We start from the raw sequence: 144,179 nt of genomic DNA, 5'->3' as shown, positions 1-144,179 counted from the left end.
GGAGAAAATATTTGGAAATCATATACCTGATAAGGGACTAATATCCAAAATATGTAAAGAACTCCTACAATTCAATAGCAAAAAGTGAACAATATGATTAAAAATGGAGAGAAGATCCGAATAGACGTTTTTACAAAGAAGACATAGAAATGGCCAACAGAGCCATGAAAAGATGCTTAATATCTAACCATCAGGGAAATGTAAATCAAAACCAAAGAGATATCACCTCACACTTGTCAGAATGACTGTTAACAACAACAACAACAACACACAAAAACGAATGCTGGCGAGGGTATGGAGAAAAGGGAACCCTTGTGGACCATTGGTGGGGGTATAAATTGGTGCAGCCACAGGGGAAACCAATATGGAGGGTCCTCAAAAAATTAAAAATAGAACCACCATACAATCCAGCAATTCCACCTCTGGGTATTTATCTGAAGAAAAGGAAAACGCTAACTTGAAAAAAATATATGCATTGCCATGTTCACTGCAACATTATTTATAATAGCCAAGATATAGAAGAAACAACCTAAGTTTCCATCAGTGGACGAATGGATAAAAAAGATGTGGTATATGTACATATATAATATACATATATATATACAAAATGAAATAATACTCAGCCATAAGAAAGAATGAAATCTTGCCATTTGCGACAACATGAATGGAACTTGAGGATATTACGCTAAGTGAAATAAGTCAGAGAAAGACAAAGACCATATGATTTCACTTTTATGTAGAATCTAGAAAACCAACCAACAACCAAACCAGACAAAACCAGACTCATAGATGGGAGTTTCAGGGTGGGCAAAATGGGTGAAGGGGATCAAGAGGTACAGACTTCTAGGGATAAAATAAGTAAGTCGTGGTGATGTAGTGTACAGCACAAGGAATATGGACATAATATTGTATTGACTGTGGATGGTGACAGATGGTAACTAGATTTATTATGGTGATTGTTTTGTAATATACACAAATGTAGAGTCACTATGGTATACATCTGAAACTAACATAATATTGTATGTCAATTATGCTTCAATAAATAGTATAACATATCAGTTAGTGTTCAGAACTATATAAACATCAGGCAAAGAAGAGCTAAAGTGATTCTGGAGAAGGGATTGCAATTTTCAGTAGGGTGCTCAAGAAATATTTTGCTGACAAGGTAACATTTGAGCACATTTCTGAAGGAGGTAAGGGAACAAATCTTGGGTATATTTGAGGAAAGAGCAGTCCAGCTAAAAGGAACAACAAAATCATGAGCTCTGAGGCAGAAGTGTGCCTGGTTTGTTTCTGTGACAGAGGTGTTATTGAACCCCCAGGACCAGGTTCTTGAGTTTCAATGTCATAGAAATGAACACTGAACTCCAGAGAAAGAAAGCAGGTGGAGTTTATTAGGGATAACTTGTATACCAGGGAGTCGACCAGAAAGAGGAATGTCATTTCCCACAGGGGTAGCATGCAAGGCTTATAAAGGCACTTTTCCGAAGGGTGAGAGGCTAGGAGTGGGGAAGCATATTTTAGCCCCACGGTCATTATCTGGTGGTCGTTACTTTTTAGTGGACACAAAACAATCACAGGAGGCCTTTTTCCATGGTTGACATTCTTTCAGGGCTCCCAGAAAATAGAAATACTTGTGCAAGCAGGCTTTAAAGTGTTACTTCTAATTTTTCCCAGACACCCATTACTCCCTAATGGCCGTTATCTCTCATTTGTTGGCTTTCCCAGAAGGAGGTAGGTGTCTGTAACGGTATGGAAACTTTTAACCCTTGCCTCAGACCCGTGGATTTACAGGAGTTAAGTCCCTCTTGATTTCCCAATACTGTCTCACAGGGAAGCCATTGTGGCTACAGCTGAGTGAGCAAGGGCAAGAGTAAATGGAGATGAGGTTGGGAAGATAATTGGGCAAGATCCTGAATGGCCTTATTCTATGAAGATTTTGGTTTTTTACATCGAGCGAGATGGGGAGACGTTGAGGGATTTAGGGCAAAGAAATGTCATGATCTAATTAATCTCCCTGAGCTGGGAATAGATTATAGAAGGTAGAGGGGAGCTGGTTAGAAGGTTTATACTATAAACAACCCCAGCAGTACTGATGTTTTGGAGAACAGTGAATGAAATGCAGGTGGTGAGAAGTGTCGAATTCTGGGTACGTTTTAAAGAGTGTTTATAAACTTTGTTGATAATTTGGATGGGTCTATGGTGGCGGGCAGGAAGAGTCTAAGGTTTTTGGTTCGAGTACCACATGACAAGAATGGGTTTGTACTTTCAGAGATGGGGAAGACTCTGCGGGGTGCAGTGGGGGAAACCAGGAATCTTCTTTTGGATGTAGTAAGTTCGAGATACCTATTAGATATTCCAGGGGAGATGTTGACTAAGCCCTTGGTTATAAGATGCTGAAGTTCAAGGGACAGCTCTAGACTGGAAATATGAATTGGGAATTATAAACATGTATATAACAGTTAGAAGTGTGAGAGCTGTTGAGCTCACCAAGGTGGCGGATAGAATCTGATGACATGAGACTGAAAACTTGTCAGAACATTTCATCTAACCAAATAAGTTGGTCCTCCTAAAAGGATGGAGTACCTATTACTCTGGCAGGGCAGCAGACACCTAAGACCCTATATGATCTGACCCTATATTTTCCTTGAACGTGCCACATACGCTGTCATTTTATGGCTTTGGCACTTGCTCTTCCTTCTGCCCAAAAGGCCTCACCTTGCTTACCTCCTTCAGATCTCTTGATGTTCCTTTATGCATTACTCATCTCTTGCTGCGTAGCAAGTTGCTCCAAAACTTAGTGGCTTAAAACAACAACCGACCTTTATTATCTCACCTTTCCTTCAGGCCAGAAATTCAAACAAACTTAGCTGGGTGGTTCTGGCTGACGGTTTCACATGAAGCTGGAGTCTGGACTTCACCTGGGACTCTGGCCATCTGCGGGCCTTCTTGGGGCTGGAGGTTCCACTGCCGGGGTGGAGGTGGGAGGGTTCATTCACTGCTGATAGATTAGTGCTGTTGGTGGGAGGTCTGGGTTCCTCTCTATGTGGTCCTCTCTCGAGGCTGCTTCAATGTTTGCGTGACATGGTGGATGGCTTGTCCCAGATGAGTGATCCAGAAAAGCAACGTGGAAGCTTCCATGCCTTTTATGACCAGCCTCAGCCATCAAACACCTTAACTGCTATTGTGCTTTATGGCCCATAGACCGGCCCTGACTTACTGTGGGAGGAGACTATCCAGGGGTATGAATACCAGGAGATGAGACTCACTGAGGGCCACTTGAATGTTAGCTACCGCCTCTTAGCTGAGATGCCTTCTCTCACCATCCTGTACATTATGGACTGGATGTGTGTGTCCTCTCCCCACACCCTCCGAACTCCATGCAGCCCTTAACCCCCCCAGCGTGGCTGTATGTGGAGCAAGGAAGTAATTAAGTGTAAGTGAGGTCATAAAAGCAGGGCCCTGACTGGATAGCATTAGTGTCTTTATAAGAAGAGACGCCAGAGAGTTCACACCAAGGAAGGTCATGTGAGGACATAGAGAGAAAATGGCTGGCTGTAGGCCAGAAAGAGAGCTCGTACCAGTAACTGAATGGGCTGGAACCTTAATCTTGGACTTTTAACCTCCATAACTGTGATAAAACAAGTTTCTGTTGATAAAGCCACCTCGTCTGTGGTGTTTTGTTCTGACAGCCCAAGCAGACTAATATACTGTATAAAAGAGCGGCGTCCTTCCTCAACACTTCCCACTCCCCTTATTCTGCTTTTTCTCCATAGTACTTATCACAACTGGACATTTTCTTAACTTATTTGTGTACTGTCTGCCTCCCCTTACTAGAGTATCAGCTTCCTGAGAGCAGGGAATTTGTCTAGGTGGTGAATTGTATCCTCAGTTCTGAAAATAACGCCTGGCAACTAAAACATGCTCAAAATTTTTTATTGAGCGATGAATGAGTATATCGATATTCGACCTTAATTTATTTCTCTTCATCCTCTCCTGGATAACCAGGATTGTTTTTTACTTTAGTTAAATTCAGTATTCATTATGCCTCATTGCCAATGGTGAAATCAGGCATGCAAGAGAAATATTTAAAAAATCCTAATCTACTGCTTGTCTTATTCATCATAATAGGTTACTTGATAGTTGACACAGTGAAATATAAGCCCATCTGGGGTAATTTTGAGGTTGTTCCTGCCTAAGCAATAAGCTATTGGAAGCCTGGAATTCTTGGGACTGTTTTTTCCTGCTCGAGCATGAGAATTCTGTAGCTTTGTAAAGAAGTGGAAAGAACATGTAATGAGCAATCCTGCTAAAATAGTGTGTGTGTGTTTTCACATAATAAGGAAAGAGTAAGACTGGAAAGGTATACAAAACACACTTCTGTGTTTTCCATTTTTTTCCGTCATGCTTATGTCTTTACTTCTGGAGTTAGAAATGAAAAAGTTATAAAAAATGCAATGAAAAGAATAATGTTGCAGGATAAACTCATTCATATCTGCGTTGTGCTTCTTACCGATCGGGTTAGTTACTTAATCTCTCTGAGTCTTAGCTTCCTGCTCTGTAGATAGGAGACAATAACATGTAACTTCAACCTTGACTTAGGTAGAAATATGTCAGAGTGTTGGTGTGTGTTGGTTTATTCTTTCAGCCTGCAGTAAGGTCCTGGAATAAAGGGACAAAGTTTAGTCCAAGCTGGCTCTTTCGAGAGGAAACAGGATATAACCTTGCTATGCAAAGTCCTTTCTGTTTGCAAAGCTGGGGGCAGCCAGATCGGCTGACCAAGGACATCACTTCATTGCCAAGGACATGAGTTCCTGCCAGTCTTCTCTGTCTGGACATAGAATATGCTAAGGACTGGGTTACTCTATTTGCTTGTATCCAAAAAGGAGTCTACTGTGGCTACCTTATTTTCTTTCTATTATTGTTCTGTTGGTGATGGCGTATTGGAAATATTCTAACTTACCACCGCTGGACTCTGAGAAGTTACACATGGACCTGATTTGGAGGCAGGCACATTCCCCGGGGACAGGAGACTTGGAGCTAGATGTGGTAATAGGGTGAGACTTCTGGTTGTTTCTCCAATAAAGCCCCTTGGCCCATAATGAATGCTACTCCCATCATCATTACTATTAATGCCTCTGTGTTCTCTCCCTCTGCAATAACACAGACACCACCATTAATCTCCTTTCCATCTGGGCTTGCTTAGCACTCGTGGGCCTGAGGTTCCGTAGAAACATGGTCATATGTACAGCTGGGATTTTTAAAGAGCCAGAGCATCAGGCAATCAGCACACTTTCAGCCAACAGGGTGTTGGGAGAATCTAAGTCAGGAGGGATAGATTAGCCATAATATGGATATTGATGGACTCAGACAATTCTAATCAAACCAGAGTGGGAACACAGGGGATTCAGAACGGAAGATCAATAAACAAGAAAACACACTGGAAAAAGCTACCTTATAATGATTGGACTTCCCCTCTTTGGCCTCTTTCCCTCCCTCCTGAGGAGAAGCAGACTGTAGCTTCCTCCCCTCACTTCCCCTGCCGGGCTCTCCTCTCTGGCTCCCTTCCCGTGTCTGTCTGGCTACCATCTTTGTATCTCCATCTCCCACTGTTGAGTTTTTGTCCACGCATTCCCATCCCCCACTTTTGTATGGGCTTGATGGACTCCTCAGAGCTCTTAAAATATATTAATCCATGTATACTTCCAAGAGAAATAGGTTTCAGGCTTAAGGGATGGCTATGGTCTGAACATTTGTGTTCCCTCAAATTCATATGCTGAAATCCTCATCCCCAAAGATGGTAGTATCGGAGGCGGGGCCTTGGGGAGGTGCTTAGGGCATGAAGGTGAGTGGGATTAGTGCCTTTATGAGAGAGGCTCCAGAGAGCTCCCTAGCCACTGCCGCTGTGTGAGGACACAGGGAGAAGGTGCTGGCTATGAACCAGGAAGGGGCCCTCACCACAGAATGCTACCGTGCTGGTGCCTTGATCTGGCAGTTCCCAGCCTCCAGACTGTAAGAAATAAATTTCTGTTGTCGAGAAGCTACCCAGTCTGGGGTATTTTATTATAGCGGCCTGTACAGACTAAGACACCGATTGTATAAATGCCATCATTACATTTAATTGCCCCCACAATTAATCGGGGGCAAGGGGATGATGAAATCCCTTTTCTTAAAATGCCAAACCCAGATATTCGTTACCCACCAAACTCAGCCTAAAGTAACGTCCTCTATTTTGTTCGGTGAAACATAGCCATCCTCTTGAAAATTGTAAGGTTAGAATTGTTTTCTTTGGCCCACATTATGTTGTTGGAAGATTTATATTAGTTACTTAAGCAGGTAGAGAAATTTCACACACTATTTTGTATTTCTGAATTTTCTAAAAAAAAAAAAATCGAAAGATCTGGCAACACTGAACCGGCATTTCTGCAGGCCAGTGGCCGCTGTGGCTGAGTCATGGCTTCCCTCTCTTCGTGGCAGGAGCCCTTCTGTCCAGCCTCATGCCCACCTGGACAACCTCATCCACCTGTGGTCCTTCCCTGGCTCCTCTGGGCAGTTCGGGTCTTGACCTCATTGTAGGGAGAAGTGCCCTATAGATTCTCTTTGAACCCTGTCGCCTTCTCACTGAAGCAGACTCTAGAACAGGGCTATGCAGAGATGGGTGAGAAGTGCATTCAGTATGATGAAAATGCGAAGGTCATTTTGTTCAGAGGATTCTTTCATTCGTTTATTCATTTGGTTGTTCATTCCTGCTGCCCTACTTGCTCTTTATCGTCGTCTATTGCTTTAATTCTTCAGACACCACGAAAAATGCAAAGTACAAAAAGGTATATGTAAAAGGTCCTGCCTCTCTTACTCAAATCTCCTACCTCTCCTTCCTGGAAGCTACCTCTTTTACTGTATGTGTGTATGTGTGTGTGTGTGTGGGTGTGGGTGTGGGTGTGCTCGCGCGTGCGTGTTCCTTCCCAAGAAAGCCTATACACGCATACAGGCTAATATATATCCCTCCTTCATCTGATACCAAATTGTAGCAAACTGCAGACTATTCTGTGGCTTTCCATTTTGCTTAATGATATATCTTGCAGATTATTCCACATAAGTATAGATTTGCTTCATCATTCTAAAGCCCGCATAGCATTTCATTTTATTCATGCACTATGATTTGTTTAAGCTTTTTGGTGTGCCTGTAGCTTGTTTTTAATCTTTTATGAATACAAACAACGCTGCAGTGAACATCCTTGTACATATTTGGGAAGAGGAAAATGTGCCAGCGTATGTGTCTGATTTTAAGATGTGGCATTACTTGGTCCAAAAGGTATAAATAAACTAGTGTCCTTGGGTCTGTTTGCACAGGCTCATGAGGAGCAGACTGGGCATCTCTCCTTCAGCTTCATGATCAAAGATGTCATGTTGGTAAACGTGAAATTGACCATAGTGAGAGTACTTACATCACGGAAATCTGCAAACACGATAAATTAGGACTTTTCCATTCCCTTCTGGAGAGCTGGTTGTTAAGCACTGTGATGCTGTAATTCAGTTCTGACACTACCTGGAGTTACAGCAGACGCCAGTGTAAGGGCACAGTCCCCAGCAAGACTGTCCTCACTTCCAAAACCAGCTACAAATCTGGGGGCTCCCAGGCCACCCACTCTTCAGATCAACCTGCTATAAACTGGGGGGTCCCCACAACCCTTTTAGGTTTAATAATTTGCTAAAATTTCCTAAAACTTAGGAAAGCACTGCACTGATTATTATAGTTTTATTATGAAGGATTCAAATCAGGACCAGGCAAATAAAGAAATCTATTGATGAGGTCTGGCAGGGGCTTGAATGTAGAGTTTTTGTGTCTTCTCTCTGTGGCTTCAGAACACATCACCCTTCCAGCACACCAACATGTTCACCAGCCAGGAAGCTCATGGAGCCTCAAGCATCCGGAGTTGTCATTGGGGTTTCATTATGTAGGTACAATTGATTGAATCATCGGCCATGAGATTGAACTCAATCTCCAGCCCTGTATCTTGACCAGAGGTCAGGAAGTTGGGCTGGTGTCAGGGACCCCAAAGACCCAGAGGGTTTAGAGTCTCCTTCCCAGGAAACTGAGACAAAGACCATTCAAATTCATCAAACACTTAAGAGAGTACAGCACTGGGTATAAGCATTGAGCATATTGACAGAATTTCCAAATTGTCCTCCAAAGAGGTTGTACCAAATATGCAGTCCCACTGGAAATACATAAAAGTGTTTTTTTTTAAAGCTTTATTTATTTGACAGAGAGAGAGAGAGAGTGAGAAGGGGTAGGGGGAGGTGCAAAGGGAGAAGGAGAAGCAGGCTCCCCACTGAGCAGGGAGCCCAATGTGGGGCTTAATCCCGGGACTACAGAATCATGACCTGAGCCAAGGGCAGACGCTTAACTGACTGAGCCAGCCAGACGCCCCTATAAAGTGTTTTTGGAGGGAAAATTCTGACCATGGTGATGTATCATACCAGATCTCTAGAGTATGCCAGTTATTTCTCTGAGACTGAGCATGAGAAACTCTAGGGAAGATACATTTATATTCTTGCTGAGATCTTCAAATGAAACCCAATAGTTTTGAATGTCTCTTATGGCTCTATGTTCTCGCTACTTAGGCAAATAGTTGTTGGTGAAATTTGCCAGCTGTTGATGGAAATAGAAAGACTTCAAATGTCTCATACCTGGTCGTTAACCTTTCTATAATCACTACTCCTTATTAGGAAAATTTCCCCGAAGATTATCTTGTAAGTAGATTCCATGTATGATAACGCCTCACAAATTTGGGGAAGGTCATTCTGAAATAGTGAGGATTTGAAATAGTGAATGTTTTGAAGATACCGTGCGCTTTTACAATGTTTTGTTACTCGTGACAATGCTAATTTGTCCCGAAGCATTGCCAAATCCTTTTGGGTAATGCGTTAGTAGAGTAGATAAGATAAATACATGATCATTCAGTAAAGGTGACTTACTAGCACTGAAGTTGAATGAATGTGTTATTCATATGATTTCTAAGTGATGGACACAAGTAAACTCCTTTAAGCCTCTCAACGGCTATACAAAATAGGCGGTAACACAGTCCTATTTTACAATGAGGAAATGGAGGCAGAGAAGTAACTTGGTCAAGGTCACCTCACAGCTGGTAACCGATGACCTAATACTTAAACCCAGAAAATCGGACTGCAGAGACCATGTTTTCAGTGGCCATACTACATAGATGCTAAATTTGTGTACAGAGAAAATGAAAATCACCAGTGAGCAGTATTTTTGATTTCCCAAATAGGCACTTGAGAATTGACATCAAAGGCTCAAGGGAGCCAAGGTTGGAGGTGCTAATGGTGAGAGGGTGAGAACGGGGTGACCACGGGGAGAGGTGCAGAGTTGGCCTAGCACCTTCCAGGGCCAGGCCGCTGCATAGGACTTTGTCCTCCACCTGGGAATATCCCCTTCCATTGACTGAACACATCACAGGGGCCACACAGAGGAGCTGTGTCCACAATTCTTTCTGGCACTGCTGGACCTTCCACCAACAGCTGCCCACGTGTCTTCTAGCAAAAGGAGGCCCACCAATATGCTGGGATTTTTGCGACACTTTATTGAAACAGCTAGGCCTAATGTCTGGATTGTTTTACTCTCGACTTGGTTAAGCTGGGAACTGCGTTTCCCAGCATCCCCTTTCCTCTGTGGTTCTTAGAGCTGACCAAAGAAGGAACGTGCATGACAGGTGGGAGGCAGACGTGAAGCATTGGTCATCCCTTTCTGACGGTCTTTTCATAGTCAGATATAGTAAGAGTCAGAATCAGAGGAACTCTGGGGTGCCTGGGTGGCTCAGTCAGTTAAGCGTCTGCCTTTGACTCAGGTCATGATCCCAGGTCCTGGGATCGAGTCTCATATCGAGCTCCCTGCTTGGTAGGGAGTCTGCTTCTCCCTCTGCCTTTTCCCTTGGCTTGTACTCTATCTCTTGCTCTCTCTCTCTCTCAAATAAATAAATGAAATCTTAAAAAAAAAAAAAAATCAGAGCAACTCTGTCAGTGCTCTGGCCAGATCCCCTGGGGTCCCTTTTACCTTTTCTTTGTACCTTCCTTTGGCTGCAATTCATTTTTGTTTCCAAAGGCTCACACCTGCAACTCTTCTTCAGAGCCCTGTTCTCAGGCTTCTAGAGCCAGTCAAAACTTCTGGGAGTTTATGGCCCCATAGGGTACCCCTTAGAAAAAGACCGATGGGCATACTGATCACAAAATCCGAGGCATAGCTTACGCTCCAGAGCTCCCCTGGGGATTAGGCTTGAGTGACCCTCTGAGGGTCGCTTGATCCAAGGCCTTACCCTTTGAGGGGTAAACTCACCCCTGCTTAGCTTCATGCTCCCTGTTTGCTAACTCTTTTCGAGGCCTCTCTTGGTAGCACTCCCCTCATAAGTCACTAAGGCATGAAGCCTCAGTTAGGGACTATGTCCAGAAAAACTAAGACCATGAGAATCTAAGAAAGAACACTGCTTCCAATCTGGTTTGACATATGTTGCCAAATTCAAGCTACTCCCCGTCTCTGGGCAGGCTCCTACTTTGATTCCTTTGATCCCAATGAAATAGGGTCCCTAAAACCCCGGCTATTGAAGGTAGATCAAGGGTTCCACTTACTCTCTGGCCCTTGCTAAAAAAAGGGAAAAATTCAGCTGTTAGCAGTGTGCATCTAAGCAGGAAAACAGAAACTACTCTAGGTTTTCAAACAGAGAGTTGGTTATAAAGGTGTTAAAAGAGCCAGAGAAGAAAAAGTGGCAAGGCAAGATTTCCCAAAGATCCGTGACTGCAGGAAGTGGCTACCCCCTCAAGATCTGAAAGAGCGAAGAGCAAGAAACAACAACCACCCAGGCAACCAAACAAAACACTGCTCAGAGTGCACAATGTGTTGTCGTCAGAGTTGGCAGAAGCCCAGAAGCTGGCACTCGTCCGTGGCCTCCTCAGGAACACAACCAGGTCTACAGAGAAAAGGCTTCTTGCTTCCCGTCACCTTCCAGACCCCTGCCAGGGCCTCCCGTTGGTGACACCCGACAGGGAGCTGGGCAGAAGCAAGCCGGGGACGTGTACTTTGCCGGTGTTCTGCCCCTGGCAGCAAAAAAGAGGGTATGGGAGAGGAGTGCAGGGCCGAGGGACAACAGACAGCATGTGACCCCTGGCCCCAAAGTTTCTATCCTTTTCCTGAGGGTCAAAAGCATCTGAAAAGTCCCAAAGCTTCAGAATTGGTGTAGGATGACCTTCCTCGGATGAAGGGGTCAGGGAGCAGGCCAAGGGCAAGAGATAGAATGAATGAGACAGCAAGTGGCGTTGCCTGCAGTCTGGAAAGTATCTCCCCCCTTTTTAAATTTACTTAGAGAGAGAGAGAGAGAGAGAGAGAGCATGTGCGCATGCATTTGCGGGGAGAGGAGAGGCAGCGGCGGAAGGAGAAGCAGGCTCCCCGCTGAGCAGGGAGTCCAATGTGATGTGGGACTCGATCCCAGGACCCCGGGACCATGACCTGAGCCAAAGGCAGACGCCCAACCGACTGAGCCACCCAGGTGCCTAGGAAAGCATCCCTTTAAGAACACCTGGGAGATGTCTCGACAGGGGACCATTTGGCCCCTTTCACAGTCTTATGGAGGGCAGAAGTGAAGGGGACACACTTTATCTTCTTCGGAACACTGGGGGATAAGCTTTCCTCTAAACTCTACCAAAAGCCTACACACATGCCAGGAGCAAGCACGCAGGCTTTCAAACCCAAGTGAGCTTTAACAGGAGACCTGCAGACTTCGGGAGTTCTGTTTGGTGGCAAAATGCAACTCATCTCCTGGAACGGGCCCAGAGACCTTGGCATTTGTTGTTTAAAAACCAGAGTCACAGTCGGTTAATCCCATCTGCTTTTGAGAAACAGGAAAAATCATTGCCATGGCTCTCTGGCTCCATGCAAGACAAGCTTCCTTGGGTCTTCCATGGGTCGCTTTTAAGAGAATTTTATGTTCAGGAGTAAGATGGATAATTACAAACCCCACCGTATTAATTTTCTATTGCTGTGACCACAGATTATCACAACCTCAGTGGCTTAAAACAACACCAACCTACTGTGTTACAGCTCTGGATGGGTGCACGGGTCTAAAAATAAGGTGTCAGCAGGCATGCGTTCCTTCTAGAGGCTCTGGGGGAGCATCCGTTTCTTTGCCTTTTCCAGCTTCTAACAGCCCCTGGCAGTCCTCGACTCCAGCCCCTTTCTTTCAGGTTCAAAGCCAATATCATAGCACTTCTCCCTTCCTGCCTCTCTAACCTCTTCTCCTATCTTCTCTCTCCCTGTCTCTGATCTGAGCCACCTACATCCCTCTTATAATGACCCTGTGATTACACTGGGCTCGCCTGGATAATTCAGGCTACTCTCCCCATTTTAAGAACCTTAACGCAATCATACCTGCAAAACCCCTTTTACCATCGAAGGCAGCATACTCACCGGTCCAGGGATTAGGGTCTGGACATCTCTGGAGGCCCTTACTCAGCCTCCCCCTCCCACTGTCGGTAATTTATGTTAAATGAAGGGAGGCGGACAGCAAGCACTGAGCGAGTGTTGAGCTGGGTTACGATTCCACATTTAGCAAAAAAGGCAGCTCCCAGGTCGGCCCTGAAACAGAAAATTATTTGCAAATGAACCAACGTTAATCGACCCATGTTTCCTTGACCCTTCACTATTTTAAGTAAGCCAGTTTAGGCCTCCTTTCCTTTCCTAGAAAAGCGCTTTCGGAACTGTTGCCATAGACGGGCCAGGTTTTGGCACACAAGAAGTTCACACGGGGAGGGGGTGGGAGGGCCAGAAAACCAACAGATCACAGGAACAGCAGAGCTGGTGTGAGATGAGAACAGAGCTTGAGATACGCCCAGCGGTCAGTGTGAACACACAGCCCGGTGACTCTGGGTATTTGGGGATCAGGCTTGCCCAAACGCTGGGCTTGGGAAATCTCACCGTCAGTGCGCTGGTGTGCCGGTGTGTGTGCCGTAGGGCACCGTCGTTCAGTGACCGTGAGCGTCTGTCCGAAACACCCACAGAGCTTGCGAATCCTACAGGCGTCCTCCCCCACCTGCCACCCTCAGAGTTTCTGAGTCAAAAGCTTGGGGTGAAGCCCTGGGACTAATATGTTTAACAAATGCTGAAGATTATTCTCAGTTAAGTTTAAGAACCATTGCCCTTCTGTCTTAGAAAACCCAAGAGCGGTTTTCGTGAAACAGAGAAGTGTGTCATTGGAACCCAACCGAATGCCAACTGGGTAATTGCAGTATTTATTACCATGACGCTCAGCTTTCAATATAGCCTCTTTCAGGACTCATGCTAAGTACGTTCAATATGCCTGAAATTGCAAGAGGTGAGAGGTAGTGTGCATATATAAATAATGACCTGCGAATAGCAATCCGAGCTTGGGTATAGCTGTTTACTCCTGCAAGCATCCAAAAGGGGATACATCAGAGAGGAAATTCAGTTCTTTCTCTTGGCTTTCAGCTACTTGCATTTAACTTCGAATCTATACGCTTTTCTGCCCGGCTGAGCTGATGTGGATTCCCCCCGTTTCATCTACACAAAGGCACTATCAGTTTTAAGGTGCACCATGATTTTATACATCACTACGAGAGGGGAAGAAAAGCCAGGGAAACCATGACAATTATAAGACATGTCCTCATTTCATGGGTGTTAAAGCTCCTGGGGGGAGGGGACTTGCCATGTGGAAATGCAATATTTCAAGATTGCTGCTTCCCGTGAAAGAGGAGGCTGTTATTTCTGGGACGAGATCAAGTTTCCCTCGAACCGTGTTTGCAGGTTATCTTCTCGCGTGGCACCCGTGCATGGGAGAACGGAATCTCCTTCTGTGTTAGCACATATTTCATGTGACATTGATCTCTATCTTGCTAATTAAAAAACAAAATTTTATAGAGTAAGAGCCAATGATTATACCAACTGAACTGAAAATTAGGAATAAAGATAACAGTTTAACAAGAAACTATAATGACAGAAGGAACACTGTCTCCTCCGTATCATTTAAAGATGAATCATCTCAGCAAGAAGAAAAAGGAGAAAGACTGTCCTCTTTATTGTGGAATTAGCCAGGAAAAGTGTCTGCTGGCTCTTTATGTTCTGAAATATCCTTCTAGACTATGGACCTCGAATAGGCAGATCTCACCCCGCAAGCTTACGAAGTAGCATGGGAAGATGGGTTTTATCTAACTCACGCATTGCTGGAACCAAGATTGTTTTTTGTCCCTCGTGAAGAGACAGCTCGCTCTTACCATGTCTATAGAGCACCCGAGGGATTTGGGAAGTGTATTTGCCGTGCTCTGTGCCGTAAGGCAAAGGGTACGTGGTAGCTGGAGTTGGTGTCTCTGAACGAGGAGAGCATATGTATGGATATGTGTATATGATACATGTATGACTTTTATTCCGCCAAGACATGTACAAGGCCACTCTGAGACTTGAAATTAGAACAGCCAGATTTGGAAACCAGATTTACAACCCACATTATTCGAAGACAGTGATAAGATTTTGTTCCCAGGGCAAGAGGTCATTTGGTCAAAGGTTACTGGTTCCCTTGTGGCATTTGAATCCTCCTTTCCCCACCACACACTAAGTTTGAACACGCCTAGCTTGAACGACTTAGAACAGCGGTTGCCAACCTGGCTGCACATTAGAATTATTGGCGGAAATTTAAAAAAAAGAAAACACAAAAACCCAAACCAAAAATACCCATGCGTAGGTCTCATTCGAGTGCAATTAATTCAGAATCTCTGAAGTAGGTAGGACCTGATTTTTTTTTTTTTTAAACTCCCACGTGTTTATAACGAGCAGCCTAAATTGCAATCCCCTGGGGTTTTGCACATGTCGGGGTAGAGACTTGAGGGTGGCTTGTGCTAGTAACGAACCTTCTTGGGAGAAGAGACTGGAAGCTGGGATTGGAATAACCTCCGTCTTAGGGTCAGGTTCCCCGCAGGCAGACAGTGCGATGAGCGTCTGTTTGTGTGCAAGGGTTTCAATTAGAAAGTGCTCCCAGGAGAAACCGGTAAGGGAGGAAGCCGGAAGGGGAGGGAAGCGTGGTGGCTGGTCTCCAGGGTTGGCTGCTTTCCATTCCTTCCCTCCTTGCTGGCACGTGCTACTCAGCTCACCAAGAAGGGGTCTGCTTCTCGCCCTATCAGAGCTGGCCTTCTAACCTGCCTTGACCAATAGCTGGGGCAGAAACAGCGCTGAGCCAATCCCAGGCTTATCTTTTAAGAGGCCTAGCAACTTAGTGTCCATCAGGGTAGCCAGCCATGTAAGAAATTCAGCCACCCTGAGACCACTGAGCTGTGCAGAAACCCACGCTAGCGACATGGAGAGATCACACAGAGGAGAACTGAGGAACCCAGCCGACAATGACGTATGATGCAGTCACATCGTCCCAGCCAGACCCCCAATTGTTTGAGCCATCACAGCGGAGGTCCCCAAACTTCCCCACTCTGCTTTGCCTGAATCCTAACTAGAAGAATCATGAGCAAATAAAATGATCACTGTTTTGAACTTTGGGCTAGATTGTTATGTGGCAATAGATCATTGAAGTTTGGGGTTGTTTTTTATACAATAGAAAACAACTTGGGGTTGTTGTATACCAACAGGTACCTGAAGTTTGGGGTTAAGCAACAGATAATGGAAGCAGGAAGAAACCCAATGGGGTGAAATGAAGCAAAACCCTATAGAGGCTATCTGTAGCCCGATCCCATTGGGGAAATCTGAATTATGTCTCTGTGTTATCTTGACCTTAGATTTTCATATTGTGGGTATTGGAGGAGGACCAGCTTGGGGTACAGACGGTGGCATAAAATTCCCAGGCTCCTTTGGCTTTCTGCGGAGTGTGGGCAGGGTCAGTTACTCCTCAGAGCACACCTGGCCTTTGGCAGTGCATTGCATCGTCACATCAGAGCACGTAGTAGTAACGCTTGCCTGCTATTATTCTCAGTGTTTAACAGACCGCACAACCCAAGCAAAAACACCGTGCAGGTATCTCAGGCGTAAAGCTTCGGTTTGATCCACTAAGGGGAATCAGGACTGCATATAATAAGAAGAACTTACGGAAGGAATCTTTGTAGATAGAGGAACAGGTAGGTGCAGTTTCTTTTTTGCAAGATAGGAAATAAGCCCTGAAAAATCATGCAGGTGGAAGCTGCTTGCGTAGCAAAGCACAGGACAGTCGCTTTGTGACAATGCCGAACATTTCCTGCTGCTCACAGAAGCATGAAGCGCGGAGATGCTAAATCGTCAGCCGGTGTGCCTGACAGCGGTGTTCGTACAGCTCACTTCCTAATTTCTGACCCAGTTGAAGAAATGCCTGTGGTCTTCTTGTGACGTTAAAGTAGAGCATACATAGTATCTATTTTTTTAAAAAAAATGGAAACTGGTCAGGATTCATGTACTGTTTTTATATAGAGAGAATTAATTTTCAAAAAAGTGTTTTAGAGCAAAAGTGCTCTGGCAGTTTTGGGAGGAAGAGTCTCATTTTCTAAAGGCAAATGTTGGCTCTCTCTGTCCTCCTCCTTGTGCTTTAACACTTAAAAGCAGAAATAGGTTCTGGGTTTTTTGTTTTTTTTTTTTTAACTCATAATTTATGGCTTTTCTTCTAAATTATTTTACAATGGAAAACAATTCTTTACTTGGTATGTAGTTTTAACCTGGGGGTGTTCATTCAGAACGAGCGAGTGCTGGGCGACCCCAGGGAAGAGCTGATCAATTGCACTTGCTGTAATACACAGCCTGGACCTCTGCTGGGCACACCGAGAAANCTGTACCAAAGCCAAATTCACCAAGGAATCAATTACTCTCAGATGACTGGTACAGAACTATCATTGCGGAAGCCGCTGGGAGAATAAAAGCTCTGGTCAAGCCAGGCATCCGATGACACCGAGGAGCAGAATATGCATCCACTTCCTGGGTAATTATTTCCCTTCCACAAGCTCCGGCCCAATGGACACAGACAGCAGCAGGTGGCCCCACGTGAGCAGCCTTTCCAGCACCTGGGCATCATTTCCTTCTTGATCTAGATATCTTATCGGAAAATGGTGAAATTTTAATGGGAGACAATGAGACCCCAGGGATTTCCAAGTGGTAGCTCGTGGAGAGAGGTCTTCTGGGGTCACAGACACAATCACTGCTTCCATCAGACCCAAGAGTGATTGCTCGCTGCTGGGGGGGATTGGGCTTTGCAAGTTGATTAAAACTGGAGATTTAGTGGCTGAAATAGAATTTCTCAGATAATTGCTGGAAATGGGCCAATGTCTTGGCTGGACTGAGCTCCATGTGGCAGATTATATGTTCTCTGACCGGAAGCGGATCCACAAAAGACAGAAGAGTTTCTTTTTTTTTTTTTTTCAAACATTTTCTTTTTTAAAGATTTTATTTATTTATTTGACAGAGATAGAGACAGCCAGCGAGAGAGGGAACACAAGCAGGGGGACTGGGAGAGGAAGAAGCAGGCTCCCAGCGGAGGAGCCTGATGTGGGGCTCGATCCCGTAACGCTGGGATCACGCCCTGAGCCGAAGGCGGACGCTTAACCGCTGTGCCACCCAGGCGCCCCAAGACAGAAGAGTTTCTTAAAGACGGGCCTTCTGAACAGGTGCCTTGTCTTTTGACGAGCTGAGCAGGAGGGAGAGGATGGGATGTTCCTGTGTTTCCATTGCTTTGCACTAAGGTGTTCGCCAAAAGGACGTCAGAGTCTATTCAGGGGTAGTAAATTGGTATTTGACACCCTAGTCTTAAAGTTATAAATGGATTCCTTGGGACTGGTTGCTAAGGAAAACGAAATCAAAGCAAAGATGACTCTATTTCCTTCCAGAAAAAAAAAAAATGCCAAAGTAGCATCGCATTTCTTTCTTCACCTGAATCTTTACTTTCATAATTTCATAGTTTTTTTTTTCCTTGCAAATGTTGTGTCTTTCATGACTTTTCTTGCTTAGAAACAAATCTGCCCCTCGCAGTGGGCCAGGATCTGATTAAAGAATATTCTGCAAAGGATATTAGAGCCTGTGCTCTCAAACCAAAACCCCACACAGCTTTGTAAAAACTTGAAAACATCTTATTGATTTATTTCAAAATGACTTAAATGACAGGCTGAAAGAATTTTTAAAAATTATATTATGCAAAATTGGTGACGAGGCCTGGAAAAAGCTCCCCTTGTACCCTACAACCTCTCTCGGAAAGCAATTTGGCGATATTGATCAATGGCCTTAAAAACATACATGTCCTCTGACTCAGCACTTTTTCTAGAACAGTCTTTAGGAGATAACCAAGGACGTGAGTGAAGATTTAGCTTCTCTTATATTTGCTGCTGCTGCCTGTCTAGCAAACGCGTGTCTAGCAAAATCTGGGCAACAGCATTCAACTTGGGAGAACCAGAAGAGTACGTATTTAGTAACAATGAAGGTGGAAGTGCTGGCAGTGGTGGTCTCCACCTGGTGGAGTTGCATTTTTATTTGGCTTACCTGTATTTTCTAATTTTTCTTCAATGAACATACGCTACTCATTTAAAAATATTTTCAAAAGCCTCCTTTGAACTGTAAAAGAGTTTCGTTGTAGAAATTTGTCTTCTGACGTGAAAACACTGTTCGTGAAAATAACAAAAGTAAATAAAAGGGTGTTGAACTGTATGTGGGATGATTCTACTTTTTAAAAAAGAGAAATCGATTTACTCTCTTTGCCTCTCACCTCTCTCTTTCTTTCTTACGACACAAACATCTATACACTTATTCAGATGTCTGGAAGCATATACACCAAAATATTTCAGTGACTTCCTATTGGTGGAGAGATACGTTAACTTAATCTCTTCTCTTTGCTCAGCGGTATGGTTTGTAATTTTTCTTCAGTGAACATGTAATGCTTGTATCATTGGAAAAATAGAGCTTTAATTTCACGTGCAGTAGACAGAGGGCCTGAAGCATACGTGTGGAGGGGGAGCGTGGTGGCGGTAGGGGGGGTGCTCTGTCCTCTGCCGTCTTCTGCCATTTAGGGATCATGTAGACTTGGGATTCTCTTTGTCTTAGGAAAAGTGGAGCCTCCCATTAACTGAGAGATGGGGTGGGGCAGAAAGCCCTAGAGGACCATCAGGCGGCCCCTCAGTGGCCTTTGGGGTAGTATCTACATCTGGTACTTAGAAGCTGGTAGAGTAAGGGAAGTGATCTGTAAGCCTGCGATCTCTACAAATTGCACCCAGGCCTCCCTCTTACTAGCTCTGTCTAGCCTGGCCCACCAGTGCTGGTGGCGGCCTCCAGCTCCCTCCCACCTGGGCATGGGCAGGAGGGAAGTGGCTTATGCAGGGGTGCTGATCTATGAGAACCAGAAAGCTTTCCCCGGGCTCTCAGAACATACAGGGCACTTAGAGTTGTTTCCTCCAGTCGTTTATTCCCCTAGAGAAATCTGTGTAAGAGGGGGAGATGGAGGGGGAACTACAGCAGCGCCTCCCCAAGCCGTCACTCAGCAGACCTGCTGTGTAGTGATTCAGGGCGGGCTCTGGTGCTGCCAGCTACCTCTGGGTGTATAAGATCTGCCGCACACTAGCTGTGTGACCTTGGGCAAACGTCTCGGCCCTCTGAGCCTTGGTTTCCTCATTGGTAAAGTCTAGATGATAACGTGATGATTACGTTAGGTAATGTGTATACAGCACCTTGCTTGAATAGAGTCTGTCACTTGGCAGGCACTCAGCAAATACACTGCAACTTCCACCAATGTTGCCATATTGTTGTTCCGTGTGTCCTTTTCATTATTTTAATTATTTTTTGGGAATAGATAGTACATATACATGGCACAAATTCAAAATGTAAAAAAAAAAAAATACAATGATATAATAGATGAAATAATGTTCCCTCCTAAAGATGTCCAGGCCCTAATATTTGGATCCTATGAACGTGTTACATGGTAAAAGGGACTTTCAGATGTAATTTAGGTTATGAACTTTTTGAAAAGGAGATTTTCGTGGACTATCTCGGTGGGCCCCATCTGGTCAAATGAGCCCTTAAGAAGCAGAGGATTTTCTCAGGCTCTAGTTGGAGGGCTGCTGCCAAAGAGGAAGGCTCAGAGATTCCAAGTGTGTGCGTGACTGGACCAGCTGTGGCAAGAGGGGACCATCTGGAATGCAGCAGCCGGGAGGCTCTGGGACCAGCTTCTGGCGACAGCTAGCAGGGAAACTGGGCCTTCAGTCCTACAACCAGCAGGAATTGAATTCGGCCAACAACCTAAATGAGCTGAAAAGCAGATTCTTCCCTACAGCCTCCAGGGAGGGATGAGGTCAGCTGAAAACTTGATTTCAGCCTCATGGAACCCTGAGCAGAGACATTGGTGAATCCAAACCAGACTTCTGGCTGTGAGATAGTACATTTGTATTGTCTTAAGCCATGAGGTTTTCCATAATCAAGAGAAAACTAGCCTAAGTGAAAAGTAAGTTTCACTCCTACCCCCTTCTCCCTTGTTCTCCACTTCCTTTTCCTGGAGACACCTCCCTATGTTTTGAAGGGAAAAATCAAAAAAAGGGCTCATACTTGCGAAACTTTGAACTGAGGGATCTTCATTTAGGAAGATCAACGAGTAGGAAGAATGATATTTCTCATATGCTTTCATAGGGAAATCTTTAATGCTGCATTGTGCCAAGTGTAATTCCATCCACGTGAAAGTGATTAATAAAACAGTAGGAACACTTGAGATGCTTATGAATCTTTACAGAAAAGAAAATCACGACTACTTAGAAAATGTGGATAATTATGAACGCAATGGTGAACTTAAAAGATTCAAAGGTGTCATAAAGGAAATCTCCCTGTGTGAAAATTTAAAAGGTTTTCTTTTTAGAGCCAGGAAAAAGCTTCTGAGTGATCCAGTCATGTTCCTCCCAGAAGCCAAAACCCCTAGAGAATGGGGGGAGAGAGAGAGAGAGAGAGAGAGAGTGGAAGAGAGGAAAGGAAGGACCAGCAGTCAAGCTGAAGAAGCGAATTACACAAACGGCAAAGGCTTGTAAGTATCCCAAATGGAATCTTAGCTGGAATCACTGCAGACAGGCCTGGGACAAGGTAGACAAAAGACGGTCCTTTAGATAGATTGGGGTCATGTAGTATGTCCCTGCTTCGGCCAATAATCAGTCTGCAGCCCTTTTATTTCTCCCGCTGACATTTGGAAAGTTGACAATCTATCAGCTAATATTTATATTTTAAACTTGGCTTTTTGGGGACATTTTTTTCCTGGTGTTGGTGGGGGAGGGGAGGTCAGGAAAGGAATGCAATAGGTCACCCAGTGGATTTGAAAGCATATTCTTTGGGAGAAATGACTGCGCCTAACGCATCACAGAAGGCTGGAAACTGACTTACATGTTGAAAACTCATTGCATTTTACTTGATTCAACTGATTCATAACTGAGAAATCAATTTAAAAAATGCGTGATGAAAAAAATGCGTCATGACTATTTGGAGGAAATAAAGTATAATGACTCATTTGGTGAATATTAGCCCTAGTGGGAACACTGTAATCTTCCCTGTATCATATGGACAGTGGAAATACATAATATTCGTTTGAGTCGCATTACAAAGAAGGCCGAAATGCAGCTTCCTCGGGACAAAAAATATCAAAATATACAATGGCGCTGTCAGAATAGTTGTTTATTTATTTATTTATTTTTTATTTTTTAAAGATTTTATTTATTTATTCGACAGAGATAGAGACAGCCAGCGAGAGAGGGAACACAAGCAGGGAGAGAGGGAGAGGAAGAAGCAGGCTCATAGCAGAGGAGCCTGACGTGGGGCTCGATCCCATAACGCCAGGATCACGCCCTGAGCCGAAGGCAGACGCTTAACCGCTGTGCCACCCAGGCGCCCCTGTTTTTTTATTTTTAAACAGAAAACAAAATAAGGAATCCCATTGCTTTGCTATAATTTTCTCAAGCGATTTCTCCCCGAGAGGAATAAGACGGAACTCATAGACTTCTATTCCCACCCAACGAATGTATCACGACGTGTGAGATTACCCAGGGGTTCACTTCTAGATTGTACCTCCCCAAACTCGAAGTTATAGTTACATTTCTTTCAAAGAAAGGCCAGAAACAAGCTCCTCTGAAGTCTTTCTGCCTGTTAACACACACCACAGAGCCCCAGGAATGATGAACCCCACCTGGCCTCTTTTTCCCTAACAAAAGAATCTCTAGAAGCTGAGCGAGTGCTTTCTATAGCCAGGGCTCCTGAGTCTTTTGGCTCTTGGCTGAATAAGAAAGGTATCTCAGTTGAGGTGGTTGTGATTAATAGAATGCGAAGAGAACTTGGTTTAATTTGCTTTGGCAGCAGAACAGGGATGGGGAGCACCTGTGGGAGGTAAAAGGAACAGGCAACCAGAGGTCCTTGTCATACCAACACCCAGGACCATATGCTTTGGGCATGGAGTTTGGGCTGCTCACGGCCTGCTTTGGTCTGTCTCAAGTTCTCTCTTCGTGGCTAAGGAGGAAGACCGACACCACATGTAGTTAAAATAAGCCCCAGAAGAAGAAGCATTCTAATTTTGAGAATTATATCAAAGAACATTTTTATCTGTTATGCCCACACATCGTCAGGAGACAAATTATTAATACTCCTGCAATTGTTCTACTTGTAATCAATTTCCTGAGAGTTTTCCATACCCAGCCTTGTCAGTTGGATCAAACCGCTTGCCTCTGGTTGCCAATTGGATTAATGCTGGCTAAACTAGATTGTTGCTCACTTATGAGAAATATGGGATCAAAGACTCTCGCTCTGCCGGAAGCATGAAAAGCCTTATAGAAAAGCAATGTACATTTTATCTTTAAATCTAAGAGTGATACCGACTGCTGGTAACAGTTGCTGTTATTTTGCTTTTTGCACCAATCTTGAAGGAAAGTTTTCAAATACATTTGTCAAATGATTGACAAGAATTTCCTCCTTCTTGTTCCATTTCTCAAGCTGTAGTTTCCTACCTCATTATCTTTTAAAGACTATCAAAAAAAAGTGACGCGCTCTTCTTGACTGTGGGAAGGGCTAGTTACCATGGTCTTGGCAGGGGTCTGTGACCACCTATTCGTTAGAATCCAAAGTAGCTCACTTCTGTGATACGGGGAAAGTAGTATCTAGCACGCAAGTAAACTTCGGGTTTTTCCACTTAAATCCTTGTGGATGAAAAAGAGTCCTCAACTTATTTCTCCCCTTATTTGTCTCATTGTCTGCCTAATGGAATCAGGTGGGTGGTTTGTTGCTGAGCTCCGAGGACTATGACGTGCCATGCCTGGTGGGAGCTTCTTGGATGGAAAAGGTGGGGAGCTGACAACAGTGAGAATCTCCGTGGGCAGCAAATCTGAGCTGCCATGTGTTCTAATTAATATTCCACAAATCCTTTAGGTCTCAGCTTCCAAGCCACTTCCTCAAGGAAGCCTTTTCTGACTCGCCCAAATGAAATGTTTCTCTTCCATATTCCACAGCTCTGCATACCTCTCCTTTGACCACGCTCATCCAATTTTCAAATATTTGTCCATCTTTCCCGTGGCCTCTAAGCTCCAGGAAAGATGGGAATCTTGTCGATATTGCTACTACTTACCTTTCAATTGTGTGTAGACTGGATGCCCGCCATGTTTTTTTCTTGCATCTTAGAAGGTGTTAATTTTTGTGCTGGACTTCGAGCAGAATTTTAAGAAAATTTTCCACTTCACCCCTAGGCTTTTTTTTAAATCAAGGTTCTTTCAGTTTCCTTGTTAATAAACTCAAACTAATGAGAATGCAAATCTTCTTCTGTTTTATGGGAGGGCTTGATGGAAGACAGCATGGGCGCTTGCTCATTTGGCCAGGTTGTCTGCACGCACATCCGCTCAGAGGCGAACGTGAGGCAGTCACTTCATTGCCTGGTAGGTAAGGACATTCTGCAACTAAAGTCATTTTTCAGCCCACGGATTCTTGGTAAATACTTGCTGAGTTTAGAAATCAGTGGTGAAGGAAGTGGTAATGTGGGTTAAGAGCTTACATTTGGGAAAGCACATTCGACCTCCCACATTCAGATCTTGACAAAAGGGTCTCAGACCCATAGTAACAGTATTTCTATTTTTAATCATGTTTTCCCATGGAGTTAACATTTAGTGGTTTATAGTCGAATAATTTTGGGAACTTGAATTTACGTCTCTTTGGTGCTGAAAGCAAACTGATGAAAATACAATGCAACGCAGAGTCCGCAGGTATAGCTAATTGCTGTAAAAGACTCAAGATTCCTGGGAGTGCCTGGGTGGCTCAGGAGGTTAAACATTGGACTCTTGATTTCAGCTCAGGTCATGATCTCAGAGTTGTGAGATCGAGCCCTGCATTGGGCTCTGCGCTGGGTGTGGAGCCTGCTTAAGATTCTTTCTCTCCCTTTCCTTCTACCCTTCCCCCCCCTCCAAAGACTCAGGATTCCTTCACCTTCACCTTCCTTGGTGAAGGAATCATCCTCCAGGATTTCTTACCAGCCCCTATTGGGGTTAAGTGTCTTCCTCTCTGGGAACTAGAGGATTCCCTTACCGCCTGCAAGACATTTGTATATTTACAGTCCTCTGGCTCTTGCCCCAGATCTTTATGAATCACGTGGCTGCCTTCTCCCATCTGCATTTTATAAATTCTGCTGGCGAATTTTTGGAGAGAAAAGGTACGAGTTAGCATGGGTGGGAAGTAATTATAGTTTTCAGTTCCCAATCTTTATCTCCTTCTAAGGGAGCGAAGAAAGAACTCAGACCTTTCTGATGGTTAAGATTGTAAACCTGTGGGTGCTCTTGGAAGCTGTGGAGAAAGAGAGGCTATACAAATGGAAATGAATCCCCCTCCCACCCCCATATGTAATGCCTGGAAGACAACTGGAGAGGAAGACAATTTTAGGAGCTTAAAGGACATTTGTTCATCGTTTGCATTTCCCAGAATTTCAGGTAAGCTGAGTGGATTTCATTTCAGACACTATGTAATGACATGCCGAGCTAATTTTAGGAGTTATTATTCATCAATCAATTAAGTCAGGAAGTTATTTAGTACTCCCCCCTCCAAAAAACAAAACAAAACAAAAAAACCCACCAAAAACCAATTTTCTAGGCTTCCTGCTTCAGTCACTTTACCATGATGAGCAGCAGGGGAAACTTGACCTTGGAAAGCAGGTCGTGATACACAGTGTGAGAATCCATCTGCTCTGTGAGGAAAGCATGTGACCAGGCTGTTGCAGCGAGGAACTGGGAACATACCTGACTCTGGGCTCTCCATTCCTTCCTGTGCTGTATTATTTGGCTTTTTAGTTGGAAACTATCAATTTCTTGCAGCTACGTAGTACCCATCCTGCAGGAAGAGGAGTATATATCCCTGTCCTATGGAACTCAGGCGTGGCCACGAAACTTGCTTTGTCCAAAGAAATGCTAGTGAAGGTGACATGCAAGACTTCTAAGCAGAAGATCAAAGGGCTATTGTGTGGTCCTGCCATAGTTCTTTCCTTCTGCTGCAGGTAGAGTCTGCTCCCTCAGCCTGAGTCCCAGTAGGAAGCTGACCTGGAAAAGCACCACTGCTGATCTGGGGTAGACTTGTAGCATGCACAGGAAGTAAGCCTCTGGAACTTGGAGTCATCTGGTACCACGACACAACAGTCTATCGTCAATGATACAATTGTAAAAACATTTGGAGCCTCTTCAGTGGAAATAATTTTTGCCCCTCACCATCTTTGTCTGATTTCTTCTTATAGAAAGCAGCCCTAGATGGAAGGATACTTCCCCACGTCAGAGTGCAGGCTGAAGAAAAGCCTATGAAGTTGCTCACTGAAAAATGAGATTTTTACATAGTCATATACTCCAATTAACTTCTGGAAAAGAGTCAGACAGAGAGTGGTTGCTCCCCAAGGGCCAAGACCTTGTTGGTCTTTGTTGCTATGTCTCTGATGCTTAGCCAAGTGTCTTGCCTATATAATTACCTTCAGTAATTGGGTAATGAATTCAGATTGGATGATGAGTGAAATTGGACATCTCTCTTCTTCTAGGTAACAGGAAGTATTTTAGATGGAAAAAAAAAAAAACCAACTTATGTTTAGGGTTTGAAACAAGTTAAATCAAATAAGGAACCGAGAGATCAACATGGGTCTAAAGGAGTCTGCTAGGGCCACAGCAGGGATCACGACCCCACATGTCACTCAGGCCTATGCCAAAAGCAATGAGTAAAGCAGGCTGGGTCACATCAACACAAAAATAGCCTTCCTCCCCTTTTTCTTGAAAGATATGGTTCTCTTGATCCATCTGTAATTCCCCCACATTTTGTTATGGACGTATGTGAGAAATATTTTTCTCTCTAACTTGACTATAGGAAAAACAAAGGCTCAATTATGATGACAATTGGTCCCTCATGGTCAGCTTCGGTTTCTAGGGGACAAAAGAAGTGGTAATTTGAAAAGCATATGTCCTAGCAAAAGGAGTCAGGTGTGTCTCAGCGCCCTTGAGTGCTGCCATGTTGGAACATGGCCCTGGTTTTCCCAGAACATCCTAGTGTTTAGCAGCAGCTGAGAATCTGGATTTTGGTTTTGAATTTTCCAATCTTTCAATATTGGCAACTAAAAACTAATATTAAGTTCAGTGGGGGATAATACCACGCAGGCCCAATAGCACACCTTTGCAGGGCAGATCTGACCGTAAGCACCAGTAACAACTTCTGACCTTTGTCTATTTTTATAAGTATGGCTTCTGGGATGAAAGCTCTAGACTTTAAGATTATATTTGCATAGGTGTGTGTGATTTTTAGAAAACACCTGGAGGAAGAGCTGATGCCAGCTTCCAGGGCCCCCAAACCACAGATTGGTGACTCATCACCTGAGCCTCCACGAGGAGAGCAGGAGGCTGCTATACGTCCTTTCGGAGTCTCTCCTCCGTTCAGACCAACGCCCTTTGACTTTGAATATTTCTAAGATTACATCGGAGATTTGGGTGCTAATTATATATTTAGAGTGTCCTTGCTGAAACAAAGCATTTTATTTTTGTGCAAGTGTGTTTATTTCTTGTTTCTTTTTCTCAGGTAACACTAGAAAATTTCCATCTCCTCCAAGGGCAGAGATGAAGGCCTGCATGAAGATATAAATGGTTAGGAGTCCCAGGACAAAGGATGTTCTGGAAAAGGAGAGAAAGACCTGTGCATGAGGAGGCGTCCTTGTTGTTTTCGGCTTTTCTAAGATTGGAACGACGTGTACCCCAGCAGTAGCTACTGTTCGAAGATGCCTGTGATCTTTGGGATGGACTCAATTGATGGAATTCAAAGGGGAACAATTGTCTTGTTTGTATCTACCCAGTAGCACCGGAACAACTTTCCTGTATTTTGGAAATTTCCCTCATTCTTAATCCTGCCCCTGAAGGTAGAAGGCAGGTCTTGTGTTCTAGCTCTCGCCTTCCTGCTCGGTCTCACAACTGGTGCCCAGTGACCCAGGCTCTGCATGACAGGTTTCTTCTGTTTGTCCCCCCAGGTCTCCTTTCTACCCTTCTCTACCTGCCCTACCCTCCAGGAGGCTGACCTCTATGGACCATATGACCAAGGTTTCCCCGGCTCTGGCTTCCGCTTGGGTTTAGCCAATGGGAGGCAAAAAGAGGAGATTGAGAGAGGAAGGAAGGAGCATGGAGCACCTATTCCCCCAGCTCCATCGATGCCAGGGAAGTGTTCTAACTGTTCCAGAAATAGACAGTAGGAATGTCAGAGAGTCATGGACATAGCTGATGACCTTGCCAACCTGGTGGACAATACAGATGAGAAACTTCATCCTGAAAGCAGGTCTGTGAATATGCTGGACAGCAATTCAACGTCCTGTGGGATGATAATGGTGATTTTAATGCTCCTTGTGGCTACTGTGGTCATTGCAGTCTGGCTACCAACTAAGGGTGATTAGAGGACCACCAGCCATGAACCTGCCACCAAAGGAGAAAAGTTCATCACCCTTTTGGTACATGACAGCTGCTCTCAATAAATTCCCTCAAAGCTCTGAAATGAAACAAATGAACCAAAACAAAAAACTATTTACTATTCTACTACCTCTACTGGCTGTTCCAGGAATAGCTCCTTCCCCTTGGCCCTTCGATGTAGCTGCAGGAATAGTTTCCCCCTGGGGCTAGTCCTTGGATGCATCACCACCCCTTCCCACATCAAGATAAACTGTCCTCTTAATAAAATCTCTGAAATTATCCTTTTGAATGGTCATCTCTTTCCTGCCTAGACCCCCACTGATTCAGTTCTGCCAATCAAACACGATTTTGCCACACTTTGACTCAAAGCTGGTGACAGAAGAGTGTTGGGATGGCATGACAGATAATTTTACGAGTCAACTTGGCTGAGCCATGGTACCCAGTTAATTGTTCAAACATTATTCTGGAGTTTCTGTGAGGGTTTTTTGTTTTTGTTTTTGTTTCTGGGATGAGATTAACATTTAAATTAGTGGACTTTGAATCAAGCAGATTTTTCTCTCCAGTATGGGTCTCATCCAATCAGTTAAAGGCCTGAATAGAACGAAAGACTAACCTCCCCAGAGCGAGAGGGAATTCTGCCAGCAGTCTGCCTTTGGACTTGAATTGCAACTCTTCCCTGCCAGCTAACCCCATCCGATATTGGACTTACCAAGACACCACAATCACACGAGTCCATTTTTTTTTCTTTTTTTTCTTTGTAAAGATTTTATTTATTTATTTATTTGAGAGAGATAGAGAGCATGAGGTGAGAGAAGAAGAAGTAGACTCCCCGCTGAGCAGGGAGCCCAACTCGGGGCTCCATCCCAGGACCGTGGGATCATGACCTGAGCCAAAGGCAGATGCCTCACCAACTGAGCCACCCCACATGAACCCATTTCTTGAACCAATAAGATACACACACATACACACGTACATACATGTTCTGTCTCTCTGGAAAATCCTGACTAATGCACATGGTGAACTTGATTTCTTCCTTTGGAGGTTAGGCTGTGAGGTAGAATTCCTGGTATGGATGTGACAGTGGCTCAAACCACATAATTATTGGTTGGTGGCAATGGTGGTGGCAACAGTTTCCTAATCAGCCTGGTTCTGCTGTGTGTTGGGAACTGTTTCTAGAAGCTCGTTCAAGCCCGGTTCTCCAGCCCTCCAAAGGGTTTTGTGACCTGCTTAACATCCTTAGAATATTGTCCTTTTGCTTCTTCAAGCAGATTCCAGCTTCTGTTGCTTTACAAGCATTAACCATGACAGAAGCATAGATTAAGTACAGTTAGAGAAAGGTCCAATTGTAAAGAAGGGAAAGTTTTGTTTTTGTTTGTTGACTTAAAGAATAGTTATAAAATATAGTTTCATAGTATTAAAGTAATACATTTTTCTTGCAATAAACAATAAATAAACTGTCATCCAGCTGTACTATTATTTCTTCCTTTAGAGTGTAATGTGCTTCTCCAGACTGGCACAAATGATAAAAGACTGAAGCATATTGTTATTGTTCCTTCATTTAATTTCACTTCCAAATGTCTCTGTGATCTTGATTCAGCATGGAGAAGCAAATGTGATTGCGTTTGCGGAGGCTGCCTTCCAAGATGGTGCTTGCAGTGTTGGTCTATATTCCTTTTCCTCCACCTCTATAGAAATATCAAGTTAAGCTTGTGGTTTCTATGATATTTGTAGAAAGATTAGTTTCTACAAAACAGAAGATTTTAAAATCTGCCTAAGGAATAGTCTTACTTGCTGGATAACACAACCAATGGTTTTTATTTCTGATGTGTTTTAACTCTTTGGCTTTCATGGGAATGCATGAAAGAGGAAATTGTGAGAAAATGCTGGTTTCCCTCTTGTTATGTGGCCCTATCCCTAAATGGCATTTTTTTGTTCAATATCCTTCTTGGTCTAATATATTTTTTTTTAAATATATAGGCTTTATTTTTGTAAGAACAGTTTTAGGTTCACAGCAAAATTGAGTGGAAAGTACAGAGCGTTCCCATATACCCTCTGCCCCCACATAGGCACCACCTCCCCCACTTAACATCCTCCACCAGAGTGGTACATTTGTTGCAATTGATGAACCAAACTTGACACATCATTATCACCGAGGACCACAGTTTATATTAGGTTTCACTCTTTCTGTTGGATGTTCTATGAGTTTTGAGAAATGTATAATGACATGTATTCACTCTACTATCATACAGAATAATTTCACTGTCCAAAATATCCTTTTTTCTGCTTGTTCATCCCTCCTTTTCCCAAACCCCATGGTAACCACTGATCTTTATACTGTCTCCATAGTTTTGTCCTTTCCAGAATGTTATATACTTGGAATCACACAGTATGTAGGCTTTTCAGGTTGGCTTCTTTCACTTAGTAATATGCCTTCAAGGTTCCTCCATGTCCGTTCTTAAGCAAGAGCTTATTTTTTTTAGTGCTGAATTACATTGCACAGATGTATCACAGTTTATCAGTCACCTATTGAAAGGCATCAATTTAAAACAATTTTTAAAAGGAGCTGGTGCAGGGGCCACATTTAATTTTAATAGCCATGTATATCATGTTAAGGTTAAACAATAGTTAAGAGTAGGACAAGAGCACAAGCAAATTCATGAATTAAAACTTCTGTTGCTTTTCTCATTTGTACTGCATGGCAACATTTATGTCTTTGCTGCTCCCTGAGCTACATCTTTCTGAATATATTTTGCTTCATTGTATTAATGAGCACTCTTTTTGCTGCCCATGCATGGCACTCCAGAGATCACATATGAGGATCCTACTCCATTTATTCTTCTAGTCAATATCAACTAGGAAAATATAAACCTTTCTACATTCTCCAGAGAGAGATTTAATGCAGAGAATCGGTTGTAAACATCTTAGAATGGCTGGAGGAGCCACAGCAGGAAGATGGTGTTGTCCAGGAGGCAGGGAGGTGTTGCGCCAAAACCCACAGTCTGGAAACACAGAACAGATGCCAGCGCCATATTCAGAGATACCAGAAAATTTGGAATTATCATAAGAGAACTTTAAAACAATTATAATAAATATGCTAAGAAGACTAATGGAAAAAGTGAACAACATGCAAGAACAGATGGAAAACGTCAGCAGAAATATAGACATGCTAAGAAAGCATCAAAACAAACTGTTAGAAATGAAAAACATGGTAACAGGAAGAATGCCTTTGGGAGCACCTGGGTGGCTCAGTCGATTAAGCATCTGACTCTTGATCTCAGCTCAGGTCTTGATCTTAGAGTCGTGAATTCAAGTCCTACACTGGACTCCATGCTGGGAGTGGAGCCTGCTTAAAAAAAAAGGGGGGGCGCCTGGGTGGCACAGTGGTTAAGCGTCTGCCTTCGGCTCAGGGCGTGATCCCGGCGTTATGGGATCGAGCCCCACATCAGGCTCCTCCGCTATGAGCCTGCTTCTTCCTCTCCCACTCCCCCTGCTTGTGTTCCCTCTCTCGCTGGCTGTCTCTATCTCTGTCAAATAAATAAATAAAATCTTTTTTTTTTTAAAAAGAATGACTTTGATGGGCTCATCAGTAGACTGACTATGGCTGAGGAAAAAAGAAGAATCAGTGAGCTTGGAAATACGTTAACAGAAACTTCCCAAGTTGGAAAGTAAAGAGAAAAAAGGAAGGGAAAAAATGGAACAGAATATCCATATACTGTGGGGCAATCACAGATGTTGTAACATAACACAAAATGAGAATATTAGGAGGAAAAGAGGGAAAGGAAAGGAAGAAATATTTGAAACAATAATGACTGAGAATTTCTCCCAAATTAATGTGACTTCAAAGCAAAGATCCAAGAAGCTTAGAGAACAACAAGCAGGATACATGTCAGAGAAACTACACCTGAGCATATCATTGTCAAACTGCAGAAAATCAAAGACAAAGAGAAAATCTTGGAAGAAGCCAGAGGAAGAAACCCACCTTACCTATCAAGAAACACTGATAAGACTTCTCTTAAACAATGCAAACAAGAAGAAAGTATTGAAAGGAGAAAGCCACCCACCTACAATTTTGTATCCAGTGGTATCCTTGAGAAGTGAATGAGAAATAAACACTTTTAAGACAAACAAAAATTGAGGGAACCGGTTGCCAGTAGAACTGCCTTGTAAGAAATGTTAAAAGGAAAGATACAAAAATGGATATACTTTTTCACTGGAAGACCTAAAAATCACTTTGCAAAGGGTCATGGATACAGGGACAGATGGAGAATTTGACTCATTTTTGGCAGTCAGTATACGCACAGAGATACTTTTAGGTATTTTCAGGAAAAGGGAGTTTGTTATGAAATGCATATTTCTAGATATTGTAGCATAGTACTAGACAGAGATACTTCCTTTTTCTCTCTATGTCCTATTAATTGGTGTGTCTTTCTTTTTCTGTCACATTGATCCAGACTTCCAGTACTAATTCCTGAGTGAGAGTCTGATGGGTCAGTTCCATCATGGACCAGCCACCAAACTGTAGACTGCCACCCATATTCTCTCAGCACTCACCATTCCAGTAATTGCCAACATTGTGCTACTCTAAGTATCTGCAATTCTCTGCCTGAGGGCTTTCTTTTGACCCAAACTTGTGAGACAGTCTGGCAGTTCTGAGGAATTGTCCTAAATCAACAGCAGTTGGGAATTGGTGGACATAGCAGATTGTTTATACATTGATGGCACTAATTCTTTAATCCTTTCTGAATCCATGCTCCTTCTACTATGACTTTGCAGTTTCTCTCACTAAAGGGAGGGCATCTATTTCCCCATCATTTGAAACTGAACTTCATGTTTTATTGGTCTGTGGGATGTTAGCAGACTTGATACAGAGGCAAGAGAAAGCCTTTGGTACATTTCTGCTTTCTCCCCTATTCCTCTGTGATGGCCATGAGAGCATGGCCATGCTAGCCTGTCAAAGGATGAGACATATGGAGCAGCCAAGGCCTTTGTAGAACAGCTGATAGTCAGATGACCCTTGGGCACGTAGGAGAAAGCCTAGCTGAGATCAGCAGAGCCAACTAGCCAATCCACAGCTGGGCTGCAGATGCATGAGTGAGCTTAGCAGAGATCAGAAGAAACTGCCCAGCTACCTGAAGATGTATGAGCAGAATATTGTATTTTAAGCTACTATGCCCTTCTTGAACTACCAGCTTGGAGGGATAATGATTTAGGCAAGAAAGATTAAATTCTTGACTTCTTCGGCAAGACATAGGCTTGAGCATTAGGCATTATTGAGAAGGGGGGATTTTTCTAAATTCCTTTAGTTCTTTTTGTAGCATAGCAAAAGCCAACCTTCCTAGAGTTTCTTTTGTTTAGTAAAGAAAGAAATATTTATTCCTATCAAGGCTTGGTCTTGAGGTTGGAGTTGGGAAGAAGGAAAATATGACATAGTAGAAAGCCTGTCCCTTCTGGTGAGGTGTTTTAAGGGCAAAGAGGAGGCAGAAAGAGAAAGAGACACTGAGGCAGAAAAGAGAGCTCATATAACATGTGCATCTTCATATTCTTTCTCATGAAGATGTCATACAACATTAGAGGAGACTAGGTCTGAGGACGCCACTGTCATTGCCATGAGGACATTTGTGTTCTCTACTCTTTGTACCCAAAATGCCATTGAAAAGGAACGCTTGCAACATGTGTGTTGGGAGTGCTGTATGTGGGATTGGGGAATGCCATAAGTAAGAAAGACTGAGCACGATAGTGGTTACTTCTAGGGAGGGAAAAGGGATTTTGATTAGGAAAGGATACTTGAGGGACTTCTGGGGTAGAGGTAGTTTTCTATGTGGTTTTTATAACCATATTTCAAACAGAGTGGTTTTCATAAGAGGTGCTCATGGGCATCTTTAACATGCTTTCATGGTTGCAAAATGGTTACTGCACCTTATATGCCACATCTATGGTCCACACAGGATAAAGCTGAATCTTTTAAAGGGCTTTTCTGTAAGTCATAGCCTGTAAATTCCATTTATATCTCATTGACCAGGACTGGAGTCACATGGCCACATCCAGTTGCAAAGAAATATAGGGAGGTTAGTATTTTTAAGTGGACACATTGTCAACCTAGAAAACCCAAATGCCCAAACCAGGGTTTCATTAGTCAGGGAGAAGGAGTGAACAGATTTGGGGTAGGTATATAAGTTAGGGTAATGCTAGCTGCTTGAACAAGGAAACTCCAAAATTTCAATGGCTTAACACAACAGAATTTTAGTTACATGTCACTAAAAATCCAATATGGTTGTTCCTGCTCAGTAGGTAGGTTTCCATTTTGTTGATTTCCTATGCTCTAGGGCAATGGGATCTTCTTCATCCATTGGGCAGATAGGAAAAAGGAGTAGAGAAAGTGTACAGTATCTTAGCCACTGTGGCCTAGAAATGACTCATGTCATGTCTACTCATGTTCTATTGGTGAGAACAAGTTACATGGGGGTATTATATAACTTCCTGATTTAATTTATTGGTAAATAGTAACTCCTAAAATGAGCTCTGCATTTCATTACATAGTTTCTGAAATGAAATCCACTCATCTAACCTGAAATCCTGGAAAATGCAAATGATGAATAAATGTCCTTTAAGCTCCTAAAATTGTCTTCCTCTCCCATTGTCTTCTAGGCATTATATATAAGGGTGGAAGGGACTAGAGCAAGTGATTCTGGGAAATGTAGTCTCTGCCAGGGAATCTGCTTCCATTAACAACCCAATACCTGGAGAAGAACACAACACTTTTTCTCAGTTTACTCTTTTTATTTGCCTATATTGTGTAGACTGGATAATTGTTTTTTAGAAACTTTTTATTGACCTATGGTATGTAATCAGAAAAGTGTATATATCATAAACGTACAGCCCAACATATTTTCACAAACTTAATACACCTATGTGGCTGGTTCCAGATCCAGAAACAGAACATAACCAGCACAGGAGGAAGGGGATGATATTACCTATGTTGCTTATTACATGCTATATCCATCAATCACAGTGCGATTTGGCTGCTGAGATCTGATAGGAGTTTAAGCCAACAGCTTCATATGTGCCTTGTCACATGTCAGGGCACTGCTGGCTCCTGACTGGCTGAATTTCTTGTGATCTGTTGCATATTCATTGAAGTGTGGGTGATGTAAACCTTCTTTGCAGAGAAACAATGTTGTGAATATTTTCAGCTTTGCCTAGTAGGTGAGAGTGTTTTTCAATTCTAAATAATTACTGGTGATATAGTTTAATGAATCCTACAAATGAAATGCCCCCAAACAATATGTTTCTCCTTAAAATACAGCTGGAATTGTGGGTATAGTTGTATTGTAGCGCTTATAGGGATGTGAAGGAGGCAGGTAGGTATACAGGAGTTAGTCAAATGTTTCACATGCTTGTGTTGATCGGGTAGGGTGTTTGTTATGGTTTAGTTTGAAGGCATAGCTTTAACAAGCTCTCCCCATATACAGTGCTGGCTGGGCACCATTTTTTGCTTTTGCCGAAAGCCTTTGAACATGTACATGCCAGACACCATGCCAAGTGCTGTTACAGCTGCAAGGAGGAGGCAGACACAGGATAGAGTGGTTGTTATGAGCATTGGCTTTGATATCAGAGAGGTGTAGGTTAAATAACTGGCTTTGCCACTTTTTAACTACTTGAACCTGAGCAAATGACTTAATCGCTCCTAGCTTCCTTCCTTTTCCGTTCTTTCCATGTTCAGGGAAACGTTTCTGTAGCCCAGACTAGACACTGTACTTTAATAGTTGGATGGAATTAGCTTGAACCTTATTTAATAATTTGTGCAAAGTCCAATGTCCCATCTGATGAACTCTGGCCCTCCCATGCTCGCCATCCCGTGTATGCATGCCATCTCACGCATGCCGTCCCATGCTCATACTCCATGTAGACACTCTTGTGCACTTCACCCCAAAGCTTTTGTGTGGTAGACTATGCTACAGGTTTGGGAGGCAGAGACAACTTCATTTCATTAACGGAGACAACTAAAAATGAAATATTAGACATCCTTGCACTTAGAAAAAGCTTTGCGCATTTCTGCACCTTAGTTTCCAGCTGCTATCAAAATTGCTCGGCAAGGCCACCTACATGATTGTGTAGTTTGTGCACTGCACAAAAGCATCTGGCCAAGGGGGGTGAGTGAGGGTAAAAATCCAGCCTGGGATCTGCTTGTCAAGCTGTGAGCCCTATTGAAGAACTGTGTTTACCTGGTGGTGGTCCTTTTCTCTAATTAATCCACCCAGATGGGACACTTATACGTAAGTCTCATAAGGGCCATGTTGTTTGGTCATTTTACTCTCTTCTATCCCCTTCTTTTCCTCTCTGCTCTTAACATCCAAGGAACAATAACACAGATTCTTTCTATAAGCCCATATTCCTTTAGCTTAAACCCTTGGGGCCACACATTTGTTTTCTGAATTCAGAAATTTTCAGAGTGTAGAAAGGTACACATACCCTGTGTTATGTAACAACTCCAGCAGGGTCTGGGAAAGCACTCTGTAATTAAACACATTAATATTTTCCTGGCAAAATGCATGAATATTCACACTAAGTAGGATGAATAAAGACTATAAATAGTCAAGTCTTGCCACCAAGTGAGTTCAAGTCAGGTCAGGTTTTGCTGCCATTGAGTTTTGAAAAAACTTTCAGTTTTCAGAGTTTTTTGGATTTCAGAATTAGGATTATGGACCTGTATTTTCTTATGCAGAGTCACTGGGGTCTGTCCGGTTTTTACACACCAACTTAGCTTGGGGTCATCTTCTGCCTGTCCAAAACCGTGTGGCAGATTCATAATGAACTTTCATTATAGTCTGATTGGCTAGATTAGGTTTTCAGACCAGTGGATTCCAAACTTTCCTGCTCATTAGAATAATCTGGGGAGCTGGTTGCACCCCATATCAATTAAATCATAATGCCTGGGGGTAGGAGGCATTTTTGAAGATCTCTAGGTGATTCCAATGTAAAGCAAAGTCTGGGAACCTCTGGCTTTGGTGAAAAGGGAAAATCATTTGGAAGGATGCTGGAGTGTGACTCTTAATCACAGGGAAGGTTAAGCTGAGCCTGGAACATGGGACTCACAACCACCTCTTGCATCTGCCCTGCGGCCTGGAGGTGGACCACCACCAGCTTGTTGCCCTAGAGGAGGGTCCCTGGGCCTTGTGGTGGGACAATAGGTCACAGTAACAAATTTGTCCTGGGACAGTCCAAAATAAGATTCTGATGGCCAAGTGGGAACCAGCCAGGAGAACCTGTTGAATCTCTTTGCCTCTATGGCTTCCATCCTATTTCGGGATCTGATCATTGAGTTTCATCTCTTATTATGTGCTAGGACCCTCCAGGCTGGAAGATGGAATTGGGCTTCCCCATGATACTCTTGCTACTTTCTATGATGAGGCTTATCCCCACCCTGGTTTCACTTTGACTTCCTTATGCTACTCATCCCACTCCATCCGATTTTGCCTCCTACGTCTCTCCACTCCAGCCTTGTCCATTCGGCTGACATTCTAGAAGATGCCTTGAATGTTAGAAAGCAGGCAGTGCACTAATGATCAATATCATCCAGGTTGCTGAAAACCAGACCAGCAGTTAGGGGTGAGGGAACCTCAAGGCATGTGGAGCCAGGAGAAACAAGGGAAGTGATGTGTGATATGGTTTGAACTATTGTTCAGCAAATATTCACTCCCTTCTCCCTCATTCTCCCACTCTGTTGATATTGGGCTTTGCTGCATGACTTTTTTAGCTAGCAGAATGTTAGTAGAAATGATAAGAACAAAGACTTTAAATGTGCTTGTGTTATTGGGCATACTCTCTTATGCTTTACACTCGAAGGAAAGAAGTCTAAGCATTCGCTGCCACTTCGGCCTGGGACCTAGAATGAAGAGACCTGAGCCCAACACACAGCTTAGAGCCAAGCCAGCCAACCAGAAGCAGAGCAAACCATCCAAGAGAACCGTGAGTGAGAAAAATAACGTGTTTGTTGTTGTAGCCACTGAGTTTTTGGGGTACTTTGTTATGTAGCATCATTGTGGCAATTGCTGATTAATACTGAGGGAAATTGAGGGCACACAAAGGTCATTCCTGCCTCAGCAAGGAAGTCTCTCTCGGCATTTCAGTCTGGGCTTAGGGCCAGTCCTAGAGTATAACTAGCCTAGAGCTGGCAGGTAAAGCAGGTGAATCACATTGGGTTGCTAATAAGTAAGTTAGCCCTAGACGTGGCTGGGGGCAGGGGAGGAGTGGGGAGGAGGACTAATTTTGATAGTTAAACAATTCAGAATTTGTCGTAAGTGGAAATGAATCTGGGTGAGTAGCTCAGCAGCTCCTTTTTATAAAAAGTTAAGTATCTTGTTCCAAACCATAGCAAGCAGACAAGCTAGACCAGAAATCAATCAAAATCAGTCACTTCTCAGAAATATTCCCTGCTCCCCCATGAACTGTCCTCAATCCTTCTATTGTTGTTTTAGAGTGTCAGGGAATGACCTGAAGTGTGGTTGTGCCTTTTATGTTTGTCTTTATAGAAAGAAGTCTGACCTTAGCCTCCGGCACAAGAATGATAAATAAAAAAAGATTTAAATCAAACAGAACCTGATAGGCACTCCAATCCAGTGTCTTTTTCCCCCTTCTTCTCAGATGAACTTGTCTTAGTCTAGACTGTTGGAAAATAAATGCACTATTGTTTAATTCAACATCAAAATAGTGAATAAGCGAATGAAATTTTTCGTAATTAAATTTTACTACATTACATAGTGTGATGAAGGGTAATTTGGATTTCACAAGATGTAGGTATCAGTGAATAAAAGGATTCTTATGACCAAAGAAATTAGGGAAATGTTGGGTGAAACATTTAACAGCTTTCTTAATTGCAGGACTTTTCAGAGCCTTTGCTAAGCCAGTGGACACTTTGAGTCTCTAAGAATAAAACATTGCTTCAGTTTAGTTGACTATGAAGCACCCCTCCCCCTCATCATCTCTTGGGAGTGGTGTGGAAAATGCTTTAGGAGATGTTGTGTTACATAAATGTCTGGGCTTGTGATAATCTCTTCTACGATTTTCAAAATTTATCCCTGAAGCAATGATAGTGTTGGGTACCCTCTTGGAATGGGGATCCTGGTTAGTTTCTGCCTGGTTTCCTAAAGCTGTGGTCCTCCCTTCATCAAGGGCTGTGTCTCTCCTCTCTCTTTCCTGGGATTACTCCTTAGAATGCATGGAATGAATCTGGCAGGCTTGTTAATGTCTAGATATTTATAAATATGTAAATATTTCATCACTGCTGCCTTCCTCTGTACAGTGCAAGCTCTCTTGTGAAGGTATTTGTACTGACAGAGCTCAAATCTGCTGGCACCCCCACATCTGTCACTGTCTTTCTCTTGAAATTTAATTGGCAAGAGTGACTCGCAGGACTTTATTTGTTAGCATTCTAGAAGGGACTCTTTCTCCAAGGGTTCCTGTTCCCAGTATCTGATTTTTTCCTGTGGTTGACAAGAGGGACTTCTAAGTTGAACTCCCTCACACAGGACCTGCCACATCCCCACATTTCACCCCATTGGTGTATCACCGTTCTGGATGGTTCTAGGTCCCTCAAGTCAATGTTTCTTTCATCACTGGGACAGTGATCTTTCTTCTATCTAGATAGGAAGGCACGCTGGGGCTGGCGCAATGGGTATATTGGTGGGGGAAGCTAAAGAGAAAAATTTCAGGAAAATAATTTTCCCCAACATAAATTGGATTCTTCCCAAAGTAAAAGAAGCAGCATTTTTTTTCCTCCTCCTCCTCCTCCAACTCCTCCTCCTCCTCCTCCTCCTCCTCCTCCTTCTTCTTCTTCTTCTTTTTCTTCTTCTTTGGTGGGGTGAATATCCACATCTTTCATTCATAGTCCTGTGGAATCAGGCTTGATAATCTTAGTTACTTAGCAGTTTTTGGTGCGTATCAGGACCAAGGAGCTTAGACACAAGAATTTAAAATAGTTTTATGAGAAAGTAATGAAGAAAAAAGATCACTTGCCTAAAAAAGAGAGAGCTGAAGAAGTATGCCAATGTCCGACGGTGATCTTTGACCATAGGCTCGAGCCCTCCTTGATTTGGGGCCGTAACATCAGAAGCAGATTTGTGTCGATGCAAATCCAACGTCCAGACCACATTTTGCATCTAGTTTTCTTTGCTTTAAAACTGCAGGTAATTGTGTGGAATTTGGCTTTCTGAGCATTGGTTTTTTTAAGAACTCCCATTGAATCCTTTAAGAGCAGATTATTAGAAGGGGAGTTACTTTATGGCTTGGAGTTGTACGAGGCTGCCACACATGCCCACAAACAACTCCACTTCCTCCGTTAGTATTCCTTGATATAAATGGGTCTCTTACAGCAGCTTTGGGTCTTTTACTGTATGCAAGAGACCCGTTTTCTGCTTGTCATAATGTTTAATTGTAGCAGGTAGCTTCCCTACCACAATTCTGAATAACCATTGAACTTAACTTTGATTTTCATTGTCCTCATTTTCCCATTTATTAGCAAGCATATTGGCTCTGCCAGAGTCATGTAATTATCTTTGTGTCTGCCAGATTAGGGCATATGGTGTATTATTTTGGGAAGGCAGATAATGCTCCCATTTGGAGCAGTATCCGGGCAGTCTGAACATGCCTTAGAAAAGGTTTCTGTATAAATTAATTTCCCCTCTCAACTGTGTAACGACAGTATATTAATTTTTTGCTCTTTGAGGCATGCAGACTTAACTCGGAGAGGATTTTATAATGGTCTCCCATGATACCATTGGTTAGGCAATTTGAATATCTTAGCCTGGAGATTTTTTTTTTTCCCTTAAGAAAGTAAGCTGACAATCTGGTGTGCCTCTTAGAAAAAAGCCACTGAATCAACAGCATTGGGCCCAAAGAGCAAGAAGAGAATTGTGAGTTGCTTTCCACCACTTTCAGAGCATCAGATGCTGCGTCTGAGAAGGGGAGACTGTCCGCTGGAGGTAAAGACATCACAGCATCCATTGATGGCTCCAGCTGGATCTCTCCTGTGGAGTCAAATCACAGTCCATGGCTAGCATTTTGGAAACACAGAGAAATATCCTGGAGATACCTCAACCTGCAAAAAATTGGTTTAGGAAACAAAAAAGGATTTTCTTCTTGTTCTTGGTTCATTGAAGTGCTATGTTAAAGGAAGATGATGTCTTCCTGCAAAGGTGACCTGCTTTTGCAGGTTTTCTTACTGTGCTTGTTTCTCAACGTAAGGGATCCTTAGTTCACCCAGAGTGGCTGACCTGTGAGAATGCCTCAGCCACCACTTTCTACACTTCCTGATTTCTACCATCCCATCTGCTAAGAGTCAAGTGGTAGTTCTCAAACTCTGGATCATATCAGAATCACCCAAAGGGCTTATTCAGAGAGATTGTTTGGTCTTAGTCCCAGAGCTCGTGATTCTGTGGTCTGGACTGGGGTCAAGAATTTGCATGTCTGCCAAGTTCACAGGTGAAGCTGACATTTCTGGTCTGATGACCACCCTTAGTGAGCCACCGGTGTAGGTAGAGGCTAAGCATACAGACTCTGAAGTTGAATTGCCAGAGTTCAGGTATAGGCTGTCATTGATTTCTAAGACACTCTGTTAACAGAAATACACACATGTCAGAACTGTGCCCTTGGGGTCATGTACAGTGAGGACAGCCCGGGACTTTTAACCTCTCTGTGCTTCATTTCCTCGGCAGAGAATGGGAATAATAATACCTAGTTTATACAGTTGTTGTGAGGATTAAATGAGATAACACTCAAAAAGTATATAGAGCATGCCTGACACATAGTAAATACAACCTATAAGTAGCTAGTATAAATATTATTATGATTAGAGTAATACACTTAGAATGATATGATTGAGACCCTGAAGGGACTCAGAGATAACGTGGCCTAAATTTTCAGTCCGCCTTCTTCATTTTAGGGATGAAAAGGGAGTCACAAGGGTGGAATAATCCATCTAATGTCCTATGAAGAGCTAAAAGACACATCTGGTGCCAGGACACTCCTCTCATAATTCTTATTTCAGTGCTTTTTCCAAAACATCATGCTGATTACTCTGCTTTTAGAGATTTGTTCACAAATGATCATTCAGTTTATATTAAGGATGTTTTGATCTTGTTGAGCTAATTTAAGATCAGGGAGACCTGGGAAAGTACCAGAACAATGTCGTAATAAGAACTTAATTTGGTGTCTGGCTTGAGAACAAGTTCTTTGCACTTAATCCATCACCTTGTTCTGCAGAGGCCCCAGGATAAGCGTGTTTGGTAGAAAGGCTCTGTTTTTCGCTCTGGATGTTATCTTCCAAAGGCTGTTCCCTCGGTCCCCTTAGAAATAGTAATTTTATTTTTGTTTCACTGGAGATTGGGCTTGTGTGGGGCAAAGTCACCAGTCACACACACACACACACACACACACACACACACACAAAGAGGAAAGAATAACTGTTTCCTTCTACACATAGGAAGTAGATTCTTCAGAGTAGTGTCTTAGTTTGCCTTTGCTAACCTCCTCCTCCAGGTATTGGTACCCAGGAAAACCTCGATGTGTCTACTCATTCATTTGACGAATAACTATTAAGCATCTACTATATGCCAGGTGCCGTTGGATAATGGAAAGAACTTTGAACTTTTGGGTGTAGGTAGTTCTGGACTTGACTTATTTCATTCTTGGTCCTGCTTGCTTTCCTTCTTTTCTGGTTGCTAGGGACCAGCTGGCATGAGGCAATAAGCCGGGGGTTATCAGGTTCATGGTAGGTGCTGAAAGAATGAGTGAAACATGGACAATAACGCCAAGGGAGAGCCTGAATTCCCATCCTTGGACCAGCCTAAGCCCCAACTTTCTGATTTTGGAGGCTTAGGGAGGAATTTGACATTATTTATAATCTCCACTTCCACCTTATCACTAACACACGTTCACACACACACACACACACACACACACACACACCTTCAGTTTATTTTGAATGATTGCTCCCAAGGACTTCCCTGATCATTTCGGAGTGACTGGGTTGTTTGCCAGTGGACCTTTTCCACATATGGTTTATCACATGTATTCATCCATTTTAGAGACTGAGAAAATCACTAGGGCCAGCCAAAAGGTTGAACTCACAAATATCAGTCTTCCTGAACGTGAGTCTGTGTTGGCTATTTGAACCACTATAATAATAGCCAACAACTATACACAGTTTTACTGTCTACTGCTTACTGTCACATATGTTTGAGGAGCCTGGGAGACAGCTACGTGGAAACATTACCAGGCTTTGGGTATTTGAATAGGGGCTGGGGATCGGTTACTGTGTAGATTCGTGAGTCATCATTTTGTAGCTCAGAGCCTTTGGCTATGAATGACATCAACTTGGGCAGTGCATGACTCCTTAAAAGGAATGAAGGAGATCCTATTCAGATAATCATCAATTGCCTGTAGTTAGTTAGGCTAATTTATTACATGTTTCTCTGCAGAGAGATTTCTGAAATAACTCTGGTTGTAACTTATTCTTATTTTTTAAAATTAAACTTCTGTTTTAGAATAGCACAGATTTAGTAAAGTTACAAAGATAGTAGAGAAAATTCCCATATACCCCATTACCAGTTTCCCCTAATGTTAGCATCTTGCGTACCTATGGTACATTTGTCACAACTAAGGATCTACCATCAGGGCATGACTATTAGCAAAACTCTATGCTTAATTCAGATTTCATTAGTTTTTTTCTAATGTCCTTTTTCTGTCCCAGGATCCCATTGAGGCTACCATATTACGTTCAGTTGCCACGTCTCCTTAGGCTCCTCTTGGCTGTGACAGTTCCCAGACATTCAGACATTCCTTGTTTTCAGGAGTACTGGTTAGGTATTTTATAGAATGTTCCTCAGTTTGGGTTTGTCTGATGTTTTTTCTCATGGTTAGATTAGAGTTATGGGTTTTTTGGGGGGAGAGGAGGAAGACCACAGAAGTAAAGTTACCTTCTCATCACATTATTTGGGATGCCTTATCATTGATGATATTAATCTTGGTCTCCTAGCCAAAGTAGTGCTTTGTGAAGGGACTTTTTTCTCTTTTCATATACTTTCCTTGTTGGTAGCAAGCTACTAACTGCAGCCCAAGCTCGATGGGTGGGGGTTAGGTTCTGCTTCCTCACGGGAGGAGTATGTACACATAACATTTGGAGTATGTCTGTACAGTAAATTGCCTTTTTGCCCCCGTTTGTTTATTCATTCCATAATTACATCAGCATGGTCTCAGGGATATTTATTTTGCATTTTAATTCAGTGCTACCTTATTTATTTTGTTTCTCAAATTGTTCCACCTTTGGCCATTGGGAGCTCTTATATCCCTTTGACAAACCCTCATTACCATTATTTTTTGAGCACTTTCTTACTTTCTGGTACTACAAGATGTCCCTGGATCATCTTGTGTATTTCCTGCCCCACTTCTAGAAACAGCTGTATCTCCAAAGAACTCTGGGTTATTTTATTGGAAAATGGTGTTAGGATCCAAGATCTTTGTTCTGGCTGAGTTGATGGTGCTTTCATAGAACCTCAACTAGGGAATGACGAGTTGATTATCTGTGGAACTGATTAATAGTCCTCAGGGGCTGTTCCCAGATTTGACAAAACAAGGAGAATTTAAGAACACACAGGAAGAACTTCCCTTTAAGAGTAAGCTTTTGGGTATTAGGGTGTAGGGGAACTACTTGCCCTGTATAGCAGGAAATGTTCTTAATTAAAGCAATATTTTTTAAGGAGGGATTTTTTTTTCAGTGTTCTAAGCTTCAAAATCTTGACTGTAATTGTCATGTTAGTCCATCTCATTCTGCTATCTCTTTACACCAGTACCTGCTGGGTATCTTTATCTTGGGACTTGAAGCAAATTACAGGAGGATTAGTTTGGGAATGACTAAAGACTTATATGACAACACCTTTCTTTCTACCCTATAATTAATGACCGTCACCCGAGGTCATGGGTCTCAACTGATGGAATCTAAAGGGAGCTGGGGCAACAATTTAATTTTAAAAAATTTCAGGAAACTAACATGTTATTGAAGACATTTCTCTATTAAGGCCAACACAGACGTGTACAACACTTGAATGAATTTTAAAGATAAATATTGAAGCTTCACATATTTTAAAAAAAATGTGTTAAATACTAGAAGGGCTTTGGCTCCATATCCATTTTCCAGCTTGGTGGAAAAGCTTTAAAAGCACATCTAGTCCCTGCAACCTGCAAGAACCTAACTAAGCAAAATGTGTTTTGCATACTGCCCAAAAAAGGACCATAGTTTATTTAAAACAATTAAGAATTCTATACAATAGATTCTGATATTTATTTCTTGCACATTCCCATGAAGGAACTGGTGATAAATCTGAATCAGGTAAGACTAAGAATTATCTGTCTACAGAAAGGGACTAGAGCCCTGCTTTTCAGACTTCGATATGCATAGCATCACTTGGCGGTCTTGTTGAGATGAGGATTTGATTAAGTAAGGCTGGGGGTGCCACCTGAGGTTCTGCGATTTAACAAGCTCCAGAGTGACACTCAGGCTGCTGTGGGTCGGTGGAACACACTTTTCAGGAGGAATGGGCTGGAACCTAGTGGTCAAGTGTTCAGATTTTCCAAACAGAGGGAAATGGGTTCACCTTTGGACTCTGCTGTTCCCTTGCAGTGTGGTTTTGTCTCAATTGCTCCGCTTCTAGCTCATAGGAAGTAGGACAGATAATGTACTAGCTCATAGGCTGCAGTGAGGATTAAATGCATATAAAACCCTTAGGAATGGTCCCGGGCGCACAGTGACTGTTCAAGACCGTGGTCGGTATTACTCTTACTATTCCGAGGGTGATCATAATCCTCTTTGTTTCTGTTGACAGTCTGCTTGCTGTGGACCCTTTGCTCTGTTTTGGTTTGGTATTAGATTACTTTATTTCTTCTTTCTTTCTTCTCCCTCTCTTTAGTATCAACCTTTATTTATTAAAGTTTATAGAAAGTTGTTAGAGCTTGTTTACATGCTTTCAAAAGGATCACTTTAAGTACCCACTCTTTGCTTAAGAGGTTTGCTTTCCTCCTACATTATCTGCAAAATGCCTGGCCCTAAATTATTCCCTATCCAGAAATGGCTTTTCTCTGGGTGGAGCTCAGGCTCTTCCGGCCTCTCTGTCCTGTTTGTGTTTTCTGGGTTGTGGAGTAGTGAGGAGTTTTTCAGCTGTTTCCCCCCCTTTTGGGAAGAATAATTTCCTGACTAGGGTTTGAGCTGAAAATGGAATTTTCCCTTTGTTGAATAGAAAGGTCCTGGAAGCCAAGACAATTCCTGTAAAACAACATTAAACATGTCCACCCCCACCCCCACCCCTCCTGTTTAATCATTTTTAATATTGCCTCACATGTGAGAGCATTTGCATAGAGAGGCCAATGCTTTTGTCTTGATTAAACTGTTCTACCAAGTGATATCTTGTACATGTCACTAGGTCATATAGACAGTTCATTATTAAATAATTTTGCTTTTCATAAGATATTTAGGTCGACTATATTATACCATCTCTAAGATGGCACGTGTGTGTGTGTGTGTTTGTGTGTGTGTTTTATTTAAAAGCACCCACAAGAGGCTAGACCGTCACAAGACACAAGAGGAGGCATATCTCTACTTCATGGCGGTGACCAGAACTTGAGTTAAACCAAACTTGGAATGCAAAATCCTGGACTGCGCTGCTGAAATCCCTGTAGTGTTATTTTAGATTCCAGAATGATGAACTCACTCTTTAGTAAAAATACTGCTAGGGGATATTTTTCAAAAATCCATTTCATGAAGGTATCATTAATATGTCATTAAATGCATGCATTCCATGTGTACAATTCATGAATCTTGACAAATGTGTGCACCCGTGTAATCACCACCATTGTCAAGATAGAAAACATTTCTATCACTGCTGGGGGATTCTGAATCCTGATAAATTCTACTGGTAGGCGAAAGGTAAGGCCTACCCCCGTAGGTAGGAATTGGGCTCTCCTAAAAGTGGAGAGGGGAGCCATATTCTGGAGGACAAAAGGATATGGTTTCACCACCCAGAAGATGTTGGGATGGTAATGCACTAAAGAAGAAGGAAATGAGCTAGGAACTAGAGTTTTCCATAAGAAGGGCCTAAGTGAAGGCTTTCCTTTTTTCCTATATTATGTATTATTCCTATATTTAGTATTCTTGGTCAAGTGTTACCAAATCTTCTACAAGGGTACAGTATCTACGTTAGTAGAGTTGGCAAGTGTCAAGGGGCAGAGAGCAAAGGGAAACACTACCAGCTCTGCATCACCCTTTGGCTGAGGGCAGCACGGCAGAGGCTGTACTTTATTCAGGATGAAAAGAGCCTTGGAGGTGCCAGGGTGATCAAGCATAGCGAAATCATGGCCCAAGATGGTGCTGAGAATGGTGGAGAAGGAGCATGTGATGAAAAACAGCAGCTGTGGCTTAGCCTGACTCAGAGGCAGATGTGAGATGAGTTCAGCCCTTAAAATAGGGTTGTCAGACTTAGCAAATAAAAATACAGGATGCCCAGTTAAGTTTGAATTTCAGATAAAGAATGAATAATTTTTAGTGTAGTTATGTCCCATGGAATATTTGAGATATACTTATTCTCTTTTTTGGGGGGTATATACTTGTTCTTTAAAAAGTCTGTTGTTTATCTGAAAGTCAAATTTAACTGAGCATCCTGTATTTTAGCTGACGACCTATCTCAAAAGAAAGAAAGACCAACAACTGGTTTGCAATGTTCATCATTTAATCAAAATTATTAGAGTTTATACACATATATACAAAGGATCGAAGAGGATTAAAACTGAAAGACCACTATATATATATTTTTTGACCTGACCATGAAATGAACTTGATATTTTATTTATTTGATTTGAATCTGTTTTCTAGGGAACTAAGTCTGTTTTTGATTTTCAGTTCCAAACTGGTTTAGTCTTTAAATGTCTATTTAAGTGGGACATGGTTTCCTTAGAGACTGTCTTGAACTGGGCACCATGTCAACAAGAACAGTTTTGCATCTGTGAGTGTTTGTTAATAAAGAGTGGGTCATATAAGCCAATGACCTTTCTTATTCCCTTCTCACAGTTAAAAAATAATAATTTCTATGTAAGTTTTATACGTATATACTAAAAAAAGTCAAGTAGTGCTAAGACACTTATTATTTTAAAAGTGGCCCTCTGTTCAACACTTTTTCATTATCTACCTTCAATCCCCAGAAACAATCACTTTCAATTTTTTTTTTAGAAATTATTTCAGATATATACTTCCACATCTCATATAATATTTTTATGTTGTTATCTCTTAACATTATTTTTTGGTTTCCTGCTAGGCAGTTAGGAATTTCCCTGTCTTATACTTCTCTCCTTAGTTTTCTTTCCACTTCTCTTCTCTGCAATCTACCCAATCTATCACAATTTTTGGTTCAGTCAAGTGTTGGTTTTTATACCATTTCAAATTATAAATGTCATTTGTTGCTGAGAAATGTAGTATATTATGGTTGCATTTTTACATAATTTTTGTTTTTCTTAAAGTTAATAGTTGCCTCTGTTTTTTATTTTTCATTTTTTATTGAGGTATAATTGACATATAACATTATGTTAGTTTCAGGTGTATAATATAATGATTCAACATTGTATATATTACAAAATGATCACAATAAGTCTAGTTAATGTTCATCACCATATCCAGGTTACAACATTTTCTTTTTCTTGTGATGACAACTTTTAACATTTACTCTCTTGGCAACTTTCAAATACGCAACACAGTATTGTTAACGATAATAATCATGATGGAAGTTTGTACCTTTTGACTCCCTTTACCCATTTTAACTCCCCCCCCCACACACCTCTGGCTACCACAGTTGCCTCTGTTTTTACTTTTGATTAACTTTCAGTAGACTTCTCTCTATTTTTTCCCCAAATGCTCTCACTGATCTATTTAAAATAATAATATTTTGTTTCCAAATGATTAAACACATCAAATAATCAATCTGTTCCCCCCCTTTTTTTTTCCATTCTGGAAATCTCCCTACAACATTCTATCTTCCTATTCACTCTGAAATGGTTGATCTTTGGCTTCCAAACTGCTATCATCATAAGTCTTTTCTTCAACATTTGTTTGGGAATTCCATTCACTTTCCTTTTTTATTAAATCTTTCTGGAGCTCATATCTTCCTCTTTCTTTTATTGAAACATTGAGTAACTTCTCATCAAAAGTGTGCATGGGAGGTTTGTTAATTTGAACATTTCCCTGTTAGCAAATGTCTTTACTTTCTTCTTGTACTTGATTGATGGTTAGAGTTAGAACAGAATTTTAGATTACAAATAATGACCCTCAGAAATTTGGAGGCATCCAGTGTTGCCATTCTTATTTCCAATATTTGTATGTGACATATTTTCTCTCTCTGCAAGTGTTTAGAGTCTTCATTTATCTCAGATATTCAGATTTTCCCTGATGATATGACTTCAATTGAGTCTCTTATTTATTCACTGTATTTGTCACTTAGAAAATTAGAGACACATGTCTTCAGTTATGGGCTATCTTCTTGTACCATGACCTTGATAATCCTACCAATATTTTTGTCTCTTTTGTTTAATTCTGGAATTCATATTAATATGATAATGGGCTCCCTGGATTATCTAATTTTGTTTTATTTTTCTTCCCATTTACCATGTCTGGAAAATTGTTCATTTGTTCTTTCTTTCTTTCTTTCTTTCTTTCTTTCTTTCTTTCTTTCTTTCTTTCTTTTTCTCTTTTTTTTTTAGAGAGGGGGAAGGACAGAGAGGGAGAGAGAGAATCTTAAGCAGCCTCCATGCCAAGCATGAGCCCGACACAGGGCTTGATCTCATAACCCTAAGATCATGACCTGAGCCAAAATCAAGAGTCAGTCACTTAACTGACTGAGCCACCAAGGCTCCCCAATTGTTCTATTTTCTGGTAAATTCTATTATTCTACTTGCCAGGTAAGTTCATCAGATTTATCATCTAGACTTTCAATCAAAATTTTATTTCAGTTAAATGTTAAATGATAGCTTTTTATTGTGTGTTGACTGATATTTTTTACTAGCATCTTATTCTTGTTTCACAAATGGAAATATCTTCACTTAGCTATCTAAAGCTACATACTATAGATTTAAAAAAAATTTTCTGTTTCATTTGTTGTCTCTGTTCCTCCCTTTCTGTTTGTTTTGGTATCTTTCATGGCAGAAATCTGCTGTAATAACTGAGGAATTCGGCTTTCCAGATACAAATGAGAGTAAGGTACTAGAAATCAGGCTGGAAGCCACATGTTGTGGGGATGGGGTATTTTCACTGGTGGGCTTCATTTGAGGATGATGAGGTAATTAGGGGGTAGTTTTGTTGGGGCTCCCCACATGTCTCAAAAGGTCTCATATCTGTGTTGTTCAGCTTCCCTAGGGAAGAATCTCCAGCTTTCAGGCTGGGGTGAGATGAAGGGATGGTAAGTTGCCTGGCCACTATTGTTTTGGGACAGGAAGAAGAAGAAAAATGAAGTTCTTATAGTTCAGTATGTGGGTTTTAATTGCTCTATTTTCAGTGCCCCCTTTAACTCTAACCCTTTGTTCTCTCTTCTTCCATTCTATTTATCCTTTGGGGTTAATATGATTTTTTATTCCTTTACTGGAATTTCAGTGGGGTAGCAAGGAAAGGGAGAAAACCATGGAAGAGAGTCCACCTTTATTTAGAAGTCTAAGACAACTAATTTTCACAAAAAAATTCTTAAAATATTTATTTATTTGTTCATTTTATAGAGCGGGGAGGGACAGAGGGAGAGGGAGAGAATCTCAAGCAGACTCCCCATTGAGCATTGAGCCAGATGTGGGGCTCAATCTCACAACCCTGAGATCATGACCTGAGCTGAAATCAAGAGTTGGATACTTAACCTACTAAGCCACCAAGTCACCCCTTAAACAATTTTTATCAATAAAATTCCCTCCCTTAATTTCCATCTAAATAGATTGTGTTGACTTTAAGGAGTGGAATGTATTCTCCTTTCCAACCAGAACCTGAGCTGAGTGGTATCTGATTCTATGTAGGACCCTGTGTGTATTGAATTTGGTTTCTAAGTCCCGTACTTGAAGATCATCCTTTGCTTGTTGGTCTCATTTTATTTTATTTTATTTTATTTTATTTTATTTTATTTTATTTTATTTTTTTAATTTAATTTTTAAAAAGATTTGTTTATTTATTGGAGAAAGAGAGAGAGAGTGCACAAGTGGGAGGGGCAGAAAGAGAGGGAGAGAGAATCTCAAGCAGACTCCATGCTGAGTGCAGAGCCCAATGTGGGGCTGGATCTCAGGACCCTGAGATCATGACCTGAGCCAAAACCACGAGTCGGTCACTTAAGCAACTGTACCACCCAGGTGCCTAAATTGTTGGGCTCATTTTAATGGATAGAAAGAAGTGGGCCAGCCTGGAAACCACTCAAAATGTTGGTGCTGGGAAGTGGGATGATAAAAGACATGTGAGCATGGTTGGATGTTCAAGTCCCATTGAGTGCTAAATGGAGGTTCTTTGACATTGAGTCCTTTAATCAAGTTTTAAAAATTTGGGCTGAAGTGAACCTGTACCTTCATTATTAGGAAGTAAGATAGCATTTGAAGTACAATTGTGGAAGCAGTGAAATGTATCCAAGAATCCATAAAGCAGCCACAAGTCTATTATCACCATTAATGGACTCAGATACAAAGAATTTGATTGAAGTCTTTGGACATCTGTGATTTCTAAATGTATTTGTGATAGCTAATGACATTCCCTGGTTATTATTAAGAATATTCCTAGTCTTCCCCAGCTTGGAAGAGATTCTTAAGGATGCCTTGATATATAATTAGGTGGGAATACAGTAATACTTCTCTTTGAAGATTCTGAGGATAATGCTCTAGCTTGCCAGCTGACATTATTATAAAGCTATTATATTTATGAAAATAGGTGGGGCTTTTAAGATCTCATATGACTATGGAGAAAGCAATAAATGGGAACATATTCCATTAGAGTGGTGCAGCAACTTTGGAATGCCTGATTGGGTGAAAAAAATAATACCATTTATTGAGTGTCTTCTATCTGCTAAGCATTGTGTTATAATATTACATGCATTATCATAATTTAAATCTTTAGAATAACCCCATAAGGTAGGAATTATGATTGTTACATTCCATAGATGAGAACCCTGAGATCGCATAGGGAGTAAGTGGTGGAAACTCAGTTTGAAAAGTTAGGCTGTGTTGTGTGTCCAGTCCTGTAGGGTATGGTTTTACTGTGTGTGTGTGTGTGTGTGTGTGTGTGTGTGTGTGTATGCTTTTGTGTACTTTTGCTTTCAATAGTTACCACAGCAACTCTTTTTCAGAGGATTGCATGCAGGATATGGGAACCCACTTTTCCTGGGGTGGCCTTTCACCGAAACTGTCGGGCCTGAGACTGTGAAAGCTCAGCCTCCTTGGCTCTAATTGGGATGATTGTGAGGTGTTGAGTTGCGCACTCTGCACTGACAGTTGCCTCCAGGGATTAGGCTACAGCTTCCACCTGGCAAGTCCACCTGAGGATGACCCCTTCCTTAGTTTTTGCCCCTCTCTCTTGCTTTCTTGCTTTCCCTTGCTGGGTTCTTCCTGGCGCCCTTTCTTAGTAAATCACTAGTACGTGAGTCCTTGTCTCAGGGACTACTTCTAGAAAACTTGGCCTAGGACAGAATAACTTTGTCGTACAAACTAGTTGTGACAGCACACTTACCGGACCGGTGTAGATGTAGAAGAGACAATTCCATGCCTGCTGTCCTTGCTCTGACAGCCACACTATATATATTGGTAGAAATTCAAACTTTTACCCTGGTCTTTAAGACTCCCCTGATTTAGATTCAACTTACGACTCCAGCTTCATCTCTTGTCACAACTGACCATGCTTTTCCAGGCACGTGGCCTTCTCTCTGTTCCTTGAATACGCCAAACTCATTACAGCCCCAAGGGCTTTGTACTTATCATTCCCTTCTCATCATTTATGTCTCAGTTCAAATGACGCTGCCTTAGAAGAATCTCGCCGGGCCACTTTATCTAAAGTCACAGCCTACTTGCGCATTGTTAAAAAGAAAATCAGTGCATTTTTTTTCTTTTCTTCCTAGCATTTATCATTGCGTGGAATTGCCTCATTGATTTGTTTGCTTACTTCCTCATTGTCTCTTCCTCTCCATCATAATGTTACCTCCATGAGATCAGAGACTGTGTCTGTGTTCTGTACTATTATATCCCTAGTGCCCAGGCCAGTGCCTGTCTCCTCTCACAGTCAATAAACATGGGCAGTGTGGCAAACAGGCAGCCCACATTGAAAGGGCAAAGTGAGATCTTTTCCTTTCTTTGCCATTTGCACTCTCTCCTCCCCATTATATTATTTGTCAAGAATATCAGATTAATAGAGGTAGAACTAGAAATCTATGATCTCTGAAGATCTCTAAAATCTATGATCTTGTCTGAAGCACACAGCACGGAGGTACAGGTTACAGGACACAGACAAGCCAGATGGCCACCTGGCGTGTGAATGATATGTGATTTGCATTCAAAGCCAAGTCTGTGTTGCCCTTTCCGAGGCTTGGTTCTAGAATTTCTGACTCCAAACTTTTCTGCTGGCCTGGGGACATCTTCCTCTTCTTCCTTCCCTCAATGGCATTTTTGATTCACTCTATCCCCCCAGAGTAGAACAGAAAGACCAGCTCCTATGCCCATGTCCTCACTCTAGCCCTGACTCTGTCCCAAGAGGGGCTTCAGTAACATTTTCATATTTTTAAGTAGATATTTTGGTTCAAAAGTGACAAGCCTTCCCTTGGACACTTGAGCTGCCTCAATATGGACCAGCTGGCTGATTTGTTTTTGGTCATAGTTAATGGTTTTCAAGAGCAATAAGACCCTTGTATCAGGAGAGCCTGTGCACATAACTATATGTGGCGAGAGGGGTAATAATAGCACTAAATACCTGTTCCATTAGTGTATTTTAAAATGAGGAACAGCAAACCCCTAACAATTCTTGGCTGCACCTGCAAAGCTCTGTGTGCACATGTTTCTGGCATTTGCATCAATATCCTATGACTTCTTTGCTGTTTATCAATACTGTTTCACTGTCTGTGTGTTTATGTCATCAGGTCCTTTCTTCTGGAGAATCTGGGGAGGGTTAACGTGAGACCCAGAAAGTCACAGGTCAAACAGAGTATGGGGCAGTCGAGAGAAGGGGCTGGTTTCAAGGCCTTGCCTGCAAAGAGAGAGGAAGGAAAGAGGAAGTGGAGCAATAAACACAGGTACTCCAAATCCAGTTGTCAAGCCAACGGTAGGACCACATGGAAACAGAGCTTGTTGTTAAGCTAAGCCTGGAACATAACACGAGAGGAAGGAGAGCACCACTGGTCCTCGTCAAGATAAGGAGAACAACAATGGAAGGGAAAATACATTCTTGAGGACTTTGGAAAATGGGCTGCACGTTGTGCTTTTTGCTCATTGATTTATCAGATACTGATTGAGCACTTACCTTGTTTCACCTTGATGATGACCTTTGCTTGTGTGTTGAACTATTTGTATCTAGTTCGCCAGCTTCCCCTGAAGGTACTGGCAGTTGAATCATTTTGCTGCGTAAAGAGTTTCTCTGATAGATAACCTTCTGAGCCTTCTAATATCCTTTTGCCGGTTTTTGATCTCTAGTTGGGGAATTGAAGTGGAAGTGATAATGAGAGAAGAGGCGAATGAGGTGTTCGTGGCTACACTGTGTTTGGGATATGAATGGGCTGGACACTGGACAAGGTGGGCGAGAAGAGGAAGTGTCTATGTTGGTTAATTCTGGCAAGAACACAGGTGAGCATTGGACAAGGAAAGTTTACATCCTATGGCCCCAAGAGCCTTTCTGTATATAATTAGCAACGTGCACTCCTTGATATCAGGGCTGTCCAAATACAAAGTTGTTTTGAGAGCTTTTGATGCCTACTGTTTCCTCTTGCTCTCCATCTTCTAGGCATCTAGTGGAATGAAACTTCCTGGTCTCCTTGTGGTTGTGGGGGCCATATGGCTTATTTCCAGCCAATGACCTGAGATGAGAAGTGACATGTGTCTTCTGAGTTGCAGCACTTAATTACAGGTGTGAGACCCTCTTGAATGCTCTGCCATTGGCATCTGCCAACATCAAAATTGGTAGTTGCTTTGTCAACTTGGATCCTGGGGAGAAGAGATTTGGAGAGCAATACCTTCCTGTCATCTGACATGTGACATACAGAGAATGTGAGTGAGAAACAGCTGGCTACTAAGATTTTGGATTGTTACCAATAGCATCTGACCCATCCATTCTTAAGGGGGGGGATATCACTTACAAGGGGATGCAAATTTGTTCCTGGGATGGATGAATATTTATAGTACATATATGCACACACACACTCTAAATAAGCAAATATATAGCATATCTGTGGCATATAAATTTCATGGGGGGATTAAGAAAAAAATGTCTAAGAAGAAAGACTCCTTGGGAGGGTGATAATGAAAAATAGGTTTAGAAAACTGATCTAGCTTATCCAGAATGATATAGTTATGAAACATATAATCACTGTCTTTTCTCTGTGTCCCTTCCTGTATCCCTTTCCCCCCCTTCTATGTCCTTTCTAGAACACTTTCAGTTACAAGTTACAAGATGAATATGTATTTGAAACTTTTTAGGACAAGTTTATTCCTAAATTTTCTCTTCCTTTGTCCCCCTAAGTACTTATGCATTTTCCAGGAAGATTCTTGATTTTTGACTTGGAAACTACGTTCAGTTTACCCAGGGCTTTTATAGTCTCTTGATTTCTCTTGAGTAGAAGGGTTCTTAAAGTTTTCTTAATGTTCTTTTGTGGGAGATAAGGAAAGGAGAGCCAGGGTCAGCTTGTGTATGGGGAACTTCCAGAAGTTCATCTTGCTTTAAGGAATAGTAAAGGAGGAAGCACATTTAATCTTTTGGCTAAGACACCAAGGGCTGTCATTAAGATCTGGCTAAATGAATGATTTTGAGTTGAAGGAGGAAATGCTGAACCCTAGCTCTCTAAGTAAGTAGAGGAGGCAGATGTCCATGGGGGCACCCATGGATAAAATACCTCCCCATCTGGAGAACATTTTCTCCTGAGGTATAAAGTTTAAGTGAGCCAAATATAAATGAGCCCCTGTAACGCGAAGCTACCGAAGAGCCAAATGAGAAATAAGATCCTTCTTCTAGGGTAACATTCTAGGTAATGTTCTGGAGATGAGCCGGTGCTCTGATGGACGGAAGAAGTGGTGGACATCATTCTAAGAGGCTAAAGCTGAGCCAGACTGCAGGACAGTCGTGCTGCCCTTCTGCTTATTCAGGTGATGCTCTGAGGTTGGAACTGAGCCCCGTGGCATATATATAATCATTGTTCAGTAAATATTTATTAAGCGAATGCACGCATAAGGGAATAACTGTCATCAACTCTAATGATTCCCAGGGAAAACAACTCTGAGGACTGTGAGGATGTCCTGCCCTGGAAACAAGGGTGGAGCAATAGTTGGGGGGAGGGGCATCCTGTGTCCCCTTCTTTTTTTCCTCTTTTTGTCCAGTGCTCCCAGTAAACAGGCATCTTTTTTTTTTCTAAAGAATGCCAGAGATGAAGAGAATGCTTTTTTTTAATTTTTTTGAAGACTTATTTATTTTTTATTTGAGAGAGAGAACACACTCCCACGAGCGAGTAGGGGGAGGGGCAGAGGGAGAGAATCTTCAAGCGGACTCCCCCACTGAATTTGGGGTCTGACATGGGGCTCAGTCCTGCAACCCATGAGATCATGACCTGAGCCGAAACCAAGAGCTGGATGCTTAACCGACTGAGCCCCCCATGTGCCCCATCTTTTCTTTTTTCAACCTGCCAGGTGTTGAAGATTTCATTTGAATAGTTCCCACGAATGCTGACTTTAGTTACATTTGGGAGGCTTTCTGAGACAGCTCCTCTGTTCTTTATGCTGTTATGCTACCAATCAATGCTACCCAAGTGCAGGGTGTGGACCAACAGAATGGGCCTCACCCGAGCTTGTTAGAAATGCAAAATTGCAGGCCTGCTCCCAGGCCTATCGAATTAGAATCTGCATTTTTATCAAGATCCCCAGGTGATTCATCCACAAATGTTTGAGTGGCACTGCTGTAAATGACTATAAAGACCATGTTTTACCTCTTATAAGTAATAAAACCATGAGAGAAAGGAAAGATGTGTGTATAAGTAATTGTTCACACCTATGAGCTAGACAAAAAAAAAGCACTGTTTGGAGGGATGCCCCAGAGACTCCTACCTCGTCTACCCAGTGAACCCCATGGCGCCCCTTCCTTCGGGGTGAGATGCCCCTGTTGGATGTCCTTTTCATGATGCTGACTGCATCAGAAGGAGAGTTGATCCATGTCTTCATGATGATGGCATAGTAAGAGGAAGATTTGCCCTTTTCTTGATTTTAAATCCACTGCTGCACAACTGTTGTTTTTGAAAAGGTTACATACATATCTAATAGAACATTTCTAAAGAGGAATTAAAGACTCCTCCATAAGAGAGATATGTATTTTATTTGGAACCCATTTTATGATCAGAGCTTTTCCTTAACTGAACAGTTTATTGCTTACCTGAGCACAAGAACTATTCAGGTACCAGGTGTCTTATTGTAGGAATTTAGAAATGCTTGTTACGAACCCGTGAAGTGCTATACTTTATAGCATGGTGGTTCTCAAACTGGAACATGCCTCAGAATCCTCTGCAGAGCCCATTAAGAACAAGTTATTGAGCTCCATCGGCAGAGTTCCTGATTTAGTCAGTCATGCAGGCCCCAAGAGTTTGCATTTCTAACAATTCCCAGGTGATACTTATGTGACTGGTCCCAGCCATACTTTGAGAACCACTATGATAGGGGAACTTCTTAGAAAATATTGGGCCTCTCTGATTAAAGTGGGTGATCTCTGTCTCGCCCACAAGCCAGCTTCAGCCTTTGGCTTGATTTCATTTTGATGATTACATTATATTGTTTGTTACTGCAACTTCAGTCCAGGAAATCAGGTTTCTCTTGGGGGGAAGTCTGATGGAGACTGTAAATTATCCCTCACAACCTCTCCTCCCCTTGTCTACAATGGTAGAAGCCCTGAGATGTGGCAGGGCACATGGCTTCCCAGAATAGCAACTTCATTTTCTAGCCTTTTTACGAGCAGGTGTGGCCATGTGACTAAGTTGTAGTCAGATGTGAGTGTAAGCGATGTGTGTCAGTTTCTGGGTCATGCCCTTTAAGGGAAAGGACATCTGCCATTTTTCTTTCTCCTTCCTGCTGCCCTGAAGGTGGATGTGGTGGGTACCGTCTTGGACCAAGAGAAAAAGCCAAGCAGATATGCTAGAGAAAGAAGACAGAGGCGACTGGGTGGCTGACGTTCTGGAACTTCCATGCCAGCCCAGCCTGCTGGTGGCTGGACTATTAGGCTAGAAGTATTCACCGTTCTTATTGAAGCCACTATTATTTTGAGTCCATGATGCAGAAGGCCAACTGATATTCTAACTTATGCCAGAGGATATTGTGACTCTTCTATTTACTGGAGAGAGCCTCTGAAGATTTTTCAGGATATAAAACCATAAAAGACCTTGGAAGAGCAGTAGGGAGAACGTATTCTTTGTTTTCTTGGATTTTTCATTTTTATGTGTTCAAAAGGAAAGGGTACTTAGCCACTTCAAAAAGTAATTATGAAAAAGGGTGGGAAGAAGCTGGCAGAGAACAAGGTGTTAAGAGGCTTAATGTTAATCCAGATCAAATCTCACAGAAACTGGATCTGAGCACAATGTGTCTATTATCTATATTGTTTTCAGGTCAAGAGCAATGCTTCTGGGGTAAACCTATAGCACTATCAAAGGAGGGAAATATCATCGTCTCAGGCACCTTGACTTGAGGAAGGAATTTGAAATCAAGTCTTTCATGATAGCTTTGTGGATAAAATAGAAAAATGTGGGTTGGCGTTCACCATGGGTAAGCAGAGTTGTGTCTGGCTGATCCACTCTACCTTGAATGTTGCTCAATGGTCCCATTCTAACTAAATGTATCATTCAAGTTACTTTTTTTAAAAAGATTTTTATTTATTTATTTGAGAAAGAGAGAGCACAAGTGGGGGGAGGAGCAGAGGGGGAGGGAAAAGCAGACTCCCTGCTGAGCAGGGAGCCCGATGTAGGACTCGATCCCAGGACCCTGGGATCATGACCTGCGCTGCAGGCAGACGCTTAACTGACTGAGCCACCCAGGTGCCCCTCAAGTTACTTTTGGCTGTAAATCATAGAAAACCCAGCTAATAGTGGCTTCAGCAGTAAGGACACAGTTATTTCCCATAACAAGAACTCTGACAGTGAGCATAATAGGTATAACGGAACATGGTAAAAAAGATGTGACTGCTGATTGACCTGTGAGCTGGACCTGGGCAACCTGGAGGCTCCTCACTTCCTCCCCTCTGCTTGGAATGTGGTTCTGCTTGCCTTTCCTGCCCACAGAGTTTGCTCCAAGGACGTAGCCTTGAGATGGTGATGTGGTGTTGAGAACACCTGCATGATATATATGACCGTGCCCAGTTAGGTCCTCTTCGTAAACTTTCAGATTTGGAGGATGGGCATGGGGGTCTATTCATCTTTCTGCTGCCCTAGACAACCTTCTATGTAAGTTCTCTTTGCTATTATTAAAATTGCCACCTCCCAACATGGAGTGGCCTGTCTCTTTCTTTGGTCTCTCCCTGCCCTCTGCACATGGGTTTCAGATTATACCAGATTAGGGAATATACCAGATTATACCAGATTATACCAGAGGGTTGTGAACCTACAATAGGCTAGTTCAGAAGTTCCTCCATCTTCATCAGATTAACTCTGCCTTCATGCATGTGACTTCATGGTCACGATGGCTGCTAAAGCTCCAGGCATCACAATCACATTCAAAGGTGGAAGTAACGGAGTGATCAATATTAAGGGAGCACAACTTATGCTGACCTTGCTTTTTTGTTTTAATGGGAGCAAAATGTTTCCCTATATTCCTTCCTCCTCAAAGATGTCCCTTTATGTGTCACTGGCTACCACTAGCTACAAGGAGAGCTGGCAAATTGGGTTTCTGGCTTCTCTGAGCCAGAAAGAGTAAAGAAAAGAAAGTTGGGAGAAATGGCTTTTGGATGAGTTGACCGATTACGCCTGCCACACTGGGAAAGAGATCTTTTGGGTTATTTGTAGGGTCTTGCAGTGCTAGACCATTGATTAACAACTTGAAAAAAAAAGGCATGAAAATCATGACTATAGTATTTCTGAATGATAGCCGATGAGGACAGTTAATATCTTGGATGAGAGAATATGTTTTCAGAAATTATATATGTAAAAACTTTACATATAGATGATACACAAATGACCTAGGCCGACATGGCAGGGCATGAATTAACGTGAAAAAGCCACTGGGGTTTAAATTGGTCACTAATTCCAATATGAGTAACTGAGAGAGAGAAAATCTGACAGAATTCACACAAATAAAAATACACAAATTGTGAGTAACTCGGCTACAGATAGTCTTCTTTCTTTTATTTTTTGATGATTTTATCTCTCTTTCTTTTCTTTTCTCCTTCCTTCCTTCCTTTCCCCCTTTCTCTCTCTCTTTTCTTTCTTTCTTTCTTTCTTTCTTTCTTTCTTTCTTTCTTTCTTTCTTTTCCCCTTCCTTCCTTCCTTCCTTCCTTCCTTCCTTCCTTCCTTCCTTCCTTCCTTCTCTTTCTTTCTTGTAGTCTCCATCCCCAGAGGAAGCCCAAGGTGGGACCCAAATCATGACCCTGAGACCAAGACCTGAGCTGAGATCAAGAATCCAATGCTCAACTGACTGAGCCACCCAGGCACACCTTTATCTCTATTTCTAGGATTCATTCATTCATTCATTCATTCATTCATTCATGTTAGCTTCATTGACCATATCCTGCATGTAGGACATAGTGCCAAGTGCTGGAGAAACAACAATGCCAAGATAGCAAGCCACTAAATATGTACAATAGTCAGTTAATTAGAAAGTGTAATCCTACAAAAATTAAAAGTCAAGGAGATGAGGAAGCTGAACAAATGGAGGTTTTGACTTGGCCTTGGGGATGCAGGAAGGTTTCTCTGAGGAAGTAGGAATCCTGCTGAGGCTGGACGAATGACACCGGCCAAGCAGATTAATGGGAGGAAGCAGGTAAAAGCAGAGAAAACCCGATCTTCTGGAGCTGCTGACATGGGGCGGATCCGGCTGAATCCTGTGTGGTTCCCAGAGTGAATATGAAGGGTGTGGGAGGATTGTGGGAGGCAGGAAGGTATCTGGAGAGGAGGCTATGAAATGGTGCCAAGGCGGATCATTCATTGCTTTATGGGCCATGATAAGGACGTTGATCTTTATTTTAAAGGCGTTGGAATGCACTGCTTTGCCCTGTAGAAGGATCTCCTGGCTGGTGTGGGCAGAATGAGCTGAAGGGGCAACATGGATGCGAAGAAACCGGTTAATAACTTACTGCGCTGCTGGCAGCTGAGGCTTTGGGAGTTGAGAGAAGGAGAGAGATTTAGGATTTGAAGATGGATGGGATGTGGGGTGAGGGGGAGGGAGGTTTCAAGACTGACTCCTAGTGTTTGGATTTTGGGAACTAAGCAGATGGCTCCACACTCTCTGAGAACAGGCTGAGTCAAAGGTGCGTGGGAGACGTCCGAGGGGCTCTGTGTGCAGTGGGATTCACAGGCCTGAAGCTCTGCAGGGAGGTCTGGGTGGAGAGGAGCGTGTGGTCAGGAGTTACAGCCGAGAAGGCACGAGGGCGTGGGCGAGGTGGTTCAGGCAGGGAGCACAGCAAGGGAATGAAAGCAGGCCTAGCCCATGCCTGGAGGAACCGACAGCCAAGTGTGAGACGAGGAGGAGGAAGACCTGGCAAATGACCCTGAGGCGTGGGCTGTCTGGAGGTGGGGAGGAAAACCAGGAGGGCCTGGCACCGCAGAAGCCAGAATGCTGCAAGGAGGGACACATGCACGAATGCCCGATGCATGCTTTACCTGCAAAAGGTTTGGTGGCATGGAAGGAGCCAGCACCCTCCTTGCCTCCTCCTCATCTGAAATTAAAATACATTCTCCCAAATGGGGTATACTTAATGAATAATGTTTAAAATTCCCTATTCTCTGGGCACCTGGGTGGCTTAGTCGGTTAAGCGTCTGCCTTTGGCTCAGGTCATGATCCCAGGGTCCTGGGTTCCAGTCCCAGAGCGGGGAGCATGCTTCTCCCTCTCCCTCTGCCCCCCTACTCGAGCTTGCTCTCTTCCTCTCTAGTACTCTCTCTCAAATAAATGAATAAAATCTAAAAAAATAAAATAAAATTCCCTATTCTCAATATTTAAATTATGTGCATTTAACCTTTGGTCCATCTCACTTTGTAAACTACTCAACCTAAATTACGTTTTGGTGATTATTTTTTCCCCTCTGTGAGCCAGTGGCCCTGAATAGAAAACAAGTTTCCAACCCCTGAGCTCTAGAGGTTTGCATTTCAAAAGACCCTACAGCTGCTGACCTGGCGCTGTGGAGGGTTTGCAGTCAGACCCGCCTTTTCACTTCCTCTGCCCGGGGAACAGCCGCCGCGCACCAAACGAGGATGGGGTGTTGACCTCAAGTTGGCCCCAATCCACCGTGCATTTCAAAGCAGATTAGGAGACACTTTGAACAAGCCCTCGCCTGCACATCAGGTGTCCCTCCCTCCGCCTTACCTGGAACTAGAGATGAGCTCCATGAATTGTTAATGCTGATCTGAACCTGGGCTTTCAATAATTCCTGCCCTGGTCCCTTCTCTGGGTGCAAAATCACATTCCAAAGGAGGGCGATAGGCTCTCCTCAAAAAAAAGAACCCCTGGATGTGATCACTGACAAATTAGAGATGAGAAATCTGGGGGCAAAATACAAGTTTATTTGGTTATTTTTTTTTCAGGTCCCTAATTTTTCATTCCAAATGGGTGCATACGAATCTTGCCTGATAGTATCCCCCGTTTCGGGCTGCTGAGGATGACGTCTCGTGAAGCATTTCGTCTGGCGTCTTTTATATTTTTAGTGGCCGTGGTCAAATACTAGCTTTTGTTCAGTGGTGTACAATTTTATGTGCTAAGGCACTTTAAACACACAAAACTTCGGTTTAGTAGACTTTTTATTTTTAATCTCAGACACTTGCTTTGTGTTGCTGACTTTCCATGAATTCCCCTCCCTCCACCCACACCTCCCCCTTCCTGCCAGGCCCACCCACCCAGTTTCTTCCCTCTGCAAGCCCCTGCCTTTGCTCTTCCTTGCTACGTGACTTCTCTCCAGGCACAGTAACCCCTGGCAGTGAGAGAAGAAATGATCTCCTGTAGCTGGGAAATATTCCCCAGCGATATTTGCAGTACTAAACTTTCAGCCTCATGTCAGGGAGAGAATGGAGCCTACTCCTTGCGGGAAGGAGTTTCTCTTTCCAGTCTGAAAAACACAACAGCAGAGAGCCCAGAGAAAGGATGAGGAAAACACTAGATCATCAGGCTTTCCTAAAATAAAATTGTTAGCACGGGAATCCCAAAGTCGTAGAGTTTAAAAGGGCCTTCAGGGGTCATTTAGTTCAATCCCCTGCCTCCAGGCACGATGGGATCTGAAGTCTTTTAGGCACGTGGTTGTCTATATCTGATTTTAAATGGCCTTCAGGGAAAACATTCCATAGCTTCTCTTGGTAACCAGTTCTAGTCCATGCTAACAGTGGTGAAAATGAGGGTGGTTTACTCCGAGATGTCAATCTGACCGCATCCCTGTCAATTAATGAAGAACCTATGGGCAGGCTGGACTGTTGCTCATCTGGTTTTTCCAAGTCGGTTCCTCTTTTCCAACTCTCTCATTTTAGCCTTCATTTCACAGCCTCGACAGGCCAAAGGCCCTTTCTTTCCTGCTCCTAACACAGTCCTCTTGCTGTATTTTAAAGTAGTTTCTTTTTGTTTGGGCCTTAGGGGAGAAGAGGCCAGCTGGCTCTTTTCTGCTCTGCGTTATCTTTTGTAGACGAAGAAATTGTTCTTGTTCTTTCTGATGCGTCTAAAGTTTGTACTTTATTACATACCCCATGGGATCGGCATTATTAATGGAAATCACAAAAAAAATTAAGACAGAGATGCTTATGATCTTGCCACATCAGTGGCTCAAATATTTCGTTTTTAGGAGGTTGCTTCTAATATTTGTCCATACGTATATAAAGCTTTCTACATCATTTTTATTAGATAAAATGTCCTGTTTTTCAAAATTGAACAATTATAGGTTACGCATTTGCCTTTTCCTCAGAACTATTTTATAAATCAGTGCATACAAGTCCTGTATTGGTTTTCTCACAACTCTCATAACCATTCTCTTCTTGTTTGGGCATTTAAATAATTTCCAGTTTTTAAAAACAAAATAAGGAAATTGATGTAAGGGCAAATAGAACCCCCAGCAAGCCCAAAAGAGGTTGGAAAGAGCAGACATGGACTTTTAAATAGCTATTATAAATCTGTTCAAGAATCTAGTGGAAAAGATAGGTAGCATGTACAAACAAGTAGAGTTTCAGCAAATACAAAAAACAAACAAGAACCACAAGACGCCAAGGAAAATGTTAAAAGGAACCAAACAGAAATGCTAGAACTGAAAAATATCTATCAGAATTGCTTTTAATAACTGGAAAGGATCAGCAAACATGGAGACAGGTTAACAGAGATTATACAAGCTGGAAACAAAGAGGAAATAAGGATGAAAAACCAAAAAGTACATCTGACACCTTGGGGACACTATCAAATGACCTAGTAAGTACAGAAGGAGTCCTAGAAAGAGAGGAGACAGAGAAAAGGCAGAAGAAATATTTAAAGAGATAAGGGCCATGCGTTTCCCCTGACGGAACAGAACAACCCACAGGTCCAAGAATCTCAGTGAACCCCAAGCAGGATAAATTCGAAAGAAACCATAGGCAAACACAGTCAGCTTCCAAAAAACAAAGAGAAAGAGAAGATTGTAACATTAGCCTGAAGACGAAGATACAGTACTTATAGAACGATGGCAGGTGTTTTGCCAGGAGTAATGTATATATATCTATACACACATATATATTCTGTCAAAGGTCATTAACCATTTAAAACACAGGAATAAAAATGTATCGTGGGACTATGATATAGATAGAAATACAGAAGTAACTTACGTGCCAAGTTCACAAAGGCCAGGAAAGGTGCTAAATACAACTAGATGGTTGGAAGTTTCCTGAATTATTCCTGAGGTAGTTTGACATTACTCTACTGTGATAACCAAAGATGTGCATTTAAATTTCTAGATCAATGGCTAAAAAGTAACACAAATGATATAAGGGATAACATGGAATAACTAGAAAAAACAACAGAACAAAACATGATTAACCCAAAAGGCAGGAAATTAGAAAAAAGGAAAAAGAGATAGGAGACATAAGAAAAAATATGCAGATGCTACTTTAAATTTTACCGTAGCAATAATGACATCGAATGTAAATGGACTAAATGTTCTACATAAAAGGCAAAGAATCTCAGATATATAAGGAAGCAAGATCCAATTATCTGCTGTTTGTATGAGGCAAACTTTATTTAAAAAAAGTTGATAGTTGGTGGGCACAGATATACTATGTAAACAGTAAACATAAGAAAGCTGGTCTTGGGGGGCGCCTGGGTAGCACAGTCATTAAGCGTCTGCCTTCGGCTCAGGGTGTGATCCTGGCGTTCTGGGATCGAGTCCCACATCGGGCTCCTCCGCTGGGAGCCTGCTTCTTCCTCTCCCACTCCCCTGCTGTGTTCCCTCTCTCGCTGGCTGTCTCTCCGTCACATAAATAAATAAAATCTTAAAAAAAAAAAAAAAAAAGAAAGCTGGTCTGGTTTTATTACTATCAGAAAAATAGACTACTTTACAAGGAATACTACCTGAAATAAAGAGGGAAACTTCATAATGATGAAAGAATCAATTCATCAGTAAGACAAAACAATCCTTAAAGTGTATCCATCTAATGACAGCACCAAAATACTCAAAGCAAAATTGATAGCACTAAAGGGAGAAACAGACAAATCTGCTGTCGCGAAGGTTATTGAAAAGTCCTGTAAGGCCCTTTGTATTCTTAACTCATACATGCACATATGGACACTCCCAGACTGATCAAAATCTCTGGGACTTTTGCAGCTGGCTCGTGCTTCTAGAGCAACAAGAGAAGAGGAGGTTTGGCCCATGACATGAGCGGATGAGCCCTTTACTACAGAGCAATCCTGGAAGGGGTCACACCTGTGGAAAGATATGAACACTCAGACCTCCTGTTTGCCAGGTGGGACCTTTACCCTCAGCCATGAAGAGCCTCCCATTTCCCCCAGTGATGACTTACTGGGGCACCATGATGTAGAAAATGTGGGAAAACTCTGTTTTGTCATTTTGTTCTCCCTGCCCCTCCCTGATTCCCTCTCACTGACTTATGTTCTACGTGGAACATTCTGTGGTGCCGCTGGGAGTTGGAGCCGCGAGGGCCCTGACAATTTGGTGCTATTCCGTGGCAGCCACTGGTGCCATATTGGACCTGCTGTTGGCCACAGAGCTTTTCTCCAGGCCATTCTGGAAATGCTATGCAGGTCTGAGGGCCCTGCTTGAAGGTGTGAGCTTGGTCCAGCCCTCGGTGGTACTATCCACTATGAGGGAGGTGGTGGTATGGGCTTTCTTGTAGGCAAAAGACAACCTGCCGGGAGAAAGAACTTGGTATAACTTTTAAGAAAAAATAAAATTTTCGAGTTAGGAATATTAAGAGAGATTATGAAACACTAGAGTCCTTTTCAAAGGAGGCCAGCCTTGAGACGAAGTTATCAGAAATGCTGAGCCTGGAGGCAAATAATAAAAAATGGAAAATGTTCCTTCTTGAGGTAAAAATAGACGTGTTAGTAAAAGAGGAAAGGCAAGAGAAATCGAAACGTGTGGGATGAGAGGTGACGAGGGTCACATCCCAAGGATGCTCAGTCGCTAGCAGATGAATCAGAAGCCATTCAATACCAAGCGGCTGAGGCCGAGACAGTTGTAAAGTTGTGTTAGATGAGCAAAGAACAATTAAATGACAGCATTAAAGAAAAGTATGGATGAACATACCCATCTTCAGGAAAGCATAAAACTTCTTTCATAAGGATCAAAAGGATGGAAAGAGTAAAAAACTCAACTCAATGGGGCACCTGGGTGGTTCAGTTGGTTAAGTGTCTGCCTTTAGCTCAGGTCATGACCCCAGGGTCCAGAATCGAATCCTGCATTGGGTTCCCTGCTTCTCCCTCTCGCTCTGCCCCTCCCCACTGCTCACATGCATTCTCTTTCTCTCTCGCCCAAATAAATAAATAAAATCTTTAAAAAAAACCCCTCAATTCAATGAACAGAAACAAATGATTGAAGACTCTAAAGCAGCAGTTCTCAAACTTTTTGGTGTTGGGACTCTTTCCATTCTTAAAAATTACCGAGGACGCCAAAGGGCTTTTGCTTACGTGGGTTGTATATCTATTGATATTTACTGTATCAGAAATTATAATGGGGACAATTTAAGGATAGTATTTATACATTATTGTGTTTTTCATAACAATTAACTATACAATTACTTGTGATTAATGTATTTATTATCACAAACCTCTTACATTTTAAAAATAAATCACACCTTTTAAAGAAAAATTGACAAATTTTTCCAAAAAACAATGAGAGGATTGATGTTATCGTACATATTTACAATTTTTTTTTAAGTCTGGCTTAATGGAAAATTGCTGAATTATATCTGTTTCTGCATTCAATACGTTGCAGTATGTTGCCATGGCTCAAATCTATGAAGAAAATCCTGTCTTACACAAATGCTTAGCTGGAAAAGGGAGGAGTATGTTAATGACCTTTTTAGATAATTGTGGATATTCTTCTTTGTTACTATACTAAAACTTGACAATTGTTTATGAAAGGGTAGTTGCCATGTGGAATGTGAAATTTTCATGCTCTGTTACATTCAAATTAATTGGTCTATCTTGCACTTTGAATAGATTTTTTTTACCTACGCATGATTTTGTGACATCGTGTATCGGCCATTTGAAATATATTGGTTCACTGACTTATTTGAATTTTCCAAATGTTGACATATTTCATTATAAAATATCAAAATATTACACTTGTTAATAACACCACTGATTTAATCAGAAAAGTCTTTTTAAGTATTGGGAAGCTGTCAAGCTCATGTAACAGATACAATTTTTTTTTCCCAAAATTGTAATATTCATTTGAAAACTTAAATTTTATCATTGACAAAAAATACTGTCAGTTGTTTTCCTGGAAGTGACAGGCTTGCTTTATTTATTTTCAAGAAAATGTCTGCCAAATACCTAAATCTGTATAGCTTGTCAGTTTTTCTTTCAAGTAAAAATAGTGTTCTATGAAAAAAAGTGGCTAGTTCAGCTTGCAACTCAATCAGTTGCACACATGCTTCCCCTCCAGAAAATCATCCTACTTTAGCATGAAGTTGAAGTGTCTTATGCTTTGTTCTCATTTTATTCAAGATATTAGAACAACATGTATCAAACGGTCACATTTTAGTAAAATTTGTAGATTTTGTTTCTGTTTCACCTAGTCTATTCTTAAGTGGAGCTGGCTTAAAACATTTTTTTAAACCTGAAATTGCAAGGTGATAAAGAATACAATGACTACTATTACAGTTTGGTGCCTCTACCTTGATTCATGTTTGAGTGTCGCCAATTTTACCCACCACTGTTTCTGCGTCAGTGCAAAAGTCACCTGTAAAAAAGGAAATAATGTCTTAGTATTAGTATAAAAATAGCCTTGACCTCATAGCCTCTCTACAAGAGTCTTGGGGACCGTCCAGGAGTCCATGGATCACGCTTTCAGAACCACTGTTCTAAAGTGTGGTTGGAAAAAGTTCTACGTGAGAAGGAAGATCAAACCAAGACTCTGGCTATATGGCTGCTGAAGATGGCAGTTTGGGCTGCTGTCCTTGGAAAGGATAGCATGGATGATCCATGACCAGTCAATGTGAACTTTGAGGAAACTGATTAATGCTGCCAAGCTAAATACTTCCTTATAAACCCTTGAAGTAGAAAATAGCCAAATATATATATAAGAGAGAGAGTGAGCGAGTGGGGTGAAGAACATAGGGAGAGGGACAAGCAGACTCTGCCCAGAGCCCGAGTCCAGCTCGGGGCTTGATCCCGTGAACCCGAGATCACCATCCCAGCTGAAATCAAGAGTCGGTGCTCAACCAGCTGAGCCACCCCAGGTGCCCCACCAAATACATATTTTTAACCACTTAGAGAAGAGAAAACGATCACTAACAGATTATATAGCAACTCTACAAACAAACAAACAAACAAACAAACAAACAAACAAAAATGCATTGTTGAAATCAGAAAATGCAGAGATTTAGTGAGGTTCCAAAGCTTCAGCATAATCTTAAAGACCAAGTAATGTCAAGGCCATGATAAGAAATCTCCCAGGAGATTATCCTATAGAGGGAGAAGAATGACTTAAAGACTGCAGAGGGAAGTTACAAAGCAGGCAGAGGCATGAGCCATGCCACCAAGAGCTGGATGCCAAAGTGAAACAAAGAACAAAATAGGGCAAAACCAAAAACAAGCCGAAGCTCCAGGAGATGAAATGGAAGCACTTATTTGTCCTTTGAAAAACTAGCTCATTTCTCTTGATAATAGCTCTTAAATGACAGGTGCAGTTTAGTCTGGCCAAAGAAACCTCTATGACTTAGGGAAGAAAATTCATGTGAAAGACCAAAATCAACCAAAGAAGATGTTAAATTTGAGATTTTTAGAAACAGACCCTCAAGGCCTCCATGGTCCAAGTGCAGCAATTGGCAGAGGCTCCAGAGAACCAGGGAATCCTCTGGATCATTATGTTATAAAGACAGGAGGTCTTGATAATATAAAGATGAGTTTAGGGATTCAAAATTCACCGCTGCCCTGCATCACCAGATGTTACTGGATGTCATCTCCATGGGACCTAGAGCCCAGGATGATATAGTGTCCATCAGGCCATCCATATGCTGGTGCAGCCTTTCTTCCCCATGTGCAGGAAAGCGTTTACCCTTTTGCTTCAGACACTGGTCATGTTTCTGCACCAGTAAGACTCATAAGTTTTTATGAGCCTTTTTTTGAGGGAGCAGTTGGTCCACATCTTTAAAACAGGATCTGATGGGACCCATCCTGAAGATGCTTTGGGTAATTTAGGTCATCCTGATATATCTCTACTACCTGCATGTGAAGTTGGTGCAGGTTTTTTCCATCAACCACATCATCCCATGCTGGGAATGGATCCATGGGAGTGTAGTATGAGAAAAGGACCTCTTGTATCTTCCTCTCCTCCAAGAGACCTGTATGAAGTCCCAAACTACTTCCCACAGGGGATTTTCCTGGCCTTTCACCCTCTACTAGTGCCGAGGCACATCTACCCACAAAGAAGTTTCATTGTGACTCCTGCCAACAGCTGAATTGAACCCTTCCTGCCAAGGGGTGAGCTCTCTAGGGCTGAGTCTGCCTGCCAAAGAGCCTCTTGCTGTCTAAACCAGGACAATCATGTTAATAATGTTTCTGTCACTTTCTTAAAGACATTTTGAATTCTTATTTAGTTTAACAGCTGTTGTTTAAGTGATTGTACATTTGTTCAAATTAAAGCTTGATAGAATTCTTAGGGTAGTATTTTGCAAGTAGTGGAGTTGTTTTATAAATTAGAATCTTATGAATGAATTATTTCCATTTTATTGTACTCTCTAGGTAGTAGAAGATTTGTATTTTGACTTGATTAACCAGTCCAGCATAACAGCAGCTATAATAAGCATTTTGCATGAGCAATTGTACACATTTAAAACTGTGAAGGCCATTTTTCTTTGCTCAGAACTATATTTTCTGTTATAGTATTGAGAACATCGTGAAAGTTGTTTGAAAGTTGCTGAATAAATTTTCGTTGGTTTTAAGAAGTAGTAGATTAACAAATAAAGAGACGGCAAAGAATTCTTCATTTCCGAGTTGCTGTTGGGATGAAAGGGTTAAATGCCTGTGCATCTAAAGAAGGTGCCACATCACCCATGCGATCCTTCCTAAAGGGAGATCCCACACACTAACTCTGCTCTGCACAGCTCATCACTCACCTCTATCCTATACGTGTGAGAAGGCAGAGGAATTGGTGACGTTACTAGTGCGACTCTGGAGAGCTGAAGAAGTGCTGTTTCCTCCCATTCCTCTCCCCCCACACCTTAAGCCAAGTGAGGGGGGCCTCATCAGAACTCCTGGAGGCATGTCCTATGTTGGGGAACACAGAGACTGGTGTCTGGTCCATACCTAAAAATATCTAAAGGCGAGAGGCTAGTTATAGCTTTGCTTGAGGTCAGAGCACTGAGAGGGTGGTCTCAGGAGCAAGGGGCACTTTCAGTGGTGGGTGGAGCAAGGGTGGCTCTTGGAAGGTCACTGAGCTTGTTTGGAAGCACCCAGCCCAAGAGGTCTGCCTGCGCCAAAGTGCTAACCCAACAGCGAGAATTTGTGCTCAACTGGTACAATGTAGTGGGAGGCCACTGAGTGGGGAGTTCCCCTCCAAAAGGGACTAAAGAGAAAGGGCGACTAGTATTGAGGTATCTCCCCACCCCAGTTCTGATCCCAGATTTACATTAGTCAAGTAAGACTTTTCACCCCCTTTACGTTTTTTCCTTGGCCCCCATCCTGAACAGGGAACTGACGAGGGAAATAAAACAAAAAATAGAAAAAAGCGGTCTCCCTTCCGCCCTGCCCACCACTGCCTCTCAATCTTTATTGCAGGTCTCTAAGCTCAGATCAGAACAAGAGTTTTAAATTAAATGAAATTAAAGTTTTGATTCAGATTTTATTAAACATTTTAATACTCCCAAATAAGACAGTTTTCTATTTTTAATGCTTTAAAGTGACTGAAAAGGCTATAAGATCTGTTTCAAATATCATCTAAGAAACAAATGTTTAAAAAAGGAAGATATTTCAATATTCTACTCCCACTAGGCTTGGACTCTTTAATATGTTCATTATGATAACGATGAACATCCTTGGGCATGGACTTTTATTCTTTGTTGGAGCAATTTCCTTAAATTGAATGCCCAGGTGTGGAGTAATTGGTTAAAGGTTATGAACATCATTATGGTTTCACATAAGTAATTGTTAAATTGACAACCCATGTGTTTACCAATATAAGCTGCCACTAGCAACATAGGAAAAAATCAATTTCTTGCCAAATTTCATTGAACCGTCACCACCCTTGTGAGAGGTCTCAAGTCAAGGTCATGATAATATAATGTAGAAAGTAGAATAGCGTTCAGAGCTTCCAGTTTGCACTTTGCACCTATGACTATTATCTTTGGGAAAAAATACACAAATATTCATGCAGATTTTGTTTTGCAAAAACAAAAATATGTTTATATAGTACATATTTGTATTCACTTTGTTGTATCTTCCCACATTGATATGCAAGTTCTGCCTTAATATTTGTTCTGATTTCTTTTAATAAAAACAATAATGTACATTAAAAATTCAATGCTGGGGAAAAATCACATTAAATTTCTCATAATTAATTAATTAATTGATTTTACAAACACTGAGGCCTTTTTTTTCTTCCTCCCTATTTCTTTCTTTCTCTCTCTTTCTCTCTTCTTTCTTTCTTTCTTTCTTTTTTTCTTTCTTTCTTCTTTCTTATTGCATTCTGTACTGTACATTCTTTTCAGGCTACTGTGTTGTGCCACGTAGCATTCATTTACTTAATATATAGATACTGCATATACAGGCTTGAATTAAAAAAACAAACAAACCTAGCCTCTGCCCTCTGGAGTTTCCATCCTAGTGGAGTTCTCTTTCACTTTCTACTTGGCCTTCTAAAGGTAAGCTTAATACTTAAACCCAAAAGTTTGGCCCTTAATTAATAGTGATCTTCCTAGTAGCCAACACAACATGGGAAAATTAATCAGATACGTAAGTTACGGTTGCTGAGGAAATGCAGTTATTCACAGTTCTGGGAATGGAGAGAATTTTTCCTGTGGGTCTTCATTAAAGAGATACCTTATGATGCAGAGAACAATGTTCTCAACATTATCTCATTAGCACAAACTAAATTTCATAGCACTGCTTTCTATTATGTTTTTCAAAACAGCTCAATGACCTAATGCCAAACACAATTCAGAAAAATAAGTTCTCTAAGGAGTACAAATCTTGAGGACCAGGGACACAGCTTTCTGACTTAACCCAATGACGTAATTTAGAGGGTCTAGAGTCTAGATTTCAGATACTAGAAGGATGCATGGACCACATAGGTTTCCTGGAATCCTCCATTAACCATATCTTGTACAACAGAACTCTCTATGAGCACTGGGTAGCCCTGGGTAGTTGAGAGTATACTTCATGATGAGTGTAGATATTCTATGTCACTGATTTACAATTTACAATGCTGAAGGATATTTTAATAGGCTCTGCAATGTGTTAAACACTGCACCAGGAACTTGGTGTAGAGGGGTGGATCAGATACAACCCTACCCCACAATGTTCACGGTCTCAAAGGGAACCAAGATGTATACACAAACAACTGTTAGATACTAAATTTCAAGGGCCATGAAAAGAGTCCAGATAAAGAGCAATTCATTCATTCATTTAACAAATATTATTGAGTGCCTAATATTCCCAGGTCCTGTGCTAAGTGTTGGATATACAAAATGCCTAACAACAAGAGGTCTACCAACAAGATTTTAGAAAATGAAAAAAAAAGTGTCATTTATAAAAGCACCCGAAGTATAAAATACCTGTTAGGAAACCTAACAAAAGACATGAAATATCTTTACAAACATTGCAGGGAGAAATGAAAAAAAAAAAAAAAGACCTAAATAAGTGAAAAGATACTCTATGTTCGTGGATTGGAGGACTCAGTATTGTTAAGATGTCAATATTCACCAAAGTGATCTAAGTTTTATGCAATCCCAATCAACATTATATTGGTTGCAAATTTATCAAGTTGTATACATTAAAATACCTACAGCTTTTTGTATGTAAACAATTGCATTAGAAACTTTTTTTTGTAAATATTGGTAAGCCGATTCTAAAATTTGTATTGAAATGTGAGACACTTAGAAGAGCTGCAGTAAGCAAGTTGAGCTACAAAGGTGCCTGTACCTTAATCTCTGGAATCCGTGAATGTTAAGTTACATAGCAAAAGGATTTTGTAGGTATATTTAGGCTATGGACTTTAAGACAGGGAGACTATCCGGAATTGTCTGGATGGGCTCAACCGAGTCATATGAATCCTTGAAAGCAAAGAACTTTCTTTGGCTGGAGGCAGAAGAGAGGCAACAAGAAAATTAGAGAATTTGAAATATGAGAAGGAGTCAACGTGTCATTGCTGGCTTAAATACAGAGCATGCTACCTAATAAGGAATGCAGGTAGCCTTATAGAGATAACAGAGGCTCCCCGCTGACAGCAAGCAAGGAAACTGAGACCTCAGCCTTACAGTCATAAAGAACTGATTTCAGCCAACAACCTGAATGAATTTGAAAGAAGTTTGTCCCTGAGAATGAACAAAAAGAAGTCCAGGCTGGCTGATGTCTTAGTTTTGGCTTCCGGAGGCCCAGAGTAGAGGAACCAACTAAGCCTACTCAGACCTCTGCTCTACAGAACTGTGAGACCATGAATTTGTGGTGTTTTAAGCTGCTAAATTTGTGATAAATTGTTAGGGCAGCAATAGAAACTGATAAAATACCAAAGACAATCTCAAGAACCAAAGTGGAGGACTTATGCTCCAGAAATCAAAATTCCTACCTTCTTGGAATCTACACTTTCATGCAATGAAACCTTAAGGAGGGTAAGGTACTGCTTTTATCAAAAATTGTCATGAATTATGTTAGGTATTTGCTCAGTAGGGCACTTCCCAGTTTGGTCTCTTGTTATCTCCTTAATGGGCACTGTATATTTCTACTTTGCCAATATTGTTGTTCCATATAGAGTGTGGAACACTTTCTCCCTTTCCTCCCCTAAATTCCACTAATGATTCCAGGTTATGAGCTCCATAAAAAAACAATAACAAGAAGAACAACAACAAAATGAAATTTCTTTGAGTATTTTGGACCACATTGATCGCATTCCTTTTTGGGCTTGTATTATAGTTACAAAATCATAGAGTTTAGCACTTAATTATTCTCTCATGGGTGTTAATGTAATCAATCTATTTTGTAGTACCCTCATGTCTAAGAACTGTCTCTCACTCTACCACATAGTTCCAGGTGAAAGAATGGCTTCGGAGGCCATGTTTGTATCTTATGACCCTTTCCCTCCCTGGTGACAACTGATTGAGTTGAGAGAGACCCCAGGCCCAGGATCTGGGCAGATTGGATTCTCTGGAGAAATCAAACCAAGTACCCCAGAGACAGGGTGTGGTAGTGTGTTACTTAGTAGCCTCCAAACTTCCACATCTCCTAAATAGACAGGATAAGTATCCATACCCTTGTGCAGTCCCCTCCCTGTGAGTCTTGTCTTTACCCAAAAGAGTGTCACAGAGGTGATGCTGTGTCAGTTTTATTACAGTGACTATGTGTTCATGCTTATAATTAGAAAAGACATTAAAATGTAAAATGGAACTAATGGAACCATAGGGTTGATATGAGAATTAAATGAACTTATGTTCATGGAGTGCCTTGCCTGGTGCTTGCTATGTGCCTGGTAGTTAATTGGGGCATAAAAACGTGAGTTGCATTTCCCTAGTTAAGACTTGGAGACTGATGGCTTTCTGAATTGCTCTTCAAGTAGTATGGTTATTGAATGCCCAATTCCCTTAGATGAAATATGGTTATGTGTGCCATAACTGCTAAGAAATTGGATGGAGTCTGTGGCCCCAGAGAAATGCCAGAAAATCTGCAAAAAAAAAAACCCACATAAGATCAGATCAGAGCCTGCACTATATGACCGTGATGAACCAACTGAGCTAAGCTCATGGGTCAACCCATAACAAACTCAAGACTGCCCACAGAAGGCTCTTTACCTTCCCTGCTACCATGTGAGAAGACCAAGTCTTGCCCTCCCTTAAGTGCCAAGCTTGGAGCTGAAGTTCAGCTCTTTGATCCTCTGCTACCTTGTGGAGTTGTGTGTCAAGGGATAATAAACCGAGAACTTACCATGAGCCAGATATAGGTCTAACGGCTTGATGCACGTTCTCTTATTTCATTTTCCCAATATCCCTCATGAAATGGCTACTTCAAATATTCTCATTAATAGATGAAGAAACTGAGTTAGGAGAGGTTAAACCACTTTACTTCAAACAACTAATTAGTAGCAGAGCTTGGATTTGACTCGGGCAGTGTACCACGTTTGTGTTTTTATCACAACATTTACACGATTAGCTATAGAATGAGAAATTTCAGCACCAGAATTCCCTGGTGTCACAAAATATAGGTAGCCCTAAAATAATCACAGAACCCTGCTTCGTCAAACTCAAAGATAAAGTTCATTTCTCTATTTACTTTTAGACCGCTCTTTTCTAGCTACTGGAAAGAACTATATTTATGACCTTCTCTTTGTCTTACTTTGTGGTGTTTCTCTGCTTTCTAGCACATAAAGATTAAGGATGTGGTGGGCCATTTTCTAGGCATATCTTTGGGGCAAAAGTAGCTCTTCTAGAAAGCTTCCCAGGCCTTATGATGGTGCTCTATCCTTTTAAGTTCCTGCACTTGAATATATCCTTCTCCAGATCTCTCTTTCTGGTGCCCAGCCATGGTACTCTCCACAGATTATTTCTCTAGTTCCTAGTCTGATTAGCTAAAATACAGGCACACTTTTGTATCTTGTTTAGTTTCTTTTGTTCATATCCTTTCCTCTACTGCCTGACTTCCCCATTTTTCTGTTTCTTGTCAGTCAGTTTCCAACATTTTGAACATTAATGTCTACACTACCTCCATCTACGTTTAATTTATATAAAATGACCCTTGCACGTACACCTGAAGAAACGGGCTATTTGTCACATATCATTCACCAAGGATTTTTTCCCTATAGTTACTTACTCTTGATGGGACATTCATTTATAACAGAAAGTGGGCTTCTTTTTACAACATTAAGATCTGAAGACTCGCACTGATTTTCTCCAAATTCCCACCTCTTGGTTTAATCTGAAGTTTTCATATCTTTCAGTAGTTTAGTTCTACACAGGCAAAATTTGGGGACCAAAAGAGATGCCTTCTCTCACATACTAGGCAGATCAGTACTTTTCCTACCTATGTTTGCTCACAGAATGGAACCTAATCTCAAAATCCCTTAGCTATGTTCTGAGATCCCTGATGAGTTAAACTTTGATGGAGTGAGAAATTAATCAATTTCTGCTTCCAAGGTTTCTGTGAGTGCTACCAGACCATGCAACCTCACGGAAGCTTCTAACTGATATACAGCAATAATATGCAGGAAGACAGAGGCATCGCCAGTGGGACTGTGAGTGATCTTGGAGCATGAATGGCTTAAGATTCCAGATTATGGTGTTGGTATTGGCATACCTGCTTATCTGTTCAGGAAAGCGTACTCTTAAAATAGGTAATTTGAAGGGAGGTGTCTTAGCTTGAGGTCCCTAGAATCAAATCCGAGACAGAGATTTGGGTGCATGAGAATCAGGAATAACTTGTCAGGGAGTGGAGGAAGCAGGGTCGGGAAGGGCAAGGATTCAAACAAGGCAGTAATTTCAGAAAAAAGTCTAGCTTGGCCTTAATCCATGGGAGTTCTGGGTCATAAACAGTGCCACAAAGTTGTCTTACCTTGAGGCAAGGGGCTGGGCTTTATGATTATTATTATTATTATTTACCCCCTTATTCATCAATTACCTGCCATTTTCCCCCTTCTCTTTTGGTTGTATTAACTTCTAGGCAGCTCCTGGCCAGGTGGCTCTCTCCAGCCAAGTATAATTCTCTGGCTGAAGTTGTTCAGGTAAGCCGTTAATGGCAACATTGCTGCAGCTGGGGGATGGGCACGCCCGCTGGAAAAGGGTTTTGGCTGGTTCGGTTCTTAGTGATGGCCCACTTCCAGGCTGGTGATGACATCTTCTTGCTCCAAGGTCAGATAGTAAAATGGCAGAACTGAATCGAAACTTAGGTGTTTTCTTTCTACATAAGTCTAGCATATAGTTAAAGACAGGGAGGGTCTGAGTTGGCCTAAAATCTTCCACCTCTATTTTCCTCTTAACCCCATGGTCATGGTCAGACATAGGAATTTACATGAGAGGCTCTGTTGTTAAATACATGTGTTGGGGGTCATTTTAGATTTTAAAGAGCCAGGCTGTGGAATCACATCATAAACTTGAATGGGGGTGTTTACTGAATGGGGATGGGAAATCTTTTGGATAAAAAAAAAACAAACCAAAAACTAGGGGCGCCTGGGTGGCGCAGTTGTTGAGCGTCTGCCTTCGGCTCAGGGCGTGATCCTGGCATTCTGGGATCAAGCCCCACATCAGGCTCCTCCACTGGGAGCCTGCTTCTTCCTCTCCCACTCTCCCTGCTTGTGTTCCCTTTCTCTCTGGCTGTCTCTCTCTCTGTCAAATAAATAAATAAAATCTTAAAAAAAAGAAGAAAAAAAGAAAAAAGAAAAAAATAGCTAAATTATTGTATATCCAAAGAAAAGACTATTGCAACGATCTGTGTCCATAGCACCTTGGTTTTAGAGCTTAGGTTTGCTCAGGAAATGAAGGAAATTATTTAAGTCATGCATTGGTCATACTCTCAAAATAAGAGCAAGTAGAAGAATAAAAGGGAAAATAGGGAAGATAGTTAATTAAGGTGGAAAGTGGAAAAATTTCTTTAATAGAATGACTGAGATTTTAACACATAGTGTAGGCAGATAGGAAATTGAACATGAGATCTTGGAGGCGAGATCAAACGTATCTAAGAATGGATGGGAGAAGCACATCCGTCCAACTACCACTTTTTAATGAAGGGATTGCTATATAACTGCTCTAAGACCAGAAAAGGTAAGTGATCTCAGGGAGGAGATGGGTGTAATTCCCTCAGAGGTTCCTGATTTTAGGAAGCAATTGGGGGATATCCCTATGCAACTGCAGACAGAACAATTGGGTATGTACCCTTTGAGGACTGAGACAGCCGTGCAATATTTGAACAGGTATGAATGAGGAGACCCCAGAAGCCAGGGTGAAACACTCACAGCACTGAGTCATGAGTTGGAAGGTGGTACAGTTCCTGTAGATGGGGAAGCAGGAATTGCCTGTGCCCCAGGGGACCTGCCAGAGAGATTTATGGAATTAGGATCCTCTCAAGGGAAGGCACAGGGCAAATGAGCGCTACTAGAAGGGAGCCAAGCAAGATAAAAATAAACGAGGTCAGCCCTGAGTTGGCTATTGATCTGATGAGGTCATGCCTCCTGAGTGGGATTGAACGATTTAGGAAAGTGAAGATAGATAAGATTTGTTTCAAAATTGTATGCTTTGGAAAACTGCTCATTCCTTGACTTGGTATCAGATACTCTGGGGGACCCCAAAAGACAAACTCTAGAGGAGTAAGTTAAAAAGACAAATGTCTGGGCCAGAAGAGCAATATGAAAGCAAACAGGATGAAAGCACTAAGCCAGCAAGCAGTTTTCAAGCCCTCAACAGGGAAGGCTAGAGGTCCCTTTAAGAAGCAAGGTAAACTGCTGCCTTCTGAGCTGAGTCTTCTGTTGGGAACAGAGGGACAGGGAACACCAGAGGCCCATCGCACCCATGCAGAAAACAGATGGACTGGAAGGAAATGTTAAAGGCCAGAATCTTCAAAAGCAGAAGAAAGATAGGGTCTCCAGGAGCATAAAATAGGGGTATGTTCTTACTGGGCCCCTGGACACGGGCCTTAGAGCCATCTCTAGCAGCATCCTGAAGATGCTGAACGTGAAACTGGCAGAATCCATTGTGGTTAGGAGGTTATGGAAATAAACACAGGCCATCCAAATGAGAATAGAAGTTGTTTCCAGAGTTTGCTCTAGCAAGGGAGTCAGCCACCATCACTTTGTTTGGTGGAAAGTCAAAGGCAAGCACCAAATGGGAGAGCCTTATAGGGAAGCCTTCAAAGGACATCTGAGTGGAGGTTGTTGGCATGGAGAATCTAGAAGTGGGTGAAACCAGAAGTCGGACATCTTACGCACTGGATTTGGCTTTTTCTGGTTGGTGCTGAGCTGGAGCTGAGAGCAAATACTTGGGAAGCTATCCTGACTCCCTGAGATGATTGCTACAGAAGTTGTGGGTCACAGCTCTATTTTCATCTATTCTCTGGCCATCATTGGCTGTTTGTATATTTGGTCTTTCAAGAGTGAAACTGCCCCAGAGGGCAGGTTTCATGGACCGATATATTTTCATAGCGGGAAGACTGTGGCTTGGATTGGAAATGGCTACTCACACACCGAAATATAGAAGTGAGGTCCTTATTAGGAACCCGTTCTCAATGAATCACTGGGGTGTCAGGGACCAGAGGTTTGGAGCGGAATGGAAAAGATGAGGTACTGAATATACAAGAGGAGAAAGTAAGTTAACCTCCCATAAGACCTGGTGGTTGGGAGTATCACCATGGCAAATTTCTAGATCACCACCGTCTAAGAAGTGGATTCTTCCCCCTTCAGAAAAAGATTGCGTCGTAATTAACCTCTTGATGTGTGATATTTCCCATTTAATTCTAGGGTCACAGGTCATGGATTCTGGACAACTCGTTTGGTATGACCAGCATTCAAGTAAGGCTCAGACCAAGAGGATTTTTTTTTTCGGACTACCTTATCCTCAGATGACACTGGGGCTCTGTTATGTATTTTTATTAACATAATAAAGATTAGACTGAATAATAAAAATTAGACTACTGTATTTTTAAAATTTGGGGATGTATGGCCGATGCTGCGATACTCTTGTTCACAATTAACCCTTGAGACTCTTTAAAATAGGGTTGTGTGAAGGATTTGGGTTCCATTAATGCAACTTTGGAGTCTGGAAGGAATTATGCTCATTGCTGTATACAACAATTCTGTTGAAGCACTGATGGAACTCTGTCTTGAGCTGAGCAAAGCCCTTTGACTGAGACAAAGCAGAAAAATAACCTTGGGGAAATTGATTTGGTGATTTTAATCCCTTGGAACTCTTACTAAAGATGTCAGTATTTAAGTTCTTTGGGCTTTAATTTTATTCTGAGACTTTAATAATGGGAGGATAGCTGTATTTAAATTTGGAACACCATTATATTGTCATTTGATCTAACTTCTGCTGATCTGTATTGGATAACATTGCTGTGTGTGAAACAGGAAAGTGAATCCAACAGGGAGGGAACTTTCAGTCTAGAACAGCAGGGATTTGGAGTAGTTATTTAATTTAGTCTCCTTATCTTTTTTCAAAGCTTTTTTGGGTGAAAACTAAACTGTCCTCCAGTGGTCCTAGGAGATTATACAAAAAAACACTGTCTGATGTTCAGGGAGTGTTTCGTGCAGGTGAGAGCAGAACCTCAGGTCTCTTTAAACATTATTGTGAGAGATTGGTAGAAGGGGTTTAACAGCACTTGGTCTGGAAACATTTATCTTGGAACTAACAAGAAGTGAGTGAGTACTTTCATGACGGTGTTGTTTTGGAAATAATATTGTAAAGGATGTGAGTCCTCCCCCTTTCAATCAATGAATGGTCTCGGGTTGGATCCTCCAAAAGCAAGCCTTGGGACAAGGATTTGGGTGCAAGCAGTTTATTGGGAAATCAGGTGTGGAAGTGGGGAAGACAGGAAAAGTGGAGAAACTAAGAGAGCATTCAGAGGAAGGACTGCTGTGGGCAACGGGGGTCAGTCCTCCTAGCAAACCTCTGAAATGGATACAGAATACACCTCCAAACTCTCCCCTTCTCCTCACTTGTTGGGAGTTGTTCCTGGCTTGATAACTTCTCAGCGTACTGGGTAATTATGCTTCTGTGGCCAGAGAAACGTAGGGGTTTGAGATGGGAAACCATCATTGTATATGGGAGCTCTCTTCTTCCTTTTTTTGAATTTTATTTTTTAATTTATTTTTCTATGCAAGTATAATTTACATACAGTGTTATATCCGTTTCAGGTGTACAATATAGCCATTCAACAGTTCTATATATTATTCAGTGCTCACCACAATAAGTGTACTCTTAATCCCCTTTGCCTATTCACCCATCTCCCAGCCACACCCCACCCCTGCCCACCTCCCCTCTGACAATCAGCAGTTTGTTCTCTATATTTAAGAGTCTTTGGGGTTTTTTTGGTCTCTTTTTTTCTTTGTTCATTTGTTTTGTTTCTAAAATTCCACATATAAGTGAAATCATATAGTATTTGTCTTTGTCTATTTCACTCAGCATTATAATCTCTAGGTCCATCCATGTTATTGCATATATATACATGCACGTGTGTGTGTGTGTGTGTGTGTGTGTGTGCATGTGTGTGTGTGTATATATACCACAACTTCTGTATCCATTCATCTGTGGATGGATACTTGCACTGCTTCCATGTCTTGGCTCTGGTAAATAATGCTGTAATAAACATAAGGGTGCAGATATCTTTTCTTCTTAAGTTGGTGGTGGCCTCCAAGGTAGGCCAAAGGAATATGGGTAGATGCTATTGGAATCTACATAAGTCCACCCTTCACCCTCTAATAGGGTCTTTTCTGTAATTTAACAAGCTGATTCAAACTTTCATTTGGAAGACAAAATACAGTAGAAAATCCAGGGAACTTTTGAAACACAAAATAATGTAGGGGATCTGTCCAGCAATTATAAAAACATACTATAAAGCTATACTAGGCCGAGCATTAGGGTATTGGTGTAGAAAGAAAAAAACATTTGGTGGATCACAATAAAAAACACAGAAACTGACTAATATATGTAGTAAAATTTAGTATATGATAAAAATATATTTCAAATCTATAGGGGAGAAAGGTCTATTTAATAAATGGTTTTGGCTCAACTTGCTATCCATTTGGGGAAAAAGTAAGCTATGTTCCTAGTTAACACCATAACCAAAATAATTTCAGATAAATTAAAAAGCCAAATGTAGGCCAACAAACAAAAACTCAATACAAACCTGAAAGTGTCAAAGGAGAAGACTGGTAATTTTGACTATATTAAACACAAAAACTTCTCTATTTAAAAAGACACAGTAACATTTAAAAAGTGAATCATAAATTGGGAGAAAATACTTGAAACATATAATAGAAAAAAATAATTAACATTGGAATGGAGAACTTTACACCAGTAAGAAAAAGACAACCCAAAAGAACAAGCAATTTGCAAAATTAAGAAATACAAGTGCCTAACAAACATTCTCCACCTCACTAGGAATCAAGAAAAGATGTGTGAGGGAGAGAGAGAGAGAGAAAGGGAGAGAGTACTTCTTTTCCCCTCTCCCTCCCTCATTCAATTGGTTGTCATCAATCTCTTTACTTTCTGCCAGAGTTGTGAAGTTGAAAGAAAAGTTATTTTCCTTCCATGTTGGTGCAAGTATAATTAGGCAAACCATTTTTTAAAAGGCATTATAAGGCAATAGTATCAGTATCACCTACTTTAATAATTATGCATACCCTTTGAACCAGCAACTCCATTTCTAGGCATTTGTCCTAGCGGAAGTTCTGACTTATGTGTAAAAAGAAACATAATGCATAAGGTTGTCTATTGCAGCAGTGTTAATAACAACTTAGACTGGAAGCAACTTACAACATCTATTAATTTGGGAACGGTTTATAAAGAGTGGCATCTTTATACTATGGCATGCTACATAACAGTTAAAATGAATATGGGAGGGGCGCCTGGCTGACTCAGTAGGAAAACATGCAACTCTTGATTCAGGGTTGTGAGTTCGAGCCTCATGTTGGGTGTAGGGATTACTGACAAGAGCAGATATCTAATACATAGTGAAAGAAAGCAAATTGCAGAACAGTATATTTAAGATTCACTCCCAAGGCATGTATTTTCTATATGTGTGTATATGTTAATATCAACACATGGGAAAAGGTCCGGAGTGATAGTCACCAAACATGGGGAGAGGGGGGAAAGATACCAAAGGGACTTTCACCCTATATGGGTTGGATTCTTTAAAATGAGAGTTTACTTCTGTATTATCTGAGTCATTAAATTTGTAACTTTAAATGTTTTGTTTCAGAGTTTAAAAATATAACCTTATATTTTATTTGTCTTTAAGATTCTCATCCTCAATGTGATGGAGTGTCACACAAGCTTGGGTTCGTTTCCAGTTTTGCCATTTAATTATTTCTGTGCTTTTAAATAACTACTGAAATCCCCTGGGACTGTTTTCTTATTTGTATAACAAGGGAAGTATCACCTTCCTCACAGGGTTGTGAGCATTCAGTGAGATAACATATCTAAAGCACCCAAGACTGTTTGGCACATTATAGCTACTTAATAAATGTTAGTTCTCTTTTCCCCTTAGATCACTGCTCTGCTACAAGACAAAAACGAAGCATTTCATATTTATCCAACAGAGAGATCTTTTTTTGGAAAGTTTGCTCTGATTATTTCAACTGAATTCATTCATTCAATCTCTACTGTCTTACATGGAACCCAGTTGGCATTTATTCCTTATTTTGGCATTGCCCTGAATCCTTGACAACTATGTTGACAAAAGGGAAGTTGATATTGAACAATACAATTTATCAAGTGTCTACTTGGTAGAAACAGAAGTACTCTGTAAGGTATTGTGAATGAGGGAACAGTAGAAAGAAATATTAGAAATACTCCTTGTCTAGGGGCGCCTGGGTGGCACAGTGGTTGGGTGTCTGCCTTCGGCTCAGGGCGTGATCCTGGCGTTGTGGGATCGAGCCCCACATCAGGCTCCTCTGCTATGAGCCTGCTTCTTCCTCTCCCACTCCCCCTGCTTGTGTTCCCTCTCTCGCTGGCTATCTCTATCTCTGTTGAATAAATAAATAAAATCTTTAAAAAAAAATACTCCTTGTCTAGTAGGAGCTTACGATTTAATAAGGAAACCAAGCCATGTACTAGAAAGAACTGTCACATGACAAATAGTGGCATGAACAGTGCATACCGGATGAGGTATAGGTAAGGACCTATTTATATTGAGGATCAGCTTCATGTACATAATGGAGAAGTTCATTGCTGTATTTATAGTACGAGTGCAGCTGAAGATGTTGATTGCATCAACTTCCTTTTATAAAAATCTGAAGGAGATATATTTTGTCTCAAAATTCTTTTTAGGAATAGTTGGGCTTCTCTTGTGCAATATTTAGAAGATTTTTATAGGCCCAGAAAATCTGTCAACTCAGTGCCAGATTCCCTAATGCTAGTCTTTCTAAGTCTGTAAGAAATGACAACAAAAAACGTGTGTGTATTGTGTGTGTGTGTGTGTGTTGTTTTGAAGGTTTTTTTCTGGCCATGGAATGTCATCTTCATACATTGCACACAAAAAGTTCTGTGTGTCACAGTAGCAAACCTCAGTGTGCCATCTCCCAACTGACGCCGTAATCGCATCTTCATTGGGTCATTTCAGCACTCGACCCTGTTAGCTGCTTCTAGGTCATGGGGAACATGTGAAGATCAGTAAATCCTGTGAGTGTATGAACCTACTATTGTGGTATTTTTTTCAATAAAATGAATTCCTGGGTCAGAAGTAATGTTGTGTGTGGATACTCTAATGACGAATAAGGGATTCTGTAAGCTCATGGATGATGTTGCTAGCCACAAGCATTGAGAGCAACTAAGACAAATTCATTTTCTTGAAAGAGATTTATTTATTTATCTGAGGGACAGAGAGAGAGCATGGGTGCAGGGCTGGGGGAGGGGCAGAGGGAGAGGGAGAGAGAGAATCTCAAGCAGACTCCCTGCTGAGCGTGGAGCTGGGCACAGGGCTCAACTTACTACCCTGGGATCATGACCTGAACTGAAATCAAGAGTCAGACCTTTAACCAACTGAGCCACCCAGGTGCCCTGAAGGCAAATTCATTTTGACAATAAATGTCTGTTACGATGAACACATCAACGTCACCTTCATGGTGGAAATAGTTCAATGAAACCAGCCTGCTGCCCGGTGACTGGCTGGTCCCTGTAGGCACTGGTGCCACTGGATATAAGGTTATGTTTTCCCTCCTGCTGCTTTGTTTTCAGACAGTTTGAGTGTGACGTGTCTAGGTGCTTCTCTTTGAATGTATCCCACTTGGACTCCATTGTTCTTCTTGAATGTGTTGAATGTTTTTTACATCAAATTTGGGACATTTTTCGTTATTATTTCTTCAAACTTTTTTTCCTCCTTGTCTCTCTTTTTCTTCTGAGGTGGACTCCCCATCCTGCATCTGTTGGTATGTTTGATGGTGTCTCACCGGTTTCGGAGGCTCTGCTCTTTTTCTTTTTCATCTTTTGTTTTTCTCAAACTGGATTGTCTCGATTTATTTTCACATCCACTAATTATTTTTTCTCAGGTCAAATCTGCCTTTGAGACACTCTAGAGAACTGTTCAGTTACTGAATTTTTTAAATCCAGGCTTCATATCTGGTTATTTTTTGAAAATAATTTTAAATCTCTTTATTAATATTCTCTGTTGGGTGAGATGTCATTCTCATTCTTTTCTCTGGTTCATACACGTGATTTCTTTTTACTCTCTGAATATATTTTTAAAAGCTGATTCAAAGTCTTTATCTAGTAAAGCCCAACATCAGCTTTCCTGGGAGACAGTTTTTATTGGCTGTTTCTCCCACTACCCCTTGGTAGAGCTACATTTTCTTGTCTCTCTGCACGTCTTCTAATTTTTATCTGTGGTTGAAAATGAAACATTTAAAATATTCTGTGGCAACTCTGGAAATAGATTCTCCTCTTCCCTAGGGTTTGTAATCGTTGCTGCTTGTTGTCCCTGTTGTTATTTTGCAGATGCTATTTGTTTGTTTGGTGACTTTCCTGAACCAATTTGGTAAAGCTTGTATTCTATGTCATGTGTGGCCTCTTAAGCCTCTGCTCAGTTAGCTTCAACGTCAGCTAATGATTACACAGATGTACTGCAATGCTTTGAATCCATAAGTCTCCCAGCCCTTGGAGAGGGTCTTTGTGTACTTGTCTGGGTCTTCAATGTTCAGGCAGGCATTGTTGGTCTTTCTCTCTCTCTCTCTTCTTCATTTTTTTTTTTTTTTGCTTTAACCTTTACTTTGTGCTTAAACAGAGCCTCAAGGTAAGCCAGAGGTAAGAGCTTAGGGTTTGCTCCATGTTTTTCTGGCCTTGTGCACAGCCCTGGGCATGTGCACAGCCTTGTGCATATATATATATACACACACACACACACACACACATAGCCTTCTAGATTCCCGGGAACGCATCAGAGCTCTTCAAAGATCTTTATGAACTTTGCTTTACCTTTTACATTTCTGGGTCAGCTTGTTGTTTGTCCCAACTGTTATTGCCGCCCCAGGCAAGTGCAATATTAAATTGCTGCTGATTCTGTCTGATAAATGCCCCAAGGAAAAGGTTGTTCGCACTGAGTGAACTTTGAGTCAAGTCACAGGAAGGCCTGCTAGCGAGAGTGTCCACCGAACTGCCGGAGGGGTCAGATAATGAGGATTCTCTGGAGTGGTGATTTTAGGGAGCTCTAAGCCTATCTGTTTTCTCCAGTGACTGCTAAGCTGCTAGTTTTCACTATGATTGTGGAACTATGGTTTTCAAGGCGACTCTGGAGCTGGGGATGGGGGATGGGAATAGGGCAAGCTCAAACGCACAAAGCTGGCTCTTCTTCCCAAGATTCAGTTCTTTTTCTTGTATAAACACTCCTTGGATTGTTGCCAGCCTTTAGTTAATTTCGTGTCGGAAAGGTTTGTGTTCACAGTTTTGCTGATGTTCTCATTGCTTTTCTGGAGAAGTGGATTTTTAGGGCTCCTTGCACCAACATCCCTGCTGCATCGCTCTTAACATGTGGTATTTTTGATTCCGCTTCTGTAATAGTGGCTGGAATGCATATGCTAGTGTCTCTTCCTCAAACTTTTTCTCACCAGTTTTCCAGGTTGTTTTTGTTCAATTCCCCGACCATGTGGCTAAACCATTAGCCACCACCTAGGAATTGGGATAGATCTATTCCTTTCACCATCTCTGTCCAGACAAAGTGGATAATCAGATGTATTACTTAAAGTTTTGCCCAGGGAAGGATTTCTTATTATTTTTCAGACCTTCAGAGTGAATCAGTAATATTTCCTTCTGGCTTATGTTTCAACATTATCTAGACTATCTGTAAACCAAACTTGAGTTTTCTTTTCTTCAGTCAAATAGTCACTAGAAACTTCCATGAGGCTGTAGCTATGGATGGGGGTATTAACGGCAATGCAGCAAGAGGGATTGGTATGAGAGTCTAAGCCAATGCAACATACTTGTACTTTTAGGATAGGTTAAGGATGGTTAAGCCTGATCTTAGATACACCACTTTCATTCGATGATGGGATTTGATCATGTACATTGCTGTGCACACCCAACATTATGGTAGATGGGTCAGATAACGGTGGAAAGTTAACGATGGGAAGCTCAGACAACATGGTGCCTTGATTCCCACTGGTTAGATGTTCAGTTTCTCTTAGGGCATAACAGTACGCCAGACACCATTTCTCAAAATCAGAATCATTAGTGACAGAGGAAGACATGACATCATTCCAAATTCTATGGGTCTGTCCTCTAATTCACCTATTGAGTTTTACCAGAAGCTCCATTAATCATCCCTATTTGCCACAACACTCTGGATACCATTGTAACTGCTGGACCAGGTTGCATTGCACCCTGGATTTACTGTGTAGCCTTCTCTTGCTCTGGGACCTCATAAATACTAGCAACTTTGTTATTTGATAGACAACACGTGGTGTATATCTCCTCCAAAATACAGGAGGCCCAACAGTTGTGCTTCTCGAATAGTTGTGGGTTGTATAAAGTATACCAATTTGTCTTTCACCTTAAAGGAATGCTCCAGACCACTGCACCCCTAGGAACTTCACTTAAGATGTAGGCCCCTGGTTCAGTGGGTTTATCTTTCATCCTCGGACATGCCTCTTACCAAGACTCTTCCTGAACAGGAAGTAATTTTTATTTTCTGGATTCAGGTGGCAAGACATCATCAATGTGCAGGACCAGTGTTATACTCAGGAATGGCTGGATGATCAAGAGCTCTCAGACTAGGTAATGAGCAGGAGAGTTAATAAAAACCAGAAATATATACTTCTGAACATGCTGTACATACATACCAGCTTATGCCCTTTTCTCGACCACTGTTAAAATGTATATGAATAAATGAATGATTTTGAATGGGTAACACAGGTGAATAGTACAAAATTTAAAATACACTAAAGTATTTTTAGGTAAAAGTGCATTTCCATGTTACACTGTACCCTAGTCACTTAATTCTCCTTCCTAGGGACAACCACTATTTCCAATTTCTTGTCTATCTACCCAGTAACAATGTTGTAAGGAAGAAAAATATACATATATGTTGATATGTCTGTATATACATGTTTGTGTGTACTCACGTATACATATACACACAACCACATACATATACATGCATGTACATATCTTTATCATACAAATAATAGTATACCATTTATAATGTTTTACACTTTGTTTTTCATTTAATACCACATCCTGGAGATCATTCCACATCAGTTCTTATAGAATTTTTAAAATAGTAGCTGAAAAGTATCCATTTTTGGACAGGTTTTAAATTATTTAACTATTTCCCAATTGATTTAGATTATTTCAATTTTTTAAAATTTTTATTATCAGAGCAATGTTGAAATGAATATCTTTTCTGTATGTCTTTGTGCACATACATGCTTATAACCACGGGGCAAAGTCCTACAAATTCATTCATTTATTTTTAGTTTAATTTGACTCTTATTGAATATGTAAAGCCCTGTGCACATAAATGATTATATCTACAGGGTAAATTCCTACAAGCTCATTTATTTCAAATTTAACTTCAACTCATGCTGCATATTTAAGCCTCCTTAAGACCTTTTTGCAACATTACGAGGTACAAATAAATAAGTAAAATAAATGAAAAGAATTGGATACTTTCTTAGCTTAGCCACTATTTCTGTAATATTTGCTGAACTGTGTTTGGCCGGCTTGCACCTGTTTCCAATAAAGTTATCTTACCACAAGGTTAAGGAAGAAAAGATTTGAACACGGTAATATGTTCACAATTTGTTAAACCAGTGAGGCAAGTTGCTGGGTGTCTTTCACTAACCCCTCCAGATCTCTTCCATGTGTTTTCTACCTTGCTTAGCGGCCTGGGAGGCTGACACGTATGGTCTATGTCAGAGGTTGGCAAACCACGGGTTGCAGGCCAAATCTGCTCCCATCCATTTGTTCCCATATTGTCCACGGCTGTTTTTATGCTACACCTGTAGGTTTGAGGATTTGTGACAGAGACCAGATAGCCCACAAAGACTAAGCTCTTTGTTGTCTAGCTCTTTACAGAAAATGTTTGCCGCCCCCTAGTCTGTGCCTCTGGCTCCTTTGCCCTCTGGGTCGCAGTTGAGTTCAGTCACCGCGGAGCACAGCAGGAGTCTGAAGGGAAGGACAGGGGAGCTGGGGACTTTATTCCTTCTGTTGCCTCCCTGTGTGGTTGCCACGGGATGGCTCTGTTTCTGGATTGCAAGCCCTGGGCTTTCTTAGGGTCCCTCTCCAGTCAGCCCTCTCTGCCTTCGGGTTCTGGTAATCTCACCCCATCCCACCTCTTCGTGCCCAAAGATAACCTCTTCTTGCCATCAGCAGCCCTGGGGCGACAGCAGCCCTGGGGCCCTGCACTATCTCTCCTGGTTTCCTGAACCTATGCAAATTTGCCCTTTATTAAGCTCTTCTTAAATTATCTTAATTTAAGGACATCTTCTCCTCCTGCTGGGACTTGGGCTGATAACAGCAGATTACAATGTTCCCTATATATACAAACATATACTCTGGGATCCTAATCTTCTGGAAAAAAAGAAGATACTAAAAATAACCTTGCAAACATGGTTAACAGTGGTTATCTGTGCATAGTGAGATTACTGGTGACTTTTAGTGTACTTTTCTTGCTTTTCATTAAATCTGTATGATTCAGATATAGTACTTTTGGGCTGAAGAAAAAGCTAAATAAAAAATATAATGAAAAACATGTCCACAATTTTTGGCCTTATAGTTAATTGTGTCAAACCCAGCTGTGTCCTAAAATCTTTGACTGACATTGCCTTTCCTGGAAAGCAGTGTAGAGAATGGAGAGGGCACTGCCTTTAGAATCAGGAAGCTAACGCTCTCACTCAGGGTTTGGTCATGAAAAGAGACAAAAGACACACATACACGCATTTCTCTCTTTTTTTTAATTGTTTTTTTATTACATTATGTTAGTCACCATACAGTACATCCCTGGTTTCTGATGCGAGGTTTGATGATTCATTAGTTGTGTATAACACCCAGTGCACCATGCAATATGTGCCCTCCTTACTACCCATCACCGGTCTATCCCATTCCCCCACCCCCCTTCCCTCTGAAGCCCTCAGTTTGTTTCTCATAGTCCATAGTCTGTCATGTTTCATTCCCCCTTCTGATTACCCCACCTTTCTTTATCCCTTTCTTCCCCTACCGATCTTCCTAGTTCTTATGTTCCATAGATGAGAGAAATCATATGATAATTGTCTTTCTCTGCTTGACTTATTTCACTTAGCATTAACTCCTCCAGTGCCGTCCATGTTGCAGCAAATGTTGAGAACTCGTTCTTTCTGATAGCTGAGTAATATTCCGTTGCATATATGGACCACAACTTCTTAATCCAGTCATCTGTTGAAGGGCATCTCGGCTCCTTCCACGATTTAGCTATTGTGGATAATGCTACTATGAACATTGGGGTGCATATGGCCCTTCTCTTCACTACATCTGTATCTTTGGGGTAAATACCCAGAAGTGCAATGGCTGGGTCATAGGGTAGCTCAATTTTTAACTTTTTAAGGGACCTCCACACTGTTTTCCAGAGCATACACACATCTCTATGCGTGTGTACTTCTGCGTGTGTGCATGCGCACACATACACCTACACTTAGAACTGCATTAATTCAATAGAACCTTTATTGCGGTCGTTGCACACCTAGTGTGATGCACGCATGTCGTGCCTGCAGCTGGAATGGCGCTCATGCTCAGGAGGTCTCTGCCCACGTCTGCTTGGTCTCCCACTTCTTGCGTGCTTAGCCATTGGTCTCCAACAGATGCCAATATCCTGTCCAGCCAGCTACCCAGGGACTTACACTGTTGACTATATGCCGTTCCAGACAGAGCCGTCTCCCTAGACTTAGGACTCTGCTTAAGTTTGGATCACAGGCACAGACTTCTAGACTCCCTTCTGCATGCCTGTCAAGTTCTTCTGTGGAGTACTGGTGGCCAGGACAGCTCTGACCGATGCTGGCACGCTTCCTGAACTTTAGAGCCCCAGGAGCGGTGGTCGGGACCTGCCTCTCTTCCTTTCTAGAAGACCTAGACTTCATGCCAGTTGGTCTTTGAGGCCAGATCTGAATAAAAAGAGGCCTGCCGTTGTCAGGCCACAAAAAGTCCTATGATGACCTTTTTGCAGGCCAATGATCTCTGTCAAGAGTTGAGCCAGAAAGAGGTGAGCTTCCGAGCGTTGAGGTGGTCAGTTAAACTCCAAGCCAAAATGAAAGCAGCAGTCATGCCTTTCATCACATCCTGTGATAGTGTAAAGCAAAAGGCGAAACAGGAAAAGTGCCAGCTCCCCCAGCGTTCTGTTGATGAAGTGTCCCTGGGTGAGGGTCCGGTGGATTAGCACAGATGTGGGCATCATCTCATTCCTGGGGAGCCCTGAACCAAGGCTCCTGCTGTTTTATGGAGCAGGGGGCTTCAGGGGAGGAGAGAGAGTAGGGTTAGGAGTGGAAAAGTCCTGAATATTGAGTCAGAAAGTGTCTTCAAGGCCCATGAGATAAGGGGGTTGTGGTAGAGGTGCCTGAGAAAGGCATGGGTCGAGGGCCCCCCAGGAATGAGGCCTCCAAATGGAGATGCCTGGGCTAGGAAAGCAGATGTGCCTCAGCCCACGGCTGGCGCCTGATCCTTGACAGCAACTCCCTCCAGACCATGCATCCAGGCTGGTGTAGGAGGACAGCTGTGCCCCATGAGCCTGCCAGGGAAAGCCTCTGTAGTGGCCTATGGTCAGGAATGAAAGATCACACGTAGGATTTTGTACTGAAGTTGGACTCCTCAATGTCTGTTTTTCCTACACTGAAAACACTAGGGAAGAACATTCTGGTGACGGCTGCCTGAGCAAAGAAGATTACTCCAAGGAGTCTTAGTAATGTCACCTCTCTCCACACCAGAAGCAGATCTTGAGGTAAGATTTCCAGAACAAGCAGTTTATTTGGAGGAGTGCAGGAAAACAACAGGGGTGTGGGAAAGTTGAAAATAGCGTGACAAGGGCTAAGTGGTTTTTCTGTGTCATGTCACTGTTATTCCCATTTTACAGAAGAGGAAACCGAAGCTCAAGGAGGCAACATGGCTTCCCTGAGGGGCACAGCTGGTAAGCAGCAGAGGTGTTTCCAATGACAAAGGCCATCATGTAACCACGGTACTCATGAGTTTCTGCCCCAAATAGAAAAGCAAAGATAAAATGCAAATGAAAAGCTAAAATAGGTGCAACAAAGCTTTTTTCCCCCCCTTTCTTCTTCTTCTTCTTCTTTTTTTTTCCAATGTAATGTTTCGGTGCAAAATTGATTCTCATTTTATTTTATTTTTAAAAAACAAATGTGTTTCTCCTTTTCATGGTAGCTCCAGGAAGCTCATAACTGCTGAGTGTGAGCTTCTGGAATATGTAGCCTCCCCGGGAGAATGCATTTTGCTAAAAGCCTGGACAGCACAGAGAAAGAACAGTAAAGGCACCACATTGGGCAGATAAAATGCTGATGACAGAGGACCAGAGGCAAAAAAAAATTCAAAGGAAGTAGGAGAAAGAAATGAGGCCACTGAGAATACCCATGTATGTCTCCATGGAAAGCAAAATGCCTCGGATTTCCGGGTCAGAATACAACTACAGAAAGTGCCCAGTCAACCTTCTTTCTAGGAACGTGCATTAGCAGGGATGGAAGGCACAACGGCCCCAGAGACAGGACAAGGGAGGTGTCACCACGTCACGGAGATTGTCCTAAATCATGAGCCCACACTTTGCTCTTCTGTCGTACGTATGTGGGGAAGAGCTCACATTCAGGTAGGGGGTTAGGAAAGTAGCCTCGAACGTCCATTTCCATCTTAATTGCAACCATTTTCCTTAGGACTCGGTATTTTCAAGCATTTGCTTGAGAGCTTCTTGATCTCTATCCCTGTCTTCCCCAGTAATGTTTCCCTTCCTACTTTCCCTGACTCCCTTGTTCTGTCTCTCTCCCCCCGCCCCCCAACTCTCTCGTAGACTTTTTGAGGGTATGGACTTGCCTCTTCATTTTCTTTCTATTTCCCATGGTTTTGCGTTCTGAATTACACATATATTTTGCTTTTCATGATTTCCTGTTGAGTGACTGAGGTGTGACCGCTCGGCGCCATTTATGCTTCCTACTGTTTGTGGAGCTTTTCTGCTAAGACAGAAGATACATTTCTGGAGCGCGTCAAAAGCAGGAATTTAATTTAGCAAATATTTTTTGAGTGCTGGCTACGTGCGAGCGAAGACAGAGGCTTCCAGAAACTCCCCGTCTAGTAGACGAGGTAAAATGCATCACCGAACAACCATTAGACTTAGGAAGGCAGCAAAGCCAAGAGATAAAACAAACGGAAAAGGCAGAGAAAAAACAGAATTTAATGTTTCAAAAAGAGAAAGCATTAAAATAGTCATCCTCCAACTTTATTCACATTTCCAACATATATTAAGCTTAACTATTACTTCTATTTTTACAGTTTTCCCTTTTTTATTTTGGGGGAACATCATCATCTTTTTTAGAGTCTAGGACACTTCAATGTCCTTATCTGGGGGCTCCTGGGTGGTGCAGTTGGTTAAGCATTCGACTCTTGGTTTCGGCTTAGGTCATGATCTCAGGGTCGTGGGATCAAGCCCTGTGTTGGGCTTTGCACTCAACAGAGAGTCTGCCTCGGACTCTCTCTCCCTCTCTGTGCCCCTCCTGCTTGTGCTCTCTCTCTCTAAAATAAATTAGTAAATATTTAAAAAAAAATAAAACTTCTTATCTGGCCACAGTTATAAGGCACAGGGGTTCCTATAATACTCCTCACCTTAACTGCTAGGCATCTCACAGTTTGCATGGTGTCGCCAAACATATCATTCATCGTAGCAGTTTTGTCAGAGAGGTAATGCAGATGACATTCCTATTTCACAGATAATAACGTTGAGTCTTAAATTAGATGGTTTCCTAGTAGCTAGTGAAGACTACGCAGCTTTTTAAAGATCAGACTGTAAGGATAGAGCCAACTATGGCCCGAGGGAAAGACCAAATCCCCTGGAAGGCAACACGGAGGTGGGAAGGTGTACTGGAGGCAAGTTTTAAGGAACAGCCAAGGTTTCAAAAAGGAAATATGGGAAGAAGGTCTTCCCAGGTAGGGATAATCTCACCCGCGAAGATAACTAGGTAGGAGGTTAGGTGGCTTGTTTGGGGCACAGCATGTTGCCCAGTTGGCTCAGAGGTGAGTAAAAATGTAGAGAAAAATCAAGAACCAGAACTAGCAAATGAGTACACTTATCCCTTTTGAAATCACCCTCTGATGAGCCATCTCCAGCCCGGTGACTTGCCTCTGACCAGTGGTGTGGGTTAAGAAGGAATGGCAGGCAGAAGTGGTGGGAGGAAGATGGTGCAGCTCTGTCTTGTAATGGAGGTGAGGAGCTGTCACTCAAAGCAGGCTCTCTGACTCTCTTCTCCTTTCTGTTTTCATTCTGATATCCACCCTCCTCCCACGCCTGCACCCAGCAATTCTGTCAGTTCAGCATCTTCCCCGTAATGTTAGAATTAGAATTCCCTCTGTTCTTTCCTCTGTAAATCGCTATTGGTGGCTCTAAAGGCCTTAAAGGGAAATCATACCACGCTGTAATAAGAGTAGAGGAAGCCCCTGAATCCACTGAAAAATTGTTTTTGTTTGATTCAATCATATTGTAAAGAGCATTAAGACCAGACTCTGAATCACATCGACTCCCTTGGCCTTTCCTAAGTAATTCAAAATCAAGGACACTAATGATCCTGTATATCAGTTTAGAGATAAACCAATTAAGGAACTATGCTAGTAGCTTCTGCTCTTCCATATGCTCACTTAAAATTAAGCCATTTACCTAGATTCATCCATCCATCCCATCCATCCATTTCATGCAAACACTCTTTGGTTCAGTGGAAAGTCATTGAGAAACTGCAAGATACCAGAAACACTCTTCTTTCAAGAACTGTACACAGTTCAGTGCCTCTGTCACAGCTGCTTCTAAGATACATTGTTGACAACCAGACCTAGGATCTGAGACACCCAGGGCTGAGACTGGGATGACATGTGTTCCCTTACCACCTCGCTTTTCCAGCCACTCTCCATGTTGCCTAGTATGTAAGACTGGGTGGCTACCTGGGTGCCTACTGCCTCCCCACTTCCCTCCCTGGACTCCCCAACTTCATCAAGTCTGGGGCATGGCCTGACCTCAGGGCACATCCTCCAGTACCTGATTTGTCCTGGATCATGACTTAGGCGTTTCCCTCATCTGTTCTGTGTTCCCGTGGGTATTCCCATGGTCCCTTGTTCCTAACTTGTGTCAACAACTTGCCTGCCCATAAAACTGCATCTCCACTCACTGCTAACCAAATACAGCCCTCAGAAAGATGAGAACCACCAAACAAAAAATACGTAATGTAGTAAACGGATAAACTTGGTCTTCATTTCTCAAAGTTGGCTGTTAAGCCAAAGAAAATCGCAAGTCCTTGGAAGGAATCATTAAGGAATGTTAGTCTCAGCTTGGTCACGGGTCCCCATTCTTCTGTGAATTGGAATTGATGAAGCTTTTTGTGGTTTGGCTTCTCTCCTCATTCCAGAAATCTTGAACCTCTGAATCACTTTGAGGGTCTATCTAGAGGAGAATATGACTCTTTCTTCTGGGTGACCTATCAGACCCAGACATTAATGCACAGAGACTGACGCTGTTGAAAGGATTCATGAAAGGGAAACTGTGAGAGCTGGGAGCGCTTCCAAGATTTTGCTTCTTTAAAAATCCTCAGGTATAGATCCCTCCAGTCAGCAAAGCTAAGACATCATCCCCAAGAATGGTGAGGGTAGCCTTCAGAATCTGACAGCTGACTCTGGCTGAGAGATTTAACGCTTCCCTAATGTCCCAGAATCACGGAACTCTATCCTCCCTCATGCAAAAGAAACTCCCAGGTGGTCCAATGAAGCCAAGATGAAACAAACAGGAAATTTTCAAACTTAATTTTTTTGGAAGTTTTTTTTTAATTAATATTTGCTCACCAAGTGAAATAAAAACATTGCTGTTTCCTTACTTGTCAGTTTGAGGGAACCATCTAGGAATGAGCTGGACAAATGTGGAAGAGGGAAGGAGCTAGGTTTGTCCCACTAGCTTTAAAGGACTTTTATTCTCCGCTGTTTTGCATTTGCCTCTCATCCCTACACAGCGTGTTTTCCGCACAACAGCCAGAGAGCTCCTTTTAAAATCCGAGTCTGATCATGTTACAGCTTTGCTCAAAACTCTCTGGGGCTTTTCTACCTCCTTCAGAGTAAAATTCCAAACCCTTACAATGGCTTTCAGATCCCCACCTAGAGGGGTCTCTGGTTACTCCTTTGTTTCTCTCTGTTACCAGGTTCCATCCTTTATCCCCGAAAGAGTCTGTTCTCTACACATTAGCTGTGCTGTCTTTTGAAAAATCACATGTCATTGCTCTGCTTAAAATCCTCCAATGGTCTCTGAAGTCCCCCAGAATAAAAGCTAAAATCTTTAAGAGCTTGCTCCTCTGCCCCTCTAAGAATGCTTTCTCTTCTGTGCCCTGCTTTATTATTTTTTTTCCATAGCACGGATCACCAGCTAATACCCTGTGTACTTGTTTACATGCTTTTTTTGCTGTCTTCTTATACTTGTAAGCTCCATCAGCTAAGAGATGTTGTTTCTGACTCATAGCTGGATCTCTAGTGCCTAGAATAATGTCAGGGACCTAATATTTGACTTAATAAATATGTAAATACATGGGAGTGATATACAGTCAAGTTTACCTGGCAGCTAGTTAGTTCTTTATTAGGAAGCAGTAGAAGTAGGGTAATATTTTCTATTCATGCTATTACTTTTTCCCCAGATAATTGTGTTTTATTTTTAGATCTGCAATTATGTGTTGTGAAATACCAGTAATTTTGTCATCAATTCTACATTTTATTTATATTTTGTCCTTATTAAGAGGTCAGGACTTCTGGGACAATGAGCACGATGCTGGTGGTAGAGAGCATCTTGCTTTGGTCCCAATTTTAAAGAGGATGCTTCTGGGGCAGGAATGCTCAATTTTGACGCTATTGACATTTTAGGATGGATAGTTCTCAGTTGTGGGGGGGATGTCTGGCACATCACAGCCTGTTGAACACAATCTGTGTCTTCCACCTACTAGATGGCAGGAGGTATGTGGCTCTCAGTAACATCCTACCAGTCGTGACAATCAAAAATGTCTCCAGCCATCACCAAGTGTCCCCTGAGGGTACAAGTGCCCAAACCGAGAATTGCTCTAATGTTGCAATGTTAAGGTCATTGTTTTTAGGCCCGATTTTCAAGTGTCAGTGAAAGAGTAATATTCTTTACTCTTTGTGGGATGAAGAATTAATATAAACTTTCTGGAAAGCATTTTGGCACTGAGTACCAAACATTAAAAAATGTTTCTTCCCTTTGACCCAATTATTTATTCTCTAGCAATTTATCCTAAGAAAATAGTCAAAGGTGTGGACAAAGATTTATGTGCAGGCTGTCTCTTGCTGCATTATTTATTATTGTGAAAGAATTGAAAACAGCCTAACTGTCCAATAATAAGAATGGCTCAAGAAATTACAATATATCATGTAGGATGGGGTGTCTTCTCTCCATCAAAAATTATACTTTTTAAAAAAAGATTTTATTTAGTTATTTGAGAGAGAGTGAGTGAGAGGGACAGAGAGAGCGGATCTGAAGCAGACTCTGCACTGAGCTCAGAGCCTGATGAGGGGCTCGATCCTACAACCGTGAGATCATGACCTAAGTCAAAACCAAGAGTTGGATACTTGACCGGCTGGGCCACCCAGGTGCTCCCAAATTATGCTTTTGAGGAATATTTAATGGTATAAAAGGAGTCATATCTATTATGTATGTGTATATATACAAAAGATAATAACTTGATCAATAAATATATAATATCATGTGTATTATGATGTATCACGTGTATTAACTTTATCATATGCACATTCACACGTACACACAGAGTATGAGTCTAAGTTGGTAAGAAGAAAGAAACAAACAAAAACTCAAATGATGGTTTTGCTAAATTTATTCTCACTTTCACTTGCCTGGGGGAAGGGAGGATGGCTGTATGGCTTTCATTAAGGATAAGCTCATGAAGTGGTGTGGCCCTGAATCTACGGCCTTTACCAGGCTGGATCTGTTTAAACACCAGTCCTTGTCTGTTCAAATAAATCTCAATTTTGGAGCGGGAAGAAGCAGTGAGGAATTATTGGCCTTGTTGGTGTTCGTATTGGTATCTCAAATCCAGCTTGTTGGAATTAAAGTGTCTGTTAAAAAATGGCAAAATGAAATTAACCTCTCTAGGAAATACACACAATACACACACAGTTTTTTTGTGTGTGTGAACAACTTTTTGCAATTACTTGATGAAATAAAAAGTTAACTACAGCTATACACCCTAAGAAGTACCATTTTGGCTGTATGGCCTTTCTCTAAGCGATTTATAATAATTACACTGCACACAATAGTGGTCAACTCGTGACTGCTCTTTTCTTCATGTATGTGGAAACTACTACATGCATGTGCGACTTTTTTTTTTAATGTGGTAATTAGTTACAGAGAGGTTATATCAGGATGGACAGAGGTTAATGATGCAATACTTTTATCTGGGATAATTTTGTTTTGTAAGAAGATCCTTTGCTCATAATGTCTTTTTGCCTTATTATTATGTGGGGTGTAACAGGATGCTGGTTTTATTTGTTTTTTTTTTCCTCCCAGTTTACTCCCTATCTCAGCCATGTTACATAGCCACACCCTTTGGGGTTAGTCATATAGCGGGGTAAGAGAACAGAAAGGGATCTCTTAGTGTAACTTAAAGGTGAGAGGAGGTAGGCATTCTCGGAGCATAATTACACAGAGACGTTGAGGTAAGACGTGATCTCTGTTGATGGGTTAATACTTGTGACTTTTTGAACAGTGGTCCCCAAACCACCGTTCTATGCATCAGAATCATATGGACAATTTGTTAAAACACAGATCACCGGGCTCCATCCCCAGAATTTCTGATTCAGCAGGTCTGGGTTGGTGGCGAAGAATTTGTATTTCTAATTTCCCAGGTGATGCTGAACCCCCTGGTCTGGGGATGACATTTCGAGAACCACTAGTCTTGAATCAGCTCAGCGCTGGCTTTCCTTCATCCACCTCCTTCTTCTTCCACCTGAGTGGTTCCAAAGCTTTCTCTGAGTCCTCAGGCGATTGAAAGAAATGATTGACCACCCCAAATGAAGATAAAGAAAAAGAGGAGGTAGGGCCCTGGTGAGGAGTGGGCTGGAGAAGAAGGTTTAAGAGACCCATGAGGCTAGACTTCTTCCTCAGCCCGAAAGAGGGGTGAGCACATGGGATACCCTGCAGTACAGAAAACTGGATGCCACGCTCATCCCACCCACGTATGGGTAGGACCAGCTAACTACGAACCACTTGGCATTTACTATTACAGGTGGACTCAATTTGTACCACAACAGGTGTTCTGAATTGAGGGGGAAAACTGGCACATTTCTCTGGGTACTGTGGGTGTCATTGTTCTCAGTAATAGAATTCATTATCACCCTTCCAACGTTGTTTATGGTAAAAAAAGTTTCAGGTAAGGCTTGTTCCTTAGAAGGAGGGGAACATGATAACCATGTTTATAATTAGTACGGAGTTAGTGTTACAGAGCTTTCAAAATTGAATAATGTCCTTCTCCTGTTTAAAACCCTCCAGTACAGTGGTTTTCAACCCTTGCTGTGTGTCAGAAGGGCTTCCTGGGGAGTTAAAAAAAATTCCTGACATTCTGGCTACACCTCATCTCAGTTCAATCAGAACGTCTGTGCGCAAGCAGCTTGGTTCAAGTGAAGGGGCAACGGGCTCCAATGGCTGTGGATGCCTGGTGAGCAGAATTAGAGAATGTGGCTGGGTGGGGACTGTGGCAAACAGGGAATGCATGTCTTTCTACAGGGGCAGCTGCCCAGCAGGACCTTGGGATCTTGAGTAGCAAGATCTCCCAATTTTAAGAGAAACCAGACATCTAGGTTTTTATTATGAAGGTTCTGATTTTTCTAAGGTTGATAACTAATACAACTTTGGATAAAAAAAAAATCACATCTTTGGACAAAATTTAGCCTCAGAACCACCAGTTTGTAGCCGGTGTTTCTTTTCCGCAATGTATACCTCTTTCCATGAAAAGCTCTCAGTTTACAGTGGCATTCCTATTAGGTATTTTTTATTTGTTGTTTTTAATATATGTCTCTTCTTCTTGACCATAAGTTCTATGAGAGGAGATGCTGAGTTTATTTTATTAACTTCCGTATTGCTAGTGTTAGGCATATAATAGGCCCTCGCAAGCCAATTCTGATGCTAACTACCTAGACTTGGTGCAGACTTCACAGGTGAAGGGCACGGTCCCCAATAAAACTGCCCTCACTTCAACACTGGCTGCAACCCTCTCTGCGGGGTCCCTGAGCCACCCAATTTTCTGAGCAACTGACTACAAATTTGAGGGTTCCCACTATCCTCAGGTTTGATAATTTGAGTGACTCACAGAACTCAGGAAAGAGCTATACTTATGGTTAAGGTTTTATTATAAAGGACACAAATCAGGACCAGGTGAAAGAAGAGACCCATAATGTGAGATCCAGGAAGGTTCCCAATAGGGAGCTTGCTTGTCCTCTCCCTGTAGAATCAGAACGTGTCACCCTGACAGCATATTGTTATATGATTAACAACCAGGAAGACTCACTCAAGCTTTAGTGTCTGGAGTTTTTACCAGGGTTTCATTATATAGGTGTGATTAATTGGACAATAGCCATGAGGCTGAACTCAGTCTCCAGGCCCCCTTTCACCTCCCCAGAGCTTGGGCTGATATCACATGGCCCCAAACCCAGCCCTCTAATCACACGATTGGTCTTCCCAGCACGGTCAACCACCCACCCTGAAACTATCTCAGGCCTCATTATATAAATGCAGATGTGGTCTCAGGGCCCACCAGGAATCACAAAGTCTCTCCTATACTTAAGAAATTCTGAGGGTTTAAAGCTCCCTCCCAAGGACCTGGGACAAAAACTGGACACATTCTTTATTTACAACAGCCCTCTATAAATATTGAATAATTTTGAATATAAATATTGAGTGAATAAGTGAATGGGATGCAGTGGAATGCTAGTTCTTTGCAGCTCTGCCATTCCATGATGATGTTGATGATGATGAAATATTAATAATAATTAATGCTTATGTTCTAATGTTTTGGTAGCCAACAGAACTGTTCAAAAATGCTGCTTTTTCTCTCCTTCCAGGTACAGGATACATGATATGTATTTCTCACCCCCTATGAAAGTAGGCATAGCGATGTGACTTGCTTTGACCAATGAAATGTTAGTGAAACTGATATGAGTCATTTTGGATGAGAGCTTTAAAAGTCATGTGACTTTTGCCCCATTCTTTTTTTCATTGTATAAGCATGTATAGATTAGCTAGTGCTCCAAATTGGACAAGCAGCGTGAATGAGAAATAAACTTCTGCTGGGTTAAGATTTTGGGATTGTCTATTACTGAAGCATAACCAGTCCCATCCTGACCTGCATGAACACTCTACATGCGTTATTAAATTATTATTATAGTTTAATATTTTCTACAATCCATGAGGTAGTCATAATAAGTAGCCTCATTATTGTGGACGAGGAAATAGGCACAGTGGGGCTATGTAGTTTCTTTAAATTCATATCATTGGTTAATTGGCAGAGCTGAGTCAAAGATTCAACTCCAAGGACGGGTCTCCAAATCTCACTGCTGACTAGTACAAATCAACAAGGGTAAGGCAATGGGAGAAAGGTACCTAGGACTTGGTGGTGACAGTAGGTGGAACCTTAAAGAGCAGCAAGGTATGGGATGGTTTTTACACTCTGCTACTGTGTTTAATTTTATTTAATTGCTTTGTCCTTTCAGTTAGAAGCTTAGAGAAGAAGAGTCTGGAAGTGTGTCTGAATCTGCTTTTGACATTTTGTTTTTTATACCCATGAAATTGTGGAGATTTTTAATTGTTGGTTGCTTTTTGAGAATAAATACAGAAGTTACACTCAAGGGGATTTCTGCACGCCACATGGAAAGTCTTTGATGATGCCTTGGCATTTGAGGAAATAAGCATTCAAAAGAATAAATAGCTATTGCACGCCATCGAGCAAAATTTAAATGGCAACAGGGAAGGACGGAGGAATAGCTATTCAGGTCTCTCCTGGCCCTTGTAATCCTTTGAATACTTAATTGGATTTTTCCGTCAAACATCTTTTATTGTCTTCTGCAGTTTGAATGAGAAGCAAACTCATCAAGTATATTTATGATTTATGAACAGTCCCGTTTTGGCTTCAGTCAAGGCTCTGGAGTAGAGCTGAGGAGAAGCATCCTGGGAGGCTCTGAGGGGGAGAAATGTAAGTGATAGTTCAGCAGCTTCTCCTTCTCCCAGGCTTCAGGGGTTCTGTCTCCTCCGAGGCCTCCTGGCATTAATGTCGGTACGAGTCATCCTGCATCAAGCAAGTACTGACTGCTCAGTCCTTGATCTGATCCAAGCTATCCCTACGCCCATATGGACATGTTCTGTATTTGACACGTGGATACAGTCCCTGATGTTGGGCCCAATGGGTAGAAAACAATAACTCTGTATTTATTATGATTGACTAGGAAATGGAGGTTTATTGGAAAGGAAGAGTGGAAATGTTTTATCCATCTCTGTGGTGTACTCTGAGAGGTTTTTCTGTAGGAAAGAATCATGGTCTACCAACACTCCAGAAAGACCACTGGAAAAGACTGTCGGCCAAATAAAACTAAGTGTATTAGATTTATTGCAGTTAGGGTGAACATTGCCTTGGCCGAATCTTAGTAATATTGCAGAAGGGGGCGTCGGGGAAGATATTTATTGGGTTTAGGACCTGGGTTGGAAGATTTTAAGGAGAGCTTACACGACAAAGAACTAATTGGTATCGAGCAGAGTTTATGACATAGTATTTTACATAATATAGAGGAGAGGTCTTGAGGTGTGTATATTGGTGTGTCAGCTCTAAGTTTTCAATAATAAACTATTTAATTGTTTCACAGTATTTTATCTCCTAGGTGCAAGTATTTCCTGGACGAGGTAATTAAATTTTTTTGCCCTGTCCCAGAGCTGTTTCTCACCAAGAAAAAAAAGTATATGCATAAATATTCATCAATGAAGTTGATGAAGAGAGAGAAGGGATGTCCAGCCCCAGCATTGCTCAGCTCAAGGCCAGGAAAGTTTGTTGTTTTCAGTTTTCTGGGTAGGCAGAGAACCTGACAGGTCTTTTGGAGACTCTATATTGATAACCCAAGCCATTAGCAAATATCTTTTCTTTAACTCTTCTCACAATTAGGATCTGTGCTGTTCACATGGTAGCGATTATGGAAGTCTGACCTGAATTATTTAAATCCACTGGGGTTGAGTTAAGGTGATAATAGAATCCTCCAACAGAGAAGACTTCATTTTCTGCTTTTAAGAATCACTGAAGTTTTCACAGCCTAAATGAGCCAAGTATCTTTCAGTGGGTGAAGTGGTCTATTTATTTTGTCTCTGGCCAGTCAGAAGTAATCTGACATTGGCATTTCCTCTTCAAAAGGGGTGGACCCCACATTGCTATATAAATGGTTCTTACCAAAATGTCAGTGTGTCCCAACAGGAGTTAATAAATGTGATTGTTCCCTACTCTTGAGTAAAACATTCCCTGCTCCCCATGTGCAAAGGGGCAAAAACCTTTTTGTTAGAGAGGACAGTGAGTTTAGTGGATTATTTTAGTTATTTGAACCATTGGCCATTGCAACCCAGCCCAAAGATGGCATGAAGACAGAGTTGAAAATCGTTTGTTTAAGTGTTAATAATTTTATGCACGGGTGATTTGTGCAATGCAGGCAGCGTAGAACTGAGCAATAAAGAAACACGCCTGTGCCCATAGAAAGATAAATTACACAGTCAGCATCTGGAATTTAAATGATATGTTTCCTGTTCAGATGCACATAACAGTTAATGGTGACAAGGGCATAGAAATCCTAATGTAATTTCCCTTCTGGAAATATGTCTTGAAAATGATGAAGCTATTCTCAGTTCAAAAGATGATTTTAAAATAATTAACTTAAAGGGCTACTAAAACCAAACCAAACCAAACAACTCAGAGCGAATTAATTCGTTTTCTTTGGAAAAGCAACTCCTTGTTCTCTATTGGTTCTTAAGTTTTCTTGGGAATATCAGCATTTTCTATACATACTAAACAAAATCATTATCAATATCATTATGTCATTTGTTGAATGACCACAATGTGATAGGTGTAGTGCTAGACTCTTTAACTGTATCACCTCAATTGATTCTGTTAACTCTGTGAGGCAGGCATTATTACCCCATTTTACAGATGATAAATTTGAGTGTCAGAGAGATTGTTCTTTTCATCCCACATTGTTTCTCTCCAAGACTCATGAGTCACTGAATGTTAGAGTCAGAATGCAATTTAGAAACCATCCAGTGTCACAGACAGGGAAACTGAGGCATAGAGAAGGGAAATGACTTGAAGTAGAACCTTACTGTGGGTTGTGCATTGTGAAGGACATTGCAATTGGATATTCACCATCCGTTTTAGGTCACGGGTGGTAATTCCTTTTCCCTTACCCATTATTGATTCAGGAATGGATGATTATGACCAGTGAAGGGTGAGGGTCAGTGCACTACACGGCGTTCAGGAACGATTTCACTGATCTTTAAAGAACTACAAGAGGAGAAGGTAGCCATCTTTCCATTAGCCTGAGAGTGATGCCAACCACTAAGGATGGCAAAGTGGAGTGATAGAAAGCATTTGCATTCTTTCTTTTTTTTTTTTTTTAAGAGAGAGAGAGAGCATGCACAAGTAGGGGGGTGGTGGGCAGAGGGAGAGGGAGAGAGAGAGAACTTTAAGCAGGCTCCACACTGAGCCCAATGTCGGACTCAATCTCACAACCCTGATATCATGACCTGAGCTGAAATCAGGTCATGATTAACCAACTGAGCCACCCAAGTGCCCCGAAAGCATTTGTATTCTTCATGACCTCATTGGACCTCTGATTCAATTAAACTTGAAGCTCATCCTGCTTCTAGGTTCTATCGTTATATTAAAGGTCTATATAGTTGTAAGTATAGGGTTATAATAAATTTCCTCATTACTTAATTCAGCTTGAGTCAAGGTTTCTATTTGCTCCTGAAAGGATATAAACATTTAGCTTGTAGTTGTCTTCCTCCGCACCCCCACTCTCTCCTACGTCTCTCTAAACCTCTGTGTTTAACACACACATTTAACTCAACGAACCCAATGAGGAGAGAAGCAAATTATTTTTTATGTGCAAGCTTGTAACAAATAATTTGAGAAATTAAGAACACAGTATATAAAAACAGAATAAAATACACTTAGGCCTAGAGGGCAATGGGCAGAGTAGATGACATTTCAGAATGTAAGGTTGGTTGGATGGTTTCTCAAAGATTAATTTTGAACAGAATCTTGAATGTGGGACTGGATTAGTATCGATAGACTTGAGTTCTAAAATAAAAAGCTGAGCTTCGAGGGCCATAATCAAATTTTTATAATTTGACTCAGCTGAATGAATAACCAGACTATAGATGTTTATGCATTTGCAGGCAAGGCATTTTTGAGATACTTAGACTTGGCCCACTCATTTATATCTAGAAGTTTGAGAAATGTAATGACACAATATATTCATTTGCTTCTTTCTTCCTCACAAAACACGGTCTTTCATACCAAAATAAGCTCTTTGTTTGAGTTCTGCCTGCAGTTTTGAACTCTTCTCACAGATTTGCCTCCCTCTCACCTCCTTTGTGAGAGGTCAGAAGTTCTTAATTAGAACAAGTATGCCTACTCACTTCCACCTGATTAGAAATCCAAGAGCCAACGAGGTCAGGGCACTGGGTTTGCTCTTTGGTGGGCTACTTAGCAATGTGCTAGCCCAGCCTGGCTTTCCACATGACCATGGCCATGGCCTCAAGGACAAATGGGATCGTGGTAGACTGTCTTCAAATTCAGAAACATCCAGTGCCTGTCCCTTGGGAAGGAGCATGTAATCCCCGTCTGTTGTACTCGGGCATGCCCATGTGATTGACTTTGGCAGAAGTGATGTGCGTCACTTCGGGGCAGAAGCTTCAAGAGCCGGTGTGTGAGTTGCATGTTTATCTTCCCTTGTCCCTAAAATCATGGAAAATGGCAACTGAGATGGGGCCTCCATCAGCCTGGGTTCCTGAGTGATTGGAGTGAGCAAAACTATGGTCAGCCCACAGGTAAGGTCTGGTAGGTGTGAGAAAGAAACTTTGTTGTTTTAAGCCATAGAGATTTTGAACTTATCTGTTGCCACAGCATGACCTAGCAAATCCTGACCAATATATTGGCGGAAGTGTGGAGTTATGGAATATGGCTGGTATCACTCACTGGAACTAACTAACTTAGAGATGGCATGTACCTTAAAGTTGGCCAACTTTTTAGACATGCTTGCAATTTTCAAAGGAAAGGTGAAAGAAAAGATGTGAAAAAATGTTAGTCCTGACGACAAACTGAAGGACTGATAGAGACTGGCAACATGGTTTAGTCATAGAAAAAATTAAGTTTCTGTACCTCTCGGTCCACAGGTTTTGAAATTTGCACCCCCAGGCTCTCCAGGTTAAAAGTTTCTAATTAGATTCAGGCAGATGCTCTGAGCTCTCTGTGGCCACAGCAGACCAACATGGAGAGAAAAGATCTGTATCTATTTTCATTAATTTCTCTTAGAAGATTCCTATTCTATTTCTAGCCCTTTCTTCTCCACTGGGGAACTTTAATGTAACATACGTGCACACATACATAAATATTAGATTCATCTTTTCCAATGCTGATTATTATACAAAAGGAGTGATTCCATCTTAAATAGTTTGGACTGATGATTAAAAAAATCTGAGAGGGGCACCTTGGTGGCTCAGTTGGTTAAGCGCCCCATTTCGGCTCAGATCATGATCTCATGGGTCGTGGGATCGAGCCTGGCATTGGGCTCCATGCTCAGCACAGTCTGCTTGGGATTCTCTCTCTCTCCCTTTCCCTTGCCCCTCCTCCTATTTGCTCTCTGTCTCTCCCTAAAAGAAATAAATGGAAAAAAAATCTGAGCCTCGTTTTCAGAATACCTCCTGTAGTCTATAGACTTGTACAGACTCTGCAATATGTCTACTAGTAAGTCATTTATCTTTTAAGGCTTCAGTTCCTTGTCTGCAAAATGGGAATAATATTACCTGTCCCACCACATTATAGTTCTCTTGTACTGCTTTATAAATGGTACCTTCTATACACATGATTGTTTGTTTCTATTGACTATCTAGTAAATAATGGCCTCGATTACCATCTGTATAACTCTGCTATTTGTGAAGCTAATTAGTACACGTTACTTATTAAACTGTCATAGCAAAATGTGTTTTGCTGTAGTCATGGGTGGGGCGGGGATTATTTGCAATTCTTCCCTGCTTTCCTCTCTTCCTTGTCCCTGCTCCCCTGCTCCTTAGTTTCTTCCCTGCTCCTTACTAAGGAGGCTTTGAAGCTGAGATGGTTATGTGTCTTCTGCGCCTTCCGTTGTGACGGGGAGGGTGCTGAATAAGACAGGAATGGAATTTTAAGCAGGTCAACTTCCTTTAAGTAGAAAAAGATGAGACTGGGAGGGATAATCTGAGAAGATGAGGAAACTAGCAGGAGCTGGGAGGTGGGGGAGTGGGTCAAGGCAGAGAGAGAGAGAGAGAGAGAGAGAAAGAGGAAAGGGAAGGGAAACAGGTGCTGGCTTGGGTAGCTTTGGGGAGAGATGAATAACAATTAATTTTTGAAAGTTCTGCTGTGTTGTGCTGTGCAAAGCCCTAGTCTCCAGCTTCTCAAGAGACATTTCAAAATTCAGTTTGTCTCATTCTAAAAAATATCCTGTCGGCATTTTTATTCTTATCACATTACATTACAGATATAGATTACTTTGGGAAGAATTGACAGTCTTCCCATACCAGGACGGGGTATGCATATTCATTTCTTCAACTTTTCCATACTTACCTCAGTTTAAATTCCCTTCATACAGCTTGCATAGTTCTTGTTAATTTGAATCAATTCTGTCCCAATTTATTTCTCGATATTTTGTATTTTCATTGCTCTTGTAAAGGGTGACTTCTCTTGGTATTTGCTAAAGCTTTCTGTTTTTCTACAAGAATACTATTTTTTGTATCATTATTATATATGCAACCACCTTTCCTGGTTGTCATTGAAATCATTATTTAGCTGATTCTCTTATGCTCTGCGGGTGTACAATCGTATTATCTACAGATAATGGTAATTCCCCCCCTCCTTTCTAATTGTTTATACCTTTGATTGCATTTATTTATACCTCTCTTAAGTAATTGTTTGGCTAGTACCTCCATAACACAACCTTAAGTAGTGTGGTGTCAGGGAATGGCATTGACCTGCTCCCCACTTTATTGATAGTATTTGTAATGTTTCACTGATGCCGCCTTTTGGATTGAGATGAACGTCGATCAGTAGCCATGTTTGTCCCTATCTCTATTGTTAAGGAAGTATTCATCCATTTCTATGGAAATCAGCATATCCAACTTGTCCCATTTGCCTGGGACTTCCCAATTTTAGCACTGAAGGTCCAGGATCCTGGGAACTCCTCATTCCTGGACAAATCAGGACGATTGTCACTTGAACTAAAATCAAGAATGGATGTGAATTTTTTGTTTCATTTCATTTGGTTTTTAATTGCCCCATATGTGCAAGGCATAGATATTTATTTATTTGTTTTTATTTATTTTATTATTGTTGACGTACAGTTGATATCCAATGCTATGTTAGTTTCAGGTGTACAATATAGTGATTTGACAATTCCATATGTTACTTGACACTCACCATAATAAGTATAGTCAACATGCAATATCATTACATTATTGACTCTATTCCCTATGCTGTACTTTTCATCTCTGTGACTTATTTATTTTATAATGGGAAGTTTGTACCTCTTAATCCCCTTCACCTACATGAATGGATGTGAATTTTACATGATCATTTTTCAGCCTTTATGTGGATGGATTCCTTATGATTTTTCGATTTGGCCGATTGATATGATTAATTGTATTTATATGTTTTATAATATAGAGCTGTCTTTTCCCCTTGGTGCGAACTCCAATTCATCGTGTTACATAAGTTCCCTAACTGATTTCTGGATTCCACTTGCTAATATTTTATGTTAGGTATTTATGTCAATAGTTGTGAGATCAGTCTGTGGTTTTCTTTTTTGTGTTATCATAGTTGGGTTTTGGTACTAGTGTTGTGATTTCATAAAAAGAATTTGGAATCTTTATTTCTTTTTCTATATTCTGCAACAATTTAAATAACACTGGTTTCGCTATTCCTTAAAGTTTTGATAGGTTTTCCCTGTAAAACCATCTGGAGTTGGTGTTTTTGTGATGGGTAGCTATTTGACAAGTTTTTTTCTAGTTTTTTTTTCCTCCCCCCATGAGTAATTGCTCTGTTTAAATTGTCTGTCTCTTTAGGGTTCAGTTTTAGTAATTTATGTCTCATTGGACAATCCTCCATTCAGATTTTCAAATTATTTCATGTTCAGGTTTTTAAAATATTTGAATAAAATTGATCAAAGTAGTTTCCTATGATTCTTTTAATATACTCTATGTATCTGGATATTTTTTCATTTTTTATGCTTTGTGCTTTATCCCTTAACTTAACATGTTATTTTCTGTTGTATTGGAAGTGTTTTTCTTCCCCTAAAACAAATGTCTGTCTGTCTCTTTCTCTTTTTTTAAAAGATTTTTTAGGGGTGCCAGGGTGGCTTAGATGGTTAAGCATCTGCCTTTGGCTCTAGTCATGATCCCGGGGTCCTGGGGTCAAGCCCTATGTTGGGCTCTCTGCTCATCAAGGAGCCTGCTTCTCCCTCCCTCTCCTTCTACTTCTCCCCCTTCTTCTCTCCTCCGCTCGTGCTCTCACTCTCTGTCTCTCAAATAAATAAATAAATAAATGAATGAATAAAATCTTTAAAAAAATTTAAAAAAGATTTTAAAAATTAATCAATTAATTAAGAGAGTGAGTAGGGGAAGGGGCACAGGGAGAGCAAGAATCCAAGCCGACTTGAGCGTGGAGCCGTGGTGAGGCTCGATCCCATGACCCTGAGATCATGACCTGAGCTGAAACCAACAGTCAGATGTTCAACCAACTGAGCCACCCAGGCAACCCTGTCTCTTTCTCTTATTTATATATCTCTTTATGTAGTTTTTCCTATTTCCTATTACATAATTGATTTCTGTTTTTATTCAATAGTTGTTTCCTTCTGCTTTACTTAGGCTTATTTTTTAACCCCTTGAGAGTGTGTGTGTGATTCATTTCTCTTCCTCCTTTCGTATTTATGATGTAAGTGCTTTAGATTATGAATTTTCTGAGAACTCTTTCGCTGTAGCCCATAGATTCTGAGATGTAGTGTTTTCAAAACCTTTGTCGTTCATTTCTAGTTTAACTGCATTGTAATCAGAGAATGTTACCCATAGAATTTCCACTTCAGGATATTGGCCCTGTTACCTTTGAAATTCTGCAAAACACAGGGAAGTTCTCCAGCCAGCTCCTACACTCCATTCCTGATCCAAAGAAAAGAATGTTAATTTCGTGCCTCAGGGTTCACCACGCACTTTGTATTTTCAGCATCTTCCAGAACTCTGTTTAATTTTCTCTGCATTTGGCCACACTTCCTCATTTACTGTGGTTCAGCTTTACAGATGCTCCCCACTTCAGCCAGAAATGGACTTCCTGTTCGGTCTCTCATTCTCCTTATTGTATTGGGTAATTCCCAAGAGAAAAGGGGGTCAGAAACTTTTGTGCTCTGCCATCTTATAACTAGCAGTCTTGGGCATGTTGTAATTCTAGATTGTTCTGCAGAGGATTTTGAAAAGTCATCTGTTTCACACTCATGCCTTCAGGCACCCCATCAAACCATATTCTGGGGTTTCTGCCAAACCTGGTCAGATGGTCTCTTTCAATGTGTGTTCACTCTCCACTCGGATTCAACTCTCTCGGTTGGTTCTATGAAACGAGTTGCTTTCCATTTCGTTCCTTACCTCTCTTCTTGGCTCCTTAGTGGATGGGTGATGGTGGCAGACTATCACAGCAGGGGGCAGTGCCTAAGCCAAAGTCTTCTCTTCTGTTATCCCTGCACAAGATCCCACCACAGCAATCGGCCCTTCTGGAAACGTGAATGCATCTGACAGCCACCCCTCACCCCATCCCTAGCTCCTCTTCGTGTTCACTTCCTCTGTCCACCCCTTGCATGCCGTCGCTCTGTGGGCCTCTGTCTTCTGCCTCTTTTCTGTGTGGGCTCTGAATTCTGCTGGGGTGGCCCTGTCATGTCACCAGGGTTCAGGCACACCCATGGCTGTGACCTCCTGCTCAGAGCTCCTTGGGGCATCTGCACCAAGTTGCCTCCCAGCGTATCACAGTCAATGTGCCTGAGTGGGATGTGCCAGGGCCCCTGAGCTCACTGGGCCAGTCCCTGCTCCACGTGTGGCCTGCTGCTGAGAGCGGCACCACCAGCCACATAGTCACCCAAAGCCAAAGCCTGGGGTCATCCTCATTGTCACCCTGTCCTTTACCTTAAATAGTCACACACCCCACAAACTCTGTCTCACAAAGCCCTCTCCATTCTCTTCCTTCCCCCCCAACTTCCACCATCATTACCCAATCTGGACCACATTCATCTTCCTGCCTACAGTCTTTGTGTGCCCCCAGCTCCATCATCCATCCTCTGTCATAGTTATCTTTTGAAAATGGGCCCTTGTTCCTCCCGCACACTCTCCCCTTGCCCCAGTGACCAAACACCAAGCACCAGACAGGCAGAGGGATGCTGTGCCAGCCGCTATGATTAGCTGGTGATCAAAGGCCCTCTGTTTCCCTTCCTTGACTATATGCTAACCTCCTGAAAATGAGACACACCCTCGGGAAAAAGTGGGGAACAAACCCCAGGTTAATCATGTTTCTGTTGCCAGGGCAGAATGAGGGCTAGCAACAGAATAACCTTGCATTACAGAAGAAAAATGTAGAATGCTAACATACCTGATCAGACACTGCACTGGCTGGTTCTGTATCTTTGTCTCTACTAGAAGGGAAGGCCCTGAGGATCTAGGTCTAGCTCATCTACGTGCCCCTTGGGTCCAACTCAGAGCCTGCAACATAGTAGGTGGTCAATAAACACAGAATTTTGATGGACATTTCATACCTCACTGCTCAAGGGCTCCTGACCTGGGTCAGGGAGAGGATCCTTAAAAAAACATGTTCTTCCCTTTTTAGAGAAGGTTGTGTTAATGCTGAGATAGGGAGCTAGGGAAAGGAGCTGGAGGAGGGGGAGGGAAGAAGGGGGTTGGCAGAGAAAGAAAGAGCGCCCAAGCTGGACCACTCTGACTGTAAGAATTGTGGATTGTTATTCAAGCACCTGAGACAGGAGTGCAAACCGGATACTTTTCAGCGGATCGACTCTGGGGCTGGCAAAGAAGAATCTGGATAAAGCTGAGCAGGATTCACTCAAATTGTTTATTCCTTCCCATTGTGTAAGGAAGGAAATGATCCTTGGCCGTGCACATAACCGTGAACTGGAGCATGCAGTCTTGGCTAAAACTAATATGATGGACTGGACCAGCCTGAGGTGGCCTTGTCAGCTGCCAACAAGCTGCCCCTTGGCTTCTGGCAGCTTCTTTCTGTCTAGCCAAGCCAAGGACAGCCTGGGGAGCCTCACTTTTCCTCAGGACCTCACACACTGTGTTCCTTCTAGAGAGTGGCCGGAAGGCTGGTATGACTTGTGTTTCCTTCTCAGAGAACCTTCCTGAGTGGCTTCTAGACTTCCGAGGGAGACAGAAGTGTTTGTTCATAATCCAGGAACTAATGCTGCAAGCTCAGTCTTGCCCCATATCCTATTTTTTTGGTGTCTATAAGCTGACCAATTTGTTTAAATGTTGTCACCTTCCCAAACCTTCAAGTGGCATCACTTGCATTTCACATTACTTGCTTTTCAATCTGCATTTTATTTTTTTTAAGATTTTATTTATTTGACAGAGAGAGAGCACAAGCAGGGGGAGCAGCAGGCAGAAGGAGAGGGAGAAGCAGTCTCCCTGCTGAGCAGGGAGCCTGATGCGGGCCTGGATCCCAGGACCCTGGGATCATGATGAGCCGAAAGTAGACAAATAACTGACTGAGCCACCCAGTCACTCTGACAATCTGCATTTTATTTACTATGTAGAAAGTTTGCAAAATATATGGAAAGTATTTTTAAAATACCAGGTTTCAGGCTGTGGATAACATACTTGCACTACACTGAAGCAAACTGCTAGAACTCTTTCCCCCTGAGATAGAGTTTAATGAACAAGATACCTAGTGACTCAGTGGCAACATAGGGATGTGGCCGGCAGAGTTCCACAGGTAACTGAGGTAATCTGGTAATCACCGTGCCATGCAAGTTCTCACCCTCTGTCACAGGCAGAGAGATCTGAAGCAGGACATCTAACCTGTCCCTGCGTGTGGTGGACACTGCCCAGATTTTCTTTACCAGGCTCGTTGTCAGGGTTGGCCACTGATGGCTAACAGTTGTCCCTGCTCCAGAGAATTACTCCTGGTGGCACAGGAGTGACTCCCACTGGCCTCCACCCACCCATCCTCCACCCCATGATTGACTGACAAGGAAGTACAGAAGAGCGGCCCCCTTGCTTCAGACAGGGACCAGCTCTGTGTATATCTCCTGCTCCAGAACAACCCATGGGATCAGACCCCAAAGCAGGCTGAAGTGGAGACCATGTCCTCGCTCGGCTTCTCCCCTGCCCCATCCTGCTTCCTTCACCCCTTTTCTCCTGGGAGCATCCTCTCCTTCAACCACGTGAACGCAAGTCTCTGGCTCAGGCTCTGTCTTTCGAGAATCTGACCCAAGACACCACTCATGTACCCTCCACAAGAAGAAGGAAGATGGTAACCCAGCAGCTGAAGTCGTGAGGCAAACTAATCAAAAGGGGACAACAGGGATGATGAGGGATCGGAGCAATGCTTCCTCATTTCCCCCCTCTTACTTCTGTTCAACTTATCAGCCATTTTTGAGCAACCAATCCCTCACTGTTGGATATTTTCATCTTTGCCCATGACAAATAATGCTGCAGTGAATACTCTGAATTATAAATATTCATTTGCATCTCAACTCTGATTCTCTTAAATTTTTAAAATTTTTTGCCTACATTTGAACAGGGGAAATTGGTAAAGCATCAAGAGTATGGGTACCTTTCAAACTGTTTTTTCTGTGCTTGTTGTTGGTTTTGTTTGTTTGTTTAGAGAGGGAGGAGGGGCAGAGGGAGACAGAGAGAATCCCAAGCAGACCCCCTGCTGATTACAGAGCCTGACGGGGACTCCATCTATCTCATACCCTGAGATCATGACCTGAGCTGAAACCAAGAGTTGGACACCTAACCCACTGAGTCACCCAGGTCCTCCAACTTGCTATTTTTTTTTAAATTATTGAAGTATAATTAACATAGTGTCATATTAGTTTCAGGTATACAATATAATGATTCAACAATTCTGTGTATCACTAATATGCTCTTCATCCCCTTCACCTGTTTCCCCCAACCCCCCCCCCCCCCCCCTCTGGTAACCGCCCATTTGTTCTCTGTATTTAAGCATTTAATTTTTATTTGTCTCTTTTTTCTTTGTTCATTTGTTTCTTCAATTCCACATATGAATGAAATCATATCGTATTTGTCTTTCTCTGACTGACGTATTTCACTGAGCTTTACCATCTAAGTCTCATCCAGGTTGTTGCAAACAGCAAGATCTCAGTCTTTTAAAAATCAAACTGCTGATACATTTTGTCAAATTTCTCCAGAAAGGGAATAACAACCTGGTCTGTCCATCTCACAACTCTGCTATCATTGAGTATTGGTTTTTAAAAGAGTTTGCCCTTTTTAGAGCAAGATGGTTTCTAGTTTTAATTTAATTTTCTTTGATTACTTTTAGGTTGGATATTTTCCCCCTAGTTGTTAGATATTTTAATTACTTTTCTTGTCAACTGTCTGTACATGTCATTACTCATTATTCTGAAGGTCCATTTTTCTTCTATTTGTCCCTAATGGTAATAGTTCTATTTAATAAACTTTTGTAATATATGGAGCATGGAGCTAAGAGCTTTCCATGTATTATTTTATACAACTTTAATGTAATAATGATTTTATGTAACTTTCATGTATTTTATGCAGTTATGATCTGGTCATACTAGTTCATACAGCTCTTTAATACAAATGAGAACATGTGTCTGTGACCTCACATAGGAAACTACAGTCATGCTCCAGGATCCATGACTTTGTGAATGGTAAGTGAGCTGGATTTCAGCTCCTACTTGCTCCCTCAGCTATGCTTCCTTATGCAGTGAACAATCTATACAACTGTACATGATGTCCTTGATTCTCACAATAACTTGTGTGAATTATTTTTTCTATTTTGCAGATGAAGAAATTGAGGCTTAGGCACTATTTACATTGACTTTTTAAGTTCATACATCTACAGAGTCAGCCAGGATTTGAACACAAGACTGGGTGATGCCAAAACCAGAACCCTAATCATGGTGTTAAGCTGCCTTTATATATTATGCCTTAAATTAGTGGCAGAATTTTTTTTTCTCACTTTGCCTTTCAAATTAATTTTTGAGGTATAGAAGATTTAAATGTTTATGGAACCAAATTAAGCAATTAGTCTTTTCCTTTGTGTTTTTTAAAAAATTGTTTTTGTTTTTGATTCCATGCTTAGAAAGTTATAATTGTTTTTATAATAGGTTTACGAGTCCTTTCCTTGACTTGTTACCCCAAATTAGGGACAGCTTCAGCTAAAAATATCCAACATGGTATTTCAAAGTCAGTGTGACATTGCTTAATGTTTCTACAGGTTTTCTTCCTTTCTTTTTCTTTCTTCTTTCTCTCTCTCTTTCTTTCTTTCTTTCTTTCTTTCTTTCTTTCTTTTTCTTTCTTTCTTCTTTCTCTTTCTTCTTTCTTTCTTTCTTTCTTTCTTTCTTTCTTTAAAAGATTTATTTATTTATTTATTTATTTGAGAGAGAGAGACAGAGAAAGCATGAGTGGGGGGGCTGGGGAGCAGAGGGAGAGGGAGAAGCAGGCTCCCCTCTGAGCAAGGAGCTCGATGCGGGACTTGATCCCCAGGACCCTGGGATCATGACCTGAGCTGAAGGCAGATGCTTAACAGACTGAAACACCCAGGCACTCCTCTACATGTTTTCTTTTAAGAGTGTCCAGTTTTTCCTTGAGCAGGTGTTTGGTCCTATGTTTTTCTTAGAAACCACATTATACACATTATATTGAGTCAACTTACAAAGGTTTCCTTGTATCCTCACAGAATGTGTCATGTTAGGGAATAAAGCAGCTTTCCTTAACAAACGTAAATTCATAATCAACAAGGTTTAACACAGGAAAGAAGAGATTTGTGGAGAGAATGGGGGTTGGATTAGTGTCCCTGAATTCTGACTTATCTTTGAGGATTTCTTCTGCCTTGTACCAATCACAAATCCATGATGATTTTGAGAGTGAAGTGTTTGCTCTTTCAACTCTGAACCAAGCACACAGCAAACCTGTTCTCTAGATTTTCCTAGAGTTGACTCCAACTTTGAAACAATTTTCACCAAATAATTTAGGTAAGGAAAAAAATACTTAGCATTATATAGAATATTAAATAACTCCCAGCACACAAATGGCAAGCTTTTGATCCCACTAACAGCGTGCTGAGGGAGGTTCACGTCCTCACCTGTGCAGGGCAGTACAACATGGCTGACACTTCTTGGGATCCCATGCTCTACTTCTGGCTTTGCCTTTCTGCAGAAAGTCCCATCTTAACCCTCACCTGGTTGGAGCTGCCAACTGTGCATTGTGACAATGTTGTACTTCAAACTAGGGCAACGATGTACCCTTTACACTTAACCCAAGTCTGGGTGAAGAGACATGGTTTCTCTCCATTGTTGTTTGATTGTCCCATGAGCACATCAGATTGACTTCTTCATTCCTTCCCCAAACCTCCTCTTCTCCTGAATCCTTGTCCTCAGTGAGGGGCAGCCACATCCATCCTAGATTCCCCTGCTTTTTCACCCCTGTGCCCAACACACTTGAACTGATAATACTGTCCAATGTCTCTCTAGCCCATCCTTGTTTCTGTAGCTCCACTCTCATGAACTTTGATCAGATCCTGGATGACTTCAGAAGCCTCCTAAATTGTCCTTTCTGCATTCAATTTGGCCTTTTTCAATTTAATGAAGAATAATTTACTGAGCACCTGTTCATGTGTTAGGGCCTACAGTATAGTAGTAAGCAAAACGGACTTATTCCTGGAATGGAATTTACTTTCAAGAATGGAAGACATTCACTCATATATTGAACCAGTACTTATTGGGAACTTTCTATGGACAAGGCTCTGGGTTAGGAGCTGTACACATGGTAGTGAACAAACAGAGATGCCCTGACTTCATGGAGCTTAGATCCAGTGGGAAAGAAATACATTGAATAAATAAGTATGCAAATGAATGTATAATTGCAAATTATGATTTTAAAAATACATGGTACTATAATAACTTATGAAAGGAGATCTACTCTAGATAGTCAGGCACATTGAGATGATTGAAAATTCTGTGCTACTCTTCCCTTGGAGAGGTAGAATAGAATCCCCTTCCCCTAAAACTAGATGGCCCTAGTTACTTCCTTGACCAGTAGTATGAGTGGAAGTGATAATCTGGGACCTACGAGGTCAATTCATAAAAGGCATTATAGCTTTCACCCAGGCCTCTTGGAAGAATCTCCCTGGGAACTCAGCTATCACATAAGGAGAATGACCACTCCGTCCTCATCACGTATAACCACTTTGGTCCCATTAAGCCCAGACTTCTGGTCCTTCCCACCAAGGCACCAAACGTGAGTGAAGCTGTCTCTAGCCTTTTAGACCAGCCCGTCCACCAGTTGAGTACCACTGAGTGACCTTAGGTGATGCTACAAGGAGCCATAGAATCACCAGATGAGTCCTGCCTGACTCCTGACCCACAAAATTTCATGGTACCATAAATGATTGTTGTTTTAAGCCACTAAGTTTTGGGGTAGTTTGTTATACAGCAATAGATAACAAGAACAATAGAATGGACAGAAAGGGCACTCGGAGAATGTCAATTAAGTGGGGACCGAAAGTGGTTGGGGGGCAAAGAATAGGTGGAAATCCACCCAGGTCTTTGGGATGCCTGCTCTTTCTCACCGGATGCTTGAAGTAGGACCCAGATTATTTCCCAGCTTGCTACCTTTGCACATGCTATTCCTTCCGCTTGGAATAGCTTCCCCATTTCTTCATCCAGCATATTCTCTCTTTTTTTTTTTCCCTTTCTTTTTTTGAAGTAGGCTCCACATCTAATGTGGGGCTAGAACTCCCAAGCCTCCGATGAAGAATCGTATGCTCTACCAACTGACTCAGCCAGGGGCCCCGATCCCATGTGTTCCTATGTGTATCAGTAATCTATTTCTGTGTAATAAATTATCCCACAATTCAGTGGCTTAAAATAATAAACATTTATTATCTGAGTTTCTGAGGAAGCAGCCTAGCTGGGAAGACCTGCCAGGGTCTCTCTGAAGCTACGGTCTGGTTGTCGGCGGGGACTGCAGTCATTTCAAGGCCCCACAGGAAATGGAGAATTTCTTCCAAGCTCACTCACGTGGTTGCTGCAAGGGTCACTTCCTTGCTGGCTGTTGACCCGACGTATGAGTTGGTTTGTTTGTTTGTTTTACCACATGGGCCTCTCCTCAGGGCTGCTCGAATATCTTGATACCATGGCATTTGGCTTCCTTAGAGCAAGTGATCCGAGAGAATGAGAGAGAGTGGCTTGTCCAAGATGGAAGCTGTATGCGACTTGTTGCACAGGTAGAACATAGGAGGCAACCACATAAGGATGTAAGTATGAGGAAGCGGGGCCATCTTGGAGGCTGGCAACCACACTCCTTGCCCTTTAAATTCATTTCAAGACCTTCTTGTCAAGGAGATATTCCTGGTGCTCTCAGTCTGCCTGGATGCCACCTCCCTGTGCCCTGCAGCCCCCTGAGTGGCCCCCTCCTTTGGGATGTGGCACGTCACTCCCGAATTACTTGTCTGCCACTTTAGCTAGTTGCTCAAATAACTTTGCCTTCCGGGGCTGACTCTCTCCTCTCTCCACAGGTACACACGCATTCTATTAATTATATTTATTTAATGTAAACTAACAACACTATATTCATTTAGCAGGAGACACACAGAAGTGAGGCAAACTCATATTTATGGAGCGTTTACTATGTGTCAGTTACTATATCAAGGGCTAAACTATCATCTCGTTTAATACTCATAACAGTCCTGGGAACATAGAATTGCTTTATCTTTATTTTTACTAATGAGGAAACGAGGGCCAAGGTATTTATCCATGGATGTATTGTTAGTAAGTGGCAGATCTGGGATTTGAACAAAGAAAGCTTGGTTTTGTGCCGTGCTCTTTGGCAGTATGCTCTGTCCTATCCCGTGGACATTAACTTGTATTACTCTCTTCGGAATTTGAGAAAAATTTTTGGATAGTTTGGTTTTCCCTGAAACACAGTCCCAACAAGATTCAGACCAGAGATGGGTGAGGTCAGAAAATGGGACAGAGAACTAATTTAGGGGCTAAATCTCCATCTGAACCCTGCCTTGACCCCTCACATCTCTTCATAGGATTTAATTCGATATCGTGACATGGTCCCAGATTCCCAGCCTTGTTTGTGTTTTTACCAAATCCAAAACCTTACAAAGGCCCCCAGCTCTTCTTTCCTTGGCTTTCCCCTGATTTTCTCCTCTTTCACTGAATGCTGATTTCTTTTCCTGCCCCCCCCCCCACCACATTCCTGTCTCTCCTGCAGATTCTCCCTGCCTCTTTTTTAGGAACAGAAGGCAAAGATAAAATCGGGTGGCAGTTCCCAGCCATGGAAAGGAAAACACTGTTCCCGTCTACTAGAGCAATGATGTTAAATACGCATCCTATAAAAGTGAAGGCTCAGACAGCGCCTTCCTGCCAGGATCCCTCAGGCACCGACAGCTCCATCACAGGGGCTTTTGGGAGTGAGGCCCATGGGAGGAGCTGATCAGTCACTGGCATTTTGTGACAGCCACAGGGACAGGTGCAGACGGCAGGGAGAGCTGCTTGCCCTGACCTTGGCTGCTGTACTTTTGCTCATGTTGCATCCTCTACCTAGAACACTCCCCCGCCCCTCCTTTCCAGAACCTGCATTTGTCAGTCGAGTGTGTGCCGAGCACCATGCAGCCACCATCCATCCTCTACAGAGAGCCTGTTTAACAAGGATGATGTCACACGTGAGTTTTGGAACGGGAACTCTGGCGGCTACATGGAGAATCTCGCAAATCGGTCTACGTCTTGCTGTTTCCGCTGCCACCACCCAACCCAAGCCACCATCCTATCTTGCTCGAACTGCTAGAATAGCTTTCCAGCCAGTCCCCCTCCCTATACTCTCCCCACGGTGGAAAGAATCATCTTCGGAAGACTGACCGGGTTATCTTCCATCAAAGGCTTGTTCATATCCTTAGGATTGAATCCACACATTTCCAGTGGCATACAAAGCTGGATAGCAGCTAGCTCCTGCCCACGTACCAACCTCACTATTTCAGCCACTATTTCAGGCTGCATCACACGTCTCCCCAGTATGTAGTGGCTTAACAACATCGACAGTAATTTTTTTCCTCCCAAACACGCAATTTGAACGGGGCTTGGTGGACACAGCTCCTTTCTGCTCCTCTTGGCAGGAGCCGGGGCAGCTTGAGGGACAGGGGCCGAAATCACCTAATGTGTCAGCCCATCTCAGGCCTGCTGGTTGATGATGACTCACAGAACTAGCTAGTGCCGTTGCCTGGAGCACCTAGACGCGGGCTCTGCGTGTGGTTCGGTCTTTCTTACAGCATGATGGCTGGGATCCAAGGGCAAGTGCCCCGAGAGAGAGAGAGAGAGAGAGAGAGAAAGAGAGAAAGAGAGAGAGAGAGAGAGAAGGCCAGGCAGAAGGCATACTGTCTCTTCTAACTCAGCTTTGGATATAAGACATGATCTCTCCCACTGTATTCTATTGGGCAGTCATAAAGTTTTGTCCAGTTTCAAGGGATGTGTGTGTGTGTGTGTGTGTGAGCATGCACGCGGTGGAGGATAGACTCCACCTCTCGAGGGAATGTGGCAAGGTTCTAGAAAAACAGCTGGGCCTGAAAATTTTACTGTGGTCATTTTTGAAAAATAGAAACTGCCGCCTTCATTTTCAACAATTTCCTACCCAGCTCACTAAAGTCTGTACACGTGTTCGTTGAACTAAGTTAAATGGTTTTGGAGAGCATATGCTATGGTTCAAATGTTTGTGTCCCGCCAAATTCATATGTTGAAATCCTAATGCCCGATGGTATTAGGATGTGGGGCTTTTGGGCGGTAATGAGGTCACGAGGGCTATGCCTCTGGAGCCATGAGAAGCACATTTCTGTTGTTTATAAGCTACCCACTCTGTGGTATTTTTGTTATAGCAGCCGAAACAGACTAAGATGACATGCATTGTCCTTCTAACAACCCTGCAGATAAGGTATAATTATCCCCATTACAGCTAGCTAGTGGTAGAATAGGGATTTGCCAAAGTTTTACTTTTCTCCAATCACTGCCCTCAATGTGTTCGTTCAAATCCCATTTTCCTTCTCTCCAACCAATATCCTGAGCAGATCCCATCACTTTACAGCCAACATTGGTTAGTAAAACAGTTTATTTCAGCACTGACAACCCGATCGTATTTGTGTTTAATACTCCACTCTCATATCCACGGTTAAGATCTCCTCCTGTCTCCCTGTACCCCCAGCTCAGCTGAAACTGGGGTGAGGTACATGCAGCAGAGAGAGGATAAGGGGCACTCCTTTGCCTCTCCTTCCCCCCCCCCGCTTTCAGGTTCTAGAATGTTCTGTATTTCCCGATGGGAGGAGGGGCTGGGGAAGGTGGCAGAGTGTTCTCTATTGGCCAGCTGCCGTTGGTGGGAGTTGCTCCTGGTTCCTGGTGATCTATGCTGATGGCGAGCAGGTTTTCCTGGGATGCTATCCGCCTTTATGCCACGCCTGCCCTGATGAAGAACCGTCAGGGCAGCTGTGTCTTTCTTCCATTGCCTTCTCTAGTCTGCGCTCCAATCCCCGCCAGATGGGTGTGCCCTTGGCTGGCGGCCTCATGGCTTCTGCCTACTCTTCTAACCCCCCCGACATTCATGTGGAGTCACAGAAACTTCTGCAGCCTCCCGACCCGAAAGCCCTCCAGACAAGAAGGCGCTGGTTTCTATGTTTCTTTCCTGGGGGAGATTGCCAGCATCACCCAGGGATTCCCTCCCTCCCCGCACCCTGGCCGGCAGGAAGGCTGGGCTGCGTGTATGGTTTCTGTACTACAGTGGGCATCTGGCCACGGAGTGAGTCTGGGCCCACTGCCCCACGTGAGGGCACTCCCTCCCCATCTCTGTGAGGGGTCCCCAGGAGTCCTCCTCACTTGACTTGGGTGAAGGAGAACCGGTTCCGTGGCTTTTTACTGCCACTTGAAACTTGAGGCGTTTTTTGCCCTCTTTGGAGTTTTGTCAGGGGATGGAATTCTTATTCTCCCTCTCTGCAGCTTTGATTCTGGTCCTCCACTCCGGGGGAGTAGGACCCACTCGGCACCCACTTATCGTCATAAAGTGGCTGTGGTGGCCTCCACGTTGCATAGAATACGGAGCCTGTCTTCCCCCAGCCACTGAAGGAAGGTGGGCTTCTCTCTACTTGGACACATTTAGGTCACGTGCCCACCTGCAGACATTGGGGCTGCGGAAATGTCCCACATGGATTGGCTTAGGCCCACGGGGCTCGCCCTGAAGCTGGGGTGGGGTCATTCCCATCCCCCTGCTGGGCTATTAGTTCAACAAGGCAGCGTGATCCTGTGGAAGAGGCATTTGCAGATACGCCTTCCTGGCGCTTCCAGAATGACCAGAGCGCAGCACTTAAGACGTTGACCGAATTACCTTCTTTCTGGTCTGCCTTTCCTGTGTGACTAGAAGTTCCTTGAAGGCAGGGGCTATGACCGTTTGGTCCACCACTCTAAATGTTCCCATGCCTAGCTTCATGCTTGGCAAATCTCCGACATTGCAATAAATGTTTGCTAAGCTGAATTCAAATAAAAGGAAACAGGTCTCGGGACCACTAAGGATTTCTGATCTGCCTATCTCAAAGATTAATGGGCTTCATTTGCATGCAGAGGCGACATCTACTCTTCAACCTGCCACATTTTTCTTCTTTATTTGATATTTCCTAATGGACCCCTAGGCTTTGCTTCTTGCCTTCTTTGTCCCCCCATTCTACCGTCTCTGGTTTGCGTGACAGTTTCTGCCCGTGCTACCCACATTTGTGGAGCCTTGCCTGGTACGCCTAAGGATGATCAGCTCTATAACATCTGTTTCCTGGAATGTACTGCATTTTAATTGCATCTTAAAAGCGGAGGCGTCCTGTATGGAGTTACCTTTGGGGAATTTGGTATGGAGTACTATTGATTTATTTATAATTCATAGCCTACTCACTTCTGCCAAAAAAAAAAAAAAAAGCAAAACAACAAAAACACAACAAAACCTTGAAGCTGCCGAGGAACAATGCGACAGTGTTCTAGAGTTCTGGCCCAGGATTTTAATTCTGGTTGTCTCTAACTCACTGGGTGACCTTGGGCAACTCACTTGACCTTCCTGGGCCTCAGTTTTTCTCCTCTGTGGAATGGAGGGCTGAGTATGTTGGAGGGGGAGGTGGTGCCTAGGGTTCCCTTCCGCACCACATTCTATGATGCTATGAGTATGGAGGTGTCAAAAACCTTGTTTGATATGCACAATTACAAGACAGTAAAATACGAAATGAACTGTGGAAACACGGTAGGAGAGCTCGCTTAGGAAAAGTAACCTTTTTAGCTATTCTGCATCGTGGCATGTTTGTATTGATTGACAGAATGTTTCAGGAACCTGCTAAATGCTGGCATTAACAGTATCGCTAGCACATGTCAGGACGGGAACCCCTTGAATACGATCCGACTTTATTATTTTCCTCTCTGTTTTTGTTTTTAATAATGATGACACACCACAGATAGATAAAGACATTTTAATAACTCTCTTTAGCAAAAATGTGTTCTGGCACCTGCATCATTGCTGATAGCTGAGATCATCCATACCATTTTCAGAGATCATGCCGAGAGAAAGCCGACTTAGCTTCTAAAGCAAAGTTATGACTATAATTTTCCTCAATTGCAGTCTAGTCTCATTTGATTTGTGCTCAAGGGTACTTCAATTGGATTGATTTCCACCAGTTGGAATATCTTACTATAGCTGGAAGCCTGAAATGGAACTCACTGCACTGCTTCTATTAGAAACCAAAGGCGTTTCGTATCCAGAATGACCAAGGAATTGGTCTGCAGATTGGGGGAGAGTCAGGGGACAGGGGGCTGTGGGGGTGGGCGTCAAGCTCAACTGTATGGCGTCTTACCCAGGCACAAGAACCCTCGAGGTGCATTTACAGCTTCTCCCTTTTGACAGTATTTCACAGGCTTCCCATGCATAATTTTCTTCTGTCTTCTGACTGGAAACCAGCAATGACCATTAAGACAAGAGAAAAGCTGACATGAGCACTTGTCTGTTAAGAAATCCCTATAATTAGGTACGTTAGTTAGTCAGCATTCTGCCTTGTTTCTATTTTTATCCCAAGACCAGCATCCTCACAAACCTCTTTTCCACAAATTTCTGTGTTCTCTTTCTTGCAGAGTCCATTTTAATCCGTGATGAAGTCAAAAGGAATCTCCCACACTGTTCCCAAGCCCCTTGTATCTCTGGCAAGCGGAGAAGGTCATACATCAAATCCAGACAGTGCCTTAGCACCAGGCTGCTGGCACCATTCAACGGGAAAGTGGGTGACCAACTGAGCTGCTCTAAACCAGCATCTGCTGGATGCTTCCTTTTTTTCCTTCTTATTTTATAATAGAGAAAACAGATGCCAAAATGGATTTGTATTTATGAATCTTTTGTCACTTGTCAGGATTATTTTCCTGTTCATCCGAAGTTGTATAAATTCATCTAGAACATTAAGTTCTTAAATGTAGTTTTATTCCCTTGAATCTACTGTAAAGGAATTGTGAAAGAGAAAAAAAAAAAGAATTATGGTACATAACAGAAAACGATGGATGAAAACACAGAGCCATGCAGGATATATATTTTAAGTAAAGGTTTCCCAAGAGGAATCCATCAAGGCAGAGCTATAAAGTGTATACTCTATCACAGAAGTTCTAGACTGTGAAATCAAGATGCCTATTATTTCTCCTTCAAAAAATATTCTATTCAGGACATAAAACTACAAGCATTTTTCTTAATAGTGCTAGCTGATGAGAAAACTAACAAACAATAATAATAATAAAAAAAAAGCTCAACTTATTGCCTTTGGCAGTGGGGGTAGAGAGAAAGGCAGGTGGAGAAAATTATTCTCTTAGAGACTGTGTCAGGATAATCTAGTTGTTCTTTTTGTTTTGTTTTGTTTTTTGTGTGGGTGGAGGAAAGGACGCAGAGAGGGGCAGAACTTGTATATTGTCAGTGTAGGCTAGGTTATGCTGCAGTAACAAAGGACTCAATATCTCAATGTCTTATAACAGCCAAGATTTCTTTTTGTTTGTCCTGGATGACCTTGGCTGTAGCTTTGTGCCATGTTATCCTTGTCTCAGGATTCAGGGTGAACAAACAGCTTCTGCGCAGAGCATTGCCGGTTGTTGAAGAAGAGGAAAAAGAGAAGATGGTGAACTCCACGTTGGCTCTTAAAGCTTCTATCTGGAAGTGACAACTTTCTCTTCCGCACACGTTTCACTGGCCAAAGCAAATCATTTGGCCATGCCAGAGATAATAGGATGTATGGCCCTTCAGCTGGCAAGGTCCCCAGAATGACCATTAAATAGTCCATGAGCAATCCTAAGAACAGCCTCCTAGAACTTGTAGAATAGGACGTGTAATTGATGGAGGCTCCAGCTGATGTGCTTTGACCTATGTTTGTGCCAAGGCTATACTTCCCATGTCTGGATATAGACACAGATATTTAAATTCTGTATTAAATCAGTTGTTCAGAGTGTCTGTGTTTATAGCTCTTCGAAGGGTGATGGGCCCACTCATGGCCTCCTGCTAAGGAAGAAGCTCTTAGCAGCCATGTATCACAGCATGTAATTCCACCTCTGCCTGAGGTATTTAGATCATCGGTCTAGATCAAGGAGCAGCCAATAATAGATTTGAATAGCCTATACAGTGATGTTGTGTGAAAAACTCTGTCTAAATACATACAATAGTGATTGGGGGGGGGGAATCAATCAATTCTCTTGGGATTTAAACTAGAACTTACTTTAGTTTAGGTTCTCCCGGGAGCAGATGCTGAGACAGTAACTTAGGTGTAGAAAGTTTATTCAGGGGCGCCTGGGTGGCACAGTCGTTAAGCGTCTGCCTTCAGCTCAGGGCGTGATCCCAGCGTTCTGGGATCGAGCCCCACATCAGGCTCCTCCACTAGGAGCCTGCTTCTTCCTCTCCTACTCCCACTGCTTGTGTTCCCTCTCTTGCTGGCTGTCTCTGTCAAATAAATAAATAAAAAATCTTTAAAAAAAAAAAAGAAGAAAGAAAGTTTATTCAGGAGGTGTGATGACTGATTTTGACTGGCCTAAGGGATGCCTGGATAGCTGATAAAACATTATTTCTGGATGTGTCTGTGAGGGGGTTTCTGGATGAGTTTAGCATTTGATTCAGTAGATTGAATGAAGAGATCCACCCTCAGCAATGTGGGTGGGCATCATCTGGTTACTTGGGGGGCCCAAATAGAACAAAAAGGCAAAAGAAGGTCAAATTCTCTCTTCTTGAGCTGGGATATCCATCTTCTCCTGCCCTTAGACACAGGAGCTCCTGGTTCTCAGGCCTTTGGAATCTGACTGAATTATATCACTGGCTTTCTTCATTCTCCAGCTTACAAATAGCAGACTGAGGGACTTCTTGGCCTGCATAACGGCATGAGCCAATTCTTATAATTTCATTCATTCTTCCTTTTTCTATCTTCCTTCCTTCCTTCCTTCCTTCCTTCCTTCCTTCCTTCCTTCCTTCCTTCCTTCCCTTCTTTTCTTTCCTATCTATTATCTATCTATCTATCTATCTATCTATCTATCTATCTATCTATCTATCATCTATCTATCACATTGGTTCTCTTTCTCTGGAGAACCTGAATAACACAGGAGGTGATCCCAGGAATCACAAATAAAGACTAGAGAAAGTGGGACATGTAGAAGAGAAAAATTAATCAAGAGTTAATGAGTGGTGGGGTGCCTGGGTTCGGTTGATTAAGCAGCCGACTCTTGGTTTTGGCTCAGGTCGTTATCTCAGGGGTCCTGGGACAGAGTGCTGCGTCCAGCTTCATGCTCAGCGTGGAATCTGCTTGAGATGCACTCTCTCCTTCTGCCCCTCCCCCACTTACCTGCACTCTCTTTCTCATATAAACCTTAAAAAAAAAAAAAAGAAAAGAAAAGAGTTAATGAGTGGTTACCACTGTGGGGCACCTGAAGCTCAGTTCTATTGAGAATCATTTGAGAAACCATTTAAGAGTCATGTAGAAATTGTCCTGCTAGAAGACATGGAAGATGGACAATTTACTTACTGAGTGCTGTCCCCGATCAGTTATTGCTTCAAAAGCATTAACTCCTTCATTCTTCTGGGTTGCATCTGCCACCATGGAGCCGGCTTCCGTGGATCTCAGATGGAGAAGTGAAAGTTGTTTGAACTGGGAAGCTCAGCCTGCAGAAAACTGTCTACCACAGCTGTGGTGAACTTAGAGGTAAGTTGACAGCATCTGCGAAGACTTTTAAGGAGAAAAATAGGAAAAGGAATAGAAAAGACACGGAGGAGCACAAAGCAGAAAGCCCCAAAGGTGAGCAAAAAAATATCAAGAAACTGACACCATGAGCAAGAAGCTGGGAGGTAGAAGTAGACACGAAACAGGGAAAACATATATATTGAGGAGCTGGTTAGTCCATTGGTTGATTACTCATTGGGCTGTTTACCCAGAGATGGGGAGGAGCTATTTCTGCCGAGGGGCATTGACCCTTCGGTTCTTCTCCATCCTCTACCTTGGAAGGCAACATCAGTGCTTTTTAGTAGACAAAATTTCTTTGTGACCTTTTTATTACCGATTAGAGATTAAATCCCTAGTTCCAAGGAGAGGATAGAAACTAGAAGTTCCCCCCTAAATGAATTTGTTTTCATGCAGATTCTTGGGGTATGAGTAAAACGTGAGCAAGCATTAGCACTACCTTCTGAGTTTCTGAGACCCAACGGGGAAGAACACTTGCCCAGAAATGGAGTGCAAAGTGTTATGGTTTCTCCTCATTCCTGTTTTGGTGCTGTGGGGTGAGGCTCATTGACACTCAGTGCAGTTGTTTCAAAGTTTAGGGTCCTGCCTTTGCTAATGAGGGAGAAAGAAGCTTTTCCCAGTGGAGATCAACAGGTGCAGCAACAAAACCACAGCCTGGTGTGTGTCCTATTGCTTAGGCTGCCCAGTGAGACTGCTATGAGGTCCTTGCTCTCTTTAGGGCCAAATGGGTGTAGGTCTCATTCTTACCATGTGTGGCTGAGCATTCAGAACCCACATATCCCAGGTGGCCCAAGTAAGCCATTGGTCCTTTTAAAATACTTAGCTAAAATCAGTCATATTCTTACATTTTAAAAGTAAAATTCATTCCTAAAAGGAAATAGTCATATTATTGTCAAGATGCATTATTCAGCTTTCTATTTAAGGCCTATAAATTTCAACTACTTTAGGGGAGAGTTTGGGGACCAAAGAAAGTCTTGCTCTACAGTGGTACATGTTTGGCAGGGGTAAGAGTTGTTCAGGACCCCTCCAAAGAGATTGTCCTCAAGATTAATACAATGATAATATCTTCTCAGCTTTATCTACTATCCCTTCCTTTCTTGGCCACTGATGGAACATTACACCAAGAAAATATTCCAAACTTCTCTTATCAATTTTCTTCCCTGCGTCAAAATGTATCTGTGCAGTGTCCCATTACCATGGTGCTTATCTAAGGTGGTCAGGCTGGGAGTGGCTTCTGAACTTTCCTAAACTGGGCTTTTGCCCTTTTCATGGAGAGCCCTTGAGGATGCTGCCTGTCCCAGGTTGGGTTCTCAGGGAAGCAGATGCTGAGATAAAATTAGGAGGGCAATGAGTTTATAGGGGAGTGATATCTGTGAAAACAAAACAATATGAAGCAGGATTGCACAGAGGGAACTATCAGACCCTGATACAGATGGGATAAAGCTTCTGCCAGCCCAATGGAGAAACCCAGTGCAAAGACTGCTCATTATAGGAGCACTGTGTTGGGTGGAAGTGGCTAGATCCTGTATCACCGATTTGCTCAGTCAATGCCTGGGGGTCACCTTGAGAAGAGCATGACCTTTGCTCTAAAGGGTAGGCAGACCCTAAAGACATTATCAGCTGAAGCCTGTCAGTGGCCCATGCTCCTTGAAGCTGGCCAGTGAGTTCTTTCTCAGAGATAGATCAGAGTGGGGCATCTCTGTGTCTGCCTCCGTTGACTTAACCAAAGGAAAGATTGTATAATGTGGACATTTTAAGGCGTTTAAGGTAGGCTGAGGAGAGAAAAATCTTTAGTGTTTATAAATTATTTATTCAGGGCCTACTTTGTGCTGACTGCTTTCACAAAGCATGTGTCTTCTGACACTTTGAGCAAAAGAAGAAAAAAGAGAGAAGAGATGGCTTTTATTTGTTGCTCCCTTCCCCACTCCTTGTTGTCTATTGTTTGGCTGTCTTGCTTGGCAGAATATTTAAATCCTACTTATCTTTCAAGGCTCAGATCAGGATCGTCATGGTGACAAAATATTTGAAATTGCGACTCTCCCAGAAAATCAGGGACTTATTTGAAAGTCTGTGCCTTCAAATCACCAGTCCTGGTTGGCCTTGTGGCTTTTCTATAGATAGAAGAAATTTTTTTAAAATTTATTTATTTGAGAGAAAGAGAGAGAGGACAAGGTGGGGAGGGGGGAGGGAGAGGGAGAGAGAAAATCTCAAGGAGACTCCCTGTTGAGTGTGGAGCCCAACACAGAGCTTGATCCCACCATCCCAAGATTATGACCCGAGTCAAAATCAAGAGTCAGAGGCTTAACAGACTGAGCCACACAGATGCCCCAGATTTTTTGTTTTCTTTTGGCCTTACCAGTACCCTAACCTATTTTATGTTTCCTAACACAATGACTGTTTTTCACCTTCATCAAGTTCATAGCTCCCTGGGGCAAGATGTGGGTCTCAATTCTCCCATTAGATACCCGTGGCTTGTCCTGGGTCAAGTCTCCACATTTTTAGAAACAAATTCCCTGCTCTATCTAGACACATATTGACATCTATCTTTCCTCCCTCCATAATAAAGATAGATTGAGAGAGGAGTTTTAAGTAACATGTTTTGTCTTTTTTTAAAAGAAAAAATTATTCTTCTCTGTATCTTACCTTCTGTGGCATTTTCCCCAAAGATGGCTACAATAATGTCTCCCATTCTTTTTTTTTTCTTTTTTAAGATTTTATTTATTTATTTGACAGAAGGGGAGAGAGAGGGAGAGAGAACAAGCAGGGAGAGTAGCAAGCAGATGGAGAGGGAGAAATAGGCTCCCCACTGAGCAGGGAACCCAATGTGGGAATCCATCTCAGGACCCTGAGATCATGACCTGAGCAGAAGGCAGATGCTTAACTGACTGAGTCACACAGGTGCCCCAATCTCTCCCATTCCTTATGCTCTTCAAGAATCTTGCCATTCCCCCATTGAAAATGAAGTCTAATTCACTTTCCTTTGAATCTTGGTGGGCTTGTAATTGCTTCCATCAATAGAAGGTAGCAAAAGTGATTGTGTGTGAATTTTGAGGTTAGATTACATAAGACCGTACAGTTTCTTGGGTCTTTTGGGACAGTCACAGTTGGAACCTAGCCACCATGCTGTGAGGAAGCCTAAGCATCCCATGGAGAGGCTCACATGGAGAGGGGCTGAGGTCCTGGGCCCACACCCCCAGGAGAGCTCCAACCTAGCTCCAACTTGCCAATCAGAGAAGTGGGCTATCTTGAGAGGATTCCTTCAGGCCATAGTCTGACTGCTTAGACTGAAGCCACATGAAACAGAAATGAGCCTTCCTCACTGAGTCCTCTATAAATTGTAGACATATGGGCAAAATAAATAACTATTGCTATTTTAAGCCACCATATTTTGGGATTGTTTGTTACTCAGCAATAGCAACTAAAACACTTACACTTTGTGGCCTCCTCAAAGATACTTTATTTTTGCCCTTTTAGCGACTGCTATGATGGATCAATCCATTATATCGTACTGTGCAGTGATCTCAGGAAAAGATGACTCAGGAAGTTAATTTCTAGATGATTGTGATATACTCTCCAAAAATGCTTCTTTTTCATAGTGTGGTGGCTGAGGATTCATGGCCTTTTTTATTCTTCCATCGATGGTTCTTGAGTCTGTAATGCCCCTCTGGCCGTTTTCACGGATGCATGAATCTTCACAAGGTTTGGGAGATTTGCACAATTAAGATGAGAACCAGCATGATCTGGCAGGGTGTTCGTCTCCTAAACCTCTAGAAGTGAGTATTCCTACTTTTTATCTTACTTAGATTTATGTGAAGCTCTGACTTTGAGAAACACTCTCTTCTCCCACTTTTCTTTATTCCAGAATTTTCCAAACCAGGTTCTATAGAACCCTCTTCTCTAGGACATTAATAGGTTTTCCACAGAGAGGCAAATTAGTTTGGGAAACACTGCAGATTTTAACATTCACTTAGAGATTTATGATGCTCCTTAGCATCCAAGAGTCTTGCAGTAAAGAAACTGATTTCAATTATTTATTTATTCCAATAGCATTTATTGAGCCTCTATTCCAGATTCAGTCTTTGTGCAGGTGCTGGGTGTGCAGCAGTGAACAAACATACATGGTCTTCCCTGAACAGTCTGGTGGGGAAGACAGCAAATTTGTAATCACAAATTGTAATGACCACTATGTAGGAAAAGAACCATGTGCCACCGAGAGAATGGTAGGGGATCTGCATTAGACTGAGGGACAGAAAAATCGTCTCTGAGGAAGGGATGTTTCAGCTGAGACTTGATGGAAGGGGTATGTTAGCCAACTGAACAGTGTTCTAGACAGAAAATGCAGTACATGCAAAGGCCACGAAGTGAGAATGGTGTCAACAATGGATATGGAGGCAACAAGGAAAGGCCCATGTGAGTGGAGGAGGGTGTGGGGTAAGACCAGCCTTTTGCAAATGATAATTGATGGGTGCTCAGGGGGCTTGTCTGAAAGGTGGGAAGCCAGGAACCCACTGATCGTGTGTTTGCAATTGCACAAAGTGATAGGCTGATGGGACCACATCACATTTTACTGTGAATGCAAATGAGATTCTGAATCAGTAGGTCTGGGTGGGACCTAAAATTCTACTCAACTCCTAGGTGATATGGGTTCCAAGGCTATCACATGAGAATTAAAGGTATAAACTACTTTCCTCAGGCCAACTCTGTCAATTCTCCCTTCTTTCTCAACTCCTGATCACCTCGTCCCTATTCCAGGTTGTCTGGAACATAAATAACTCAGGTATCCTTCCCTTCTGAAGGGTAATTGCACTTTCTTATGCTCAAATATTCTCTTGTTCATCTTTGTTTTACTCATCTCTGGCTCTAAGCATAGTTGGTGCCCAAAGTTCTAAAATTTCTTTTTGTAAAAGTTTAACTAATTTCAAGAGTGGCAATTAAACTCCACATAGCTTAGATAGTGGGGCTTTGTCAGGGGAGTGGTGGTGTTAGGGAGACCCAGGGAAAGCTTTCTGGAATTTTTCCAGGGACAACTACCCCATGCGAATCCTGGGGTGCACAGTCACCTTAGAGCAATGGAAAGACAAGTTCAGAGTTTGCTCATGACCAACACGATTCCTACATTGAAAGGAGGAGTGAGATCCATGTCCTTCTACATTTAGCCTTTACCAGACTTTACCCCTTTGCTACTGAAACAGCTGGTTTTCCTTTCTCTACCTGTTAAATTCTTTCTTGCTTCAGTTTCAAGCTCACCTTCTATAGGAAACATGTTCAGGCAAGGCAGGGCCAGGTGTGGACTCGTGTTCTAATGTGCTTATCTGGAGGCCCATCTACTTGTGCTTTGACTTGCTTTTAAGTGTTTGGGGGCCTGGGTTTGGGGGTACAAAGGCCCTCCTTTGCTGTGTGAGGCAGAATGTATAACATGCCTCCTGTGCCTGAGAACGGCTAAAAGTAGCTGAGTGTCAGAGATCACAGAGGGAGTTAATAGAGGCTCAGAACAGTGAGCTAGCTGGTCCAAGGTCTTGTTCAGTGATTTATTGCTGTTCTGATATTTATCCAAACTCCATGTACATTCTTGGGCGTCTGTTGACTGGTTGCCAATTTCCGGAGGCAGTTTTCCCCACTGCGATGGGGATCCCAGTAGGGGTGGATGAGATCACTTGGGAACACGTACAAATGCACAGCTTTTATTTTAAGGGTTACATATTTATTTTAATGAATATTTGAGAAAACCACAATGAACATATTAAACCTGTGACTTCATAGGTTCTCTTTTTTAGGGTAAGGCCAGCCAGGGTAAAAAAATGATTGATGTAAAGTCAACTTAAAGACACATGATGAGTAAATAGTAGTACAGGCTGTGAGGGAAAAATCACAAAGGTGGTATGCAAATTCTGGAGTCCTAAGGGATTCCACACTAACGATTTAAAATGTTACCCTTCTCAAGAGAACTGCTCTTTGATGGAACATGTTTATTTATTTAACACACATTTATCAAGATGAATATGATATGACTTTTGCCCTTGAGGAACTAACAGCAAAAACAGATTCATAAACAAATAATCACAGTACAAAAACAACAGCTAACATTTACTATAAACTAGTCATCTGTAGGTGTTTTGCATGCCAATGATCTCATTCATTTTTGGAATGACTGAAAGTAGATTTGGCTTTTATATCCACTTTACAGATGTGGAAGCTGAGCGAAAGGGAGATTAAGTCACTCAGTTGGCCGTAGTGGAGCCAGGATTAGAACCTAGACAGTGTAGCTTCGGAGCCACGTCCTAATAGCGAAGCGTACACAGGCCCAGTAGAGAACAGCTGACCAAAAGACAAACTGGGAGAGCCAAGGAAGGTCTGCTCAGAATGGGAGAGCTCAGGCTCTGAGAATTCTACATAGCAAGGACAATAGATGCAACAGCAAGAAGATGGGATAAGGCAGATTGAGTCCGGGGAATGGTATAAGTCATTCAGGGTGTAGTTGGAGTTTAGGATGAATACTAGGATTAGTGGAAAGTAAGTTTGCAATTTTAAGACCTGCTGTGGTGAGAGGAGCCAGGTTGATAATTGGCTTAGCTTAGGTTTTCCAGAAGCAGATCCTGAGCTGTGAATCTGGGTGCTGAGTGATAAATTAAGGAAATGCTCCATGGAGAAACCAGCAAGGGGGTGAGGATGAACGACAGGGAAGAATCAGACAGAGGCCTACGGAGCCGAGTTCAGGCTAGTCCTGCAGGAAGCTCTGGGGCAGAAGTTGGGTTGTCCTTAGCCAAGGCTCCCACACCTAAGAGTCATTGGTTAGGGGCCAAAGATGGGGGCGCATAAATTCCCAGGCACTTCCAACGTTCTGTGCATGTGGGCAAGGTAGGCGCCAGTAGTCTAAGAGCAGTCTTCCAAAAACAATCTCCAGGTGCTCCTGGTTGGGGGAAACATATGAAAACGAACAAACAACAAAACAAAACTTGCTGAAGGCAGTATTATAAAATGGTAAAAGTGGATCCGATATGAAAGGACCTGGTTGTCAGGGGCACTGATGTTATCTGCTATAATGAAGTTTGGAATCAAAAGACATCTTTCTGGAAAGGCCATGTTGAGGACAAGGGAAGTGACATAACGTTATCCAGCTGGTATAGCTGACCCAACGGCCTCCTGTAAATTTTTTTTGGTAGAACCTACATTTTTCCTACCAGCAGCCTTCAGTTGTGTCCTTCCTCTCAAAATAATATTCTCTACTTTGTATTTAAGAATTGAAAACTTTTTATGAATTTATCTTAACTCCTACAACAGAGTTGTCAGACAAAAAATCTGCTATTGTGTCACTTATGAAAACCTTAATGAAAAATGTGAAGAACAGAATGATTATCGAGGTGATTCAGCAACACATTGGTTATCTTGTGAATTGCTTGTTTCATCTATTTAATATTTCTCAACTTATTTTTTCCAGGAGATATGGTTCACATATCACCCAAGAGCCCTTCCTTTGCTTGTTGAGAAGAACAATGAAGATGGAAGGCGCTTTGTTTCGATTGGAGGAATTAGCATTTGGCTACCACCCCCATCTCTCTTCTAGCTTCTTCTCCTAGCTGCATATAATACACTGCATACCTTGTATTTAAACAATAGGACAATGAAATGAGGGGCCAGTCTATGGTTCAGATCCCAGTCCCTTTACTTAAATGGCACAATCAATCTGTTGGAGCCCAATGTCTACGTCTTTCCTCCCCTTATTGTGTGCATGTTAATTGTATGTTTCTGATTTTTTATAATAAAATGTTGGAACAAAAAGCAATTTCTACATATATAAATAAAACATGTAGCATCTAGCAAAAAAGAGAAGGAATTAAAACTTGAAAAATTAATGCAGTTTTATTAAATTCAAAGGGTTCACACTTGAAGTTCAATAGAAGATTATGTAATACATAAGTGCTATAGGTTTACAGAGAGCTCCTGGGACTTGACCCAATGCTGCTAAGACAAAATTGATTGGGGAGTCCTGGATTATATCAACTTAACTGTAGACAATAGTTTAAGCCCGGACTTCCTTAAATCTTATAGGATTGTTAAAGAAAGGGGTGGTTTTCAAATAATTTTATCAAGTTTAACATGTGTTAGCAATTCAAAGTTTCCATCTAGTATAATTCCAAACTAAATCTTGGCCCTTTGTCAAGGCCAGTGGTATCCAATGGGCATATGATAGGGACCATATGTCATTTTAAACTTTCTAGTAGCCATGTTTAAGCAAAGTAAGAAGAAACAGGTGAAATTAATTTTAGCGAGATTTAATCCAGTATACCTAAAATATTACAATTTCAAAATGTCATCAATAAGAAAAGTTGTTAATGAGGTATTTTACATTTTTGTGTATGAAGTCTTTGAATCCAGTGTGTATTTTAGACTTACAACATATTTGCAGTATTGGACAACACAAGTCCGGGTAAATGGAAAAGCATAGCCCATGCATCATATGCTAATTTAACTTATGTGAATTCAAATGTATGAACGTCACCTCCCCATTCCCCTAGAAAAAAGAAAAAGTCATTTAAGTAGTGTGGACTGCTCAGTTTACATTCTGCTCTGTGAGTTTCTTTCCTGGACTGGGTATACTTTCACAGAAGCAAACCAGCTCTGTCCTACCTGCCCTGAGCCCCCACGTGCCTCTTATGATATGCATGTCTTGCTTTATTTAGTGTATTCCTCGTGTTTAAAGATTTTTATTATTTCTTACAACATGATCTCTAACACAAGCCAGCTGCTTCACATGACATTCATTTGAAGAAATCGTCATGAGTTCCATCACTGGAAGAAAATCTGCCTGTGACAGGCTCAGTGAGAGGTACCAGTATGCTGGTTTCCAATATGGAGCAAGAAAACATGGCCGCAACAAATCTAGCCATTAGTATGCAAGAGCGAAAAATTCCACTACTTTATGGACCATTCGATGGATCTTCAAGGGTAATTTTGCCTTTGTGAGTTTCACTTTATGGGAGGAAGAGTCACAGGCAAATCTTAGTCCAACGCAGTAAAATGAGCCCTTCATTGCATGGCCATTTGTTCATCCTCGTGATGTGCCAGACATGTCTCCTTCTTATCCCAGCTCCCACTTTATAGACACTCAGGACCTATGAGTGCTACCTGAGGGAGTGTCCCCAGCTGATGGATGGAATCATACTCATGCCTCCTTACCCGCTGCATTTTCCTGTGCTCACTGTCCTTCTTCCTCAGAGCTTTGCCTTAATTCAAAATTAGCTTCTCCTGTTTCATTGCCTCAGAACCCCGCTTCCTTTCTGTTGCAGAACAGCTGGCCATTTTGATGAAGAATTGGTCCTTTGGATGCTAATCCATGGATCTCTAAGATAGGGTTTGTGTTGGGAGCACATGCCTGGACAAACACAACTCCATCTTCAAAGAAAAGACTTTGAAAGCAAGAATGAAGTTGGGCAGTGCTTCAAATGGTTTCAAAATTACCCCTGGAATGAGATGATAGGGATCTTACAACTGGGTCTCACTGTTAAATGCTGGTTGGTGCTTGTAAGCAATAACGTTAAGGTCTTCTTGGCAATTCAACTTTGTGATTATAACAACTCTTTCTCTAGATTTGGCCTTCTCATGTTTTCCTTGAACTTTCTGCCAATTTTTCCCCAGAACGTGGCATCACAGGCAGGAGTTGCCTGGAAAAAGATCCTTTACCTTTTAGGGCTATTTATCTTCTAAGGCACTAAAATAATAATTTGTGATATCTTTAATAGAGTTTAAATGAATGAATAAATTCAGCTTTTATGTTATTTGAAGTTTATAATTTCAGCTGTAAAGTGGGATTTTTATAATTTTGTGGACTTAGGCAAAAGTAGATGTGCATCCAAGCTAATATAGATTTCGGCGTGTATGTATTAAAAACTGAAAATTTATAATATATTCATCAATGCAGGAAATTAAAATGGTATCTTTATCTTTATAAAAATTGAAAACCAGTCATTATGTCTTGTAATAGAGATTAAATAAGTAAAATAAACTTCTAACATAACATAAATTTGACACTTTCATTATTTTTCTCTAAATGTGGTGCTTGTGATAGCTCACTTGGCACAACGGTGATATTACCTTCGGTCAGTAATTAAATCAGGGCTGAGAAATTTTGTTTCCCACTAGATTCGAAGTTTTTCAAGGTCAGCTCCAGGCCTCTGTATCCTTGGCATCTAGTACATAGTAGGCCTATAGTATAGATGTTGAGCAAACAGGTAATTTTGGTCTGTCAGCTCCCAAGAATTGTGACTTGCAGACATGAAAAAGCTTAGTGATACGATTCCTTGAACATGAGGTATGAGACGGCAAGGGAGGGGCTGTCTAGTGATCACCTACTGTGTGCTGAGCACTCTGATCCTTGTCGTCACAATATACTATGTCTATGGTGCTAGCTTAGGTTCTGTGAGCTATCTGTATTCATTGAATACTCTTAGCCCTTTAAGAATGGGGAACAGACTGGGGCACGTGGGTGGCTCAGTTGGTTAAGTGTCATGAACGCAGGGTCCTGGGATCAAGCCCCATGGTGGGCTCCCTGCTCAGCAAGGAGTCTGCTTCTCCCTCTCTCTGCCCCTTCCACTGCTCATGCTCTCTCTTTTTCAAATGAATGAATGAATGAATAAGTGAATGAATGAATCTTTAAAGAATGGGGAACAGACCAAATCCTATTATAGCTAAGCCAGTAATAAGGAGAAGCCATAGATAATTGAAGTATTTCTAGGTGCTTGGTGGTGGTTCCTTTATTTCAGGAACTTTCCAGGACAGGGAATGACCTTGCATTGTTTCCAGGGTCCACTCTGTGGTATTAGCCTTGGAATAGTTTCTTGGTTATTATCCAAGTCTTCCTGGCTCATTTTAGAGTCACATTTGGCCCACGCAAGGTGAGGACAAGCTCCGTCCCAGAAGTTCAGCACAGGGTCATGAACTCACTTCTTTCTAACTATGTTCCAGGATAAAGTTATCCAGAGAGTGGCTTCCTTTGTAGGAAAACCACTATCACATTCATCCTAGGAACTTTACACCGTTTACCTAATCTCGCCACGCAAATGAAATTCTAATATCTAATTTGTCCGCTGAGAATGAAATGAGCTTATTTATCTGCACAGTGTTGGCAGATGGTATCAGCTGTCCATTGTCAAAACACTGCCTGGTAACATATGACCACAAAATCTCAGGGGCATGTGACAGTGTTTATAGTTCATGCATTTGGGTCCGCGGGGGGTTGGCAAGGTGGTTTTGCTGATCTAGGCTGGGCTTGTGCACATGTCTGTGGCTTGCCTAGCTGTCAGCTGGCTGATCTAGGCTTAGATAACTTCTGCTCAGGCTCATATGTCTCTCATTCTCTGGCCAACCTGGGCACATTCCCATGGAGGTGGCCGAGGAGCAAGAGGACAGGCTTTACTGTGCAAGCCCATTGTGAGTGTCTGCTTATGGGACATCCACTAACATCACATAAGCCACAAGACAATGTGAGCACGTGAATTATTTTGATTGATTCTAGCATCCAAGAGTGAGATGGGTCACCTTGCCCATGGCTTTCTAGGAAGTTATATAGCAAAGGGCATGGATAAAAGGAGGGATGAAAAGTTGGGGACAGTTTGTAATATACCCCAACACACATTGGTTGGTTCTAAAGAACAGCTGTCAGATTTTTGACTATCTGGCATCTGAACTTCTATCCTACATGTGGGATACTCCCCACCTCATAGGTCTTGGTGAGAAGCAGAACCCATCTCCTCCAAATGAAGTGAAAAAACTGGAGATACTTAGTTTCCCAGTGTTTCTGGCCTTTAGTATACAACTCCATGATCTAGTCCCAGTTACCCCAGTATCTTTGTCTGGAACCCTGAATCTGGAGCTGGGAAGCAAAGAAGTATGGGGAATCCACACAGGTGGTGGTGGAGGCCATGTATAGTTTCAGGGCAAGATGACAGATGTGCCAGTGGTGGTTTCTCATGAGTGACAGAATGATTGCATCAATGGTCCCGATTTGTCACCCCCGTATCAGGGCCTTTATTGTGTGGTTTTGCAGTTCCCTCAACTAAAAAGGCAGAATCTGTTTCCCTACTCCTTAAACCAAGACTGGTCTTGTGATTTGCTTTGGCTGATAAAGTAGACGATGGTGCTGCCAGTTCTGAGCCTAGGCCTCAAGAGGCATTACACGCCTTTGCAATTCCTTTGCTCTCCTGCCATCTCCATGAGATCATGCCTGGTCTAGACATGGTGGAGGATGAGAGACACGTGGAGCAGAGCAGAGTCACGCCAGTCACCCCCAGTGAGGCTAACCTAGAAAAGCCAATAGATGGCCAACGTGGAGCTTCCTGCATGGCCCTGTCAAGATTACAACTCTGCCTGCCAGCCTCTAAGTGACCCCAAGTACACGGGCAGCAAACATATATTATCGTAGGTCCCTGAGTGTTTGTGGCTGTGTGTTAGCATCACCGTAGACACAGCTGACTGATGCACTGTCCAGTGCTAGACCAGTTGTGTGCTAGGACTTGGAGTGGTTCTGTCTGTCTATCATCTTTGTTCCTGTCTATTTTCAGAGCCTGGTCCTCCAGAGTTCTTGGCAATTATGCAAGTTACCCAGTATCTTTTCAGCAAATTCCCTTTGTGCTTGCATCAGCCAGAGTCAATTTCTGTTTCACACACTTCAGAACCCTGTCTAGTACCATGCAAGTGTAGTGCTAGCTCTTATTATTATTCTCCCATCTCTGTGTCTGTTTGAACTGGCACTTATCTTCCTAAATTTGCTTCATTCGCAAATTAAATAGCGTCTGACGCTCTGTCTTCCCCCAGAAGCTTCTCCTGACTAATTGGGAAGTGCCAATTTCTTCTCATATTCCCTTCTTTGTGTGCCAGCATCTTCCCAACCTTACTTGTCACTGCCTTCCGCCAGACTCAGAGCAACAGCAAAACCACTGCCATCGTTCGCACATACATGATTCCTCTGTTGGATCTTTACAGAATTATCAGTGTTTGTTCATGTCGACATCACCCCTTTAGAGTTTAAGTGTGCAGTGGACACAGATGGTGTTGTGTTAATTGATTTTTGGAACACCATGCAGTCATTCACTTGATTCAGGTGAGGACATCAGCCTTTTTTTTTTTTTTAAGATTTTATTTATTTATTTGACAGAGAGAGACAGCCAGCGAGAGAGGGAAAACAAGCAGGGGGAGCGGGAGAAGAAGAAGCAGGCTCCCAGTGGAGGAGCCTGATGTGGGGCTCGATCCCAGAACGCCAGGATCACGCCCTGAGCTGAAGGCAGACGCTTAACGACTGAGCCATCCAGGTGCCCCAGGACATCAGCCTTTTGATGATGGTAAGTCAGATATTGGGTAGAGACAGCAATTGGTGCCCAGATGCATTTGCTTTCAAGGGGGTTGTCTGAACTGAGCTGTGTCTCTAGCTTCTCTCATTAGAATCTAAGATGTCTATTGGGAGCAATTGGCATAATGGAGAAAATGGGAACCTTGGAGTCCCAGGGCTGAGTCTGCATCCTGGCTCTGTGCATTAAGCGAATTCCTCAGACTCTCCAACTTCAAGTCTTCTGAGCTCTTAAATGGGGACACAACAAATACAGTCCCTGTTCATTGGTCAAAGTTGCTGTGACAATCAAAAGAAATATTGCTCATAAGCATGCTTTGTGAACTGTAAAGAACTATACAAGGACGAAGGAGTAAGGACAGATTCTGAGATATTGAACTTTCTTTTAGGGAAGACCAGGGGAAGATATGAAGTCAGTGCAAGCCAGAGTTCAGGTAGTTATTCTGTAATAAATTCTCAGGCCTGGTCAGGAAGCAGTAGCCACTGGCCTGACCACAGCAGGCTGGCAGACAGGGATGAGCAGTCCATGTAGCAGCATTATTAGGGCATGGAGCGGGATAATGCCAGCCAGCATGTCTCCCTGAATCTTCTAAAGCAAGAAGCCCAGTAGAGAGAGTGATACTAAAGAGTGAGTCCTGTAAGTGTAGCTATGGAAGTGAAATTTAGAGAGGGCTTATATCAGATAGGAACTGCCTTGGGCCATGAATAATAGAGAACTGAAACAAAATGACATAAATAATTATTAAAGGTTTAATTTTTCTCACCTAAGGAGAAGTTCCAAGGTAGGCAATTGAGAGCAGAAGTGGTAACTTTATGAACAGAGACTCAGGCTCCTAGAAATCCACTACACTTATTCTTATGGTGCAATCCTTTCTCTCCCCATAGGAGCTCAAGAGAGTTGCCAAGGCACCTGCCATCATGTTTGTATCTTAAGCAGGAAGAATAGGAGATTGTGCGTACCAGGTATTACCCTTTAAAGAATATCTCAGAAAACACCATCTAATGACTTCTGTTTACATCTCCCTGGGCAAGAGGGGCTGGTAAATGTGCCTTTTTGCTGGGCATATTATTATCCTGAAGAGAATTAGGGTTCTATTAGTAATGAAAAAAAGGGCTGGATACTCTGTGGGCAATTTGCTATCTCTGCCATAGGATTCTTATGCTCTGACACCCCAATATCACCATGGATAGTCCTCAAAGGAGAAAGGAAACATTTGGAAACAGTGTAGCATCATTGGCTAAGAGTCTGGATTTGGAGACAGAAAGTCCTGGTTTCAAATTTGCCTCCATCACTTACTAGCTGTGAATATTTATTCAACTTCACTGAGCCCAAGTTTACTTATCTGCAAAATGTAGATAATAATATTTTACATCATGAGGTTTCTGTGCAAATTTAATTGTTCTGCAGACCCCTTAGCACAGTGCATGGCACCCAGAAAACACTGGAGAAAGTTCTCCAT

Source organism: Ursus maritimus, unplaced genomic scaffold, assembly GCF_017311325.1.
Source record: "Ursus maritimus isolate PB19 unplaced genomic scaffold, ASM1731132v1 scaffold_20, whole genome shotgun sequence".
NCBI classification, from domain to species: domain Eukaryota; kingdom Metazoa; phylum Chordata; class Mammalia; order Carnivora; family Ursidae; genus Ursus; species Ursus maritimus.
Note: the sequence above shows the minus strand (reverse complement) of the source record.